This window comes from Cucumis sativus, chromosome 2, assembly GCF_000004075.3.
Source record: "Cucumis sativus cultivar 9930 chromosome 2, Cucumber_9930_V3, whole genome shotgun sequence".
NCBI classification, from domain to species: domain Eukaryota; kingdom Viridiplantae; phylum Streptophyta; class Magnoliopsida; order Cucurbitales; family Cucurbitaceae; genus Cucumis; species Cucumis sativus.
The window spans coordinates 3,721,244-3,847,980 of NC_026656.2; the positions used below are offsets into that span (position 1 = coordinate 3,721,244).

General features: G+C 31.5%; 14 protein-coding genes across 26 annotated transcripts in view; 6 read left to right on the forward strand and 8 right to left on the reverse strand.

Annotated features, from left to right (window-relative positions):
- The first annotated feature begins 3,206 nt into the window (after positions 1-3,206).
- On the forward strand, positions 3,207-11,033 carry LOC101216738 (transcription factor PIF3). Of its 7 annotated transcripts, none has more exons than XR_968643.2 (9): positions 3,208-4,591; positions 4,747-5,998; positions 6,084-6,185; positions 6,285-6,350; positions 6,442-6,507; positions 6,614-7,081; positions 9,955-10,036; positions 10,123-10,420; positions 10,699-11,033. XR_968643.2 is itself a non-coding variant. In XM_031880882.1 (9 exons), the coding sequence occupies exons 2-8, from the start codon at positions 4,566-4,568 to the stop codon at positions 10,027-10,029; spliced, it is 2,055 nt and encodes a 684-aa protein (XP_031736742.1). In that variant the 5' UTR covers positions 3,209-4,060; positions 4,532-4,565; the 3' UTR covers positions 10,030-10,036; positions 10,123-10,653. The 7 variants fall into 7 exon arrangements, 6 of the variants coding, with proteins under 6 accessions (XP_011648885.1, XP_011648884.1, XP_031736742.1 ...); XM_031880882.1 differs by lacking the exon at positions 10,699-11,033 and having other exon boundaries at positions 3,209-4,060; positions 4,532-4,591; positions 10,123-10,653; XM_011650584.2 differs by lacking the exon at positions 10,699-11,033 and having other exon boundaries at positions 3,209-4,001; positions 4,532-4,591; positions 10,123-10,653.
- Positions 11,034-19,210: 8,177 nt separating this feature from the next.
- Positions 19,211-20,982, forward strand: LOC101216498 (transcription factor MYB8). Its single transcript, XM_004144752.3, has 3 exons — positions 19,211-19,551; positions 19,698-19,827; positions 20,015-20,982. Exons 1-3 carry the CDS (start codon positions 19,419-19,421, stop codon positions 20,733-20,735), a joined length of 984 nt encoding a protein of 327 aa, XP_004144800.1. The 5' UTR covers positions 19,211-19,418; the 3' UTR covers positions 20,736-20,982.
- A 4,658-nt stretch (positions 20,983-25,640) lies between these two features.
- LOC101216250 (protein NRT1/ PTR FAMILY 4.5) lies at positions 25,641-28,807 on the reverse strand. Its single transcript, XM_031880827.1, has 5 exons — positions 28,628-28,807; positions 28,007-28,468; positions 27,712-27,839; positions 26,894-27,257; positions 25,641-26,578 (listed from the first exon to the last, which is right to left on the reverse strand). Exons 1-5 carry the CDS (start codon positions 28,805-28,807, stop codon positions 25,853-25,855), a joined length of 1,860 nt encoding a protein of 619 aa, XP_031736687.1. The 3' UTR covers positions 25,641-25,852.
- Positions 28,808-37,783: 8,976 nt separating this feature from the next.
- On the forward strand, positions 37,784-39,373 carry LOC101220838 (germin-like protein 5-1). Its single transcript, XM_004144688.3, has 2 exons — positions 37,784-38,043; positions 38,596-39,373. Exons 1-2 carry the CDS (start codon positions 37,926-37,928, stop codon positions 39,129-39,131), a joined length of 654 nt encoding a protein of 217 aa, XP_004144736.1. The 5' UTR covers positions 37,784-37,925; the 3' UTR covers positions 39,132-39,373.
- Positions 39,374-40,451: 1,078 nt separating this feature from the next.
- LOC101216013 (hypothetical protein) lies at positions 40,452-45,315 on the reverse strand. 2 transcript variants are annotated; one of them, XM_031880928.1, is made up of 3 exons: positions 44,464-45,315; positions 44,313-44,369; positions 40,452-41,310 (listed from the first exon to the last, which is right to left on the reverse strand). In XM_031880928.1, the coding sequence occupies exons 1-2, from the start codon at positions 44,951-44,953 to the stop codon at positions 44,338-44,340; spliced, it is 522 nt and encodes a 173-aa protein (XP_031736788.1). In that variant the 5' UTR covers positions 44,954-45,315; the 3' UTR covers positions 40,452-41,310; positions 44,313-44,337. The 2 variants fall into 2 exon arrangements, with proteins under 2 accessions (XP_031736788.1, XP_011648888.1); XM_011650586.2 differs by having other exon boundaries at positions 40,473-43,205; positions 44,464-45,313.
- Positions 45,316-49,865: 4,550 nt separating this feature from the next.
- On the reverse strand, positions 49,866-61,470 carry LOC101220600 (transmembrane protein 184A). Of its 2 annotated transcripts, none has more exons than XM_011650587.2 (8): positions 61,281-61,470; positions 61,012-61,181; positions 60,768-60,924; positions 58,235-58,308; positions 57,615-57,764; positions 51,957-52,242; positions 50,735-50,968; positions 49,866-50,635 (listed from the first exon to the last, which is right to left on the reverse strand). In XM_011650587.2, the coding sequence occupies exons 3-8, from the start codon at positions 60,921-60,923 to the stop codon at positions 50,273-50,275; spliced, it is 1,263 nt and encodes a 420-aa protein (XP_011648889.1). In that variant the 5' UTR covers position 60,924; positions 61,012-61,181; positions 61,281-61,470; the 3' UTR covers positions 49,866-50,272. The 2 variants fall into 2 exon arrangements, with proteins under 2 accessions (XP_011648889.1, XP_004144735.1); XM_004144687.3 differs by having other exon boundaries at positions 61,012-61,184.
- Positions 61,471-66,880: 5,410 nt separating this feature from the next.
- Positions 66,881-74,750, forward strand: LOC101219654 (ubiquitin carboxyl-terminal hydrolase 23). Its single transcript, XM_004144683.2, has 11 exons — positions 66,881-67,380; positions 68,234-68,348; positions 69,103-69,213; positions 69,539-69,711; positions 69,834-70,163; positions 70,934-71,059; positions 71,181-71,792; positions 71,897-71,995; positions 72,089-72,776; positions 73,408-73,498; positions 74,284-74,750. The coding sequence occupies exons 1-11, from the start codon at positions 67,084-67,086 to the stop codon at positions 74,441-74,443; spliced, it is 2,802 nt and encodes a 933-aa protein (XP_004144731.1). The 5' UTR covers positions 66,881-67,083; the 3' UTR covers positions 74,444-74,750.
- A 3,631-nt stretch (positions 74,751-78,381) lies between these two features.
- Positions 78,382-80,683, reverse strand: LOC101220130 (probable purine permease 5). Of its 3 annotated transcripts, none has more exons than XM_031880955.1 (3): positions 80,412-80,683; positions 79,925-80,052; positions 78,382-79,775 (listed from the first exon to the last, which is right to left on the reverse strand). In XM_031880955.1, exon 3 carries the CDS (start codon positions 79,750-79,752, stop codon positions 78,682-78,684), a length of 1,071 nt encoding a protein of 356 aa, XP_031736815.1. In that variant the 5' UTR covers positions 79,753-79,775; positions 79,925-80,052; positions 80,412-80,683; the 3' UTR covers positions 78,382-78,681. The 3 variants fall into 3 exon arrangements, with proteins under 3 accessions (XP_031736815.1, XP_011648891.1, XP_004144733.1); XM_011650589.2 differs by having other exon boundaries at positions 79,870-80,052; positions 80,412-80,680; XM_004144685.3 differs by lacking the exon at positions 79,925-80,052 and having other exon boundaries at positions 80,412-80,681.
- A 1,292-nt stretch (positions 80,684-81,975) lies between these two features.
- LOC101219894 (probable purine permease 5) lies at positions 81,976-85,146 on the reverse strand. Its single transcript, XM_031880954.1, has 3 exons — positions 85,128-85,146; positions 84,983-85,046; positions 81,976-83,338 (listed from the first exon to the last, which is right to left on the reverse strand). Exon 3 carries the CDS (start codon positions 83,288-83,290, stop codon positions 82,196-82,198), a length of 1,095 nt encoding a protein of 364 aa, XP_031736814.1. The 5' UTR covers positions 83,291-83,338; positions 84,983-85,046; positions 85,128-85,146; the 3' UTR covers positions 81,976-82,195.
- Positions 85,147-86,906: 1,760 nt separating this feature from the next.
- LOC101220370 (26S proteasome non-ATPase regulatory subunit 9) lies at positions 86,907-91,318 on the reverse strand. Its single transcript, XM_004144686.3, has 5 exons — positions 91,042-91,318; positions 90,492-90,552; positions 88,957-89,061; positions 87,738-88,098; positions 86,907-87,278 (listed from the first exon to the last, which is right to left on the reverse strand). Exons 1-5 carry the CDS (start codon positions 91,180-91,182, stop codon positions 87,257-87,259), a joined length of 690 nt encoding a protein of 229 aa, XP_004144734.1. The 5' UTR covers positions 91,183-91,318; the 3' UTR covers positions 86,907-87,256.
- A 789-nt stretch (positions 91,319-92,107) lies between these two features.
- Positions 92,108-97,266, reverse strand: LOC101215771 (leucine aminopeptidase 1). The gene is made up of 10 exons (XM_031880567.1): positions 97,109-97,266; positions 95,117-95,531; positions 94,589-94,783; positions 94,161-94,389; positions 93,911-94,037; positions 93,731-93,826; positions 93,334-93,411; positions 93,180-93,240; positions 92,621-92,808; positions 92,108-92,456 (listed from the first exon to the last, which is right to left on the reverse strand). Exons 1-10 carry the CDS (start codon positions 97,169-97,171, stop codon positions 92,328-92,330), a joined length of 1,581 nt encoding a protein of 526 aa, XP_031736427.1. The 5' UTR covers positions 97,172-97,266; the 3' UTR covers positions 92,108-92,327.
- An 8,184-nt stretch (positions 97,267-105,450) lies between these two features.
- Positions 105,451-109,650, forward strand: LOC101215538 (leucine aminopeptidase 2, chloroplastic). Its single transcript, XM_004144748.3, has 10 exons — positions 105,451-105,596; positions 106,380-106,794; positions 107,128-107,322; positions 107,524-107,752; positions 107,878-108,004; positions 108,089-108,184; positions 108,334-108,411; positions 108,506-108,566; positions 108,938-109,125; positions 109,290-109,650. Exons 1-10 carry the CDS (start codon positions 105,534-105,536, stop codon positions 109,416-109,418), a joined length of 1,581 nt encoding a protein of 526 aa, XP_004144796.3. The 5' UTR covers positions 105,451-105,533; the 3' UTR covers positions 109,419-109,650.
- A 1,993-nt stretch (positions 109,651-111,643) lies between these two features.
- LOC101219418 (leucine aminopeptidase 1) lies at positions 111,644-116,180 on the forward strand. Its single transcript, XM_004144682.3, has 10 exons — positions 111,644-112,036; positions 112,429-112,843; positions 112,940-113,134; positions 113,366-113,591; positions 113,730-113,856; positions 113,953-114,048; positions 114,174-114,251; positions 114,677-114,737; positions 115,331-115,518; positions 115,715-116,180. Exons 1-10 carry the CDS (start codon positions 111,794-111,796, stop codon positions 115,841-115,843), a joined length of 1,758 nt encoding a protein of 585 aa, XP_004144730.1. The 5' UTR covers positions 111,644-111,793; the 3' UTR covers positions 115,844-116,180.
- A 1,774-nt stretch (positions 116,181-117,954) lies between these two features.
- Positions 117,955-126,737, reverse strand: part of LOC101219180 (probable cyclic nucleotide-gated ion channel 5) — an 11,180-nt gene continuing 2,397 nt past the window's right edge. The window contains exons 1-7 of one of the 3 annotated variants that reach the window (XM_031880778.1): positions 126,704-126,737; positions 125,799-126,381; positions 123,997-124,209; positions 121,758-122,056; positions 121,143-121,254; positions 119,387-119,623; positions 117,955-118,871 (exon numbers count right to left, since the gene is read on the reverse strand). The exon at positions 126,704-126,737 is cut by the window's right edge and continues 21 nt beyond it. In XM_031880778.1, coding sequence (XP_031736638.1) covers positions 118,179-118,871; positions 119,387-119,623; positions 121,143-121,254; positions 121,758-122,056; positions 123,997-124,209; positions 125,799-126,381; positions 126,704-126,726 — 2,160 coding nt within the window. In that variant the 5' untranslated portion in view covers positions 126,727-126,737 and the 3' untranslated portion in view covers positions 117,955-118,178. Of the gene's footprint in view, positions 118,872-119,386; positions 119,624-121,142; positions 121,255-121,757; positions 122,057-123,996; positions 124,210-125,798; positions 126,382-126,498; positions 126,537-126,703 lie in introns of those variants that run through there. The other 2 variants (XM_031880779.1, XM_004144681.3) reach the window with 2 other exon arrangements.

Consider the following 126,737-nt stretch of genomic DNA (forward strand, 5'->3'; position numbering starts at 1 on the left):
AAGAAAAATTATTACATGTAACCGTCTATCATTTTGCTATATTGAAGTAGCTTAAAATGATTTGGTTACCACAGTTACAAAATTTAAGCTATAACAATTCTTGTAAGTATTAGAAGAAAAACTGATTTGGGTTCAAAACTATAAATATATCTATTTAAGCCTTTCAGCATTTATTTTACATCTAACCCTTTAAATTTCTAAAAAGTAATTACTTGGTTTTCACTATCATTTAACCTATTGGTAGCATGACATTGATTTATGATCTAACATGGGTATGAATCAAATTAACAAAAAATGACCAACTTTTTCATAACTAAATTTAGAGTAGTATACCAAACGAGAACCATAAGAAATTTGGAAACTTCAAACCTCTGTGGTAAGAGAAAAGATCACTTGAATTAATAGTTTAGAGCTGTCCATGTGATATGAGTTAATAAGCACAAGAAAATTTATGAATTGCAAGCAAAGGCCTCTTCTAATGAAACTTAAAAAAAGAAAAAACAAAAGAAAAAACCCATAAATAATTTAAATGATTTGTCAGTCCAACATCTCTATCTTGTGGTGGGGGATAAACTTGGAGGCCCTTCCTCTTTTTTCTTTCTTTATGTTATCCTCATTTGTTTCCCCATACCCATATGGCATCTTATAATACTACTTTATTATTCTTATATGGTTTCCAATGTTATATTATACATTACATTCATTATTTCAATCTTATTATATAATATATTCTATATTCAGGAATTCATACATGTCCAAAGTTTGATCATTTCAGTAGTTTAATTCCATCAGCTTTGGTTAGTTGGAAATAAATTGACGAGGAGTGCTTTTATTATTGTTATTGATGACAGACGTTTTTGTTTTGCTCAGCTTACAAGAATTCACTATTTTGATCTTTACGTAGTTTGATTGATTTGGATGTAATCATTAAGTTTGGATTATATTTTGTGTCTGTATGTTTCTTTGGAGTACTTCGAATATGTTTGATGTAAATAAAGTAAACACTTGGCTTTAGAGCCTTATCTCAAAAGAATTTCTTCTTTCATTTCCTATTTCCTCTTTTACAACTGCAACATTTTCGTTTTACTGCTGAATCCTTCAGATATACTCCACTGAGGTGTTCATAGATTTATTTTGTGATATCTTAGACTCATTCTAATGGTTCATGTTATAAGCTTATGTGACTCGAATAACTTTGGCAAAGTTTATTTTTCTATAAACGACCCATAGGTGTTATCAAATTTTGAGGTTTAGAGTTAGTCTTGAGTTAGAAATCTAATGATACATTTACAACTTTTATGGCTACGTATTATTGTAAGTGAAGATGATTCAACTTAGTGCACATGTGTACACAAAATCAACCCAACAAAAAGAATCTAAAATCTAACATAAAACCAAAATTTTCAATCTAACACAAACCATATAATTCCTCAAGTTAAAATCACTTAGATTTTTTAGTAGCCAACTTTTGGAGACATCCCTATACCCTATAAAAAAAAAGAGATTCTAAACAAAACTATAGGAGAGTCTTTACATGTGTCTCATCCACACTCTATCAAATATCAAAGCAAACAAACAATCACACTAGAGAGTTAAAAAGAAGTTAAGTATCTTATAAGATAGATGCTCTCGAAACTCTAGTATATGTGCTTATAGCCAAGAGCACTCAAACAAAGTTGTTCAAAAAAGAATAATTACAAATATTATCGAACAACCTAAAGAATTAGAAATTTCAAATATAGAAAAACTCAAAGTTGATAAACAATATCAAGTCAATAGAAATCTATCACTAATATGGCTAATAAATACCTATAAAACAATATATTAAGGGTTTTAAGGAGCTCAAAGCTTTTTAAAAAACTACAAACCTTCCTCTATAGTGCTTGCAACCCTCTACATAATCTAACTCTGATGTGATACATAATGTTTCATCCGGTGGGTTTCTTCTCTCTATCCCCTTTCTTTTATTCCCCTTTTGATATTCTCGGTTTCTATTAAAGATGATTGATATTTTTGATGTACCTACCGACCCACATGACATATCTTTTCAAAAAAGAAAAAAAGAAAGTCTATCTCAACTACATCAACTATAAAAGTTCTATCAGACGGATAGATTTCACTATATTTACAATTTTTTTTTAAATTGTTACTATATATACTTAATTATATTTATCGATAAGAGTGCTACCGGTTGTGATTACCCTTTAAAAAAGCCAGCTCAAACCCTAAGTTAAATGAGTTGAAGCCAAGTGTGTGAATGAAATGAAAGAAGAATAGGAAAGGAAGAAGAAGAGGAGAAATAAGGCCAAAAGGAAAAAAAGAGAGGCCCCCCCAATGTCTGTTAAGTGAATGAGATGTATGAATATAAGTGTCTCAAAAGCAAAGGCTTCCCACGTGAACTTCATCACCCCATACCATTTCCCCCACTTGTTTCTTTCTATAAATAATCCCCACTTTCCACAACCTCAAATCTCAACAAAAAATTAAAGAAAAGAAAAAAAAAGAAAAAAAGATTCATGTATGGACACATCACTCTTGTAGACAAATCCCTCCATCTTTGTCTCTACAACAAAACAAACCCTTTCCAATCTCTTTTAACTTTTAGGGTTTTTGTTCTATTCAACGTTCACTAAACTTTTCAAATGCGTGTTTTAGTCGTTGATTGTGTAAATTCATAATATAGTTTGATCTAAACTTTGTAGTTGATGATTGACGGGGATGAGAATTTTTAAAACTTCAAAAATGCTACGATATGTCTTTATCAATTGAGTTATTCTAAGATATTTTTCTTTAAACGTTAGTAAAATGACATAAGATGTATATTATCAATCCATTAAAAACGATAGAAAGATAAAGATGTAAATGATTATGTTCTAAAAATTTGTCAAAAGAATATATTCCACGGCTAAAATAGAGATTTTGAGAGAATGGACAGTAAATTTGTTCATAGACATTGTTATGATAACTTGGAGACCAACCTGACTTCTAAATAAATTTAATGCATAGACACTTCATTTATACCGTTTTCATACTGTAGATACCTTTTTCCATCATCTCTATAAATTTTTTTTTTGAGTAATTATAATGGATAACACTTCATTTACACCATTTTAACAAACAGTGGTGTATCTTGTATATTTATGTCAATCTTTTAGATACTAATATGAAAGCTTTGGATTTGAGGTTAAAATGGTGCGTAGTGCTTTCTTCTTTTTGATATCTATCTCTAATATTATCCAAAAAGGATGACACCAATGCAATACATGCAATGTATGTATCGCATTGCACAAAAATGCTGAGAGATCAGATACAAACAACAAACACAATACACAACAAAAAAGAAAGATGCCACTCAGATAAGAATATGGAATGGGGGAGCAACTTTAATTTGCAGAGACTGTATGTTCAATCATCCATTTCATTCAAACGATTCGGTTTTGCCTCAATCTTAGGGAGCAAACTGCAGGAACAACAAGAAGACCAACACCCTTCTTCTTAAACTTTATCAAAATTCAACCTTGTCAATGTATAGTTTCATTCAATGATTGATGAACAGAGTTTCTCTGCACTGAACCACCAATTCGCGGTGGCCATGACGACGGTGGTGGCGGTGGTGGGTGACCCAGTTCATCTTGACCAGAGGTTTCATGGTGGACCCACTTCCGACTTAATTTGAGACTGAGATTCAGAAGGTGTCACAGTCCTTTTCTCCACTCAGATGCGCTCTATTTTGTTTTCACTCTCTTACCCTTCATTTTTCTTGCTATAACTCTGTTGCCCTTTTGCCCATTTCCCTTCTTTCACGTTCCATTGGGATCTTCTTTCTCTCTTCTTTTTCCTACTTGTTTTTGGCTAAACTATAGCTTTCTAGATCGTTCGATTAAACCCCAATTCGCATTTTCGATGCATTTGGATTCGTGTATTTGGACTGCTTCGAGGATCTCACTTTTCCCTCGCGTTTTTGTTTCTTTTCCGTTCGTTTAGCCGCCGAATTTCTTCAGGTTTTCCCCTTGTTCTGGTTTGGATGTCATTTGTCAGGCTTTTCGTTTGTCTTCTTCAAGTAAATATACTTTTCTTTCGCTAATTTCCTCTTTCTTGCTCGTCAGACTCGGCCTATTAAACAAATATTTCATCTGGGATCTGTTGGATTTGCCTTTCTTCTCGAGTTTCTTTTATATTAATATGAGCTTAGGAGCTTAATTTTGGATTTGGGTGTCTCTAGATTCATTAAACAATTGCTTTATTTAATACCCCTTTTGAGTTGTTAAAATATATTTTCTCCCAAAACTCTATTTGACTCCACTGATAGGGACATTGGTTTTACCTATTTGTGAACCACTTTGATGATTTAGAGGTGTTTAATCCTTTTTGTATTCAACTGGGTTCGTCTTATTTTATTCATTTGGATTTAGCTTGTGAAGTTTAAACGTGACTTATTTCCCAGTAAAGAGGCAAAGAGTTCTTTTTTTTCTTTTTCTTTCTTTTCTTATTTTCCAACCATGCCTCTATCTGAGCTTTATCGTGTGGCCAGAGGGAAACTTGATTCAACTCAAGACAAGAACAGCATGGTTGCTTCTGATTTATCTATGAAGTAAGTCTTTTAGCTAGGCTTGACTTTTGGATCTTAAGGATCATCATTATTTCTTTGCTTATTGTTTGTGAAGTATTTTTTTGGCGTCTGGGTTTTGTTCTATGTATATTTGTTCTAAATTTTAGCTTTTTGTTTCTCTTGGGGTTCGAATGTAGTCCTGAGAATGATGTTTTCGAGCTGGTGTGGGAGAATGGTCAAATTTTGCTGCAAGGCCAGTCCAATAGGCCCAGGAAGAACTCAAATTTAAACACTTCACAGGCTCAATGTTTACCATCTCATAGTCCCAGGGATAGAGATAGAGATGTAGGATATTTCAACAATGCAAAGATGGGAAAGTTTGGGGCTATTGATTCTGTAGTAAGAGATGTTATGTCAACGGCCCCTTCTCCGGATGTTGAATTAGCTCATGACGACGACGATGATATGGTGCCTTGGTTAAGTTATCCTCTTGATGGACATCTGCAACACGATTATTCTTCCGATTTCTTACCTGAATTATCTGGGGTCACTGTTAATGACTTTCCCTCACGTAATAGCATTGCATCTTCTATAGGCAAAGCTAGTGGCGGTAATCAGGTAAACAGAGAGAGAGATATGCACCTAAATTCTATGCACGGTGCTAATCTAGAAGATGGCAATATTTCCAAACTTTCTTCATTAGATGTTTCAGCTGCTAGAGCTAGAAGTAGCACGAACCAATTACATTCATCAGCATCCCAGCAAAGTCAGACATCATTTCCACATCTCAGAACAAAATGTGCTGGAGAAACGGAAAATACTACAGGCAAGATGCTCCATGATTCTCTTGTGGGCCACTCTCCTCAGGTTCCATTGATTGCAAGCAGTTCTTCAAGCATTGCAAAGCAAAAGCTAGATCCAACTCCTCCAAATAATTCATCCAATATCATAAATTTTTCCCACTTTCTGCGACCTGCCTCTCTTCTCAAATCCAATCCTCAGAAGCATGGTGTCCCTGGAACTGGGGGTTCACGCAATTTGGACAGCATGGTTAATAATAGTTCGGCTGCTAATAGTCAACCACATGAATCATCATTAATTGCAATCCAAGGTGGTATAAGAAATGAATCAAATTCAGGTTGTAAAAATGCGGTAGTTCCTACCATAGATGGTAAAAGTCCATCAGATGCCAAGCCTCTTGAGCAATCACAGACTAACAAACAGCCTGAGGCTGCTTGTTTGGGTGATTCAGCCGACCATGATGACCGACTCAAACATCGTTTTGAAGTTGGTGCAACGAAAGGATTGGCAGATAGTGAGAAGGCTGTTGAATCTGTATTTGCTGCTTCCCTTTGTTCACGGAATAGCGTGGAGGGAGCTTCTGATGATCCACCACATAATAGGAAGAGAAAATGTCATGACACTGAGGATTCTGAATGGCATAGTGATGTGAGTTCTAAATTGTATCCTTGTCTTGCCTTGTGCACCTTGCTCGTTTTCCAAATAGATAAATGAAAAGTATTTACAAGTGCAGGATGTAGAAGAAGACTGCAATGATGTGAAGAGAGTGACTTCTGCTCGAGGAGCTGGTTCGAAAAGAAGCAGGGCTGCAGAAGTTCATAATTTATCAGAAAGAGTGAGTCTTGTTGTTATGAGAACTGCAGTTCTTTTGCTTCATATATAAAGCTTTTCCTTTTTGTTCTTAAGTGGACTCGTTCTTAACACTCTGTAACAGCGACGAAGAGATAGAATTAATGAGAAGATGCGTGCACTGCAAGAACTGATACCAAATTGTAATAAGGTTGGGTTATTCTCTCTTGAGGGTGTTCATTTGTTGCTCGAAAGTAGCAAAACTTGATTTTTTTTCTTAATAATCTACATGGAATGACTAGGTCGACAAAGCATCCATGCTCGATGAAGCCATTGAGTACTTGAAAACGCTTCAACTTCAGGTTCAGGTGATTCTCTGTTCCCACTTCTGTCCAGTTCGTCTTCCATAACTTGGAAATTTTCATTGTGTAAAACAACTCAGTAACTTGTTAAAGTATTTAACTCATTATTCAGATTATGTCAATGGGAGCGGGTTTGTTCATGCCTCCCATGATGTTCCCTGGAGCAATGGCACCCATGAATACACCTCACATTTACCCACCCATGGGCATAGGAATGGGATATGGGATAGGTATGCCAGACATGAATGGTGGTATTCCTATGGTTCAAGTGCCACACATGCAAGGAATGCATTTCCCTGGCCCATCAATGCCAGCTCAAACTGTAATGCATGGACTGCCAAGTTCTAACTTTCAAGTTCTTGGACTTCCTGGTCAAGGACTTCCCATGCCTATGCCACGTGGACCGGTTGCACCGTTTTCTGGAGGGCCTTTTGTGACTAATTCCAGTATGGCAGTAGCTCCTGTGGATAATTTTGGTTCAACTGCAGCCTGTAGCTCGAAAGATGCATCTCCAAACATTAATTCACCCATGGGGCCAAATGGTGGCACCGATCCTTCAATTACTCCAGCTCTTAGACAGGTTTGCAGATATATATTTTGAACATTCTTAAATTAAGTTTTTATCATACTTGTTTCAAACTTTCATGAGCAGGAACTGTGATAGACTTTTTATCATATAAACATTTTGTCTCCTAATTTTACTCCTGAAATTTAAGTAGTCAAGGGCATGTTTGATAACGTTCATGTTCCTAAAATTCGAGAAACGTACCTAAAAATGGGGCCAAAATTGAGAAACTACCTGTTCCATTTTTATTTTATTAAACGTTGTTTCATAAATGCAACAAAGTGTGGACTTGGCTAGTTAGTTAGCATTAGCATGCATGTCCATCACACTTCTCAACTTTATGGTTTTGATATCAAATCTACATTTTTGTTTTATTTTATTTTACTTTTCTTTCTTTCTTTATATTTATATTTATATGTTAATTTAATTTTCAATTTTCAATTTTTTTTATTTATATATTATTTTGATTTTCAAATTTCAATTTTTTCATAGGGTTGTTTTCAAATATACAAAAATGAATCAAATTATTTGCAAATACAACTAACTTAATTTTGAATTTTGAATTTTCAAATATTTAGATTTGTATATTGTTTTGATTTCCAAATTTCAAATTTTCAATAGAGTTTTTCTAATATAGGAAAAAGAACCAAAATATTTTGCAAATAATAGCAAAATATCTAAACATTTGTAATTTTTTTTTTTATCAATTTTTTCATATTAAATCATTTATGTTTTTAATATGCGTATAATAAATATTTTCTGAATTTTGAATTTTGAATTTTGCAATATGCATTTATATATATTTATTTTTATTTTTCTTATTGTCGAAACCAGTTATAATTTTACAATATATGAATTTTGTTTATTGATATATTCATTTAGGTTATTTTAATACTTTTTTCAACCACGGAATTAATAATATAATGTAGTTAGATTTGAGTCTACTTCATTTAAAATTTAAAACAAATGACTTGAGTGAGAAATAATAGTGTAAATCAAACTTTGGCAACATATGAATGATAGAAACAATTGTATTATTGTTAATAATTTTACATAGGAACTTAGGTGTATCTGATAATTATTTTTTATATTTTAATGCATTCTATATATTTTTTTTTATTTTATATAATTATATGATATTTAGATTATAAAATATGGGGAAAATGTAATAAAAATACAAGAAACGGTTAAAAAAAACAAGTTTCTGTTTTGTTTTGTTTTTCTTTTTTAAGAAACAGTAGACAAGGTAGTCAATTAGAACATATTTCTGTTTCCTTTTCTAAAAAAAAAAATTTGAAAACAAGGAACGAGAAACATGAAATGAGTGTTATCAAATGGTTCTAAATAATCTCTGGTGTCAGTTTTCCCTTCCTTTTAGTAACAACAAGAACCATTAAAAGATTGTTATCATACACTGTCAGTCACCTTTCTCTCTCTCATATGGTCAATCCCCCAAAAACACTCTTGGCGATTACAACCGAACTGGTTTCAACTCTACTGAAGAAACTCAGCATACCAACAACCCTCTTTCGTCCTCTATCTTGACCCCTTCTCCTCAAACTCTTTTGGTGGGATTTTTTTCTCTTACTGGGTTAGTGTTGATCTGGAAAGTGCTGGCAAGAAGAAGATGGTGGGTGGTTGATTAAATAGAGTTGCTGGTTTCTAGATCATCAGTGTTGTTTTGGTGGGATTTTTTTATAACTCTTTCTGCTGGTAAGCAGAATGCCGGCTAGGTCAGAGAAAAAGAGAGATAGGTCGATGGAGTTTTTCCATAGAGGACAGAATATACAATCAAACTAAGAGGCACAGACATGGATACGAGATACGATATGACACAACAAAGACATGACGACACGTTATATTTTAAAAATTTAGGACACAACATGGCAAAGACACGTTTTATAATTAAAATATTCATTTTAAAAAAATATCACTTTTATAGTAAAAGAAAATTCATAGTAAATGAATTTTGATGCATTTATATGCTTAAAAAACTTAACTTGAAGTATTCCATGCTCAAAAGTAGTTACTATTGTCATATATGTCTTTATGGTCTACTCAATGTGTTCTATGCATGTCTAATGCATTGTTGCACTAACAAGTGTTGGATAGGTGTCTACCAAGTGTTGGAGTGTCCGAGTGTCCAATACGCGTTGGACATGGACACGCAAACTAAAGTATCCATGCTTCTTCATGGTTAAATAAAAAGTTCCCATGTTATTTAAAACTGATGGTTTAAGCACAACTACATCATCATTCAGTTACCCTACTCAGCTTTCCATCATTCGCCCTTATAAAACAATGATTTTAGAGACTACTTTTGTACTTTCTTAAACTTCAAGAATTAAAATGTTTCTTTAGAAAAATAAATAAAAAAGGGTAATTATGATGGGTAACAATTTTATGGTCTATTGATTATAAGCTTCTATTATCGATAGAGCTCTAATACATTTTGCTATATTTGCAATTTTCTTAGAATATTGCTATATATGTTAATACTTTGAACTATAAAAATTTAGAAGACTAAAAGTGTAAATTCTATCTTCTTCCTATATTTTGGACTCCCTTCACCCAAAGAAAAAAAGAAAGGAAGAAAGAAAGACTAATTTTAATCCTTCATGGAAATATTGAATTATCCAGTTGCTCTTTGAACTATTATTAGGTGAATTTTATATGACTTTGATTGATTATTTACTAGAAAAAAATATATGTTATTTATTCGATTGGTGCTTGATTCCATGATTCCTCGATGTTAGTATAGGATATTAGACAGAAGATGCAGAAGTAACCAATTCTTTATTAGAATTGAGATAACTAAGAATTAACATTATCGTTTATTCACTCTGAATTCGATTTTTGATTCCCATGAATGATGTTCTTTACTGCAGGCTAATGAACAAGCTTCTTGTGTTAATGCCAGCAGTGTGAAACCTACCAGCAAAAAGGATCTTATAGCTAACTAAGTTGCATGTGAGTGGAATTTGCAGTGTTGTTTTTCTATTTTACCTAGTCAGTGATCAGGGATGATGGCGTTTAAATCTCTTTACTCTATGCAGATTATTTTTTGAAGAAATCACATTCATTAGGCAGATTGTCTCTGTAATTTGAGAAAAGAAAAAGCCATCCCATGGCCTTGACATTCTGCTTCGACTTGTTCATAATTACTCAGTGTCTAGGAGTATAAAAGATCGAGCACAAGATCCCGCTTTGGACTTGGAGACGTTCTGTCATTTAGTATCTGAAGTTTAATCAGGCTCTGATGGTTGCATAGACGACACATATTTCTTGCTACCACTGGGAGGGTACTGGACAGGCATAAAGCAAATGCCTCGAGGCTGAATATGATGAAAATTTGTAAGTAGATTAGACTTAATAATGGAAAATAAAATTCTCTCCCATTCCTCTATCTTCATATGAGTTTCTCCCCTGAAACCATTTATGGATTTGTAGCTAAACTTTTACATCCTAAAATTGTTTGCTTCAACTGAAACCTGCATGTGGTGATCAACTTTACACAACTTAAAAGTTGATATGTAGAACATTAACAAAGTTTTGCATGTATGCTGATTTCATAGTCTTTTCCCTCCTCTTTAGCTTGGTTGAAACCAAAGTTTAATCTTGGCCTACTGCAGTATGGTTGAAGATTCATTGAGCAGATACAAATTCTCCCTTTTGGATCAGAGAATAAGCTTGGCCAAATCAGTGGTTGATTGATTCAGCCATTTGTTACATTAGAGTTTTTCACTATTGTTTCATTGCTATCTTCTTTTCAATCTTCTTGAGTGGAGATGACAGTTTTGTATAATGATATTCCCTATGTGATATAAACACACTCATAACTTGCATCATTCTATAAGAATGGTCAAGGAATAACAGTTGTAGCACACCTTCATTTCATCTCCAGTTGTATTTGGAAAACCTTTCAAGTGCTTAAAAAGTTAGTTGAGAGAGGTGTATGTTGAAAGAAGTGCTTTTGCATTCTCCCTTGAGGGAGAAACCAAAATGCTGTGATGTGAAAGTTTCTTTGAAGTTTAGTGGGAATATTTGGTTGGAGAGAAACGATAGAATTTTTGGAGACACCGAGAAATCGGATAAGGAGGGTTGGAAGAGGTGACTAGTTTTGATGTTTTTTCCACACTCTCGTACTCTCGTTCTCGATTTTATGAGGTTCCAGCCAATAATAAAATAGATAACAAAAATTGAATTTGATACTCAATTATTCAAATTATTGAACTCCAAATAATTATATTTGACTTTATTTCTTGTAGGTTGTAGGTTGTTCTCTTTCTATTTACTAATTGAGTATGAGATGAGAATTGAGATAACAAAAGAATTAAAATGATCATAAATTGTTTTTAGTATATGATCACAACTTAAGTACTATTAGGCCCCACTCCAACTTATTTTGGAAGTGACCATTTCTCTAGTGATGCCTTTCTCATTATTTCTTTCCTTTTATTATGAATTGTATTTACATAGTTGAACAAAAATATGGATCTATATACCTTTAAATTATGAACCAACATTTGTTTCTAAACTTTTATATCCTTCCATTACGTTCTTTGAAAAAACTTTATATGCAACTCATAAACTCTTAACTTTCATAGATGAATTTTTCTTATTTTGTTTGGCCATTCTTAACTATTTGCTTATGTTGCATTTTATTGGCCATTTTTGTTTATGTTTGGCCAATCTTGGCTCTTTTGATATTGTTTTGAATCTTTCGTTGTAATATTTCTTGTTTAGGGTTTGTTTTCGGTTGGATTACGTTTAAATCCTAGCAAACCGCCTTTTGCCAATAAATGTGAAGGTACGTAGGTTACTTTTTCTTGTGTAATCACTTTTAGTGATTTGGATTTCTTTTGAAAATTGTCTATTTTAATTTGTAAGATTGACATTTGAATAAGTAACACGTACACAAGATTGAAAATTACTGGTTAAATTTAGGAGTTTAAATGTCTCAAATTACAAGTTCCACACGAAATTGGTCGAACTAAATTTCTCGAGGACAATGTAAATTGGTACAGTTAAGAAAGCTTAGAGCTTAAATTCATACCATTGTTACAATTGTGATACCCTGAACTTAGGAGGGAAATATAAATAAACCGAGATCACACCAAATGAGAGAAATCACGAGAATATGAAAGTATAATTAAAAAAAACTTTAAAAAATTGAGAGCTACTACTTTATAGTAGCCCAAAATGCTTAGTTTAGATTACTCATACCTAAAGTTGTAGAAGAGTATGGTAGCTAGGACATGTCGAATTCATATTTTAAATCTTGACTTTGGAGGTTAAACAATCCTCAAAGTTTAAAAGTATAGATTGATATTTCAATGGTATATTTTCACTTTTACTTCCTAAAGTCTCACTCAATCAATTGACGTGGTTTCAAAATTTACCACAACGAGTACATAACTACACATATATGAAACAATTGATGGTGAATTAATAGAGAGCATCTAATTAAATGATTTTTGTTTCCTTATAAAGTTATGAGGCTAAAATAGGTATTTTCTAAAGTTTAAACACCAAGGGAAAAAAACATTCAATTTTCCCCTTTAAATCACAATCACAATCTTTGAAAAAAAAGAGAAGGAAATAATATATATGTATATATATATTTTTAAAAAAGACTATTAGAACATCACAAGAATTACTTTTTTTACAAGCTTTTTTTTCTAAAAAAAAAAAATAAAGCATGCAAAGAAAAAAAGTGGAAAGAACTTGGGGATGGAAATGGAATATATATATATATAATATATTATTGGTGAATAATATAGTTTAGAGACTTTGAGGCCATCAAAGAAATGGAATTAATTTGATTTGGAGGACTTACCCATTACCCAAAACTAATAATTAACATAAAATCTTCCCAAAAATAGAGTAATATTGATGTGGAAAGGCAAATAAAGTTGAATATCTTTTGGGACTTCCACTCAAATAAAAAGCAATTTCAAAGCCAAAAAGCAGTTTTTTTATTTTTTGCCTTCCATAATTTAGGCGAGTTAGAGCCTTTTCACTATGATTTGATAACTTTTGTATTACTATTATTATTTTTATTATTTGGCTTGATTGGATTCGTATTTACCAAAGTATTACTTATAAGGTCGACATTTACGTCTCCATTAACTTTTTAATAATAGATATTAAAAAATCTACAATAAGAACTCATAACGCTCACCAAATTCACCAAACTGGTGACTAATGTGGCCGCAAAAGCTTCCTCTCACCGGTGCAGAGCAGAATGCGTGGCTCCTCGAAGACTGGCTGGAGAAGAGATTGAGATGGCCGACGACAACATAAGGTTCACATGAGGAGAAGAGAAAGAAAACAAAAATTATTTCTCTTTTTTCTTTTTAACTTTGATGCATTCCAAACTCCCCTCTTTTTAAAATAAAAATATATATATATATATTTATTCAAATATCCGTTTCTCTCTCTAATTAATTCCATCATCTTTTCCATCCAATAATAATTATATTCCAATGCATACTTAACATTTTCCACTATTAATAATCTGATAATGATTTATAAAAGATAATTAAATAATAAAATTATCTTAAATTTTTTGGAATATTACATGTTATCGAACATATTCTTATTTCTTATTTTAAACCGAGTGAAAAAGTTGAAATAAAGAAACAAAAAAATGCATGGAACGAGAAACAAAATCAAGAAACAAAAACGAACCTTAATTTTTCATTTTAAAACCAAAACAAACATACTTCAACTAAAATTAGTTCTTCAATATCTATTTGTGTACTTGTGCTTGAGGAATAAAAAGGCAACCTTATGACAAGGTAGTCATATTAATTTTTTTTTGAATATATGATAAAAAATGAAATTACATACAAAAAAAAAAAAAGCTCAAAGTAGAGGAGCATTATCGTCTAATAATTCAAGTTAACTTCGAGAACAATGAAACTTTATAAATTAAATATAGGATAGTTTCGTAAAGATTGATATTGATAATGGAAACATACTAAAATAATAAATTTGCGATTTGAAGTAGAAATGAAAACTATTGCCCGATTGAGATTGTGAAATGAAGGTTTGCTATCTATATCATTTCATTCTATGTTTGGCCATTTCACTCCATCATATACAATAGACAATATCTAATATATATATATATATGTTTTAATTTTATTTTACAAGAAGAACGTGGTTATTTTAGATTTGTGAAATAGTTAATACCTACCATCCTAATCAATCCATGTTAATTTGTATATATCATACACAAGTACATAGTTGATGGAGATTGCGTATGATATTAAAAATATTATACTTAAAGAAATGAGTAGAAAAATGAAGATTATAAAGTTATAATAAATGTTGTAATGTAAGATTAAAGATTGAATTGATTTGTTAAGGTACATGATTCATTGATTGACAAGATAATTTGGTAGTGATTTATGGAGAAGTTAGGAGAAATGCATGTGGTTATGTTCCCAACTATTTTGTTAATGGCCCATTTTTGGATTTGATATATGAAGGTCAAATCAAATGGACATCCTTTTAGCAAAACCCAACAAGGCTAAGTCAAATCCTCTAAGGCAAAAAGCAAGAAAATGTGTAAATGTTCCCCACAAATTTCTATTCCTCCTTTAAGTACCAACTAGCTAGGGCTAAGCTAACTCACCACTCACTCACCTCATCCCTTTTGTCTATGCCCTAACTTCTTATTGATTACAACATATTAATTAACTATATCTTCACACTTTCATAAATTATATATATATATATATGTCTATTATTTGTGCCAACCTGTAGCAACTTCTCGTTTGCAATTGTGATTAACACGAATGAAAAACCTCGAACAATTACTTCTCTACGATGTTGATCAAGCAAGGACCAATCTACAACATATTCAATCTTATAAGATAGGGAGAATAAAGAAAAAAGAAACAAATACTTGATTTGATCAAGTAGTTTTTCATTCATTTGATCAAATTTGATTATACTTAAATATGATATTTTAATTGAAACGTGTAGATTTATTACAATACCATATCAATTGTAAAAATATGAAGAGCTTTATTATCTTAAAGACGAAACTAAAACTTCTACTAGACACGGACTCTTCTTAATATTTATATGACTTTATTATTATTGTTATTATACTTAGGTTGTCTAGAAAATAAATAATTGAGAGATCACCTTTTATTATTGTACTTTGGTTCAAATGCAACTTTATATGTCCTTCCCTTTACTTAAAAATAGATGAATGAGGACTATCAAAGAATGCACAAGAACCCCAACAATAGTGAAAGAATATGTACCCCAAGAAAGCCTTTTTATTTATAAGTAGGGTACTTATATATATACATATATATATATATCAATCATTAAAGGTAGTAGCTTTCTTTGGAGTATCTTGTATTTTTTTTCTTTTATTTGGTACATCAACAATGGCCAAATTAGAACTTCAAAATATATATATATCATTTCTATTATAATGTATTGTCAACACTTTGTGAATTTGAAATATATATCTCTTGTTTGTGTATAAAAGTGCACCCTTTTCCTTTTTGGAATTTCATTTTAGTTGAAGTTTTTAATAATAGATGTGTTAGTTCATCAAGTTTCAAAATATACTATTTTACTCTATGTTTGGATTAAAGAAAGTGAAGAAATGATTTTGAATTAGATGTTTTGTTTGAAACGGAGATTTTTTTTTTTTTTTTTTGAAATGAATGTATTTAAAATTGGTAAATCAAAAGAAAAAGAAAGTTAATGATATAGTAACATGATTTTTATCTATGAATATGTTAATAGAAATAATATTACAAAATCAAAATTTAACAATATATGAATGATCCAAAGAAACAATTTTATTATTGTTATTAAATTTACATCATAATATTTGACCAATATAAGTAGTTGATAATTATTTTCTATATTTTAATGCATGCTATATATTTTTTATTTTATATATAATTAGATTACATTTCAACTATAAAACATTACCGACACAAATAAAATAATTGAGAAAATAGAAATGGTTATTAAACAAGTTTTTGCTTTTGCTTCTTTTCAAGAAACAAGAAACAAGAAACAAGAAACAAGAATAGTTATCAAACATATTTCTTTTTCTTGTTCTAAAAAAAACACAAAACAAAAAATAAAAAACGAAAAACAAGAAATGAGAACCTCATCAAATAAGCATACTTTTCCTTATGAAAGTGTTAGACAAACACATTTGTTAAACTAGAAATAAGAAACAAAACCCTAAAATATAGATTCTCTATTTTTATACAGCCAGCCACAAACTAGGATATATATTCACGAAAGAACTAAATAGAAAAAAATAGCTCATTTGTAATGAGGAGAATACATGCCACATTATATTAAGATAGTAATGGCTTGTACAATAAGAATGGTTTGTATGCCAAATTATAAGAGGCTAATTAAAACTAAGTGTAGATGTGAACAATAATGTAATTTAATTAGATTAGGTTGATTAAATAATTAAAACAAAAGTTGTTAAATAAACTAAGCTCAATTAGTATAAGTATGTGATGATGATCCACATGTATTTTCTCACATACACATTTGCGAAGTCGAAATAGTTGGGTGGACAAGATTGTGCAGCACTTGTGCTCACATTTATATAAATTAGAAATATCTTTGTAGTACTACTCCACTACTTTTGTCTTTAACTTTTACAAAAATTGTTGTTGTTTTCTTAATGCTATATTACTATTTGATATATTGATAATTATTTCAATTGTGATATGAAATCAAATTCAGATCTAAAATGTTTTTACTTCTACCAAAGTTACCAAATATGAACAAGTTTGTTTTCTCATGATTTCTTGACAACTCTTTGTTCATTATTGATGCAATCTTAAATTTAAGGACCAATTAGTGAGACGATTAACATTAAGATATCGTGTTGAAATTGTTTACAAGACAGTGGTTTGATGATGGGCATGGCACAACTATCATTTCGAATCGATTACTTGGTTTATCACTCCCCAAGATTGTATCCCAATAGCCAATCATCCATCATCCATCATCCTACATCATACACAAGAGGCTATAAGATAAAGCTGCGTAGGATAAGTCAATGTTATATATCAATATAGAGCACAATGATATTAATACTCTTAAAGTGGTCTTATTGAACACACAGTATCTTACTACCTTATTCAATCTATTTTTTTCAAGTTAGGATATGACTTGTCTCATCCGATTGGACTGCACACTTACTAAGTACACATAGTGCATAATTTCTCATATTATAACCTTAATCAAACCCAATAACACCTCAGTGTGTATAACTTATATAGTTTTCAGTGCTGGGTTATGAACCCACTTGGATTGAATTACGATCAGTAGATGATATTAATACTCTCACCCTACTTATGAGTCATATGGTTATTTTTTTCTATGGACCATAAAATCTCCGACTTATTTTCAACAATGACAAGCTCTCTTTTCTAAAATAACTTTGACTCTAGTTGTGTTGATATGATGTCACTACCTTCAATGTCGTAATTATAGATATAACAACTATACTAATATTCACACCTAATAGATAAAATATATGTTTTAAGTATTTAAAAAGTAGGCTCATCTTCAATTTAATTTAAAAAAGAAATGATGGAAGCAAATAAATTGGTATGGAATGATGTTATGCAAATTAACAGTATAATTTTATGTCTACTAGAAGGACTTGGGAGATAATTTTATTTGTTGAACTCAAACAAGGAAAACAAATTGTAGGTTTTCTCTTAATTAAAACTCAAAGGAGAAAGTACAAGTTTTTCATTTGACTCAAATTAATTACATCTCTTTTGTTAAATGTGTGTGTGTGTATATATATATGATTGGTTGTGTAAATGATAAGTTGATTTGATGCATAAGATTCATCATCTCTTCACCTTTTAATTAAAATGCTTTCCATCAATCTCAAATGAATATGCTTTCTTCCTTCATATTAGTCCATATGAGGATAACAATTCAAATTAAAGAAATTTCAAAGAAAGAAAAATATATATAATTCAAAAAAAAATTCCACAAATTATATTTAAAAGTTCCACTGCAAGAATTAATTAAGAAAATTTTATCAAATCGTTGGAAATCTTTTTGAGAATTACTAGTAAATTCTAACTAAAATCATGGGGCATATGTATACATAGGATCACAATATATCTTCTAGCTCTTCCCAAATTATCAATTATTATTTAGTTTTAATTTATTAATCTAGACCTTCGATTTGTTTGAGATTGTGTTTGCCATCGAAAAATGTGATTGTGAGTCAGTCAGAGTAAACGCTTTTGTTGAGACCTGTGTCGGATCCATAAATCATGTGTATGGACACTATATAACAAAAAAAATCCAAACACTCCTAGAATTTTGAAGGGGCACAACCACTATACCAATTCTAGAGACGAAATTTAACAACGGTGAAACATTATTTAACATATATTGTAATGTAACATCTCAAAATTAATATTAAAATACCAAAACCGAAGATGCGAGGGAACACACGTGCCTTCGACCCCTTAATAAATTCATCCCTGGTTGAGATACTTATTGCTCCCGTTCTGAGTTTTGCATAGACTTGGTTATTTCTAATGCTTTTTGTCCTTGTACGAATACAAACACAACTTTTAATTTGTTTAAAATCATCTTTTAGTCTATCAATAAAATATTTCTATTTCTAAAAAAACATGAAAGGATATAATGTTATAATTTACATTTACTTACATGGTTAATTTTAATTGATTATATCAACCAATTAAATAAACTTGTTATAATAATATATCCTTTTTAATTTGTTAGGGCAAATTTTATATTCTTTTTGCATCTGATTTTTTTTAAAAAATCATACCCAATAATTATTTTAAAAGTTACAACAATTTTAAATTAAAGACTAAAGAAATGGCAAAAAAAAAAACTATGAAAAGTATATGGAAAAATTTTCATATTGGCCTAGAAGTCCCTACATTGTAAATTTGGTATTGACTATAACAACATTATTTTATAAATTTAATTCATAAAAAATAAAATAAAAATTAAAAAAATTCTGACCTCTAACTTTTAATTTGTATATATCTCTCTCATTTTTCTGTTGAGTGTGACATCTCCATTTGCAACTTAGCCTACTTATTAATTAGATTCCCACATGTGTCTCCCCTCTCTCTCTCCTCTCTCTCTTTCTCTTTAAACCTATAATTAATCAATCTCAATTATCTTCATAAATATCTCAATTTAATTACTTCACTTTTTTCCATCATGATTTTATTATATATATAAAACATTTTTTGTTTTATAATTTTGCCACAAAAAATAAATAAATAATAAAGTTGGATTTTGGAATTGGGAGAGGAAGTTCATAATGGGAAGGCACTCTTGTTGTTACAAGCAAAAGCTAAGGAAAGGGCTTTGGTCACCTGAGGAAGATGAAAAGCTTCATAACTATATCACCATTCATGGCCATGGCTGTTGGAGTTCTGTCCCTAAACTTGCAGGTTATTTTCTTCTTCTTTTTTCCCATTTCCCCCTTTCTCTTCTTCTCTTTCATTTTAATCCCTTTCTTCTCAGTTTGGTTTGAGAATTATCAAACCTTTGGATCTCAAAAGAAATTTATTTGTTTTTTTTTTTTTGAATTTTATAGGGTTGCAAAGGTGTGGAAAAAGTTGTAGATTAAGATGGATCAATTACCTTAGGCCAGATTTGAAGAGAGGTCCCTTCTCACAACAAGAAGAAGATTTAATCATTGAGCTCCATTCAGTTCTAGGCAACAGGTAAATTTGTTAACTCAATTATGAGACACATTTGTTTTTGTTTAAAGGGGTACCTCAAACAAAAAAGTCTTTTAGCTTTTATGGGTTTAGGGTAAATTAATTATGTACTCTCCCTTCTTTCTTCAGTACTCTCTCTTGTTGTAATTCTTTATTTTGTGGCCATGTTTAATGTATTTTACCAAATCAGATGGTCACAAATTGCTGCTCAATTACCTGGAAGAACCGACAACGAGATTAAGAATCTATGGAATTCGTGTATTAAAAAGAAGTTGAAGCAAAAAGGCATCGACCCCAACACTCACAAGCCTCTCATAGAGAAAGAAATTATCAACAATAGTGACAATAACGACAACATTATTATCACATCAGATGATAAAAAAAGCCATGAAAAAACTTTCCCAATTGAAGAAGTAGTTCCTCCAACCAATTCAACAACAACAACTACAACAAGAAAATCCATTGAAAGCTGTTTCGACATGTCGACCACTACTACTTCTACTACTTCTTGTAATTTCTCAAACTTTCACCAGTTGAACGATGGATCGAGTCACATGGATCTCCCTATAATCCAAAACAATAACACTAATAATGCCAGTACTCCTTTTGAGGCTGCCATTTCAAATTTGTTTTTCCCATCTCCAAATTCATGTGGTGTAGCTCATGTGAGACCCTCTATTAATCTTATTCCTTCTGAAAACAATCCTTCTTCTACTGTAAGTTCTACTTCTGAAGTAGTAGCTCATAACAACAACAACAACAATAATGGCTTCTTGTGGCACTCAGACGACCAGTTTCTTCAAACAGCTTCAATTCTCATGAGAAACGATTGGCATCATCATCAAATCAATCACCGCCACACGACCCTTCAAGCTGAAATACTAGGGCAACCAACTTTCCCAAAATACTAGTCAAATGGTCTCATACCAATGAAAATGTGTTGTCTTTTACTTATATATACAGTACATTTTTTCTATGATATGTGACATTCTTCGTCTTCTCGAGATAAACCCCTTCGATTAATTAGGCTTTGAAGATACTCATATATTACATGGAAGAGTATAGTTGACATGAGCCACTTTTGAAGATGTGTAAATTTTTCTAAAGATATGAAATTTGTTTTCTATTTATTGTTAGTATATACATTTTGTTTGACAATATAATATGTGGGACGAATATGAAGATTTGAACCTATCATCTAGCTACGCTACTCTTTCATTCAAGTTGTAATCTAGGACCTTATTGAGTTGTGTGTTTAGGTTTATGCAATTATTTTTTAAAATACTTATATAATATAAATAATTTAGTCTATATATATATATATATAATATTTGGGGGGAAGAAAAATTGAAGTTTCATGATCAATCTCTTTTGTGATAGAGATAATATAAGGGTTTTTTAAAGTTGAGAAAGGATTTCATAGGCCATATGTGTATTGGGTGTAGAGAAAAGAAAAAGGAAAGAATAGTTAAAGGGACCATGTATTTCTTAAATGGGTGTCCATCACTGTCTCCTGAAGATAGGGACTCGTTTCACTTTTTGATGTGCACAACCTTAGCTTTGGGATGTGAACAGAATTAAACCACACACACACACATAAACTTTCTTTACTTTCTACTGATTTTAGATTTAGTTTCTTCTTTTTTATCTCTGTACTTCATAATGTTGCTTTTTTTCTTTTCTTTTTTACGTATGATTGTGCACACATGACCAGACGAGTTGTCTTGGAACAGGGTTTGGTGTTTATTCCTGAATTTGGATGGATTATCTCAAGAGAAGATGTGTGAGAAATTACAGCAAATAATGTCACTCCACTTTTGACCTCCACTGTTCACTTCTTCCTGTTGAATCTGCAGTTTTAACACATGCATTTTATAACCCTATAACATAGCCAAAGAAACGTTAATTTAGTACTAATTATAACTTTTGCAAAGAAGAAATTGTGTTACAATGCTATGTGAATGTTTGGAGTGCATAATTATTTTTTAGTATAAAGTATTAGGGAGAGATGATAGTTACAAAATAAAAAACGTACTAAATAATTAATGTTTTTCATATAGTTTTATTTTAGTTGAGGGTAAATTATTATAATTGGAAACTTCAATTATAGGACAATCCTAAAATAGTTTTCTTGAAAAAAGATATAACAATTTTCTTCAAAAAAATATATAACAATTTTCTTGAAAAAATATAGTAAAATTTATCGATGACCGACTCTATTATTGCTATATATATATAGTTTATATATATTTTATTTCGTTTTAACTCCTATTTATATATTTTAGTTTTAATTTATCTATTAGATAAATACATTTTCATAAGGAAAAAGATTAAGCTTCAAATTGTGTGTATTCATACGTTAAATCATATGAGAATAACACAACCATCCATAAATTTTGTTTCAAGGGACACTATATAACAATGAAAGTTTGAATGATCGACTTTGTTGCATTTTTTTCTAACAAGTAAGGTTGAATTTTATCTTAGGTTTTTTTTTCTTTTTAAAAAACTATATTTCTTTTTTAGAAAATATTCATTGAAATTTAGGAAGAAAAATCAAACTATCCTCGTTTTAGAAAATCGTTTGGGAAAGAAAATTATTAATATTTAAAATAAAATTTTTAGAAAACCATTGATATATCAAATTATTTTAAAAATCATTTGAAAAAGAAAATTATTGATATTTGAAATAAAAACTATAAGAATACAACTAGAACCTTGAATTTTTGTAGGACACAACCACCGCTAACCGAAATTAATAAAAATAAATCATTATTTAATATATATGGTAATTCAATACTTCAAAATTAATATTTAAAATAAAAAAAATAACAGAGAGTGCAAGGAAACACGTGGCCCGACCCCTTAATAAATTTGTCCAAGCAACCAGCATTATTTCAAATGATCTAAAAATTATATACTTCTTCCACCATAAAATTTAAATCTTTCTATTCTTCATTTTCACATTGTGGAAAATGTATGGATATAAAATATTTGTTTTAAATGTTCATGTCTAAAAAAAAGCATTTAAAAGAGCATAAAACCAAATTGTTAATTAAAATAATACACATACTTAGATAGAATATTAATTTGTGAGAAATTGAAATTAACTTATTTAAAATTAGAGTGAAGTCTAAAAATGTGTGTGAAATGGTTATTAATTATGATTGGAGTGAATAGATGCACCCAACTATTTTGGTTAGAAGTATAGGGACAAAAATAAACGTGAATGAGCTATAGTAGAAAGAGCGATATTTGAAAGAATCAAGACCACATTCAAATAATTAAGAAGTTGGGATCGTGAAATTGTACAAGTATAATTGAGAAAACGCTGAAAAGACTTGATATATATTATCTATACAACTATATGTAAAATCAATTGACAATTTTGGAGTGTGAGTCTCTTTAGTTTTTTCAACGTGAGACTCTTAACATCTCCAACAATTTTATTAAGCTCAAGATAATTACGCAATATGATCTTGGTCACAAAAGATGTAAAACAATGCAAGATTTTCATTCTAGAACTATTTAATTATATTTATCATTATGATCAAACTTTTTATGCTAATTTTTTACAAAGCAAATGTATATGTTCTAACGATAAATTTGTATTTTAGGAAAAGAAAGTCTGCTTACAAGCAAAGAAACTTGTACATTGATGTGGTGTAAGCTAGAGTCATGCACTCTAATGCTTAAGTGAGATGATCGGAAGAAGAAGATAGTATGTATTTGATATTGGTTGGAGAACTAACTTGCTTATGCTCTTCTTGATCCTTATTTATATATGTTTTGGCCCTCCGCCTATTCTTTGTCCAACTCGGGTCTTTTACTAGACCACCTCTTTAAGGATTCTTCTGTCAAGGCTAACCCAATCCAACATCCTTACCTAGTTCTTTTAGGGTTTCATCCCTTTTTGGCTTAACCTATATATCGAACTTGTTAGCTCTTGGCCGTTATTGATGTGGTTGGCCGATCAAGAGCATCTTACTTTCAATCTCATTCTTCTCTTATTCGCTTTCTATTTATTGACCGTTTTATCCCTGACTCCAAAATCCACGTCCAACAAAAACCATTGAAATTAGAATTAAGGTCAACAATCAATTTATTTACTTTTTCAACTTTTCGTTTTAAGTCAATTAAATTTTAAATTTATAATAATTATATCAAAAAAAAGTTATTGAAACTTTTCCAATTAAATCATCAATAAACCATGTAAATCTAACACAGTTAATGAATCACGTAAATCTCTACTTTAATTATCTATAGTGTACATTTCGAACAAATCAAACCTACAGTTTGGTTGATATAGGTTATACGTATAACCCAACTCTATATGCACTCTTATTAGAATCATGGCCAAGGCTGAAATGAACAAATGAAACGTGGAGGACATACATCTTTGCCATTTGTATAAAATTAGTTCACAGAAATGAAAGACACTTCTTCCAAAAACAAACAGGAAGGATGTTAAATCTTCCCCTCTTTATCAGTGGATGCAAAAGCAAATCAAAGACGACGTACATGATATTTAATTTGAGTGAAATACATGAGAGAGGGGACCTTATTAGTTTGTGGCATATATCCCTTAGCTCAGCCTCAACTAACTAACAAAAACACTTGCATGGTTTGGGACCCCCTCCCCTACGACCATCACCTCTCTATGACAAGGGCTATATGCCCTTAAAAGTAACTGCTCATAATGACTAAGGAAAACACACATCTTTTTCACACCCATTTGTCCTTCAAATTCTCTGCCACAATAGAGTTTTAATGACCACAAGATGCTAGCTCTTCCGAGAAGAATAAACTATCTCTTTTCCTGCATATTTAATACCTTTAGTGATATTATATATTGTGTCAAAGAATGAAATCGTTCTGTTAATGTTCGTTAAACTATGAGTTTCGTCTTTAAACGTTTAAGATTGTTATGTGTATTAGTGTCTCTAAATTAACTTAAATAAGTGTTTAAAAATTTTTAATTTTAATACGTTTATAATCAGGTCTTTCATTGTAATATATATAACTCAAAAAGCACATATCTTCTAAGTTTTAAATATTCATTTTGTGGTATAATAAAAAATTTGATTTTGGTTTTCACCCAAAAACCTCATCTGTTGTTAAATCAAGGAAAAAGTACATCAAATCTCTCTTTAAGATCTTACCAGAAATTTTACCTTTCCTGCATGACAAAAATCTAGGTCTACTCTCATATATATGATCATATTCAGTTAACTAACTCTTTAATTTTTTATATGATACAGTTCAAATTATATATATATATATATATATTACACTCTTTTCACATCCTAACAAAAAAAAATTAACATTCTTTTGCTTTAAAAGTTAAAAAATTAGTGTATAGTGGTTGTTGTTGTGTTAAAGCATGTGAATGCACAATTTTTTATATATGTTACGTTGGGATTGGTGGTAGATATGTGGGCATATGATGTGTTGCATGTGAACCAATAATTGGAAGCATTTTTTGTTGGGACCCTATAATTAATTAAGACATGGGTCTCTATCAACATAAACAAAATAAGCATTTCATCTTTTGGTGAAGAAGCTAAGGCATTAGCTGATTAGCTATAATGAGCATCAAAATCTCTTTTCTATTTGTAGATATATACATAAAGTGATTTCAAGTTTCAGCCAAGCACATATTAATCTCTCAATAGATTCTTTATATCATTCCCTCCATGGGCCAACCTTGTGAACATCTACCCCTTAATAGATCATTTCCCTTCCCTCTTTGATTAAACCCCTCAACCCACAACAACAACGATATAATGTCATATGATACATTTAACTCACTTTTATGACTCCTGAAAGAAAATATGACATATTATATATTGGAAAACCATCAACTTTAAGTAACTTAACGTTGATCAAATCCATACAGAAACCAAGATAATATAGTTTATCTGAAAGCTTCAATAAATATTAAGACAATTCTATTTCATATGTTCAATAGAGCGAATACCCAACTTCTTGATACATATTCACCTTCTCATCACAAATTTCCCTTAGCTTATTTTTCTTCAGTATGGTGAGTCTTTGCATCTTCTCCGTTCCCCTCCTTGTGAAGAATAGGAACATCATCGCCTCCTCTTTCGTTCGACTCTGTAATCGGCTCCTTGGTCTCTCTTCCTCCATTCAACTCCGCATTCGGTTCCTTCGTCTCTCCCTCTCCTCTACCATTCAACAACTCTGCAGTAGTCGGCTCCTTAATCTCTTCTCCTTGTTTGTTCAACTCCGCAATCGGCTCCTTAGTCGTCTCTCCTCCTTTACTGTTCAACTCCACTACCGGCTCCTCGGTCTTGTACTTATACCATGACGCCCAATACAAGTAGTGAAAAAAGTTCAAAACACTGAGAATGGCCAAAAACCAATAAAATAGATTAAGGTTGTTATGGTTCAAATCCTCAGGAATAAGGCCTTCAACCCAACCCTTCTTACTTGGGGTTATGTTTTTAGTGACTTTGTTGACAACATTCACAAAGATGCTGCTCAAGTAATAGCCTAAAGCTAGGGAGAGAAATGTGAAGGAAGTTGAAAGGGACCTCATTCCCACAGGGGCTTCCTTGTAGAAAAATTCTAGCAACCCTACAAGGGTGAACATGTCTGCTACTCCAAATATCCCATATTGAAAGGCTAGCCAAAACAAGCTTATCTGCTTGTCCGGGTGCTCTGTTGCTTGATGTCGTCTCTTCACCTCTACGAGCCCGGCCACCGTCATTGCTATCGCTGAGAGCACCTGTTATGTATAAAAGATTAAATATCTCTACATCCTATAATATACTTTAAATCATTTACATACGAAATGCATTAATAAATGGTTTGTCCTAGAGTGTTTACATGAAAAGTACTTTCTTTTACTTACTTATTTCAAACTCAACTATAATCTTGTTTAAATCATAAATAAATGAACTAAAAGGATCAGAAGATACACTCTAATATCTCAACTTATACTTATAGTTAGGTTGACACGAACTTAGCATGCACCCTTGTCACATCCCAAACTAAAGTAAGAACATTTCGAAAATGCAAGTTATATTAGTTTTAACCGTACCAGGCCAACTCCAACGCGCTGGAGCTGAGTAATACCGGATGGGTGGTGAGTGATTTTTCGAGCGAAGGGGACGAAGAAGAACTCGTAGAGGGGGATGAGGAAGGCCATGAAGACCAATGGAATAACAGGGATTGATGGAGCTGGGAACTGAAAATGGCCAAGGCTTTTGTCCATGATTCTTGTGTTGCCTTGTTCAACAGAAAACGTTTGAAGTTGAGCTAAACAAGTGTTCATGATGATGGTGCTAACGAAAATTGGCACCATTCTTGTTATGATCTTCACTTCTTCTACTTGTGTTACACTACAAACATTCCATGGTTGTGGTTCTATGTCCTTTGGAACAATTGCAGCCTTGTCAAGAAACCTGTTTGAAAATTATCATTAGAAAACCGTTAAATTCAAGTTTGAAAATTTATCTTGTACTTCTTAATAATCACTCGATATAAATTCAAGTTTCTTTTACTACTTCTCTCCCACCACACATCTAATGATACAAAACTGTCAACCATCTTAATGACCTTCTCAAATAATTTCTCTCTCTAACAGCACGAACATGATCGATCTAATAGCCCATTCACATATTTTCGTCGTGCATATATATACATCAATTTACCAGACCACATCCTAAACAAAACGTTAACCACTCATAAATAGTATCATTGGTATAATAGTTACAAAAGGATATAGAAAACATATTCGTGAGAGAGAGTAATCATAATCACCAGCCCTAATTTAGCTCAAATTGTATACAATAAATTGATAACATTTAAGCAAGGGAGTGGGGAAAATATAACATATCTATAAATAAATAAACTCACCTGAGTTGGTTGGTGTGAACAATTTTATAGTGATTTGAATCCATATGAAGTTTGTCACTAATCTCGTACAATTCATTTGGGGTGTCTGGCAATCGTAGCCGTCGATTTTTAATCGCCACAACAATAACCTGCCACGTAGTCAACCAAACTTCTAATTGTTCATTCCATTCCTTTCAAACTCAATTAATAATTTTATTGAGTACTCAACACTAAACTCAACTAGTTATTGACGCATATAATATAATTTAGGTTAAGATTATTATTTAATTAGAAGGAAAGAAAGAAAAAAGAGGACCTGAATAACCCTCAAAAGTGGGCTTTGACCAGGAACTTGAATTCTATAAAAGGGCTTTCCAATGGCAAAAATGATGAAGCCAACAAGGGCAGCCAAAGCTGAAATGAAGAAGCCCCAATACCAAGCTTTATTCACAGCAACCCAAACAATCAAAGTAACTCCTACAGCAGCTCCAATCACAACACTAAGCAACATATAGTTGAAAAATGTCCCTAGAGCCTTGGCCTCCTTTGGATCCTTTTGGTTGAATTGGTCCGCCCCCAGCGCCGGTAGGGCCCCTCGTACCCCTCCTGACCCAATCGCTAGTAGGTATAGTGAGGTGTAGAATACGAAGGCGATGCGACCTTTGACACAGTCCTTTGGGCATAAGGGGCTCGGAAGGAGGTCGTGGGAATAAGCTTGGACTGTAATCAGTATCAATGCCTGTGTGTATTCATAGCGTTTAATACAATATATGTGAAATTATTATTGAAGAAGACAGGCCGCTACAATTTGTGGACACGGATGGTATACGGATATATATATTACACCCAATTCTTAAATTCTTTCTTTTTCTCATAATTAACCGTTATTGAATAGAGGTAATAGGTAGGTAGGATGAACAATATATATTGATCTTACGATAACTTCGAGGAAGCCAAAAATGAGACAGGTGTTGAGTCGATTGATGTAGGTATCGGAAAGGAATCCACCAAGAAGAGAGAGCAAGAAAGCAGAGCCCATGAAGTTGGTGAGGGTATTTGCAGCAGTTTGAAGATCAAAATGCATCACAAACAAAAAGTATTGAACAAGGCTCGTCATATTTGCCACAAAACCCATGCTCTCAAAAGTTAACAATCCTGTTCAAATATTAATCCACACTTACACTTTAGGGTTCATTTTCAAGTCAACATAATAATAATATATATATATATATATATATATATGTTTAAGTTAATCAAACAATTAAACAGGTAGATATATCACTACTACAAATTTGGTTTTTCTTTGACGCTCACAAATTTTGATTACTTGATGGTCATGGCAAAGAATCATAAAAAACAATGTTTATCTTGACGTCATGTAAGAAAATGTGAATTATTATAAAAAAAAAATGTAAAATGTGAATTATTGTTTTTCTACAAAGATTCCTTAGCTTCGTTGATGGTCCACAAATATCAACGAAACTATTTCTCCATCGACAATAAACATCAAGTATAATATATTAGTTGACCGCAATGCTGATCAAGTTAGTAAGATTTTCTTGATGGACAAGGCTCAGGGACGAATTTTCTTGATTTGCAATGAATTTTCTTGATGGGTTTAGGGTTTCTTGATGGACAAAGACCAGAAAAAGATCATGGTCAAGGTCCATCAAGAAGAATGATATTATCCATCAAGAAAAAAAATTATAAATTTGGGTTTATGATAAGATCATGGCCAAGGTCCATGAAGAAAAATAATATCTTGATGGGCATTGCCTATCAAGAAAAAAAGATTTTTCACGAAGCACGAAATTCATACCCTCATTAACGATCTCTGAAAACACAATATTCATCAATAATATTCTTAAATCTTTACTATTTTTTTTAATTATTACTTTCTATTCATCAAATAATATAATATTACTTTTTAAAAAGTTAATTGTTGCATAATTATTATTAGATTGAAATAAGTGACTTTAATTAGTCGAATTGAAAGTTTTTAATTTAGGGCTTTTAAAATTTGTAGAAGTTGTGCAGAACCTAGACAACATGAGCTTAGCTTAACTAGCACTGTATGTACTTGTGGACAAGAGGTCTCGGGTTCAAATCCTCACCCATGTGTTGTTTAGAAATAACTAATCTAATTACCATGAAGATGCTAGTAAAGGTTTTTTATATGAGCGAAAAATACCAAAGTCTACGTGTTTTGCACATCTAAAAAAGATCAAATTTGTAGTAGTGTATATATATATATGTGTGTGTTAGGAGTTCATAGATATAATTCTAATTCATAATTAAAAGTATTTTATTTACCTTTATACAATGGTTTTGAAACGATACAACGTAGCTAGCTTTTAAAGTCTTGAACTAGAAAGTGGAATTATAAAAAATGACAAAATAAACAAACTATTTACATTTTAAATGCCAAAATCAAGTGTAATGAGTTTTTGTACTTTTCTTGTTTTTGTTGTATACAGAAGTGTAAATAGTTTTATTTTTTATTATTTTTTTAAAAACCCCATTTATTAAATGTCACATTATGATATATTGTTAAATGATAACTCGTATAATTTTTATAATTTTTTTAGTTTCCAACTCTTCCGTTTCACTTGTCAAATTGAGAACTTCAACTGTGTTATTTTAATTCACAATCGACATTTTTTAGAGTTCGTGAACTAAATAAAAATACGACATATATAATTCAAAATGTACGAACTAAATTTGTAATTTACCGTCGTTGAACTTATTACTCACCAAAAATGAACATGGTAGCTCGAAATCCGCCTTTTCCTTCATCTCTTGAATCAACCACCTTGATATTCTTCTCTTCAGTTCCCTATATGTAAATCATGTCAAACTAGTTATGTTCAAATCGACAAACTAATCAATACCGACAACTAATTCATCCACAGTACAATTAATAATTTTTTTTTAGAGTGAAACATAAAAAAGAAAAAAAAATTGTTAGAGAGATTAAAATCTATATCGACTTACCATTAACCGTAACTCGGAGCTAGCGTAGAGAAAACTAATGCCTCATAACAAAAGAAGGAAAAAGTTTAGTAATGTATATTTAATACCCTAAGGAGCTTTGTACATAACGTTAATCCCATAAGTTTAATCGCCATTTCTTTAATCAAATCTCCCATATGTTTGCAATTTTAGGGTTTTTGATTAATTTAGTAATTTGATATGTAAAAACTAAAAGAACCTTGGAAAGGTTTAATTAAATTAATGTGTGTATGATATTGAAATGGAAATACATGGTAGAGTTTGTAAGTGAAAGGGATATCTATTAATTAGCCTAATTAATTAAGCTTGAAAGCGGATAAAGCAAGTGTTAGTTTCCTTTTCATATCATCATTATCGTTGAGGACATGCATGTTTAATTAAACTATTTCTTACAATGTATTTGCTAGTTATAATTTTATTGCTTTGTTATAGAATATGTGATTGTGACATGCATGGTTTTGATTAGTCTTTTAATTATAATATAATTGAGATGCTTAAACAATGCATTTGTTAATAATTATCCTTGGGTTTGTTTGCTTTCTTAAGAGCATATATAATATACTCTTGTAATGGATCCTTGTTCATTGAAGTCCACTATAAATAATGAGTTCTTAGATATCATATTTATTATTCCAAAAATTAATCTAGCATGAAGCTTGCTTAACATGACATTAAACACAAAAAAAGTCTTGAATATTATTGGGATTAAATCAAATCATCAGCATAAGTATAGCCTCTATATATGTAATAATGTTGGTCTTAAGTAAGAATTCAAAATATGAATTCGATAAATGATTGGTCTCGTATTCTCGTGTGGCTTGACAAGGTTGCATGCTTCTAATTAAGAATCGAGAAAGATTTTAATGAAACACATCAACTCACGATCTCACAAAATACTTCTCCAAAGATATGTAGGGTGAAGACCTAATTGAACATTTTATATGTTGTTGCTTACTAACAAAATTGATTTTGGGTAAGGTGAGTTTTGGCTCTCGTAAGAGATTATTAGAACTATTTGTTGAGTGTTTTTCTACAATTTTCTTTTCATTTTGCTCTCCTAATTGTAATGAGATTGTTGATCTTTTAACGTTGTTTAGAAAATAATTAAAGCAAATATCAAACACATAATACAAATGTAAAAGTGCAATGTTTTGAAGCAAGATGAGTGACAAACATCGTAATTAATCTCATATCAAAGAGTAACAACTATATATATATATATATAAAAGATATACAAGACATATAGAGATAGGGTAAATCAGTTTGATGCAAAAATTACCTCCGTCTAGAGGATTGTATGTCTGGTTGAAAGAAACTACACCTACTATATACAAAATAGTATCCATCAGATTGACTAGCTCATTCTTCTTTATTCAAGTGACTCTTAACGCTCTTCTCACTTCGACAATAATGTTTCTTTCAAGCTTTGTATGAGACCTCTCAATACATAGTGGGTATTTAGGTTTTTCCTAAGTGCAATATAATACAATATATATAAAAAAAAATTCATCCCAATAATCCAACCATGTCTCGTGGACAGATGGAACAAAAACCCACACAACAAAAAAAGCATAAAAAAGTTTTTTATCACAAAACATGAAGGTTGAGACTTAGACAATTGTTAATGCACGTATTTTGTAATTTTTAGTAAGAAAGACTAACCCTAAAATTTAATGGATAATATACATATGTATGTATCTTGCTTTAACAAGGATCTTAAGAAGAAGAAGAAGAAAAAGATAGTAAACCATCATTAATACAAATTGGCTTTAATTCATCAAATTGGAATCCATTTTATAACTTTAACAATCTAAATTAATGATGATCCATGATAATTCCTAACATTAATTCAATTAGACAAAAGAGAGATTTTTGTATAATTAAAAACCTCTAGACTCTCCTTCTTCATAAATGCGTTGCACATCTCACTTTCTTTTTCTGTTTGCTATATAATAATAATGCTATTGTTAACTGCTATTAATTAAATATTCATAACATGTTTACAAATAGCAATGAAAATATAGTGATTTTTAACCAAAGATTTAAATATAAATCAACTTATACTTGACCTTCACAAAGTAGATTATAATACACTATGTGTTTAAAATGCAAACTTTTATAATAGTCTTGAATGAATTAATATACGTATAATTTTGTTTGGGTTATAATCATATTTTTATCATACAAATAATCAATTTTCACTTTTGTTTTGCTTTTTCTATATTGTTTTTAAATGGTTGTTTTGTGAATGGATGAGAATGCATGGTCAACTAAAGTTAGTTGACTCTTAGTGATTATATATTTATTAAAGGTAAGTTGGGTGCATGAAGGGTTGCAATATCTTAATTTTAATATTATTATAAATCAAATTGCATATTTTTAAGTCTTTTGTAATTAATTTACAAATATTCAAATCATTTACATATTTCAATTTAATTTTAACAGAATATTGGCATGGCATTTATATACAAGCTAAAAAAAATTAAAATAAATAACTAAATAAAGCATTCCTCAATTGCTATCTTTGTGATCCTATTCTTATTGTATTAAAGAAAATTTAAATTTAAATGTGATACTAAATATTCATATTTGTAATTTCAAATATCAATATTCAATAATAAATGTAATTTTTTTCGTAAGACGTACATCAAATATATAGCTAGCGGTTAGAGGTTTTAAAAACTTATTTACATTGCATAAAAGTTATTATTATTATTTAACCAAATTAAAAAAGACTTAAAGAAAATTAATGTAAATGTAAAATTTTAGAATCTTATTTAAAAACAAAATTGAAGTTTCAAAAATATAATTTAATGTGTTGACTAATGTTTATATTTGATGTTATTAATTTTGAAAATAAAGAAATGGAAATTAAAGTGAATAGAAGAAAATGAAATAACATTTATTTTTATGTGGTGGTTGGTGCCTTAGTTTCTTCAAAATACCAATTTGACAAATAAAGAAGAATAGTCCTCAAAATCTAATTATTTCTAGAACATATCAACAGCTCCAACAAACATTTCTTTGATTTTTCAAAAAAGAAATTTACTTTTCTTTAAGATTTTTCTCTAAAATTTAACAAAAACGTCCAAATCTTTACTTCGTATAAAATAATTTTAAAAACGAAAATAATTTATCAAATAACACATCGGATATAAACAACACCCGATTAATTGATCGCGTGTCTAATATATTTGGTACACTCATAAGATCGTTGATTTAGATTTGTTCTTACCAAAAAAAATTTTCAAGATTTTTTTGTAACAAAATCTAAATTTTTTAAAAGATTCTTTGTAAATTTGGCTAATCAAATATAAACAACCGTGTTTTGAGCTCTAATTTTTAGTTAATATTTTTATATTTAATAAACGATCTTGAACCAAATAACACATCGAACAAAAAATAATACAATATTTATAGAAAAATGGTAGAAGAAGAAGAGAAGAAAGGTGATGGGAAGAGAAGGAAATGAAAATGAAAATGATGATCAAATCTGAAATATTTAAAAAAAGAATTATCAACTTAATGCCTTTTGTATTTTGCTACACGTAAATATTTGGTTGGTTTGCTATGTTTATGAAAATTAACCTTTTTAAAATCTACAAATAAATAAATTTATTTACAAATTTAAATTAACGAACATAGAAAAATAAATCAAAATATTTACCAAAAATTTTTAAACGAATTAAACTTTTACCAAAATGAACTTAAGTCACTTGTAATTAACATCATCTCTATTTTGTGATTGTTTCTGCATTGAAGTTTTACAACTTCAATACTTCAATGGTTACGAAAGCAATTTTTGTAAAGCTATAAAGTTGTATCAATTTAGACTATGAATTAATAGTTATATCAATTTAAACTTTAAATTAATATTTGTAATTTAAATCTCAACTTTACAATATATTAAATTAAATCTCAAACTTACGTAAATATGTCCGTTTAAACCATCAACTTTCATAAATGTATTCAAATAAATCATGGTGTAGAGTTTAAATTGAAAGACTTATAAAAGTTTAAGGTTTAAAATGATACAATTATTCGTTTGAGATTTAAATTGATACAACACTTATAATTCAATGTGTAAATCAATAAATTCTTTATTAAATTAATAGGTAGCAATTGTATAAATAATAATTAAGTATATAATAACATTTTATCCCTAAATCTCAAACTCAGACTAATATTTACAACATAGTTTATATATTTATAACTTTTAAAAAAATGTTGTTATATATGCTAATATTTTAAATGTAACTGTTATATTTGCAACTATCTCGTTAGTATTTTGGAAAAGAGTCATGAGAATCACTTGACGACAAAATGGATTGTATAGGAGAAAGTGATCTTGAATGGATTCCTCCTATGTATATTTATGTTGATCATAGATATATAGTTTAGACTATTGGAGAAGCTATTATGAGTATGACAAGTTCCATATATATTGAGGCAAAATATGAGTTTGTAGGCTTAATATTAATCTACAAATGTGGTGTTTAATCACTATGTCTCCATCCAATTATATATGGATATAGTGTTGTACTTTGCTAAGTAGATTGAGAGCATTATTGTGTCACTTTTGTCATTATAATCATGTAAAACAATACAATGGATAACGCCATCATGTAGGGCGAATTTATAACAATTTGTAACGAGTATTATTGCACGTGAGAATTTTGTTAATATATATTTTTGCTAAATTGATAATATAATTATGTAGAACAAATTCAAATATAAAACTACAAAATTAATGATTTTATTGGACTTGACTTCACAATTGACAATACATTACATATCATTTTCTTACTCTCTTACATACAAAAATCAATGGTTATAAAAAGAACTATCCGAGTTGATTTCACAAAATTGACTTTACATCGTTTTTATTTTTTTTTTCTCCACTACGGGTATATCTTTGAGTCTTCTCTAACATTACAAAATATTAACAATACTGCAATATAAAAATAAGGTTAGAATGATATTAAATTTAAAATTAAAGAAAGCCCGAGTAAAAGTGAATATTCAAATTTGTGCGAAAAAAAATTGTTAGAAGATAGTTGTTTATATTGTTGAGGAAAATAGAAGTTACACAATTTTTAAACTTATATGAATTGTTCTACAAATTTAATCATTGAATTAAAGAAATAGATTTTTGATGTTTTAACCTTTTTTTTTTATCTCTTAAAATCTTTATATGAATTAAAAGATAACAAATAATTAATATTTTTATTTTATTTTTAATAGCAATAGTAATTAAATCATTAATATTTAATCATTTTGTTTTGTAATAATTTCCTTTACGTGTAAAAACCTTTTTATACATTAAATTCGAATCAATATAAAAAAAAAAAAAAAAATCGTAAGTCAACTCTCAACTTAATACATAAATATATTTTTAAATAAAGAATTTTATATTTTAAAAAAAATTAATATAAGATTGAAATATACCTTGAATCAAACCAGTTTTATACAATTTTTTCTTATTTATAGGAATGGAAGAGAAACGTATGCCCTCCAATTTCGTGTAGAATTTGAGAAGTTAGAAAATTTATAGGGATATATATATATGATATAACAATAATAAACACACAATTTGAAATTTGCAATTTAAACCATAAGAACTAAATTTGCAATTTAACCATTTTCTAAATATAAACTATATTCATTAATAAATTAGTAATAGCTGATTGTGAACTAAATTTTAATGAATAAGTAGAATTAGTTTTATGATTTATAAATATACAGTATCATATAATCAAACAATTTAAAAAATTATAATCCAATTTCTGAATTCATCTTATTTATTTTTATTAGAAGGACTAGCTAGATAAGCATATAGATGATAAAATAGCTATCATAGTAGATGCGTAAATATAGAAAGTAAGTTAGAAAAACTATATATATATATATATGACATTATTATAAAAGTCTAAGAAAGGAGTTGAAGTTAGGCTTGAATAAGCCCTTTGGGTGCTTGAATTGCTCTTCTACAACAAAGTTGGTCCAACCAAGTTAGCCATCATTACAACTTACCAAAGAAACTAACTTTTTAAGACGTGTTTGATGATAAGATGGTTATTATAGTTCGTATTTAATAACTGCATAATAAAATAGTATGATACATAGTAATATTTGAGTTCGGTTTGTTGAATTAAACTCATTTTGTTTCGGCATCTTTCAATCCAATACTCATTTCTATCATTTTCACGTTTCAAGATTTTATTTTTATTTCGCTCCTAGATTCTCAATAATCTAATTACTTTTAAGCTCTCCATCTAGATCATGAATTTTCTACTCATAAGGTCTTAATAAAAAGTCCAAATTCAATAAATGTTTTAATAGTTGATCATTATAGTCTCGTTTAATTATTTTTTAAAAAAAGAAAATATTAAGTAATTGATTGAGTCTAATTTCAATTTGGATGTTCAGTTTCAAAATATGTTACAATTTTATCTTTAAAATTTGAATCAAGATTTTACATTTTTAAGGTCGATTTTGTACCAAATACTCATTTCAATCTTTTTTTAATGTGTATTCATTAATTTAAAATAATCAACCATTTGCTAGAAAAAAATAGTCAAAGCTTAATTGATTATAATTCTATTAAATAATCTAAATTAGTTATATAGATTAAAAGTGAGTATACTCAAGAATATAAATCTTAAATTCTAGAAATCAAATTGAAACAAAAGAATTAAAAATATAATTTTGTTGAAATTTAGAAATCATATAGAAACTACACCCATCATCCAGAGACGAAAGAAGTATTTCTCCTAATCCTTTGTCAAATCTTCATCCTGCTCCCTATAGGGCCGAGACGCTAACTAGCTGAACTAATAACCACATTAGGAGAGAAGCCAAATTGAAGTAGGTGAGATATAACTTTTAGTTTTGGTCAATACATCCAAGAGACGTAAGGAAAGGGTGTGTCTAACTCAAGAATTGAACCAAATTCCAAAGGTGTGAACATGGCCCATTGCCTTGCATCAAGCCATTGACTTGCCTTTTGATCTAAGAAGTGGCATATTTCTTGCCTTTCATTCCTATCTCTTCTCAAAATAATGATAATAAATAATAACACCATCATCATTTATCTAATCAAATTCAATTCTTAGCTTCCATTTATATATTAACTTCCCCACCCACCTCCCCCCCACAACCCAACTGTTTCTTCAACTTTTCCCTTTTACTCTCCTCTTCTTCACCAAACTTTTTTCACAATCATGAAGCTGCATCCTTTCTCTGCTCTCTTTACTGCTTCTCTTGCCTTCTTCTTCTTTGTTATCACTGCTGCCGATCCCGATTTGCTTCAGGACGTTTGCGTCGCGGATCTCGCTTCCGGTACCTACTTACTTCTCCTCTCCCTCTCCCTCTCCCCCCCATTTACTAGTTCAAGATGTATATGAACCTCTCTTTCTCTATTTCTATATTCATTCACTCAATTTTCTAAAATGGTTGCATAATCATTGGTTTCTAAGTTTTGGGTTTATGGGTTTTTGTTTTTTCGTAGTTCAGAGTAAAGGGTATAGGGTTTTTGTTCAGACAAGACATTTCACTATCTCTATTTTGGACTTGTGCATAATAGGAAGATTTGGTTTTGTTTTCTTTCAAAATGTCTCTATGTTGTTGAGTTAGAATTGAGCTTTGATTTGCTAATGGAGATGGTGTGTAAACATAGTTTCACACTGACTAGAAGGAAAGGAGGAACTAACAAGAAAAGTATCAAGATATCGTCCTATATAGAGATGGAATCAGATTGATTCAAAGAATTTCCAATGTTCTAATCCATGTTTAAGCTAAAACTAGACACCATTATAGGCTTTAATTTCGTACCATACCAGAATTGCCAAACAGTTAATATTTTGCAGATACTAACAATTGAATCAAAAACAGGAATCAAAGTAAACGGATTCACCTGCAAATCGAATTTCTCAGCAGACGATTTCTTCTTCAATGGATTAGCCAAACCAGGGGCCACAAACAATACCCTAGGATCGCGAGTAACCGGTGCCAACGTCCAATCAATCCCCGGTCTTAACACACTCGGCGTCTCCCTTGCCCGAATCGACTACGCTCCCGGCGGTCTGAACCCGCCACACACGCATCCACGCGCCACTGAGATCGTGTTCGTCCTGGAAGGCCAACTGGACGTCGGTTTCATAACAACCGGTAACGTTCTTGTCTCGAAATCGATCAAGAAGGGAGAGATCTTCGTTTTCCCGAAGGGATTGGTTCATTTCCAGAAAAACAACGGGAAGGTTCCGGCAGCGGTGATTGCGGCGTTTAATAGCCAGTTTCCGGGTACTCAATCGATTGCGGCGGCGCTTTTCGCGGCATCTCCGCCGGTGCCTGATAATGTGTTGACGAAGGCGTTTCAAGTTGGGACTAAGGAAGTTGAGAAGATCAAATCGAGGCTTGCACCGAAGTAATAATGGAGATTAAAAATTGGAAGAGAAAAATTTGTGTTTGGAATTTGATTACATTTGGTTGTTCTGATTGATTGTATTATTATTGTATCTCTGTTTTTTTCTTCTTTTTCTTCACTGATTGAATGAATAATAATAATTGGGATTTGGAGATTTGGAGATTTGTAATTTTTCACTGATTGATTCAATGCTTTAGGAAACTAATGGTAGAGTGTGTTGGGGTTTTTTTTACCCTTTCCATCAAATTTAGGGTGAAGCTATCAAAAGTCTAAGATATGCAAATTATTTCAACTAATTATGTCATACCTCAAATGTTCAAATCTTCCCCATCATATATAAATATCAATCTCCTTCTTCCAATTCATTCAATTATTTTCAAATTTTCTAAATTGCAAAAATAGCAACTTTAAAAATCGATTATCCTATAATTATTTCAAATAAAATTAAAATATTTACAACTTATAACAAAATTTTGGATTCTATCAATAATAGTTATTTATAGACTTTTATCACTCTTTATCAATGTTATTTATAGAAACATATCAGTGACTATATCAATATTTATTATTAATATAATCTAAAAAAAATCACGTTCACGGAAAATTGAATCAATCTCAATCCAATCAAAATAGTAAAAGATCGTTTCAATCTAGCACCTTTTTTTTGAAGTAACATGAAAATAGACCTTGGATTGGATTCCAATATAATACTTTTAACTAATTAAGTTATATTCATTATGGCTTTATTAATTTTGTTATTCGCAAAGATCTTCTTTTCAAATTTAGGACCGTTGGTTTTGTATGAAAATGAAAATGAGATGTACCAATTATATACATTAGTATATTAATTGTTATAATTATTAGTAAATGAAGTTTATATAGAAGTATTAAATAGAATAAAAAAGCATTATCCACATGATATTGTGTTTGTAGTTTAGTGGGAGCATTACGTCAAATTTCCATAAGGATTTGAATTTTGAAGCAAAATGAATGTTCATATTTGAATATAGTTTTTGCCCATTATATTCTCCCCCGTGAATTAGGGCTTCTTAATTTAATCTACAATTATATCTCTTTAATATCTTATTCTATAAACAACAACAAAAAAAGATTTGGCTTCATTCATCTAAATTAAATAAGATAAAGATAAGGATGGTCCAATATTTGAAATATATTAGAAGTCTACTGATGTTTGTATAGATTCAATGTATTGTTCTTTTTGTTTTTGTATCAATCTCATGAGTCTGTTCATCCACGTTGCTTTTAATGACTTCCCGAGATAGAAATGACATTTATGGGAGTGGAAAATATTAAGAGTGAAAGATAGAATAAGGAAGGAAGGATCTCTCGTAAACCAATATGGAATCAGAAGACATCAGGAATGGTAAAACAAGATGAACAAAAACTAACAATTATTATAGGCTATCTGGGAAATACTTCTATCGTTCATTGATGTCAAATTAACTATAGACTTTATGAAATAAGTTATGAAAAAAGAAATGGTCAGTTGGTACATACCTCCAAACTTTTCCTCTGTTACACTTCTTTTTATTAGTAGTTTAGCTAATGTTCTTTTCCTTGTTCCATCTCCTCTCTTTGTTTTCCCCCTTCTTTCTCCATTTCCTCCTCCTGTCTTCTTCCTTAACCCATTAAAACTGTCGTTGACTCTACAACTTTTTCCTGCTTTCTTTCCTCTTCATTGCTTTCTTTCCATCCTCTCTTCCCCCCTTTTTCCTTCCTTTTTCAGGGATAAAAAATGAACTGAATGAAAGGGGAAATCCCCTTTGTCTTAGTCGTGTGTAATGCTTCTCTTGATCGGAAGTGTGGGTTGTTGGTCGGGGTTCTGTGTTCCAAACTACTAGGCTGCCATCCATATACTATCTTTTTGTCAATGCCCAAAATGCCAGTTGAAATCTTAACCACCATTCCCTTTCCATATGTTGATTGGAAAGCTTCATATTGAATTACTTCCACTTCACTTCAAATCTAATTTCCCATTCATATTTCAGCAAGTTCATGACTGGATGCTTGATAAAAACCTCTTCTGACATCATCCCTTCAGTGCTGAGTTCAATGACACATTTCCAGTTTCCATAAGTTAACTTAGTTTTCTGTGCTTCCCTTGCCGCCTACCACTACCCTCATTCAACCATGTTCATGATTCCGTACCCCACATCAAAAATCTGCAGCAACAAGAGAAATGAAACCAAAAGATTCGCTCTTCCGAAATGACATTACTTTCACCAATATCATGATAGGAATTGTATCAGAGAGATATTAGGGGTATATTATATATAGTAATTAGTTAAGTAGTTTGTTAAAGAAGTTTGATCATAAACATAGTGAGTAGGGAATTAGATTTGGCAAACATTATGACAAGTATTCCCGATCCAATAGAGTAAGAGCTCTGAAAAGTATAGTCCCATCACCACAAAAAGAAAAAGGAAAAACTGTTTTAGAATATATTCTGTCCTCCACCAATTCGGAAATTTTGACAACCTCCATGAGATAATTTATATTACATGGAATTTCGCTACCATCACCTTAGAAGCACCAATGCTAACAAATACTACCATCTCCTTGGGTTGTTCTTCACGAGAAAATTTTGAGCACTAAGTAAATACTTACCTATCTCATTCATAATTAAAATTAATTAATTTCACTGATCTCATCATTCTTAAGTCGTACTGTTCTGTTTTGGCAAGCAATGGACGGAGAAAGTATGAAAAAGAACTCCATGCTACTGCTGTTTCATGTTTGTATACTAAAATTTTCCCCTACTTAACACAAAGCCCCTGCAAGAATATACCTTTTAGAGAATGACCAAGTATCTACCTTACATTGTAGTAATACGGACAAGTTACAAGTTATGAGTCTACGTATAGTGGATGCTTTCGTTTTGCTTAATCGAAGTCGGTTTCTTTATCCACCACCTGCAGACTCATAAGTCATAACTTGTACATGTTCTCGATGAACAAGTTTTATTAATGAAAACTTTCAAGCTAGCTTATGCACATTTCGATAAAAATAATAGGAAAAATGTATGATCCTACTGCATCTTATATTAGACAAAATGATATGATTAAAAAACAAAAACACCTTTGCTAAGTATCGAATAGATTCACTTGGGTTTGAACCCAAAATCACAAAACCATTTGCAATGTGCTTACTTTAGCCATGAGAGACCAACCCATGGAGGTTCATTTCAATGCACATACAGTTGAGATCTTAAAGGAATATTATTATAGCCTCTCAAAGTGAATGACTACTTGCTCACACTTTCTTTGACAAGAAATAACTTCTTATTGATTTGATGAAAAGATATAAAATGCTGAAGGATACGAACTCCGATGGGGAGGGAAAAGAATGAACTATCCAACCAAATTAATGACACAAAAATATCTCTAAGAAAAAAAATTGGCAAAGCAAGCTCTCCAAGAATGAAAAGGACCCAACCAAACACAGACCCTGAAAAATGAAAGAAGAGAAATCCACAAGGGAAGCCACAGCTGCAAACATCAAAGAGGAAAGGAGCAAAGCTCCATACCCAATCAACAACGCCAAAAACCTCCAATGGAAAGCCACCAAACTGAAGAGCCAACATTCAAAAGCAGAAAGACCACCAATGAAGCTATAAAAAGCGAACTCCAGCCAACAAAATAACTTGGCAAGCAGAAATCCAAACCTAATTTTTCATAAGAAGTAATCGGTTTCTACACCATATTGAAAGGGATCTTCCCAAGTGAAGAGAGAATGAAAACAGTATAACGAACTTGGCTTAGAGAGATCCAAAGAAGGTTATGGCTTCATAACAATAGCTTCGGAAGAGGGATCAAATGAAGGAGGGGCCTCCAATCCAAATTGCTTATCATCAAACAAAAGAACAAAGACCATCTCCGGAAGAATCTCCATCTTCTCTTAAATATTAATTGTCAGCGTGCATATTTTCTGAACCAATGTTACAAACACTAGCAATAGCCTCATGAAATCCTCAACTTCACTCCCCACTAGAACTTTTTGGTCACAAGTTGAATGAACAATGGAAGGGGATGGTTAAGGCTAGACGCTTGAATTAAATCTGCACACATTCGGTCACACAGCAATGAATGACAATGAGGCTTCTCGGAAACTTGAGACACGTTAAGTCAAGAATTAAATACAGCAACAAACAGAAGGCATACAGCAGAATACATGTGTATGTTGGTTTGAAATCCACAACAGAACTACTACCGAAGTTTCTAGCCGATCACCAACTTAACTTACATGAGCCAAGATAGAGCAATGAAGAAGAACAGAGAGATGATTTTTTTGGTTACAAAAGTCTTGATTTGAATACATGTAGAATAAGAAACTAAAGTGCAGGATAAAATAAATCCTTGTAGATAAGTGAAGAGTGTTACAATTACAACATAAATTAAATGCACGCATTCGAAATTCAACAACCTGCTCTGTGACTGGGTAACACTGTAGCTGTGATCATTCAACATTAGCTCTACTCAATCAAAAACATTAAGGATGTACACATAAAATCGTTGGTCATTCACGCAGCAAAAAGGCATGTAAAACTCCTTCAATAACTGTAGAACTCACACTGGATTTTTGAATGCCAAAAGTGAGGAATGTAAATATTGATGCTTGGTAAAGTTAATTTGGTCAATATATTCCTTTGTGTAGTATTTATTCCAACTTTTAATATAACATCAATAGCCTACTGTCTAATAAATCAAGCAGAATTCCAGTCTCACCAAATACTAAACTTCTCATTAACATAGCAAAGAAGAGATGGGAGAAAAAAGTCAATTAAATATATCGATCCATTGACAACATTGAAGATATTGAACACAAAATAGAATTATCGAATTCATCCGGGAGACAGACAAAAAATGTAAAACTCCTTCAATAATCATAGAACTCATTCTGGGTTCCAAATGACAAACGTGTGGAATGTAATATTGATTCTCGGTAAAATTAATTTGGTCAATATATTCCCTTGGAGTATGTATTCCAACTATGAACATACATCAATAGGCTACAATGAAATGAACCAAACAGAAGGCCACAGTCTCAGACTCCCACCAAATACTAAGACTTCTCTCATTTGCTTAGCAAACAAGAGAAGAAGGATAAAGGACAAAAAAATAAGTTGATCAAATCTATCAATCCATGAATAACATTGGTTACATACCTCAACAACCAAAACCCAATTGAATTTAATGTTTCTGTCTAGTATCCACTTGAACATCTGTCAAACAAAAACCAGAACGTCATCAAACTCCAAACAAGTATAAACTATTAAGTTGTGTTTTATTAACAAGAGGAAAAAAAAAAAAGAATACCAAAGTGAGGATTGGATTCCTTGGAATAGAAATCATTCTTCTCAATGAGAACTTTCAACATTTCATTAGTGAACTTCCGGTGATTAGGGTCAGTCGGAGACCCATTTTTAGAATCTGAAATCGAAAGTTTAGTCAAACAGAAACCACAACCCTGATTAACACTCCCATCAAAACCCCTCTTATCCAAAGAATTTGTTCTTCTACTACAAGTAACAGAAGAAGAAGAAGAAGAACAAGAAGAATCCCTCTTAATCCTCCGCCGAAGAATCTGTTTCTTCGCCTTACGAAATGGATAGAACATCACTTGTTTTGCTTTTCCAAACCCCTTTTTACCCATCTCCATTTTTCGATCATCATCAAACTCATCATCCCTGATTTGGGTTTTCGCCATAGTATTACGAGTCTCGTCGTCTTCATCATCACCATCGTCATTAACACCACTACAACCAACATCTGAAATATTATTCTCAGCATGTCTTGATTCCAACATATATATATGTGTGTGTGTCTGTGTGTAAATTTCCAAACTGTAAAACAAGAAGAAAAGGTTGAAGAAAACAAGAATTGGGATAGCAACAGATTGAAAAAACAAAATGGGTTGCAATAATTTCTTGAAGAAATCTAAAAACTTGAAACTTCCAGTGATGTGGGTATTGGATGAACAGAGGCAGGTGGCGCCAAGTTTGTGGATTGGAGAGTGATGGGGAAAATGGATGATTTAATTTTAATTTGTTCAAATTGAAAGAAAGGTAAGAAGTGACATTCTGATTTTCTGTCTCTCTTTCTTTATTGTTCATTCAATCTTTCAAACCTTCTAGTAACACTCCAAAATCCATCCTTTTTTTGTATACTACAAACCTCTTCCCATCATTTTTAAATATGCTCATTTTTCTATAAAATAATTAGTCATTTTCAAAACTAAAATATATACAAATTACTCTCAAACTTTTCTTATTTAAAATAATTTTCACTAACTTTTTCCAAAAAAAAAATATAACTGCCTTCAATTATTTTGAAAGAAAATAAATTTTCAAAACTTACGTACAAACACTACTTATTATAATATTTATGTTTTCCATGAAGTATGTGGAGATAACTATATTTTATGAGTTGGATTGCGTTCGATTTGGTCCTTATTTTATTTGGGTATTTTGAAGAGAAAAGAAAAATAAAACAACCACGTTCTGATAATTAGTTCGAAAAATGACATTATTAACGTAATTTTGAAGCTCTTGCAAAAAATAGTAAAAAAAATTATGATAATATAACTCATGTCACTACATTTTCTAAATTATAAAGTTAGCAAATTTAAAAGTCGATAATTCTATGATTAACGTCTGATAATCATTCGATAGAACAATTATTACCGTCTGATATCACTAATTTTGTCAAATTCCTAACATGCAAAAAAAAAACACGTGTCGTGAACGGTTTTTTTATAAATATTTTTATCATTTTGATACAATTTTTCATAATTGGGCCCACTAAAAAGTATATTATCTTTATTTTCACTTTTTCTTATTTTCAAACCAAAAAAACATTTATAATGCAAATTAGATTCTTACAAAAACTTCAAAAGTTACCCTTTTTTCACTATTAAATATAGAGTTATTTTTAAAATGTGCAAAATGTGTAACAAAATACTTTCGCTTATTTACGATTGACCGCAATAGATATAATAGACACATATAATATGTTATAGTAGTTTATCATCATCTATTATAAACCGATGAAAAATTTTCAAAAATAGAAAATTTGACAAAGTATTTATATATACTCTATAAAAAAATCAAATGCTTTTTTAGTGATTTTTTATATAGTGTAAATAGATAGTCAATTTTCCTATTGTTTAAAGGAAGAAATTTTAAATTATGGTATTTTATTATATTTGTTAATATTTTTAGAAATTTTGTATAGTTTTATTAATAAATATAATTAAAAGTGATCATAAACCAATTTACTTAGATATATTCTAAGTCAACTTTTTAACACTCTAACCTAAACCCATTTATGCTTTACATTGAAATAGATACATCATTTAATTCAATACATTTAATGATAATAATATAAATCAAGCATACTTTTTATTTTTTTAAAAAAAAATCAACTATACTATTTTTATATAGGGAATGATTTTAAAAGAATGTGAAAATTACTTTTACAGTCGTTAGAGATTTTTAAAATTGGAATAAAATCTCTCTAATAATATTTTATTGTTTCAAATTAGAAAAACAATTTTTTTCAAAAAGAAATGTTTCATCCCTATAATTATTTTGTAGACTTACTTTTTCTTATTTCAAAAGTCATATAAAAGAATTATTTAAAAAGTATATTTACACATTCATTGAAAGTGTATTTTTTTAAAAAAAAAAAATTAAGAATCAAACACATTTATTCTTCACAAACTTGAGATCGTAAGATCTAAAAAAGGAATTTTTTCAAATTGTGTGTTTAGAGTTGGATTTGTCATCCTTTAGGATTAGGTTATTAATTATATAAACTAATCTCTTTCTTTATTACAATCAATATGGATGTTGAAATTATGGCTAAACGTATCAATGCCAACAATTTTATTGTAAAATTAAAAATGTCAATACTTTACTATTCAATTACAGATCGATCAATTTAGTAATAGACACGGATAATAAATTTTATTATAGTCGTAAACATTTTCAATTATTTTGTAATAATTTTATTTTGTTAACCATATATTACTAAACATTTTCTCATTCCAAACTTGATTTGTGAAGTATATACTTATAAGCTTAATAAAATGTTTGAATATGGTCAAATAGATCTATATGATTGATGTGAGAGCATATATTATAAGTTTATGTGACAACTTATTGAGAAATAAACTTGAATATATAATTCAATATGCAACCAATTTTTTACAAAAATGATTAAGTTATTTCATCTAATTAAAGCACTTTTTGGGAAAATATAAATATTGTAATAAGTAACTTTTATATCAAGTTTTTTAAATTTATTTTCTTTCAAAATAATGAAAAACTCAAATGAAACTAAACTAAACTAATGTAAACACGACGCTAAATCTTTTTTATTAATAAGTTTTGAAGATGTATTTACAATAATACTATCTCTTTTTAAAAGAGAAAATTTGGACCCTAAACTTATATAAATGTACCAATTTATATTTTACTTGGATATACTTATAAAAGTTTAGAGTTTAAATTGATAAAATTACAAAAGTTTAAGGTTTAAATTGGTACAATTATTAGTTTAGAGTTTAAATTGATATAACTCCAAAAATTTAGGAATATAAATTGATATTTTCCCTAAAAGTTAAAAGAATTAATTATAAAAATCATTGAGAATGAGTCCTAGATTTTTTTTTCAAATATTTAAACTAAAATAAAATGAATTTCAAAGTATAAAGACGAGAATAGTATTATTAAAGTTTAACTATCATTTTAGTGTTTATCTTTTGAATATCGTTCAATTTTAGTACACACAATCTTAAGTCCATAAAATTTAAAAGTATTTGATTGCCAAATCAATTTCGGTAAACTATAACTTTGAGAGACTAAATTCTAAGCTAATTTGAATCCTAATAACTTTCTCATTTATACATTAAGATCCCAAAAACAATGAAAAAGTTGGTAAGATGAAAGAATTTTGTAGAACAAACTAAAGAGAATGAAGGAAAGAATTAGTACACAAACAGTCCTTCAATAATCCATATTATACATTACATATAGAAACCATAAAAAGTTATATGAACAACAATAATTATCCATCCATTCATTAATGAAACACATGTGAGCTATAGTCAAAGCAACAAAATTAAACAAACACTTAGGACAAGAAAAATCAAATATAAGATAGAACAGGAAGTCCCCATTGAGTAGAGAAGATGATATTAGGGCATACATCTTCAACAACCTTCATTCTACTCACAATCTCTCTAATTCTTCTCGACAACGACATCAAAAACGATACCTTCAAACCAAAACTACTCTTCAATCTCGTAAACCGATACAATCGAAAACCCTTCATTCCTCTCTTTAACATCTTCTTAACCCATCGACGTCTACGCATTACAACCACTCTATTACTACCTCCACTATTTAGCTTCTCATAGTGACATTCCCACCGACGCCCTCCAATGCCAGCAATCTCCAAAAGACTCATTTTCTCAAGATGCAATGAGTATTCGAACCTCTAACCTCTTTCAAGAACTCTTGATCATGACTTTGGTTGTGGATTTTGAAGCCTATGAGAGAAGATAGTGGAGAGATTATTTATAGAGGAATGGGTGAGGCTCCCCTATGGTGTATATGAGTATGAGTTGTATATATTTAAATGTGTAATTAGGAGTAGCTGCTAAGAGTGTCTTTACTTATGAAATTCAAAGGAGGAATATTGAGTAGCATGTGCAATGATAGATATGTGCATGTTAGGTTAAAAAGGGTTAGGCCAATGATTGGCAAGATTGAAAGAGAATAATATTGTGTGGCTGAGATTTATAATTAAGAAATTAGGAGAGATCTACCAGCTTTGTTTATTTAATTTGGGTCCTAAAGTTTTTAATATATATTGTGAATTGAGACACAGGTTGTCAATCTTTGACCCCTTCATCCCCCACTAAACTTTAATTTCTTTAATATTGTAATCTAATCTATTTGTGGAGGAAATTAGTATTTCCAACCACTTTGCAATGAGATCAGTTGTATTTAAATCAGTCTATAATCTTTATTTTAATCTTTTTGTTTTTATTTTGCTTCTTAGCTCCGCGTTTAATAAGTATACATTTGGATTGGTAGGAATGGAAATCAAACCTCTCGTTTCAATCATGACAACCATTTGGATATTGAAAATTATATTTTTAAAATCTTTCTTTCAAGTTTTGAGAACTAGAAAATAGTTGTTTTAAAAACTATAGTTTTTTCTTGTGATGTATATTCTTTTTATATATATTTGATTAAGAATTCTATCTTTCGAGTAAAGAATTTAAGAAGAAGAGTAAAAATCTTAAAATTATAAAACTAAAACTAAACTGTTATTGAACTTATTTTTTAAAATTTTAAAAACATGTTTTCAGTTTCTAGAACACGTGTTTAAGCGATTCTTCTTCGTGTGACGCAATTACAAAATTGTTAACAAGTTTTAGACAACAACAAAAACACATTTTTTTGGCAAGAACTCCTACTTGCGTATTTTGTTATTTTTGAAACTATTGTTGTATTATGATCGACATTATTTATGTTTTTTTACCTTCTTGTGTCGGTAAAGAGAAATTCAAACTTACAACTCTTTAGATCAAAGATATAATACTTAAACCAATCGAATTATCGGGTGTGAAATCCACAGTATATGATAAATCTAATATACAAGCCTTCAATAGTGAAAGGAGAGTAACATTTTTTGAGAGAGGAATCTAATCATTTCCAAATACACAAATGAAATTACATTCAAACTTGAATCCTTAGAGAAAAAGGAGAAAGAGAAAGACACACATGAGTCCACAAATTAGAAATGTAGCAATTAAGAGGAGTATGATAATTTAAGTGGATTTATATGCATGCTTTGTGTAACAACCAAAACCTAATTGATAACAAATCAGAATAATGTATGTATATACACACCGCCATGAACTCGGAGAAACACGACATTGTACACAATTTCTTTCTTATGCCGCAATACCAAATGTGCACAAAGTCGGAGAAATCAGAAGTTTACACCCTAAAAATCTCTATTTTCTATCTCTTTCTTCACGTATTCTCTTCTAGCAACGTCGTTTTTCCTTTCTTTTTCTTTTTCTTCTCCTACCTGTCCACTATTTTCGTTACCTTGTTATCGTTTCGTCTGCTGCAGCAACTTTGGAGGGGTAACTCGACATATCCAAGTCAATAAGCGACATGTCGTATGGTGTGGATAAAGAGTTTGAAGCATCCAAAAGAAGAGAAGATTTCATTGCATCGGAATTGGTTGGTTCGAGGACTTCCGGATGATTTGGAGTACTTGAACTTGAAGACGAGATAGTGGAAAGCTGAATGTCATCTAACTTGTTTCCAAACATGTGTTTGTTTCTTCTAACCGTGTCCATCTCAGGGCCTGTAGGCACAAAAGTTCGTGATCGATACTTCCTCGTTCCTTCATCACCATCGCTATGGTTATAAAGAACATAGTCATGATAAGTTGGTGCAAACTGCAAAAGAAATGTGGTCAAGTCAATAAACAATCCAACAGGGAAATACAAAAACCATCACCAAAAGAAGCTAACAAGAAAATGATACCAAAGACTTACCTGGTGGACTGTGTCGTGGTAAAAGTCGTTCAATTTTACGGCGTGCGCAAGACTTCCCGTAAGACCACGGGAACCACCGATGTTAGCACCAGCATATTCTTTGTATGGAAATGCATAAAGATGACCTAAAGCAGCTATAAGCATCTCGATGCATATAATGAAATCTTGAAACTGAGCAGCTTGCTCCGCATTCTTGATGAATTGAGTTTTTGCAGCAAGAAACACAAGGACACCCTAAACAAAAAGTACAAAGCAAGGAAATTTTATCAAAAAAGTAGTTGTTCATTCTTCATACTTCAGGCTGACATCTAAACTTTATGTTGCACCAAAAAAGAAAACCAAAAGAAGACCAAAAAAACAGACACCAAAACAAGAAAACAAACATTTTGGTGATGAGGGGATAATTAGATTGTTTTTGTTCATGAATCAAGAAAGCTATAATCTCTTTAGAACTCAAGGGCACAAATGTAGAACCTATAGAACAGATCCGGTTGAATAAAAGTTGCAATTAACAAAGATTAATCAAGTGCCTGGCTACCCCAGGAGGGCATATAGAAAAATTCCCTGTATTGACATTTTAGTTTCTTACATAGAGAAATTTCCTATCCTATACTAATACCATGTTGTTACATGCTTGTACTATATCAATGCGATCATTCATCAAAGAAATTAGCATCAGGTTTTATATTTTTAACATAAAGAAAAGAAAAAAAGAAGAGGGGCAAGGAGACAACTTTTGATTGGAAAAATGAAAAGAGACCATTGCTCAAGAGATACAGACTCCACAAGGATGTGAAATGTGAACGTCAAAAAAATAAGTACAACAAAAAGAAAACTGAACATAAAAATGATACAGAAAGAGTGTAAAGATATGGTTCTAAAGTCTAACCCGTCATTCATTACATAATCGTTTTTACAAAAAATACATTTCAAAATCCCCATAAAAGATTATCGTAAAATTTCAGTGTCATTACATTTAACCTTCCTCCGAATGCTTCCCAAAAACAAACATATAAACGCCACATACACATTAACGGAAACATCAATTCAGAAAACAAAATTTCCTAGTACTATGAGATACATACACATTACCCTTCAATGCTTTTTTTATGCCAAACAATGAATATGGGTAGTGTTAAAAAAAATCATATTAATGTAGTACTAGAATTATTTCCATATAGAAGCGACTTCTACAAGAAAAAAGAACATAAAGTTCATTTACCTGCCAATAAGTCAAGAAGACAACAGATTTAATGATGATGAACTTCGGGACCGGGTTAAATGGTTGAAGTAAATCTTTGCATGCCACGTAAAACAATGCCAAAGCATAAAGAGCCATCGTGTACGAGATAGTATAGATAATAGTGAGATAAAGGTATGATTGTTTTGGATTGAAATTTCCATCTTCATACTTCCCTTTTGCATATAAAATAAGTGTCACAGCAACTAATATAGGCTTCAGAATTACAAATTGCAAACAGCCTTGCTTGCACCTCCGTATAAAACGCCTGCATGAAAAGTAACCTGTTAGGATACTTCCTAATAATTACAAAATCTGAATTTAATATAATGTAACTATAAGAAAATACAAGATAAACCCAAGTATAAGGCACTTGGAACCTCCCACTTGAGTACTCTCACCCAAGCCCTATATCACTCAACAGAATAACCTCCTTACTCTCACTTACCCTTCCTCTATTTATAACAAGTAGTAACCATCCTTATAAAACAACGACTAGTAACTTACTATCTATCTAATTATCCTTATATCCCTTAACTAGCATTATACCAAATAACTAGTACCTAACCTTACCCTGACCTTCAAAGACAGCTCGTCCTCGAGGTGTTCTTATTGGAACAAAAAGATATTTTTCCTTTAATGAAATTAATAACACATAACAATAAAGAAAAAAAACATAATTGTTAACTTGACCAACCAAGTACCACCCGTCTTCTTCCCAGCTTGAAAATAAAATGGGCCACAAACCCACTAAGCAACCCATAACCAAAATAATATGCTTCTGCCCTTCTCCCCTTAGTGGTTCTCAACAATGAAACTCCCACTTCCCAATCTCTTTCCCCAACTTTTAGAGATTTCAGTTGAAACTTGGCCTTCTACTTTTTCAATGGACTAGTCCCATTGAATCTTTTGTTTGTCGCCTCGCCTTCTAGTGCATGTGATCCTTGCCCATCCATGCTCTGTAGGTTTCCTCTTTGTTCACACCCTTCTCTTTCTCCCAATATATTATTTTTTCTCCCTTTCTCCTTCCTGATTCGGTTTCACCTCCAAAGGAAGCACAACTGCTTCCACTTTCTTGCACCAAGGACCTCAAGCCCAAGACATAAGAACCCTTTGAACAACTAGTGATCTCGGTTTGATCATAAACTCAACATTCTCATCTTCCTGTTGCTCTTCTTTTCGTGGTTGTTTGCAATTTCTCCCATCAAATTTCTTTTCTTTTTATCATTTTGCACTCAATCAGCCGTTGAGGTAAAAGACCACTCGATCAAATTCATTAATAACATTTTCTGAATCTCTTCTGCTTTCCTATGTTGATTGATTCACCTGAACGCTCAACTTGTCCACCAACTTAATTAATCTGACCAAAGTACTTTCCATCATCAATGTTTTCTTCACACTCCTTTTGATGCCTTCAATCTCACGATCAATAGCATCCATCTGCTCTACAAATTTCGTTGTAATTGGACCCGTTTAATAGATTTGATGGCTCTAATACAAAATTGTTAGGATACTTCCTAACAAGAACAATATTTGAATTTATCATAATGTAACTCAACCCTTCATCTTCAGTTTCCCTCTCCTTCTTCTCTTTATTCCTCATCAAAGTCAGGTTCCTGAGCAAATTTGGAAAGAAAGAAATGTTCTAAGTTCTTCCCTCACTTTCCAAAGTATTTCATCCAAAAGAAAAAACCAAAGAAGATTTTGGTAAAACCATCCTTGAAAAAGCTCAAATAATTGAAGATCAAGTACCTGATTCGCTAGAGGAAAAACGTACCCACTCTCAATCATCAGTCCATTCTAGCAGCTACAAGCTGTCTTTAGAGGCTAATCCAGATTTATTGGAAGTATGTTGCATCTAAATTCAAGCCCTAGCCCATTCATCTAAGTCAGTTTCTCATCATCCTTACCCTACCCTGTTTAAGTACTCTGAATTCTCTATGCCTAATTCGAAGGTAAAATTTATTAGGGGCTCTTCCAGTAAAACTCCTCCCGTTCACTCCAGCAAGAAAGGCGATTCTTCTTTCGACTCTCCTTTCAACATTAGTAGTGAGACAGTGGAGACATTGGATAGGTCAACAGAGCTTAAGAGAAAAAAAAAAAAAATTGACCCTCTAGAAACAGATCCCAATGCCTTGTTTCATGGTGAGGAAGAGCAAAAATCTATTCATTTGCTCTCAACAACTCATTCTTGTCCCCATCTTGCGAAATACCAAATCATTTAAAGTCAATAGTAGCTGCTCGTGGACTTGTTCTAATATGATTCTTCAACCGTTAAATGTATTCTTCCAGATTTTGGTCCATCTTCAATCCTTCCGGGTTTTTTCTTCATGTGGGTGGCAAGTAAAGACTATGATGGTGCTGATATTTTGAAAACTTTTTCAAGCCTCCTCTGGCTTTTGGACTACTATGCCATGATAACTACAAGGCTGCCAGTTGCATCTTCTTGCAAGTCTTTAGTTTCGAATGGGTTCCTTATGAGAGAGACATTTTGTTATGCTTTGTATTTAGATTTCTTTGGTTTCGTTCTGTTTTGATTAAATTTCTGTTGGAATTAGCTTATTAGTCAGTCATCTCCTTTGTTTGCTTACTTTTGGCTTTTGTTGTAGTCGTCGATCAAATTCTTCTCTATTCTCTTGCTTTTAGTATAACACTCTTGTGCTTTAAGCTTAAGTCTCATTTATTGATAATAAATAAAGAGGCTTGTCTCCGTTTCAAAAAAAGAAAATAGAAGATAAACCCAAGTATAAGACACTTGGAACCTCCCTCTTGAGTCTTCTCACCCAAGTCCTAGATCACTCCCCAGAATAACCTCCTTATTCTCACTTACCTTTATTTATAACAACTAGTTACTCTTTCACAATAACTACTAGTAACTTCCTATCTATCTATTATATCCCTTAACCAACATTATACCAAATATGTAGTACCTAACATAACCCCTAAGATTATCTGATGAAGTTTCAGATTGATGTTTTTGCTCAATTAATAAGACACAAAAGATATATTACTGAAATAGAGAAATATTAATTAGGGTTGTTTTCAAATATAGCAAAATATTTACAAATATAGCAAAATGAACCAAAGTATTTACAGAACAATTTATATCTGTAAATAATTTCAGCAATTTTGCCATACAAAACAATTTTCCTATTAATAATTAGGAGATGACATCATTTTTTTAACAAATAGGTAATGATATTAAATATTAGTAATCTTGACTAAGCTTTAATAAAAATTTTAATAAAAATCACCAACATGGAGAGCTTTACTTATATATTCCTTACCATTCAAATAGATCTTATTACAAAAAATAAAGAGATCTGCAAATGAAGAGCAGAAAGCTCTGCCACAATGGAACTTGATTCAGTTACCCATATGAAAACAATATTGACAAAAATACAGACCTTCTGATGAAATGTGCATGACTTGCTTTTTTTTAAAAGGAGACAGCCTCTTTATTAATATTAATATAATAATAATGAGCTTGACAAAAGCTCATGATACGAGAGAATTATACAATAAGCATGTAACCATGGATCAGGAGGTGCACCTGGGCATTTCAACTAGGTTGACACCCCCAAAGCACTCTCATCATATCCAATCAAGCTAAAACCCATAACAAAGGAGTAATGTCCAAAGGCAAAACAAAAACAAAAGAAGTGTGACTTGCTTTAAGACAAACAAAATTTCCTATGAGGCAAATGGCAGCAATAAGAAACCACACACAAAGCACGAAGAAAACAAACTGGTCTTATATACCCATGGTATTCTTTTGATGCGCACTTATGCCAAGGCTAGATTCATAGCCTCATTGATAAGTCCCTAAGGAGGCTATGGATTATCAATGAGGCTATGGATCTAGATGTATCAAGCTAGAGGGAACAAATACTTTTAAATGGACACAATGTGGTCCAAGGAGTAGGTGTCAACACGTTTTGAACTATTTGTGTTTGTTGTTATTCCTTATCGTGCTTGCTATTCTTCCATTGGTCTAAAGAAGCATCTTTCTCAAGTTGTTCTTTTTCTACGTGATCCCATGAGACAATATTACGAACAATAGAAAGTCGATTTTAACAAGTCAAACAAACTCCTTTTGGGGTGAAGCATCTTGTCATATTCAATATCTATTAATCTCCATGACTGTGAGGCAACGAATTACTAGAGATGGGAAACTTCACCTACAGGTTTTCTCAATTTGCTCTTTCAACTTTCATTGGTTCTTTGTATAAAACAAAATTTCAAGGAAAACATAATTTAAATGAGTTAACTTGATCTTTTTATAAGGAAAACTTCACTTAAAAGTTAAACGTGTTTATTTCAAAACTAATGAAGAATAAATAAAACAACGAACCAAAGACACTCTTCTTTTTTTTTTTGGATAAACTATACCCAAACAAAAGCAAGAGAAATTATAGGCAAGGCCGCAAGGGATGGAGAGAACCTCTCCCCAAAGCAGCTCAAAAGGAAAACCTTCCAATGGTTAATACTTAATAATAATGAAGAGGCGATAATTACAAAATAATTTTGTGTGATATGTGCACTACCAAGAGTCAAGTTGCGCAGTAATAGAGTTGCAAAGATACTGTTTCAAACAGTTCCTTGAGTTAAGCAAATGAAGTGCACATATCACACAACATTAAGAGGTTAGTCTCAAAACAGTAATTATAGATAAAATCTAAAAGAAATATACACTCAAACGACCTCCGATAGCTTCTTTTTATGATCTTCAAAGAAATAACCTCCCATTCATAGTATTTGCTTAAAATATAGTGCCGTGTTTCTGCTCTAAGTTCTTAAATGGCAGCACCTGGATTTTATTTTCCAGGCAGCCCAAGTTTCAAGTTGGTTCAGTTTCCAAAACTGTACATGAATTTGAAGTTTTTATTCTCCACGTTCATAAAAAATTCTCTTTGTTCAAGGTTGCTTTACTATACCTGTAGAGTGAAGCATTGAGTTAAAGTTTTTAAGGCGTTTCCTTTTTCAAGAAGACTTTCGGTTATCTTCATTCAAGACCCACTATTTTTGTACTAATTCCATGGAAGTAGTTATTCATAAAAATAAAAATAAATAAATAAAAACTCTCTTCTTTACCTAGAATGTTCAGAGCAACACTCCATGAATATGATTGAAAATGAAGTCCCAAGGAGACAGCATAATTTAGAGATTCTCATCTTTTCCCACATGAAATACCAGATAGGGGAGAGAGTCACAATTAGGGTGTTAAGCTTGAATTTTGACTTTGTGTGTTCCTAAATCAGTGTACAAAGCTCCCCTTGGGGAAAAATTGACCTTTAAGGAAAGTGGATGTGTCAAATCTTTTTTCCCAAAAAAAAAAGCATTGGGCTGATTATTAATAATTGTCAGGCTTTTCTTCGCTAGTTTGTTTGTCAGGGCAGGGTAATCTACACTCCTTGCTCAGGATGTTGTTTTATCCCCCTTTTGATTTTGAATATACCTATCAAGTCTTAAAATAATAATAATAAGCCAAATCCAACAGCCCTCTCGTGAGTTTTATACTGTAGTATTAAGAGAAGTTAACATAAGTCAACTTATACTATCGTATACCACCGTTAATAACTCAAGCAGAGACAGTATATCAATTCAAAATAAAACAAAATTTAACTTTTGCAAACTTACCCATCTAGTGCTAATGGAGGAAGGCAACATGTCATCAAGCAACACGATGGCTTCAATACACGGCCACTTAAACTTATTACAACAGCTCCAGGGCCACCAACCCATGCCAGACATAATGACAGAAAATTGTAAATGACCCAAGCTTCATAGCTAAAAGAAACATAAAGTTAATAGTTAGATAATTTATCCACAACCAGAACCAAAAGGATAAAGATATTAAATTGTTTTGATTACTAAACGAAGCCATGACAGTTAAAATTATCACATTTCATTTTTGTTCAACTTTTTAGATTACACACAATCTCTATATACTGAACTTTTTGGAGAAAGAAGTGCTCATGAGAAGCATGTTAATGGAAATTAAAAAGAACCAACACATGATTCAATTGTGAACAAAGAACTAGAGAGGTCCATACTCTTATTTGTAAACATTAGCAATCTGTCTCAAATATACCTCACACAATGTAATAACAATGGCTTCTCTACTTTGAATTGTTAGATAGTCAAACCCTTCTCAAAATAAAAGATGCGAGATAAGTAAACAAAGCAGCTTTGCATTATAGAAATAGACAAAAAACTTCAGAATTTCACAACAATCTGGTTTAGCAGGGACTACTTACACTTCTCGAATGGAATTAAAATAGATAGAACTTGAAGGTAAAACAAGAGACAAGAAGGACATCAGCGCATAAACCTGTGATCCAAGGAAGCCTTTTAGGATTTGTTAATAATATATAGCAAGAAGGAAAACAAAAAAGAGAGAAAGAAAGAAAGAAACACAAACAAGTGTTTTACTTAGAAATTACATATAAAGAAGGATTATAACGCACATTGATTGTTATTTCATCCAATCAATGAAATTGAGTTTGGTCGTTTCCCATAAAAAACTCATCAGTAGACTTAAAGAATTTGAAGCCAAGAGATAGTGTGAAAACAAAAGAGAGATGGATGAATAACAAATTATTCAAACAATAGTTGTTAGTCAGATCTAATTCAAGTCACAACAATTAAACACTATTATCAAAAATAAAAAATAAAAAAGAACACAATTTATTAATGGTTTCCAGCTCTATTCTAGAACGTAGGTTCCAAATTGTTCAGTACCAATGTTAATGGAGAAACTCTATCCTAACCCTTTACAAACAATAGCATATTATGCCTTTTAAGAATAACACAGAAAAGATTGGTAACAGCATTTTCACCCATGGAAAGTTTGGAGACAAGAGATCAGTCCAGCAACCTCATTTAGCATGAAGTCTTCTCTTCTTACATTTCAATACAGACACACAAACACACACATTTACAGAACTGAAGAAAGGAAAAGAAACAATTAGATGATCCCACAACAACTTTCAATTGAAACACATAATAGAAAAAAGGGTCGTCAAAGTTCACATTTCTTGTTTATCCAGTAAATTAATACTCTTCAGAGCTACCAAGGAACTTTACTTGTGAGATTTTCTTTTCCAAATCAGATTTTTTTTTTTTTTTTTTTTTTTTTTGTTATTGAAACAACTGATTTCCTTAAGAAAAAATTGAAAGAATACAAGGGTATACAAAATAAACAACCAGCCCACCAAAACACCCCAACCAAAGGGAGGAGGTTCCATCTAAGAGAAACGTTTTCTAAAGAATAGTTACAAAAAAGCTTCAAAGCTGAAGCCCAAAGGGACACATGAAATCTCGCCAAAGATCAAACCTCCCTAGGGTCCCTTTCCCTCCGTATAAACACTTTATCATTCCTCTCCCCCCAAATATCCCACACAGCCATCAGCCACAAAAAATGGCCTTTCTTTTTTAAGGGTGAATAGAGGAGGAACTCCTAGATTGTCGCATGAACGCTTCTCTGCCCAACAATGCTAACATCGAACTCTTGCAAGAAAAGATTCCACATCGTTCTCACATACTGAAAGCCCCAAAAGAGATGGTCCAGGTCTTCCTCCGCCTTCTGATAAAGGATAAAGGCCCCATAAGCAAAGGTCTTTTCCAAATCAGATAAAACTAGAAGTGGTTCTTTATGGAGTTTGGGATTGGTTTCATTGGACAGAAGGCAAGGCAAGGAAAACATCAAAGCTTCCAGTATATGGAACAACACAGAAAAAGACAGGGAAGGAAAAGAAAACAAACTTGTCCAAAGAAAACAAAATAGAAATAAACTCCCTTCTCCATGCTTCAGCTTTACTTTGGGTGATAATACTAAACAGGTTCCCTCTAGAACCCAATGATGATCAATGATTCAGAAAGGTCCTTCTCAGAATCAAATCTTCTCAAAAAGGGAAAGATTCAACCCAATTTCAACTATTTTGAGTGGCATCCTTTATATCACCTTTCCATTTTAAAAAAGCAAAACGAAGTAAGCCAGGCAGTCTATTAAAGAGGCTCATGCTTGTTTCATGGCATATTTGGCTTGCTATGAAGAAAAGAGCATTTCACGGGAAAGAGAAAATGCAGTAGAATGTTCATTCTGATGCTCATTTCTAAATTTTTCAGACTTTTTTATTGCGGTTGCTCTTTATTGTTGCCATGGTTCCCTGTCTGAACATCCTTTTTCCAGGGTCAACAAATCCTAGCTATCTAATCTGTATCCTCATCCAATAAACCTTCCCAGTTAAAGTCTCTTGAATTTCTCCAAGATGAAAAACTAACCGGGAATGATGGGATTTAGAAAAGTACAAAAGAATTGAGGCCTCCAATAAACCTTCCCAGTTAAAGTTCTAGTATGATCCAATTTAGAAGAGTACAAAAGAATTGAGGCTAAAACATCTCGAGGAAAAAATAAACAAACTACCCTCTCCCATCTCTGAAACTTACCCTCAACTTTCTCTTCGGTCAGAAGTTAACTCCTGTGATTTTCCAACAACCTAGACTTCCTTCTCGGATAAATAATATATACCAATAATATATATATATCACGAATGCAAACAAGGTAACAAAAAGAAAAATAAACAACAAATGAACACAAACGTACGGAAACTGTTGTGGAATCAAAAAGTTAAAGCTTCAAACACACACAAGGAACATAAACAGTGGTGCATAAATCGAACTCATGCATGAAAATTTCAACAAGAAAGCTTCCAAACGAAACCACAAGAAAACAAAAAGAAAAAAGGATCAGTTCTGAAATATGTATAAATGCAGACAAGGAAAACTAACCGGGACCATAAAGATAATCCGCACGATGTATCTCTGATAAGTAGGTTCCGTATAGTTCAAAAGATGCCGATAAATATGAAAGATCGCCAGAGCAATGGCTCCAGCGGTGCAAAAAAACGCAATAATACTGTAGTAGATAGGAACCACTTCCCCCATTCTGAAAATCGACCACCAAAGTGCGTGCACAAATTAGGACACATCAAACAGATGAGGGAAAAAAATGAAAGCAAAACACTCCGCTTGCCTGTTACTGCTTGAGAAGCCTGATCTCGATAACAATGTGAAGATTGACACAAACCCTAGTCTGCCACCAAATGAAGAAATGAAGTGGAGGCAGACGGCGAAATAGAAATCATCAACGAACTTGGGCTACTGAAGAGTCAGTGGATTTGACATAGCATTTGAGAAAAGAAACTACTAGAATTGGAGAAAGGAAATGAATGAGAATTCGTATGAAACGGCATAACTGGAAATGAAAAAAGAGAAATTGAGAAATGAAATGAAGATCATCACCTTGTGAGGAGATTGAAAAGTTGATTAATGTACAGGGAGGTGGATCTGGCGGTGGAAGGGAAGTGAAATGGAAGAAAAGGAAGAAGAAAGTGATGGAATTGAAAGGAAGAAGATGAAGAGAGTTGAGCTGGAAATGAACAGTGGCGGCTTCGAATCTCCCGGAAGGACAACCGAATACTTTTTTGCAAATTCAGAACTAAAAAATTCAATTTGTTGGGAATGCTTTTTTCTTAATTGCAAGTTTGGTCCTAAAAGTTTTTTCTTATTACTAAATTATATAGTTTCTTTTTCCACATCTCGGGTTTACAATATGTCGGTTAAGTTATGTTCGGTTTGATTTTATAGAGCTTTAATTTATATGGTTTCAATAATTTTCTAAATTGTAAATAGTATATCAAGATAAATCGTTAAGAACGTTTGACAAAATATTAGTAAGTATATTTTAGTAGTTTTGTTGAGGAACTTTGTTTTGTAGAGGTTAATTTTTTTCTATTTTTATAATGAGTTTTTTTTTTTTGTTAAATGATAGGATTCATTTTATAAAATTTTATTAAAATATAAAGTAAATTTTAATTTTTAAATGGTTGAAGTTTGAAATTTATTTTATTTTAAGCCTAATTTACAATTTTAACTCTTGATAAAAGCATTTAAGAAAAAACAACTCATGATACTTATTTTTTTTGCATATTACGAACATGGCAAAATTAGTGATATCAAACGGCTATCAGATGGTAATCATATAGTTATCGACTTTAAATATTGATATTTTTGCAATTTAGAAAATGTAGTGACATAAGTCTTATTATCCTAAAAAAAATTCTGTTATTTTTGCAATGGCCCCTTAAAATCATTATTACATTATTGTTAGGATTTAACCTTATCTTTTTAACTTTATTAAATTTAAGAACTACGACTTTTTTTCTACATAATTGGTTGCATGATCAACGATGTTATCTATATTAGTGGAAGACGACAAGAAGTGGCTTTTGTTTTTGTGTAGAGGTTTGTGATATTGTTTATTTGTGTTTTCTTTTAGTGGAATTTTTCCATTAATAGGTTTTGTCATCGTGACTAACTAACATAATCGTAAACGAATCTTGAAGCTCAAAGTCTATCACGTAAACCTTCCCTTGTAGGCCTTAACAATATTGTAATCTCTTGTTGTTTTTCTTCCAGATTATTGTTTTCATCTTGTAGCTCTTCGTTTCCCTCTAATATTTTTACATACGGTTGATGGTTGCTTTTTTGACCCCCTCGTTCATTTATTATTGTCTTTCTTCATTATCTTTGCTCGTTCCCCCCCCCCCCTCTTTTTAACTCGATAACATATCTTCCTTCCCTAAAACCACTAAGAAACACACAAACGATCAATAATTAAACAAACAGATCTAAAACGAGCCATCAAATAATATTAAAGTAACAAATTTTTATCATTGATCTTAGTTAATATTCTATCAATGTCCATCAATAATAGAAAGTTATACTATATGTGTCTATTAGAAATAGAAGCATATCATTATCCGTATCTATCATTCATACAAGTGTGATTGAAATAATAGATCGACTTACATCACTTGTTAGGAAAGGAAGACGTTTTCACTCAAACCATACAAATCCATTAGGGTTTAGTGATTTTCATGCCACTATAACTTGGACTTCTATTCTCTATTTTTCTTCCAAAGCCAACATTTGAGTCTAATAGTGTAGGAATTATATCTCATAAGCTTAGAACACAAAATCTATGGGAATTTTTTTGAGGTAGACTAAAGGTGTCTTATTTTTTTTGGAGTTTTTTTTCAAGTATTTCCATGGTTAAACTAAGGAATGATCGAAAAGTCAATTTCTAAAAAAGCGTGTTTGGGAGCAATAAACTAATCATTATAGTTCTAGGTTATTGGAGTTTTGTTATGCCAATATTTTGTGTTTGTAACGTAGATTATTTTAGTTTGAGTTATAATAACATATGTTTGATGTTTAAACTATTTCAGTTTGTTAAAACGGTAGTAAATAATATCAAAACGATGATAAAAGTACTAAAAAAGATTAACGAATAGTAAATATTGTAGCTAATGGGAAGCATAAGATATTCTATTTACTATAGCAAGAGTTAGTTATTATAGTTCAAATAATCCTTGTTTCAAACACGTACCTGTAAACATTTAAAGACATACATGATGCATAGCGGATTTGATTATTTGTGTAGTGACACACTTCATCTAACCTGACTAATGGGACGAGCTTTGGGTTATTTTTTCATCAATTTATTTTAGTTGGAAAAAAATGTAAACGGTGGTAAAACTTCTACTTTGGTTTATTGGACGAGTTTTACGACGTATGTTTGTGGGTGTTGGGAGGCAACAAAATGTTGTGACCAACACTTTAGAACGTATTGAGTAAAGAGTTTGACGTAATGAAAAAACTAAAAGTTTACTTTTATAACGACAGTTTCAAGTTCTTTAATTTTGTCCTCTATTTTACTTTTTGTTCGAACTACTTTTGGAGAAAATATTAATGGTAGTGAACTCTTGATTTTGATTAATTGGATGGATTTTTGTGATTAACATATAGTAGGTGTTGGGAGGTGACATAACTACGATATTGTTAATGTATTATATGGTGTGTATCATAGTAAAAAGTTGTTGTTCTATATTGTTTCGTTTGTTTTCTATAGATTGTATTTTTTTTTTTTAGCAACTTTCATTTGGTTGACATGTTGTTTAATAATAGAAAGATAAATAAAATCAATATAATTGGATAAGATTTTGTGTCATTTTAATGCATTCAATAACAATTATATGCACTTATTCGATCCACATTTAAGTATGTTTTACCTTTTTCTTTCTTGTAAAAGTTGTAATTTGTTGTTACTTTTCGTAAGGTAAACAAAGAATTACACCATAGTAACTTTCAATTTTCAGTGTTAAAAATGAGCTATCAAACTTACAATATTTATAAAAATTGAACCGATAAATTATAAAAGTTGAATACTCAAACTTATATAATGAGTAGAATGATGTAAGGTAAGGACCAAGATTTTAAAATTTATGGATATAATTGCAACTATCACACTAATATTTTTAAGTGGTTTTTGTAATTTGTAAAAAATAAAATTGAAGGAAAATAACTTAGCCACTAAATGAAAATGACTTAAAAGTTAATTATATTTTATTTTATATAATTATAATTCTTAACTATTTGTTAGCCATTTTCTTTCTAAATTAAACTTATAAATACTTTTTTATTTTTAATCTTTTAATATGTTTTTTTATAGTTAATTATTATTCATAATATTGATATAAAATATAGTTAGTGTGATTACGATCAAGGTTTGTTGAAGATCCTATAATTATATTGATTTGTTTGGTACTTATTTTTTTTAATAAGAAAAAATATCAATAAACTATTCACATAATTCCCTTTAGTTATCTACATTTTTTTCCATAATTTCTTAAACACCCTCCCTGTATTGAAAACATTAAAAGAAAAAAAGAAATAAATAGAAAAGCATGTTGTTTTTTTTTTCTTTAAATAAATATTTGAAAAAAGGAATTTTTTTAAGGGATTTAATATATATATATATAACAAACCGAAAAACATATTTAGAATAATTTTAAAACAAAAAAAAGTCACAAACCTACATTCATAAATATGAAAAATATCTCAGATTAATCAACCACACTTTAATTTTTTTTCTAAATGATCGTGTAGAAAATGATACACGATTATGTAAGAAATTATACACACGATCGTGTAGTTATTTTTCAATAGAATAAAGAAGTATTTGAAGAGAAGTCGAAGAAACCTATAACAAAAAAAAAAAAAAAAAGATAAGTGACAAATTATGAATTTTTTTTTATCAACTTCTTAGACCTCTTGATTTGATTATCCGAACCCTCGATAATTTTGTGTTTTATTATATTTATGAAAATTTACTATCTATTAATATATTAATATACTGATGTGTTTGATTTGTTTCATAAACAAATTTCTACTCCTATCATTTTATTATTACTTATCCATATCATAAACAAACCCTAAACCCTAAACAAATAAAGAAGTAACTACTTTAACATCCTCACATTCAATTATTATCCATATCATTTTATTTGTATCTTCTCATTCATATGTCACTACAATAAATAAAATGACATTGTATATACCAATTAAAAATACAGTAGTCGTAAAATTCTTATACTTTAGTAAGACAACTGTAAATATTTAGTAAGACAACTGTAAATGTAGATATCAACGGTCAAATTAACTTTTAAAAAATATTTTTTAAGAAAATTATTTTTCATTTTACTTTTTCAATAGAGAATATTTAAAATATACTTTTCACCTCGGTTCGGTTTTTGAATAGTTGTCAAATATTTAAATTTTATGACAAATAACTAAAGAAACAAGGCTTTTACTTTTTTTTTTCAAAAATAAACATACACAAAAGAATCCTTTTGTCTTACCTAACTCAAGAGATTTCTTATTTTTTTTCAAAAGATTTTATAATGTAAAGAAAATTTATAATATTTTACTTGTTATTATTGTAATAAAAAACAAGGGATTTTTTTAAAAAATATAACAGCAAAATATTTAGAATAGTTTTTTTTTAAAACTCACGAATCTACTAAGAAAAATACAAAAAAAAAAAAAAGTCACAGTCAACTCATGAGTAAATTGGCCACACTTGTGCGTAATTCTTCATTTAAACGATCATGATGAGTAAGAAATAATGTGCAATCATGTACAAAATCTAAATGGTTTAAGATCATGCACCAATATTTTTTATATTTGATACACAATTTTTTTATCAATATCGTTTAGATTTGGTACATGATTGTATACCAATAATCTTCTATTTTTGTTTAAGATTGTGTACCAATATCCCAACTATTTTTATTTAAGATCACGTGATAATCTTTTATATTTTGTACACAATCATAACAAAATAACACTTTGAAAAAAACATTGATGATTGATTGAAAACAAAAATAATAATAGCAAAAGTATAATGAAAGAGAATAATAGCAATTGAAAAACTATGATAATGATTTAAAAAAAAACATAAAATAAAAATTGTAGAAGAAAAGAATAAATAAGATGGAAAAAGAAGAAGAAAGAAATAAAAATAAATAATTTGTTAATATTTCGATGGTTGGTTATATTTATAAAAATTAAGCAAGTATTTTAGTATAAAATATATAAAAAAAAATCTATTTAAAATGACATTTTTTTTTGAAAATATATACAAATATAAGTAAATATTATGCGTACGTTATAAGTCTATATTGATTATTGCGATCAGTTTAGATGAACCTTTTAATTTGATATCTAGGAAAGGACCTATATTTTAACAGGTGTCATATTTTGATTTGTTGCGTACAGATTCCAAAGCAAGCGGTGTAAACATGGTGAAAATACAATTTACTCATCAAAATCAATACGTGTCACGCATCCGTTGGTCAAACCCATCATGAATTATCCGACAGGACGGAGCAATCATCCTGTGTGTCGCGCCCACCGCTATCTCAGTACACCCCAACGAAAAAAAAAAAAAGGCCGAAAAAGACTTCTGTAGGGTTTAATACTTACTCCTTCGCCTCACACTCTCTTTCTCTTTCGCAGAAGCCGTGCTAACGCGCCAAGGCTCTGCACAATCAATCTCCTTTCATCCCAATCCTTCCTTCATTCTTCCTCTCTTCAGGAATTTTCCACTAATTTTTTTATTTCATAATTCTTCGTAGAAGCTGAGGATTGTTTCGATCTCTTTGGAATCCTGTTTTTTCTTTTTCTTATTGGAGGTTTCCGAATGGCTGACGGGGTTGATCATAATCGGTCGGATTGTCCGGAGACATCGACGGATTTAGTGTTTTCTCTGTTTCAGAAGAGGGTGGAATATGTTCCAGCTAGAAGGACTTTCAAGGGGTTTGATAACGGCGGCGGTGATTTTGAGCTAACGACGCTAAACCCCAGTAGCTCGTTTGGTCAGAAATCTGGTTCTAATGTGGATCATCCAGCTCAGAAGGGGAAGAAATTAGATGGGTCTGAGCTTTTGGAGAATGGGTTGGACCCTGAGCTCAGTTTCGAGATCACCTTTCGCCGAATTGTAAGTGGCTCTGGCTTAATCACTTGTTTTGAGGTTACGTCATTATGTGTTGGTTTTATATCTTTTAGAAATTTGTTTGATTGATTGACAATTACCCATTTCTTTTAATTTTATCAATTTTTGGATTGGAGCCTGATTTGATGCGGGCTGAACATTCTCTCTTCTATTCGTTATAGTCTTTTCAGTCAGTGGCTTCATGCTCTGCTCTGTCTATTTGTAGTTTAAAGTATATTTTTAGAGTTCTTGAGAACTTCTGTTTTGAATCTCGTTGTCATTTTAATGCTAATTTGGGACAAATTGGGTTTGTTGCTGCCTCGCTTTTCTATAGCTCCCTAATCTTGCTGATTACTCTGTAATCTGTTCCTTTTGCAGTTTTTATTATCTGTACCTTTTACCATAATTATATAGTATCTCCTTTAATCAGAAGAAAACGTACATGTTGTTTTCTAGTTTACGTTGTATACTTTTTTCTACATAGTTGAGGAAGTCATGGTCTTTCTGGATGTTTTACTCCTGTCTTATTTTTAACTATCAATTTTTGTTGCCATATTTATACTTTCTTTTTGTGTTTATGTTTGTTGTTTATAGCCAAGAAAAATCAATATTACATTTTCATATTACTTCTTTTCTAAATACATTTTTGAATGTCGGATTGCCATGAATATGTTTCTTAAAGTTTCTAACTGCTTATCACTTGTCTTGTATTTCATGCAAATAAGGTTATTTTTTTAACTTCGGTTAATTTAGGTGGCTCGTGATTCTTTATTGCGCTTGGCATGTTATTTTCTCGAAGTCTGAATATCAAATTTTCTCCAAAAACCAAACTTAAAGACTATGGGATTACCTATCGCAGGGTGCTGGCTTGCAAAACCTTGGGAACACCTGTTTTCTCAACTCAGTCTTGCAGTGTTTGACATATACAGAGCCTCTGGCTGCATATCTTCAAAGCGGGAAGCATCAAAATTCTTGTAAGTTACTCTTTTTACTCTTCATACTAAAATTTTGGACACAATGAATTTTCATCTGTTAAAAATTTAAGCAAACTTTGCCTTGTCATTGTATTTTACAACAAACCCTTGTGAAATAGTTTTAGCTTTCCTCCAAAATTTTATAGATTTTACAGAATTTTGAACAGGGACTACAGCCATTTCTGCTCTTTTACTAATGGTTTATTAGTTCTATTATATGCATAGTTCTATACTACTTTAAATATCATAAGCAGCACATAACTCTATCTTGTTTGGAAGTTATTTCTAACACATTTTTGATTTTATATATTTTTAGTTGAATTTTCATTTTTATTAGAATTTTATTTTACACCTTTAAAAATTTCAGTACAACAAATGTTATGTGGGGTGGGGATTTGAACGCTTAAGTACAAGGAAAAGACTGGTGCCTTAACCACTAAGTTAAGCTCATGTTGACAATCATGCTTTAAATTTATGCTTAGGTTGTATTCCCTACTCAATTTAGATTAAAAGGATTAATCCAGTTCCCAATTTTCTTGATCTGGTATGATGTATTCTGTGTATGCCAGTGTCTAAAAGCTACGAGTAGAATACAAACAACTCGTTCTGTCGTTCTATGCAAAATTTGGACACATACACATGGTAGGAAATAGGAATAGGATAGCATGCAAATATGCTATTTTTTTCTTAATGTTTGCGTTAATATTTCTATGCTTGGTCTTGCTTGTCTAATTCAGTTTGCTAATTTGTGAAGGTCATGTAGCTGGATTCTGTGCTCTATGTGCCATCCAGAAGCATGTCAGCCGAGCTTTGCAGTCAAGTGGGAGAATATTAGCACCAAAGGATCTTGTTTCTAATTTGCGGTGTATCCTTATAATTCACTATAGTATAGTAATTGTAATTCCTTACTTATTTGTAGATCCTTGAATGGTTAAACTGTTATTCAGTATAACAGTGAGAGAACCGAGTTTAAGAGGAATTTTTGTTATGTTTATTGCCCATTGGAGGACAAATTAATCCGAAGATTGAAATTTTGAGGGTTCTTTCATAACGAAAACCTCATGAACACACCATATGTTAAGTTGATATATGTGATATTGTTCTAATTAATAACCAGTTTTATCTGAATTTCAACTGTCTTTTATCTTTCCGTGGTGCTGGATTAGTTTATTTCTTAACCATGCTCTTAGGTATATCTCGAAACTTCAGAAATGCTAGACAAGAAGATGCTCATGAGTACATGGTAAACTTGCTGGAATCGATGCATAAGTGTTGCTTGCCTCTAGGCCTGCCAAGTGAATCTCCTAGTGCCTATGAGAAGAGTTTGGTACACAAGATTTTTGGTGGTCGCCTCCGAAGTCAGGTAACCTATTATGTACAATCAGTCAATGACTTGAGATGGTGGAACAAGGAATGATGTCTTAAGGTGGTATCGTCCTCTATGTTAATTCTTCTGTGACATGTGATTGTTGTACTTCATTTCAGGTCAAATGCATGCAATGTTCTTTTTGCTCCAACAAATTTGATCCATTTTTAGATCTAAGTCTGGACATAGTGAAGGCTGATTCTATTTACAAAGCGTTTAAAAACTTCACCACTCCTGAGCTATTGGACGGGGGGGAAAGGCAGTATCAATGTCAACAATGCAAGCAAAAAGTTAAGGCTCTTAAGCAGTTCACAGTTCACAAGGCACCTTATGTCTTAACTATTCATCTCAAACGATTTCAGTCATACAATCTTGAAGAAAAGATCCACAAAAAGATTCATTTTGGTCCTACGTTAGATCTGGCACCTTTTGTCAGTGGTTCTTATGCTGTAAGTTACTCATACATACACATTTTATTTCATTTGATTGTCACTGACATGGTAGCTTTTTGTGTTCTGCATCATCAGATTACTAGTAGTATGCTGTTGCAAGCTTAATTATTCAATTCCCCAATAGAAAACTCAATCATTTAATTATGTACACGATGATCTTTGTATTATTTTTCTAACTAAATTCAATCTTACATAATGTTCTCCGACAGTCTTCAGCAATTTATGCACGTATGGAAATATAAAACTGCTCTAGGGTTCTATTTTAGCCTATTGCTGGATTGTTGCTAAGATATACTACATCTATAGCTAGCTTACACATGAAGAGGGAGAAAATAGTTTATGTGAAACTTCTGGGATAAAAGCAAATAAACGATAAGTGTCTTTTGGAGCACATTGCCTTTTCTATTTGCCTTCTTTCATTATGACAGTGATACTCTTCGATACCAATTTGTTCCATGCTTGTTAAACATACCTTTCCTATGATGTGTCGGTAGGTATTTTATTTTCTGAGCTTGTAGTATTCTGGTGTTTTGTTGATGATTAAATATTTATATGGCTATATTGTTAATCCTGAAAAGTTAACACTTGTTCGGTGCTTTCATAGTAGAATGACTCCAATAAGTTACCAATGTTTCTGTTTCCTCCAATTTGGGATGTTCTAAAATGTGAAATAGCCCTTTCAGGCGCTGTATGTTTTGACTTTCTTTATCTGTAGCCTTTTGTGCTTATGCATTCTTATGATTTTACTGAGCTTCTTGCATTTCCAGGATGGAGACTTGAAGTACACTCTTTATGGGGTTCTGGTCCATCATGGTGGTAGCACCCGTAGTGGTCACTATTATTGTTATGTTCGAACATCCAGTGCAATGTGGTATGCCCTTGATGACAATCGGGTATGTGATATAAGGTTAATGGTTCTATTACCCAAGTGAACAGTGTTGTTTTCTTTTTATGAAATGTGAGTAATTATAGAGATTAAATTTCTTTCTCAACGAATTCATTTTCATGTTACAGGTTTCACATGTTGGTGACAGGACAGTTTATGAGCAGCAGGCATACATGTTATTTTATGTACGGGACCGAAGAAAAGTTGTTCCAAAGAAGCCTGTTGATGTTGTTTTGAAAGATAATATGAAACCATCTACCAATTTAAACAGAACTGATTCTATTGTTAACCGAGGTTTGAAGGTCAACCATGTACAAAATTGTAAAATTGAAAAAAAATTAAATGGCCTTTTCAATGATGAATTGATAAAAGAGTCAAAAGACTCATCAAACGTTGGTCCATCAAAAACAATTCCAAATGAAGCATCTGCTCAGATAGATACTAAACTGGCAAGTAAAGAATGCTTGGTACCTGAGACAGTATCCATGCCAATATCTTCTTCAAAGGAAGTCTCGCAACAGAAAACATTTAACAAGAGTGTTATTCCAAAGTCAAGTCCAGCAGTAAATTTACCAACATTACCCAGACGTATGAACAATAACTTACATGTTAATAGTTCTGAAAGCTCTTTGGCCAAAGCAGATCATATAGATATCAACCCTGTCGACAGAGGCTTGGTTGTCTCAGTTTCTACTTCTCTCAATCTAATTGATGCAAACACATCTGCCAACACACAGGCTGTAAGTTGATCACTTGTTTTCATTTCTTGCAGGTTGGAGTATTTGTTGCCAATTTGATTTGCAAAAAAACGATTTTGTTAAGAAGCTTTTTGTTTCACTTGCAGAATGATAATGCCGCTTCAGTACAAGAGCCTGGCTGTAAAACGTTAGAAATATCTGATCCTGTAACATTACCAAATCACCCAATGCTGGAAAGTAGCAAGGTGCATTTTTATATTCCATTGAAATATCTCAGCCCTCTACAACATGTTAGTTTGCTTGTTAAATTAACTTATTCTCGTTTATCTTTCTCCCAGGTTCCTGTTTCAAGTCAAATTTCTGTTGACAACTTGACTTCTGGGGATGATTCTAATTGTAAAAGGATGATACCCGATGAGTCAAATAAAATATCAAGTTCAACTGTGGTAGAGGGACCTATTCTCTCAAAAACTCATGATTCCAAGCATGGCAGGAGATTCAAAAGAAAACATTTGAAGTACCATTTGGGCAGCTTGCATCTCAGCTCAAACATTCTTTTCAAGGTATCTTTAAGCCTGTGTAAGAAGAAGAAACATAGAAGGAAAAAGTGCCAATCTGCTGTCTCCAGATGTCCAACTGGGGAAAGGTTGTTCAGTAGAGATGACATGTCATCTGATTTTGGCCCATCTACATCTGAGAAATCCAAGTCTGTTTACTTAGTTTCAACTTGTAAGTCCAGAAAGAAGGCTAAGCATGGTTCTAGAGATAGTAAGGATAATTCTGCGAGGAAAGAAGATCTTAAAGTGGAGTCACTAACTGATATAGTTGATAAAGAAAGTGAAAAGAGGAGTACAGAGCCAAGTTCTGCGCTTACAACAACAAATCAACTGAATAGTAGCACTGACTCTATCATAGTGGCTAATCACAATGACTCTATTGAGGCAATTTGTCCAAAAGATAGAAAAATAAGTGCTAATCAAGATGGCTTGCATCGTGTTCATTCCAACGGTTTTCACAATACAGTTGGTAAGCAATTTCTGCATTGTTTTTTTTTATGCTTCCGTTCTGGACTCTGGAAACATTTTTCTTTGACACTTGTAATGAACCAGTTTTAGTTGCACGACCTTCCTACTATATTATATGTAAATTCTACTACAGTCGCACTTGAGAAACTCTAACTTTGCTGTGGTAATATTTTTTATATTTCAAAACATTATAGACCTATCAGAAATGATGCCGTTTAGACTGGGTCTTATAATATCCGTCATGCACCTTGATCTATGGAAAGGGGTTCTTTAACCATATTTGCATTTATATTGTTATACATTATACATAAGCAATCTCATTTTAATATAGGTTATTCAATCAAACACTCTCAGGTTTTGATCATTTCCCTTTTGTACCTATCCTGTTATGATTGATTGGCTGTCCTTGATTAGAATTAGGATTTAATCCAAATATTGCATATATCATCTTCATAAAGGGCATATTTTGCAGTGAAAGGGAGTTTTATAAAGTATTGCTCTTCTAGTTCTGATGGGAAGGTCATGTGTTGTGCTTATATAATACTGTTGGTTATTTTTTTTCTATGAACAATACCAATACTATTGATTGCAGATGCTGAAACTTTTACGTCTTATTTATCTTTCGATTGCAGTTGAGAAGTGGGATGGGATAAAAATGCCTTCTTCCGAGAATGGGTTCACTGGTTTGGAGAATACTAGCATCGGCTATGTTGCAGATGAATGGTGAGTTAAAATTTTCGCATCGACCTTTTTCCTTTTTACTAATGGCTTGTCAATTGGTAATAGTTCGCTCAAAAGGAAGAAAGTTGAAGTTGCAAGCTATAGTGACCTTTATTTCAATTTTTATCTTGAATCATATGCAAATTCTTAAAGGGATATCTTTTTTATGGAAACATTTCATTAATAGAACTTAAAGGGATATCTTTAGGCTATTTTTATCTGAAAGATGGTCTGTTACCATTTCAATGTGATCAATATGTACTTTTGGATTGCTTTCCAATGCTCATAACTAGATTTACTGCTGTTTCGAAAAGCCAAAAGTGGTTAAATTATAATCATCCCTCATGCGAGAAAGAAAGTTTGTGGCAAGTGAGAGTGCTATTTTATGGCGGTTTTGAGAAGAAAAGAACACTAGGATCTTTATAGGGTGGGAGAGATCTCTAGATGTTTGGTCTCTTGCTCGATTCTATGTTTCTTCATAGGCATTGATTATGAATCTCTTTTGTAATTAGTTGGTAGGTCTTATCTGAAGGCCATACTTTTTAGATTGCCCGTCCTTTGTGATATTTTTTTATCTTGTTGTAATTCCTTCAGTTTTTTCTCAATTGAAGTTAAGTTCTCGATAAAAAAATTAATGCATGCACACGTGTAAAAGATAGTATAGATTGATAAAGGGATAACAAATGGAAGTTAAATTCTTAACTTTTAACTATAGTGCTTTTTTATGTAGAAAATTGCTAAGAAATGTAAGATATTTTGACGAGTTTTCTGAATTCTAAATTTTACAGGGATGAAGAATATGATCAAGGAAAGAGGAAGAAGATCCGACAATTTAAACACTCTTTTGGTGGACCGAATCCTTTCCAAGAGATTGCTACCAAGAAATCACAGTCAAAGAAGCTAAAGCTGGAAAGATCTGGATCTGCAATCGAACCATTTAGGATATAAAGAAATCAGGACGTGCCCACAAGCTGTAAGTTCTTTACTTGACCGACTACTTGGGGGTACTTCTACCAATTTTGATGTAGCATTCTTCTTGGGCTCAAATTGTTCATTAACTGTTGTTATTTCTCCCCAAGGAAAAGAGGGTAGAATTTTAGATCTTTTATATGAATTCAACTCCCTGTTCTGGAGTACTACTTGAGAATGAGATGGATAATTGTATAACTTGGAGACTATTCTATCAAGAGTCAGTATGAGTTTCCTGTTTGCTTGTTTTCCAAAATGAACTCTGAAAGTTTTAAATTTTGAGGTAGATTCGAGTTGGTTCTATTTCCAATTCACAACTGTAAATGTTTTTCTGACTATTTTTTCTAAATAGTGGAACATTAGCAGTTGGGTGCCTCAATCATATTTGAAAGAAGTAGATTCTGACCCACTAGTGCAGTATGATCTTGTTGATCGAAATTCAGACAAGTGCTCTATGTGGGCAAGGGACTCGCTAAATCTATGTGCAAGTGTGGCAAGGAGGAAAATGTTCAGAATGTAGTATAAAGGGAGAGGTACGGTGTCAGCTCTTGATAACTCATGGGCCTCATGGCCTAAATGAGCTACCCATGCATAGCTCATGCATCATGGCATGGGTGGTCGTAAGACTAGCGTCTTGGGTGTCTTCCATCAAGAATGGATACCATAGACAATGTCGAATGACATGGGTATTCTGGCATTGTGCCCCTTCCTATGGGCCAGAGATTTTTGGAATAGCTACGAGCTAGCACTCAATATGTAATTTTGACTCAGCATGGACACGGAAGGGTTCATGCCTCGATATGTCTGGATGGATGGATGTCCGGAAAGCCCCGAGTTGGAAAGTTGCCCATGGGTTGGTTAACGATGGTTCTCGATAAGTGTGCCCAAGTTGGTGAGGTAAAGGTGATGACATCCTGAACAATAGAAAGTTTCGAGGCCGTTTTTTCTCCATGAAGTCAACTTTTCTTGTATAAAATGGTGATTCTATTTAGCGAACAAAGCTTTGTTCTGCGATTTAATGTCCACATTGCCAAGCCCCCCTTCATCAGTTAGTAGGTTTAGCCTTTCCTAACGAAGGAGATTAGTAGTGCTTCTCCTATGAGAAAGATGGACCCTTTTTGTAAATATCTTTGATCGGAAGGTAGAGAAAAACCTAGATCACCCTTTTTGGGAATGTTAGTTGCAAGTTCTATGTGGAAAGATCTCTGTTTGAAGTTTGATGTCACTAGCTTGACAAAAATATCTTTAGTTGACGATCAGTGAGTTTCTTCTCCATTCACCCCTCCAAAGAGAAAGGTTGTTTTCTCTTGTTAGCAGGATTGTGTGCGTTACTGTGGGATCTATAGAGGGAGAGGAACAATAGAATGTTCCAAGGTATGGAGGGGATCTTAATGGGGTTTGATCTTTGGTGAAGTTTCATGCTTCTCTTTGGACTTCGGTTTTGAAGCTTTCTTATAATTATGTCCTAGGCAATATCTTAATTAAACAAACCTTTCTTTTAGTGGGGTTTTTATACGCCTTTGCATTCTTTTATTTTTCTCAATGAAAGTAGTTATTTTCGTAAAAGTGCTTCACCTTTTTTTCAGATCATAGAAAATTTCTAATGCTTTTTTCAATGAGCTTGGCCACAATAGCTGAAATGTGAAAGAGCAAGAGATAGTAGATTGATAAATTGGAGAACGTAGCATTTAGTAATGTTAATCTTCCAATCGACTTCTCAAAAACTCGTACTTCTATCTCTTCACATTTAAACCAGAAAAACTCATATTTCTATCTATTCAGATTTAAACCAGAAGCATCTTCAAAACCATCAAATGAGAGAATAAATTGTCAATAGCCTCCCTGCTGAGAAAAAAAAGGAGTTCGTGACTCCATGTTGATAGAAAAGCTTTCGATAGTGCCGATATTGAAAGAAAAAGAAAAAGGCATCGCACAATTAAATTTATGAATATATTATACACAAAATAAAAGGTATAAACATCTATTAGATACATTTCGAAATTTAAAGACTTATTAACCACATGAATGGAAATGTGCATTCTAAGACTTCAAAGTATGCATCATCAAGTATAGAAGACTATTAGATCATCATTCAAGTCACTAATGAAAATTTAACTAGGAGAGATGTTCTTATCTATAACAAAATGTCTCTATCTTCTATAAGGTTATATATAAAGTTGTGTTCCTCTTAGAGCTTAAACGTAGACATATTAGTCGAACCACTATGATTTTGGCTTTGACTCTTTGGTTTTCAGAATTTTTTTTTTACATGCAATTAACAACCTTCTCTTTTAATCATAATCTCTATCCCTCCCTCGAGATCAAAACAATCTAAGGTTGTGTATAAACCCAAGTATTTAGAAATTTAAACTGACCTTTACGTTGCACATATAATCTCAATTATTTTTAAAATATGCTAAAATCATATTAACTTGAATGAAATGCTATTGTTTTTTTTTTTCTCTTCAACAATTGCTAGCGAACAAAATAGTATTTGATATGTAAATTATGTTGATTTAATTGATCAAACCATTTATGCTTTGATTTTTTCAATATTATTTTTCTATACTTACCATGAATCTTAATTAATTAATTTAGTCCCTCAAACTTAATATTTTCTTAATTGAAATTTGCTAAATAGTTATAATCAGAAAAGTTAATTTAAATAACAAAAGAATAGTAGTTGATACAAAACAAACAGTAGTATAATTATATTTATGATACAAATAGACACAAATGGTTGTCTATTTTGATCTACTGTCATAAATAGACTATGATATTTTGCTGTATTTTTGTAAATCTTTTGGTTCATTTTACTTTATCTGAACTCAAGAAAATACAATATATGAATATGTTTTCAATATTTAGGATTTGTATGGATGGTCATTCATACCAATCCTAACTATTTGAGGAGTCCAAATGAGTGAGACATAAATCAGATTTGATTTGGCTTTTAAAAATATTCACACCATTGTTGAATGAAACTGCCGAAAAAGTAAAAGATTTTGCACGTGTATGGCTCCTTGATTTTGATCTTGCTCCTCAATTCAAGTTCTCGCTCCTTGTTCCTCAATTCATGATTTTTCTTATTCTTTCTCACTTCAATCTTTTTTCTTCTTGATTATTGCTCTTCATTCACTCCTCTCGCTCTCCATGCTTCTTAGGAAGATTTTTATAGGAATAACGAACGAAAATAATAGAAGGAAAATAAAGATTCAATATCGACAATAAAGCAAAGAAGAAGCAAGAATCGAAGAGCATATTGAGGGCTCTTTTGGCTTTGTTTTTTTCAAAACTTCTTTTGTATTGAAACACTTCTTATATAAATCGTTTAAAACACATCTTCAAAGTTGGTTGCTAAACGTTCCATTTATGTTTTCAAAATGACTTATTTTTTAAACTAAACACTTGAATTAATGTATTCCAAACACAACGAGAATCAAGAAGCCAATGCCACACAAGCACTTTTTTATCGTTCTACCAATTTCACCAACGGATTTAAATAGAATGTCACAAAAACATCGATTTTTAAAAGCTGTCAGGTGTCATTTTTTTCATCAAATTTGCACATTTGAAAATAGAACTGAACTAAAATTAAACAAATTTCAAAACTATAAAAACAAAAATAGTATATTAACCTATTAACTTATTTCCAAAACTATAATTTGTTGATAATTGTTTTCATGTTACTGTCTCAACTAATTTTGATTGATTCAATTTAAACTACATTCAATATTTGTTTTTGGAGCTTTAATCTTAGTTTCAAACTCCACTTTCATAACTTGAATATAGTAATGAACTATGTGCATTTGAATGCTGAAAATTTATTGATTTTTAATGTGAAGCCTACTTATTTTTGTTGGCATATAATAACATACAAAACGTTCACAGGAAATGGATCATTCAACTAACCATACTTGTTTAATCCATTTAATTATGATAACTCGAATGCAACAAATATGATGTAGAGACAAACTCACAACAAATTTCTAACACAAAATTTAAAAAGGGCCTTAGAAAAATAAATTATCACAAACACATTTGTTGGCTCTTTTTTCATACATTCAACGATGCGACATTATTACCCGTGGTTGTAAAATCTTCTACAATACTTCAACATTACAACTACAAGACATCTTACCATGAAATGAGCAAATTGCGTACAAGGGTGTTACATTTTTGACGTGTTGGATTGATTTTCTAAGTGCCAAAACGTCTTAATTACTTATCGAGGAACTGCCGTAAATATAGGAGGTGAATCCCCAAAAAGTGGTAAATAAAGAGAGAATCTTGAAGCCACTCATAGGGTCTTTCAAGAACATGACAGCACCAATACTTGTAATGGGTACTCTAACAGCATTCAAAACTCCAGCAAGAATTGTATTTGACAAAAACACAACAGCAGTTCCTCCCAACACTCCCAACTGACAAGAAACCGCGCTCCAAGCAATCACAACCAAGTACGACGACATACCGCCAACAAAACTCGCAGCCTCCGATTTCATTTCTCGAAAATCATCATTCATCAACACCCCAAGAGTTGAAAACAAGAAAGTGAAAAGAGAAACCATCACTTGTTGTTCCAGCACAACATGGAATGACTTCCTATCAAGTAACTTTATGAAAACCAGCTCTGATACTGCAAAGATGAGTCCATGAAGAATAGAGCCTAGTATATCCCACATAAAACCAAATATGTATTCTCGATCCGTAATGTCTCCGTATCTATCCGAATTTGAATCCAAACCAATCATTACAACTGCAGCAGTGATAACAACGATGGCATTAAGTATCGAAGCGTTGAGTTTGTTGTTGACGAGAAGGTAACCGAAGAGTACAGAGAACACGAGCGATGACGAAGCTAAAAGCGAAGCGGTAGAGGCAGGGAGATATGAATAAGCATAGGCATACATTAGGCTATCAATTGCATTTAAGAAGCCTAATAGAATGTAAGAAACAATGAGCTTCCAATTCAAAGGGGTGGGCTTGATATGAAAGAAGAAATAGATTGGAAGTAATATTAAAGCTGGAATAAGCCAACCAATGCTTGATGCCCATGAAATGATCCATTTGCTTTTTCCACCATTGTTGTAATAAACTCTAGAAAGTAAAGATGAAGCTGGGAATCCTAATAACATTGATATGCTGCTTACAACAAGAAGAATCCAATGTGAGATTTGTTTTGTTCTAAATTCTTGTAAAGCCGTTTGCTTTATGCTGCTGTTCTTTGATTCTTCTGGTGTGGGATCCATTTCATCCATTAATATGTAAGAATCATCATGAGACATGGCTCTTGATTATCAAGAGAACACTGAAAAAATGGAAAATAAACAAAATGGTAATGCTAAATTGGATGGATGAGCTAAATTGGGGAGAGAAAACTAGATTTGTTTTGTTCTTTTGACCTTTAGCTGAGGTCAAATTCAGGTGAAATTACACAATCAGAATGAGATCTCTCACTCTTTCTCTCTTGTTCTCTCGCTCCCTTTTTCTTATTATCTCGCTCTCCTCCCTCCTCTCTTCTGTCTTGCTCTGCCACACTCAGTCTTGTTCTACAACGCAAACTAAAACGCCAGATCTAATATGGTCTGATCACTCGAAGAATAAGAAAACAAAAGAAACAATTACTGGAAGTTGATGTAAGCAAAAGGCCAAAAAAAAAAAAACAGGTATTTTAATCAATTTTCTCTTCGAGGTTCACAATCATTCCTTCCACAGACGCAAGATTTCAGCTTAAAAGTCAAATTCACCAATAAACAGTGAACAGAAGTCTATAAGTAACCAAAAAAATGACATTCCTTGCTATTAAGTATAACAGAATCATAGAGAAAACAAATATCTAAGTGAAAAATAAGAAAAACCCAGTTCAACCCCTTATCATCTATCATATACATTATGCAAGAACAAGATAAGAAAAAGGAAAAAAACAAAAGGAAGAAAAGAGAACCTTAGAAAGATGAAGGCTGACTCAGGTTGTTGAATGGTACTGATTGATTTCTCTAAATGCTTTCAGCTTTTGATTAAGATTTAAACAACAATGTCAGATTAAATATTTTTTTAAAAATTAAAATACTGACTACGAATTTATCAATATTTTCCCCATCATCCTAACTTGGAAACTTTTTAAAGTTTATTTTAAAAATACTTTATTAATATTTTCCTGTGGCAGAATCATTGGTGGGATTTCTTTTTAGTTTATGTATATATATATATATATTCCCATCTACCCAAAATCTGCACATGAATTTTTTTAAAATTTAATTTTCTGAGTTCAATCAATGAAGAAGATGGGAAATTCAACCACTCATTTGAAAAGTGAATTGATTCATTTAAATCGGATATTGAGTTTCATATCAAAATAAAACAAAAAAAAAAAAGTGTAAGAAGAAGTCATAAGTATTTTTTTTTTTGTTAAGTTTAAGATCTTGTATTTCATATTAATTCTATCCTATGAAGTTTTAATAATGTATTTATAGAAAGAATGGGTGAGATAGAGATAAGAGATAAGAGATGGAGTTTAGGTTTTTCTCTTAGATAAGAATGAAATGATTTTCTTTTTGAATCTTTTGTTGGCTTTTGGTCCATTTCCCTATGTTTGAATTCACCCAATAACATTAGCTCTCACTCTCAAGTTGAAAGTATGGTTTAACTTTTCCATTGCTAGTTGAACACATGTTCAACTAGGGACTACTTCTTTCTATAACACATTTTTTACAAAGAAGATCACAAACGATTATATAATAAAACAATATGTCATGCATGATTTAGATGTTAATAAATAACATGAGATTTAAATAAACTCACTACGTAACAGTAGAAAGAAAGTTTATTTGTGATTCCATGATTTGGTAGAAATCCTTTCTTACTCTATAACCATATGAACGTGATTATTTCAATGTCTTTTTCTTTGGCTAGATTGCAAACAAGTTTAATTGATATTTGGTATTCTTAATTTTAGAATCGAAAAGTGAGACATACTCTCGTCCCTATACACAACGCTAAAGAAGAAGTCATAAATTTTCTTTAATTGTCAAATTTAAGATCTCACGTTTCATATTCAACCGATTGTAGAGTTAAAAATGATGTATTTATAGGAAGAACGAGATAATGCTTACTTTTTTTTTTTTAGAATAAGATGAGAAGATACTTTCTAATCCTAATAAGTTAAGATTAAATCTAATTAGATAAAACACACTAATTACATAATCATTACTAATGTTCCATTAAATTATATTAAGTTGACAATACTTATGTCCCTATTAAACACAAAATTAAACATTAAGATATTTACTAGAAGCAAACCTAAAAATCAACTAAGATAATAAATTTGTAATTTAACTTATTCATAAATATATCCATGTAAAGTTGTAAACCTACGGTTATATTTTATTTGAATAGATATTACAAAAAACAATTTAATTACATTTGCGAATGATGACCACTACGGTTGATCCATTAATAGAATTAATGGATCCATTAATATATGACTTGATAACGAGAAAACCTATCCATGAGATGGATCATCCAAATAATATTCCAATCTTTCTTTCCCCAAGAACACAATTCATTTAGATTCTGCAATGTTTTTACAACATTCCTCCCAGTTTTCCACTATTATATCATAGAAACAACCAATATCACTCAAGGCCAATATCAACCAATTTTCCTCAGTTCACTATCCCATAAGACTAATATATATATATAGTTGAGAAACACAAGAACATCACAAGATCATGACGACTTACTTGTAGAGGAACTGCCATAAATATAAGAGCTGAATCCCCAAAAAGTGATGACTAAAGAGAGGATCTTGAAGCCACTCATAGGATCTTTTAAGAATATGACGGCACCAATACTCGTAATAGGTACCCGAACTGCGTTTAAAACTCCAGCAAGAATGGTTGAGGATAAAAACAGAACTGCAGTTCCTCCCAACACTCCTAACTGAAAAGAAATTGCACTCCAAATAAGCACAAGCAAATATGACGATGTACCACCAACGAAACTTGCTGCCTCTGATTTCATGTTTTGAAAATCATTGTTTAGAAGGACGCCGAGAGTGGTGAACAAGAAGCCGAAAAAAGAAACCATTACTTGCTGTTCCAACACAACATGGAAAGACTTTCTGTCTAGTAACTTAATGAAAACTAGCTCTGATAGAGCAAAGATGAGTCCATGGAGAGCAGAGCCTAGGATATCCCATACGAAACCCAATATGTATTGTCTATCAGTTATGCCTCCATATCTATCTGAGTTTGAATCTAGACCGATCATCACAACTGCAGCCGTGATTATGAAGACAGCATTCAGTATCGAAGCATTGACTTGGTTCTTGGCAAGAAGGTAACCAAATAGCACAGAAAACACGAGGGATGATGATGCCAAAAGGGAAGCAGTAGAAGCAGGAAGGTATGCATAAGCATATGCATACATGAGGTTATCAGCTGCACTTAAAAAGCCCAACACAATATAAGAAATAATAAGCTTCCAATTCAGAGGGGTAGGACGGATTTCAGATAAGAAATACATGGGAAATAATAATAAAGCTGGAATAGGCCAGCCAACGACCGATACCCAGGAAATGATCCACTTGCTCTTCCCACCGTTGTCGTAATAAACACGGGAAAGTATAGATGAAGCAGGGAACGCTACGAGCATTGCTACACTGCTTAGAGCAAGAAGAATCCAATGTGAGATTGGTTTTCTTCTGTATGCTTCTAAAGCCGTTTGTCTGATGGTTGAGATCTGCTTCCATAATGAAGTTGGAGACTCTTGTGGTGTCTGCTCCATTATGTCCATCGATATATAAGAATCATCATAAGACATCTGTTATCGGGTAATATATACCCTTAAGTCTCAAAGAGAGACGCGGACCTATACCAAAATAGCATAGCTTCTAAATTTCAAAAAATTGATGCAGCAAAACCGTGTGAGAGAGAGCAAGAGATAGAGACAACCCACCAAATGAGACACTACACGACATTCAATTGAAGTCTTCTTGTATAAACAATGCAATTGAGTAAAAGATAAAGAAGATTCTTATTCCTTTTTTTCCTTTAAAAAAGCACCATAATTAGTTAGTTAACGAGACCTCAATCTTCAATGAAGAGACTAAAATTAATATATTAAAATTTGACAATTTTCGAGAGCACTGGAGCCCAACTTTTGGAGAGCTAAAGAGAAAACCAAGTAATGCCTACTCAGATCATAAAAATTAAGAAGGGCTGTTCTCAATTAATTTATATAAATTACATATTCTTGCAAAAAATATCAGTTTTTACATGCTGCATAATTCAAGTCAACATATGAGCAGCCAATAAAGAAGCGAGTAATTTTCTTAGAAGTACTTCAGCTCTTAGGGGTTTTCCAGGTTAAAGATGCAAAAATAAATAGGGTCTTTCAGTATAAGCAGTCTCATGAATCAGGGCTTTGACTAAATATGCATGATATTGCCAGCTAATATCGGCAGAGGATATGGAAACCTTTCTGCTAGAATCACAGCTGATTCACGACATATGACCACTAGACAGGTTGATTCGATGTAGGAACGAGCTCCGAAGGACATAATATTTCTTTTGGAAAATGCAGCTTCATGAGTTAGAATGGACAAGTGGGAGAAAACTTCAGACTTACTGCATCCTAAATGTATTTTATAGTATTGTATAGGGTTCCATTGATCCAGAAATGTTATTGACAACGAAAAGAATAGCCTATGCTAAATCCACGGGTGGTTCATCTCAAAATCAATTGACAATTAGATGACTAAGCCTATCTAACTTATAAAATGTTTAAGTCCCAAACCAACCCAACGAGGGATTCTTAACAAAATAGAGGAAATCAAAGTTTCCTTCCAGACGCAGTATGATTATCAAAGAAAACTCAAAATACTTCACAACTCCAATGATCCCCTAAATTTCGATACCAACTACTTGAGCCATATTTTTCAGATTTTCAGTCCACTCAAAATTCCTCACACTCCTCGAAGTTCATCAAGTTGAAAATTGGGAGAAAAGTAGAAAAATCCAACTCCACATTTAACAAATTGAAAAAAAATTCTTCGTTTCTCATTCTCAGCTGTAAAACCCCTTTTTGGTAGATCAACTTTGCCTCTGTTTTCTGTTTTGACTCCAAATATTGTATTCTTTCATTTGATCTATAGAATAATGCCTTTTATCATTATATATATATATATATAAAGTTTATTCCCAAGAAGATTGCAGAAGAAGCCTTTACCCCTTACTTCCATCTCTGATTAATTAAACCAACTAAATTGTAAAAATTACATAACAAAAAGTTTCTATGACTTATAATTCTCATTCCAATTTATAACAAAGAAATAAATAAAAGAAAAGATTAACACAGTATCCACAAAATGAATAAACAAAACATCAGGGATATAAAATTCCACCTCAAACACAAGGGAAAACAAACCAAATCCATCACTAAACACAACTCCATAAACAACCCAGAAAATGAAATCCCATTTCACCCATTATGAGAATAGGCAACAAGAAAAACCTGAGAAAACTGGAAGGCGGCTTAGCTTAGGTTGTGGAGATTCGAGGTTTTGGCAAAGATACTCCTGAAAACTTTGAAATTAAATGGGAATATGAAATGTCTGACAAAAATCAAATTTAAAGTCATAAATGCTAAAAAAAACTACGTGTGGCTGCAGAAGAATTTTGAGAAGATTCCAATGAAGAATGTAAAAATTTCACTCATGAGCTCGGTGTTTGCACCACATCCCCACAATCCAGTTTTTTGTTTTTTTAAAAAATTGTTTATTCAATTTTTTTTTAGTTTATGGTAAGCTTAAGTTACCATAATTGTATTTGAGTATATACTACCATTTAAAATACTGATATTGCAATAATCGAAAATTACGACTATCATAACATATTTGATTTTGATAGGTGAGTTGTCTTCATAAGCAAAGTCTTGAAATTTGTTTTAGTTAAATATAAATATGATAAGACACTTATTTGACATTCGTTTAGTTGTGTTATATTAAAGTGTAGTCTACATTGTGTAGTCCATCCATCAATTTTGATGTTTATGTCTATTTAGTGAACTTTAAAATTAGACTAAATTTAGACTATGAATATTAACTTTAATATTTTAAACAAAATCATAGATGAATTAGATCTAAAATTAAAATTTATTGAATTTTATTTTTTCTTGAATTTATATATAAAATTTTAGGGATAAAAACCGACCAAAACTCTCATTTTAGGGATATTTGATAACCCATTTATTTTCTGCTTTTTCTTTTTAAAATTTAATTTTTTGAGAAACCGATGACTGTTTTATTTTTATGATTTTTTTCTATAAACAAGAAGTTTTTAAAATTAGGATGGAAAAATAAATTAAAAAAAAAAAAAGAACTTTAGAAACAAAAAATACATTTTGTTTTTCAAAAACAAAAAGTTAAAATGGTTACGAAAGAGGCCTTCTTGCTTTCTACTTTTAAAAGTGTCATTTTCTCTCTAGCATAATCTTTTCTTATAGAACATGTGAATCCTTAATTAAATTCAAATGGTGGAAACAAAAACTATGTATTTTAGATTAGTTTAATAATTATTTGACGTTTAAAAATTAAACTTACAAATACACTTCCATCCTAAGTTTCATATATTTTAATAAGGGTGTTGTTGTCACATTCTTATCTTAGCATTTTTTTCTCTAAAAATATATCTTTTGATCATATCAATGTCGTATTTTGTGTCTCGTAGTTTATAATTAGTAGTACAAAACCTTCATGCTTGTCTTTGTTTGCAATTAAATTACAACATTTTCTCCTCATCGTTCTATTGTCAATAATATTACATTACAAATACAAAATAAGATTCAAACCTATCATCTTTAAATAGAAAGATAGAGATTTCTTATGACCACTAATTAACGTTGATGTGACATAAAAAAATATAATAAAACTAAAATCTCAAATAAGTCATACATGGGTCCAAAATGTCTCCCAACCTGATGCATCTCTCCAAAATATCATATCACATGATTCACAACCTTTTGATCATTTAACAATGATGGAAAGTTTAGCAACATTATTTGTAATGAAAAACTTTCTAGTGTAAAGATAAATAGTCATCAAACTTTTCAGTTTCAAATCGATCACGAAGTCAGAAAATAAGGAAGGGAAGAAGAGGAATGCAGCATTTGAAATTTATGTTAGTGGCTTTTCAAGCTGTAGAGACCAAACAAGTAGCTAAATAAATTGGATACAGCCAAATGGAGTAGGTGAATAAAGACTTTCCACTTGCTTAGCTTTTGATGCATCTTTTCAATAATCTCTTTTAACAAACTTGTTGTAATCTTCCTGGGCTTGGCTTTTCCACTCCTATATAATCTACAAATCTGTCTCCCAGATTTGACTTTTTTTGTTTGATCTTCAAAGTAAACAGGCTAATGGAAAATGAAGGCAAGAAACTATAGAATTTTTTGTTTTATTCAAGAAGATTAACATGTTTTCTGAAGTAGTTTTAACAAAAAGCAACAAAAAACAATAAGGATTGACATCATAAGGAGCTTACATGACTAAAATAGCATAAAAAAGAGTAACTTATCATATGTTATTTCAATTTACAGAGTATTCAAGCCAAGTGACAACAAAGTAAGGGCTAGGTGGGGCAATCGCTATAAATCCAGACTAGTTAAGAGAAATTTGTTAAACATGTGTGCAACCTAGAATTAAACTAGTAAATTAAGTGAAGAACACGAAGAGAGTTACGTAGAAAGATGAACAACCCATGGCAGGTTGAGCTTGTGGATAGAGCCCAGCTACATCATCCGAAAATGGCATCTGCAAGCACCCAACAGTGCCAATGGTCAGCCAAGCAGATCATTCTCAAGGGAACTACCAAAACTCAGAAGTCCATGAGAAAAGATTGGTGTGCCTGTCCGTGTGTGGATGTGTGTTTAAAATCACTCCAAAAATACGTTTAATCATTCAAAATCAATTTCAATTGTACAAGAAAATGCAATTAAAAGTATAGAATTAAACGTTAAATTGAATGACTAAAGATGCGTTTTGGAGTGATTTTAAACATAACAAAAAGCATTTTAATCATTTAAAAATCATTCCTAAACATGCCCTTCATTTTCAGAAACTTTGTGTCGGATGGCAAGTGAAAAAGGGGAATTTCTTTACATTTCACAGAGCATTTTTTACATAAAAAATTGTGTTACTAATTTAGTCTTCTCAATTAAATCGAGAAAATGAGAATTAAGCTAGTGTGAAAAGGACAAGCAATGCACATACCCAAGAAGACCTCGGCCTTGCCATGATCTGGGTGTCACAGTCAAATTGACCGGAGTACCATGCCTCATAACCACAACAGGTATTGCACGACCTTGATTATTCTGTGCTTCAGAGGCAAGCCTACGCAATAGATCATCACCGCCCTCTACATTCCCAAATTTAAGAACTTGGTCGCCTAGTTGTAATCCATCATCTGCTGCTGGCGATGCATCGGCTATTTCATCAACCAATGCAAAAGGTATGCTTCCATTTGCATCTATGTCCATGGCAGTGGAAGAGTCCCTCTGAGAAATACCATTTGAGGATGGGGATGTAACAGCTGTGATAGATGATCTTTGGCCAATTGAACCCTCAGTATTCCCTAATAAATGAATGCGATAGGTAGAATCAGGATTGATCCCATGATGATTATTCAAATGGCACAAGCATCTTGAGACAATTTTCAATAGAGATATCTGCAGTTGACTCTAGTATATGATATGTGTACTTTTGAAATTGGAAGGCATGTGATGGCTTGAATATTTTGGTTATCATTATTGATTTACTGTTACTTTTTGTTTCTTTATGAAACAAAATTCATGACAAAGACATGGAAAACCATGAACGTCAGGGAAGATAAAAATTCTCCCACAAAGCCAGGTAGGCAACACAGAGTACCAATTGGCAAGAATCAGGGAAGGAAAACGTCAGGAAAAAATGTTGATGACACGCTAACTTCCATATTTCTGAGAATTAACTTTTTATAATCTGTAAGACATCTCACGCCTCACAAACCACATTATTTGTTTTAATTCTAGGTCTAGTGTCTAGTGTAGTGAGTTCAGTTGCTACTATCGAGTCCTAACAACTTAAACCCTTTGTTACAGATTTTTTGGGATTGGAATGGCTCGTTAATAACTTAATACATAAGATTATGGAAATTTAACCGACCGAAGGAATTACTCATGAAGACCAATTCTAACCTCTTTGTAAAATGAAGCAGAATCCAAACTGTAAACATGAGTGTATATTTGATGATAAGAAACTGAACATTAGAAGAGCATACAAAAAGAGAAGACTGCACAAAAGGGGATTCAAGCTACAAACTATGTGTGTACAAGGGTTAACTCTACCTGAATTAATTAAAAATGGAAAAGAAATTCTAGCGCAGCTGGAACTGAAATGTGCAAGGATAAACGATAAGTGTCATTCCATAGCATAACATCTACCTCAGAAATACCTGCATTCCTAGAGAGCGACAAGCCACAAGCAGGCTTTGCAGAATGCAAGACTTGAATGTTCTGATTTATCTTTTCTGTGATTTCAGTGTGGTCATTCCTCAGCTCTAAAAAGATAGAATAGCAGGTTAGCACTTTGAAACACAATAATATATGTGAGAAAAGTAGTAAATTGATCTTCATTTTTAGTGATATGCTTGAAGAAAATAAGTAAATTTTAGCATCATTAAGACATTAATAGTGAGTTTCTTATCTACCATTTGAATCCCATAAAAAATTCACATGGTGTTGGAGTCCCTTCTTGTGGGGCTCCCCTCTTTTGTAGACTTTTGGTTTTTTGTATGCCCATGTGTTCTTTCATTTCTTTTCTCGATGAAACTCGATGTTCTCTTTTTAAAAAAAATATCATCATCCAAAATGATTTTTTTTTTCTTTTTTAATTTTTGGATAAGTAACAGAACGTCCAAATGAAAAGACAAGTAGACAATGGAATTACATGAGCATTCAGAAGTAACACCTCACTATGGGAAATAACAGGAATATGAATAAATTTTACATTTCGATTCAAATCCTTATACACCTAAGCCACAGAATAGAAAATAGCACATTTCCAACTTGGGACGATCCAAATGACAACTTAAAATTTCTTGTATTATAGTATCCAATAAGGCAAATAACTCTATGATTAAAGAGACATCACTAGAGACTTAGAACCAACTTAATCAATTTTGTACTCCCCCTTGCTAAAACTTTTTGTGTTCCACTGTCACTGCTTTTCTTTTACTTTTGAAATCTTCATGGAAGAATGGTGTTCCTAGACCCTGTGCCTATCTTAGGGCTTCTCATCCAGTTCTTTCTTCTATCTTTTCACTGTTTCCTTGCTTCCCCCTGTCACTCCCCATTGTTTGTCTTGCTTTGGAAGGCAAAATTTCTTAGAAGGTTAAGTTTTTTGAAAAGCAACTCAGTCTTCCATGGGAAAGGCAATAATTAGGATTGGATGCAGCAGCACTACTCCTTTTTCCCCTCTATGCAGAGTAGCATTTGAGGACCTTAAACATATTGTGTGGAGGTGCTACTAAGCTTAGTCAATTTGGTACGGGTTCCTGAGTGTTTTACAGTATACGTCATGAAGTAGAGAATGTGGCCTTATGATTGAGGGAGATGGCCAAAATCCTATGGCATGCTCATTTTTCTATTATTTCGGGCATTTCACTTGAGATGAATTCTAGAATTCTTATAGAGCGTGAGAGATCCGAAAGAAGTAGTGAAAAAGTATTAAATTTTATCATCCGATTGAGCTTTGGTGGTGAAGGACTTTGACAAATTTCATTTTTATGGATCAAAATTTCTTTTTGAAGTTTGCGAGGTTACTTCATTGTGCTAATTCTTTTACGTTCTTCTAGGTTCTTTCGTTTCTCTTCACCAAAGCTCGGTTTCTAAAAATAATTTATTTTCTACTCTCAAAGTTACAATTAAGACACCTTTTAGTACAGCATAACTAAAACTGTGTCTATAATGAAAAAGATTAGCATCCTACCAGTAAGCCGACCACGCTCAGACCGAATAACTGGAATATCTATATCCGAACGAGGAAACCCCTGCAAAAGATATTAAAAATTAGAGTACAAAGTAAGTTTCAAACAAACTAAATCTAAACAAGGCACTACAACACAATCAATCAAACTTCTCCTGGACTCAGACTTACCAAAAACCTATCATCCACACCACAGAAAATCAAGCATTGTTCATATTTTTGCAATCCAAACAAATTCCAACTTCGTTCATGGTCAATATACCAAACTTTTCCAACATCAAAATCCAATCAATTTTCAATTGAGCATGTATAAGTCTTCATACAGCATAGCACAGAAACTAAAAGAATAATAATAATAAAAAAAAGCAATTGTGCTTATTAGCTATAGGGTACCCCACAAAATCTCAAAGGAAAAGAGTTGTAATCGAGCATGACAAAACTACCAAAATCGAAAATTTTCACTTGGGGGTTCGAATACAAAGCCCAATCACCTCCAGCACAAGAAATTTCGTTCGATCATGGAAATGGAGGGAAAAGAAGGTGTTGTAATCACCTCAGAGTCGACGAGATTTCCGGAGAGTCCAGGACCGCCGGGCTGACAAAGGCGAGAAATGATGGCATCCATCTGGGCCTCGATAGCGCTCCTCTTCTGCATTAGATCCATAGTCTCCGATTTCAAATTAGAAGCCACCATTTTTTCCGATTGACAAAAGCTTCTTTCTTCTTCGATAATTGAGGCTTCAAAGCCGTGACTCAGATATACACAAAGTGGAATAAATAGATTGAGATTTTTCCTTCTTCGTTTATTTTCTTCTTATTTTTTGAAAATTAAGGTAGGAAGGATTGTGGGTATCACTTTTTTAAAAGTTCTTCATTTAAACACTTTTTTTTTATAATAAATTCTATAGTAAATATGTTTTTTTTTTTATTAATTACAAATTTAGTAAAAATGATTTATCATGGTGCTCGGAGTTCGAGTTGGTAAAAAACAATAACTCAAAGTGGAGGTTAGTCAGTCGAGAACGTTGGGTGTATGTTTGGCCCTCTAAGATGGTTGCGTGACTTGGTGGTTGAAGTAGACGGGTGGTGGTGGTGGACATTTCTCATTCAAATTACAAATTAAAAAGAAATTAATTAAAATATGATTTAAAATACACTTCAAAATTGAACATTATGAACTTTTACCATTGCTTTGTAATTTCTTTTTATTTTTGACTTCAAGTACTCCTAAACTATTAGTTTCAATAAGATATTAGAATTTTCATTTTACACAACAATGTTAAGTTTTGTATTTGCTTATGTAAACGAATCTAAACATGTACATGAAAAAAAAGATAAGTCACGTTACCACATTGTTGAACCATACATATTCTTCTTTCTCCTATCATTTAATGTCACTAATTTTCCTCTGTTCCTTTGTTAACCCTAACCTCAAAATATACTTATGCCACAAATTTGTTTAGGAGTATTTTTTTAATAATCCAACTCTTATTTTTGTTTTAAAATACCCTAAACATTCTTTCATTTTTGTTCAAGAGTTGTTCTCATCGTCATAAAATCATAGTCTAATTGCAAACGAGGCCATAGATGAACAGAAGAGTAAAATACCAATGAGACAAATGATAAATTAAAGTAGAACTCTTAGAATTACCAAGACTCTCTAACAGGAGTCTTTATTTGACATTATCTGATACAACTTTTTATTTTATATAATCATCACTCAAATGCTGAAAACCCTTGAAATTCTTAGCATCCACCTTATTTAGATTGATCACTCAATACAACTTTTATTCATATTATTTATTTTTAAGGTCCCTGCTGCCACCAATGGACCTGATCTTAAGAAGCATTCTTCAGAACCCACTCCACTAATGTGGAAACACCAAATCCAGTTGCAACACTCTTCTTAGTATTCCAAACAGGGCCAGCAATGTCAAGGTGCATCCATTGGACATTCTCATCAACAAACTACAAATACATATATCCAAGTTTTAGAATTTCAAACCATAAATATATCAGAAGGATAATCTGTTTAAGAGTTTGTTTTTGTTGGTAAAAACATAAATGAAGAATGAAAGAACAGAAGAGATGGAAGATAGGACTTCTCTCTTTCAGATAGTTTAAGCATTCACCTGTTTCAGAAATAGAGCAGCTGTTATTGCACCTCCTTGACTAGGACCAGTGTTGAGCATATCAGCAACACCTGACTTCATTGAGTCCCAATAACTTTCCTCAATTGGCAACCTCCACAGTTTCTCACCACTCCTCTCTGCAGCAGAAAGTACCTCGCTTGCTAGCTCTTCATTTGGTGTAAAGGCACCTGGAAACAAAGATGAAGTTTGCAACAATCACATTTTTCTATTGTTCATCCATAAGAGACTTTTTTGTGGTCTCCAACTGTTTGTTCATTCTTGTGTTCTAACTTTAAGCTGTAACTTACTCACCAACTATTTCAATAGAGGGAGAAGAAATACCTCTTCTTTTCACAAAGTGAACCACATCAAAAGGATGAAGTGACCTTACAATTTTTATAAGATATATGAGTTACTCTTCTCTTTCCAATTGATTTTCAGATGAAACACAAGTTTATCTAATACCACTGCTCTTAACAACTCACATAAAACCTACTTTTCTGTTATTGGATTTCTCAAATTGACCATGAAGCATAAGAAGCTATGAAGATCATCATACCTGCAACTGAAGGCCCAAGAGCAGTTATGCAAGCACCAGTTAGAGTAGCCAAGTCAATAATCTGCAAAGCAATTTATATTTACATTAGATCCAATTTCCAAGACTATTAGCGATGGCTCAACAAATTTCAAATACTAACTTAATATAGATCTACCTTAGCAACACCCTGCTTGCAAGTGTATAGCAAAGCATCAGCAAGGCAAAGTCTGCCTTCAGCATCGGTGTTATTAACCTGAAAATTAGCCACAATGGAAGATATTAATTTAAATATTTACCTTACTATGATTCAAAGAGTTCTACATTAACACGATAAATGGAATATTATGGTTTATACAACACTTTCTATGAAAATACAGTAAGCCTTCAAGACCTTTTTTCACCCCCATAGAATTAACGTATAACAGTTGTATTTTGTCCAACTACACAGTTCATCTCATCTAACTGACAAATGTTTTAGGACCAAATTGAAAACAAACAAAAATTATCAGAATGAGATGTTAGCCCAATGATCCTTTTTTAGGGTATATGAACCAAAAAACATAAGAGTATACCTCAATTGTCTTTCCATTTGCAGCTGTGACAATATCACTAGGTCTCATGCCAGTTGCACTTATCATGTTCTCACAGGCAGCAACAACAAAATGAATCTGTTTGGGAACAACAAACTAATTAGCCAATTAATTAAGAAGTTAATCACATGGAAAGAAGTGATGATAGATCTAATGTTTCACCTCGACACCAAGAGGTTTAATTTCAGCAATGGCTTTGGCTGCACCAAAAATTGTTCCTGCCCCTCCCATGTCATTTTTCATTGTTTCAATGTTGCTGCCGGATCCTGCTTTAAGGTTGTAGCCACCACTATTGGAAGGGAGAAAGGAGATAGTTACTCAGCCATTTGTGTTGAAAATTGAATAAACCACATCTCACATAATATCAACATGAAAATGACCAATTATCATTATGGTAGATGTGGATAATCACCTGTCAAAGGTAATTCCTTTACCAACTAAACCCAATTTGGCTGATACAGATCCACTGGGGGGTTTGTAACATAAGTGAATAAACTTGGGAGGATTTGCAGTGGCTGCTGCAGTCACACCAAGATAAGACCCCATCTTCATTTCTATGATTTCATCTTCATTGAAAATTCTTGCAGAAAGAACGTCACTGTAGTTTCGAGCAATGTTTAAAACCTCTGCTGCCAATTGCCCTAATCATATAGATAATTTCTTAAAATCAATGCTATGTATGGTGACAAGCTAAGAATGCTATATTCAAGTTGAAACTCAATAGTAGTTCAATGGTAAAAATGCAAAAATGCAAAACTTAATTGAAAGTGTTGATACCATTGACCACTACCAAGAAAGTAAATGACAGATAAACAAAATAAAATATAAAAAGGAGCAAACCTGGTGTAAGTATATTTGCCGGTGAATTTACAAGTTCTCTTACAAACACTATCCCGGAACTGACATATTGTGCATATTTCAGCTTTTTTATCATAGCAGCTCCAGATCCAAGACCAAGAACATCCACAGATTGAAGTACAGTTGCTTTGGGGTTTGATCTATATCTATTGTCGTCAAATATCCCATTGACAATTCCTATAATACAGAAAAAAGTCAGTGTGAAACAAGACAAACAAATTGTTTACACTTGAAGAGCCGTAGTTAGTGTTAAACATATCAACTTCAATCTTAAACATTATTGAAGTTTGCATATAATTTAAGTAACTTCATCTTTCCATCTCTCTACTTTTTACCTTTATTGAAACGCTTCATCTACCTCTATACTTCAGACACAAAATTCCAAATTCCAACTTATTAACTCCAAACTTATCAACTCTACTCAACGGGACAATTGATCATAAGGTGTGTCTATAATTACTATGGTAATTGTGAGAAAGTACAATAGTTTAACGTTTATAGAACACGTACCAATTGCAATGGACGAGGCAATGTCAGGCTTCGATTCATCCGAAAGGTCCGCTGAAAAGGCAAGAGCAACAGCAAGTGAAACTGCTCGAGATGCCTGTGCTGCTGCTGCAATGGCCTCACCTAGACCAACAAACAAGGCTGCCTTATAAGCTGACTGGCCAACCCCAAATAAACCAACCCTCTTAAAGCACAAACCAGAAACTCTAAGAACAATAGCTTGGCCTGACTTTCCAGAGAAATCTTCCTCTGAAGAAGCTTCAGCCAACAATCCACCCAAGACTGCGTCCAACTTTTTCAAAAGTAAATTCGTGAAGTTGTTGTTGTCATCCTTCACCACATCTTTCTCTGTGACACCCACAGCAAGCAAGTCTCCATTCCATTCCAAGACATCAGTGTCTTTTGCAGCAAAAGTTATCTTTGAGACATTTTATGAAACAGGTAACATACAATATGAGTACTTCTTCATGGCAAAAAAAAAGAAAAAAAATGCAGTCCATTTCCTATTTAAGATAACACTTCACACTTGTTTAGTGTATGCAAAGAATTTTTAGCTGATTGGAAGTTCTTTTTCATAACATTCAAGTAAAAGTTCTTCTTACTTCGAAGCATTTTACCAAAAGTGATTTAAGAAAAATCATCTAACTTGTGGTTCAAGAAGATTTTTATTTTATAAAATGGCCTACTTTTAGCAAGATATATTATTCTTTAAAGAAAAAGAAAAGGAAAAGGGAATGAATGTCAAGAGTACAATGATTAACAGCAATAATGATGTTCAACTTATAAGATGCAAAATAGTTTTTTTTTTCTCATGCAAAAGAGGCAAATAGACCAAAGAAAACCGATTAGAGAGAACACATGTACGAGGCAATATGTAAGAAATATAGTTATTATTTTAAAGGATTTCTATATTTGTTTTGAAATATGCTCAAAATTTGAGTTTTTATAGATTATAGACACTATCATGGATGAATTTAATATTTCCTAATATTGTAAATATTCTTTTTTTGCTATTGATCAAACAATTTCCCTTTAGAAAAATATGTTTTTTTAAAATTTGAGTGAATAAAATAAATTAAAATATTTACAAATATTATTAATAGATGATGATAGATATTAGTATTGTTACTGTCTACCACTAATAAACTATGAAATTTTATTGTAGTTGTATATATTTTCAACAATTTTATCATTTAAAATAAATTTTCTATAAATTTTATTTTATCGATTATTTATTAACGAAGAAAAAGAGCTACATGGAGGAAAAAAAAGAAATATATATATATATATATAAATGGAAAAAGTATGAGAGCAAAATTAAGAATTAGAGGTTTTAAAGGCGAAAATGGAAGAAAAATTGTAAAAAATATCAAATGATAAAATATTTATAACATATAGGAAGATTTTCAGATTTTATCAATAATAGACATTGATAGCTACTGATATGTTTTTATGAATGACTATCATTGACAGAATCCAAAATTTTGTTATAGCTTGTAAATATTTTAATTTATTTTAATATTTTTGAAAATGCCTAAAATAGAATGTAAAAATTAAACATAGAAAAAAAAACAAACAAAAGGTGTCGTCCAAAACACAGACGATTTGATTTTGAGGGCAAAATAGACATTATGAAAAGACTCAACGACAAATAAGGAAGTTAAAAATTCTGAAGCCGCTTATAATATTGTATAAAGTGCAATATAGTAAAGATATTGATTAAATTGTGTTCATTTTAATGAGTTAAAGACCACGTGTAGTTTCACTTTTAACTTTTCATTAAAAGAGTACAACTTATCAAGGGAGATAACATTAGTTTGTCAATCATACTTATATATATGTGAAGATTTTCACTATATATAACAAAAAACTCAACCTTCGTTAAAAGACCAAAGATCAAAACCAACAACAAGAACTTCTAAAAATATCACTGATGAAATGAAAAGCAAACAAGAGATCAATAAACCCATTAAATTGGTTACATGTCCTACAAACCTTAGGGGCATTGCTTGGACCGGGATTAGTAAGACCAAGAGTTGGAGGAATTCTAATAGCCATGATCAAAACTCAATTCAAAGAACAAAGCAAATAGAGAGAAAGAAGAAGAAAGTGAATGTGGTGAGTTTTGGTGTAGAGGCCAACACTTATTTATAATAACCCATAAACCAAAGAGGAAGAGATCAAATTGCCAAAAATATTATTGAATATCATATATTAATTTTGACAATAATATTTAGTCCACATGTTTTGAAAATATCACACATGTTCTTTTAATTCATTCTCCATTCTCCATCTTTTGTTTTCTTGTTATTTTTGGACTCTTCTTTTATATTTGGTGTCTTCTCTTTTCATACATACTCTTATTTTTCATTTGCAAACTTCATTTATTTTATTTGTTTGGAGAGAAAAACAATGTTACAAAATAAAAATTCAAAAATAGTTGTTAGAGAGAGTGAGAAATTATGTTTCTTCCCTTCAACTTTTTCACAATAAAGCATATACATAATATTATAAAGGTCGTGACAATTATCACTGAGTTAAACTTAACTTTGGTGAGATATACTTGTTTTAGCATTTAGTTGTACTACTTTTCTTGCTTACGAATATTTTTTGAATTTAAAACCAAATTTTAAAAAGAATGAAATCGAGACTTTCAATGCTAGTTTGTTTTAGTATTTGATATTTGATTTGTCTTTTAAAATATTTTAGAAAAGTTAATAATATATATAATGAACTATCTTCAAATATTGTAAGATAAACAAAAATATTTATAAATATATAACAAAATGTCATAGTCTAGACGTCATGGCCTGTCCACGATATATGTCAAGATAAAATGTTATTTGTATCTATCTTTATTATATAAACACAAACAATAGTCTATTACAAATAAATTACGCTATTTTACTATAATTGTAAATATTTTTATAAGTTTGAGTATTTGAAATAATTTTTTTCGAAACTAATTGCTTATTAATAGTTTACATTAATACAAGAGAAGTGTAAGGCAATATGTTGTTGATGAACAAAATAAAATAAAATATACCTTTATTCTATCAAGTTTATCTAAATTTCTAAATATATTTTAACAAGTTTTGAAGTTCTCTATTTTAATAAGACTCTTAAACTTAATTTACATAATATTTTTCACTTTCTCTTGTTGTTTAATATTCTAATATTGATCACTCAATTTTAATTATAGCAAACCTACATTAGAAAAAAGAAAAAAAAAAGAAAAATACTTTACTTCTTTTTATCTTATTTTAAAAGCTCAATCTTATCTATACAAATGTTGTTGAAGAAACTTATTTTTATTTAAATTTTTTTCCTTAATGGTTTAAAATATACTTTTTAGCTTTTTTTTTAAAAAAATAAATTATTTTCTAAATTAAAGACTTGATATTGTAATCCAAATATATTAATAATTTATCAATCCAAATATGTTAATAATTAATAGAGAAATTTAAGAAAAAATAATTAATTAAATAGCAAAATTTTCAAAAGTTATAAAATATAGTAAAATAGGTGAGAAACTTTTGTATAGTTGATAGATGAATATTTAAAAGATAGTTTATTAAATAGATCAATATTTAAATACATGTACTTTCAATAAATCCTAATTTAATTTTTACAGTTTGTTTTTCAAATTTTATCGTTAATATAATCTAAAATTTTATTCTTTTAAAAAATATATGGACTAAAATCGAAGCAAAATCTTAAAATATAGATATAAGAAAAGACATTTTAACCAAAAAGGTACAAATTAAAAGACACGTGCTTAAAATATTATTGAACGATAAGGATGGAAAGTAAAAATGTAAAAGAGAAACATGGACCACCACTAAATTCATATCAATAATTTTAGAAAATGAAGTTCGTGAAATTTTTTATTTTTTTTTAAAGATAGGTTACTAATTAGAGGTGTTCACAGTTCGGTGTCAAGTTAAAACCGCACCGAACTGCAAAATGCAAAAAATAACGAAATCGAGTCGCATCGAACTGAACCTCACGTTTGTATCAAATCGAATCAGAACCAAACCACATATGCAGTTCGATTTAAATTTCGGAGAATCTCAGGATACTAAAGCATTGAGTTTGATAAATTTTGCCTTTTTGTTTTAAACTCCAAACAATCTTGAGTCACCAAAGGGTACCGAGTTCTATAAAATTTTCTTTTCTATTTTAGATTTCAGTAGATCTCGGGTCAAGATATTTAACCAAGTTTTAGAAACAAAACTTTTATGAACATTTCTTTAAATTTATTTAAATGACGTGGTTCGATTCGGTTTTAAAATCGGTTTGAAACATTGAACCGAGCCGAACCGCATAAGAAGCGGTTTCAACATAACACAAACCGCACCGAACTGCATGTAATTGGTTTCGGTTCGGTTCGGTTTTCAAATATTTTATGAACACTTCTATTGCAAATATAGCAATTAGATTCAAAATATTAGCAAATATAGTAATTAGATTCTAAATATTAGCATATATAGTAATATTTTTTTAAAAAAATTTAAATATATCTATCATCCATAAACATTGTTATATTTGTAATTTTAAAAATTTTGTTATATAATTAATTATTGTTCATAAAATTGGAATCCATTATAAATAAATAAATAAAAGAAGTGTGAAAAAACATATGTCGTTTATATTCTTCTTTCATCTTTGCTTGACACGTCGATAAGTCATAGGACAAGTATGAAGGACCACGACTTTGGCCAACTTTATAATCTTTTAAATCAATAATGGATGAGTGAAGAAAATGATCTATCTATCGTCGAGATTGAACCTCTGATTTTCTTTTGTGAATGAAATAATATTTTAATTAAGAAATACTTGGATGGATACTCTTTTTTTTTATTACTATTATTATTTTTTCCTCGTTTTGTTTTTGTCTTCTTCAATGAAACATAAATTACGATATCGACTTGTTTTTCATTAGAATTAAAAAGAGTACTTTGATTTTTTGTTACTGTTGACATATGTGAATTTAGTGCTTACAATGAATTAGTGCATGTTATGCAAAATAGAGATAGCTTACACCGGCGTAATACACTATATAGTTATCAAACACAATTCAATGCTCAAGTTATTATTTATTTTAGTCAAGAACTATGAGTAGACATTGGATACACTTCAAAGATATTATTATTACTATATTGTTATGGTTAGTCGTTTATTGAGCAATTACAATGACTTAAATCGAATTGTAATATCATAAAAATGTAGCAGCAATTACGTATTGACCGTGCGAGTCTCAATATCCAAAATCTGAAGAATTAATTAGTTATCTTTATGATTAAATTGTCATAGTAACTCTTTTTTACCGACTCTAACGGTTCTCATTAGATCTAGTTCGATTCCTTGTCCCGTAAGGTTTGTCTTGTGTTGTTCCGACTTATATAATTACTTCTTTTTGACAATTAAGCAAGTTTGGAGTTAAATTTTAACAAAATGAAGAAGTTTTTAAATTTATTTTTCAAAATTTGATTGAGATCAAATTCAAAATTATTTTTAAAAAGCACTATTGGAACAAAAATCAAAGAACATTCTTCAATATTTAAATCATTATTGTTTAAATATATGCCTTTTCTTCTCCACTCTTCCTATTTGTTTTATTATATTGTTGGCAACAACCTTGAAGACAATATTATCATCATCCCTTAGTATGAATTTATTTTATTATTCTCCTTCATATCCAACTATTTAAGATTATTCTTATTAATAAAAACTATTTACAAAATATAATTATTTTTTTAAGATTCTATCACTAATAATTATTTTTATTAATACTATAAATCTAACCATTAACTTTCTTTATTCTTGAAAAGTTTAATTAATTTTTCAACTTTAACTAATATCCAACCTATGGAAGCATCAACTTTTAATTTTTTTAATTAAATTTTGAAATAAAATGTATAATTTTTTTTGTTCAACAATCATGTGAAGATCGAATGGCTAATCTTTATTAAAATTGATAATTGATAGACTTTTTACAAACCCAACTTCAAAGATTTGCCAGCTAAAAAAGTGAACCAACGTTAAAATATCATCTTTATATCTTTTTTTTTTCATCCTAATGCTACACCGCTAGGTTATATGGTTGATTAATATCTTTCAACAATGTGCATTTCGCTAAAAAAAGATCAATAATTCAATATTATCTTTGTTAAATCATTATAACTCAAAAGTTTAAACGTGTTATTGAAGATACATTTGATATATATTACATGATTCGTTAGTGAATTTCATCAGTGCTATATAAGAGAGAACTGAGAAAATGAGAGAGAAAAGATAGAAAGATTAAAAGGTATAATTTTTGGAGTTTAAATTGATATAACTATTAAAGTTTAATGATGTGAATCGATATTTACACGGAAATTGTAAAGAGTATACAATAAAATGTTATTAAATATTTGTGAATAGTAAATGATAGAAAACAAAGAATATGTAATCATACCCAAAGGACCACTTTTTCTTTCATTTTCTTCCCAAAATGACCACATTTTTCTTTTCTTAATTTTCTTTTGTTAGATTGTAAAGAGGAAAGGACCACCTTTTTATTTCTTGAACTATTATTATTTTTTAAATTACACATAGAAATTTAAATCTCTAATTATTTTATTTTTAAATAATAAGTTATTGCTCGTAAATCTTTTAAATATATTATCAACTATCAAAATTGAGGATTGTCATTTTCTTTGTCTATAAAAGTAAGTTATTATATTTTAATTTTGAAATTTAAAAATATCCAATAATCTCATTCCCTGTATTTTTCTGGTTGATTGATTTTATTTTAACTTTCAATTTTTTTAGAACTTAAAAAATATCTAATCTCGACAGTAACACTTTTTTTTCTAAAAACAAATTAACTATAAAGTAGGTCTAAAATCACGATTATGAAATTATCATACCAAAGTATTGAAACTATTTACAAAATATAGCAAAGAAAACTTCCATCAATTTTGTTGTATTTGGTAAATTATTTCAATATTTTTTTGCTATTTTTGAAAGTGCATTTTTATCTATATTTTAGTTTACAGGAAGCACTTAATTTTAGCAACAAAAAAAAAAGTAATAACAAAAAAAAAAGTATTAATTAAATAGCTTTTCTAAACTCATAAATTAAAAAAGAGAAATATATATAAATATAAAATTAAAGGTTGATATACATATCATCTCATTCAAATTTAACATTTTGTATTTATTATTATATTTGTTTAGCGAAAAATGCTCAAAATAAAATATTTACATTTCATATAAAAAATCAAGTATATTAAAAAAAAATGAGTGGTTTTTGTTATAAAAGTATAAATAGTTTGTCAATTTTTTTTTGGTAAAAACAAATGGATAATTAAAACTATATGTATTATATATATTATAGGGGCATTTTTTAATATTCTTAAAACTATTGAAGTTTATGTTAAGATGCAAAAACCTAAAAGATATAATTGAATCCAAATTGAATAGTTAAAAGGAAAAAGAAAAACCTATAAAATTATTAATATGTTGCCACGATTGAACTTTAAAGAGCAAAATATCATCTTTCAAAGCATCTCTTAATTTTCTCACATGCATTTTTGTTTTTAAAAATTTCATCATATATACTAATATTATTGATGAACAAAGAAACAAATTAGAAGAAACCTCTTGTTCTTGTGGGGCTAGTTTTCTCAAGTGATGGAATTCAATATCATCAACCCTTCCTCGTTGATAATTTTCCCAGGAAGAGAATGTGTGATGACCGTAGTGATTTTCTTCTCGAGTTTCTGTTGAAATGGTTGCATTCGATGTGTCAACTTTACGTTATTTACATTTTTTTTTGTTTGTTTTAAGATTTGAAGAAATATCATATTTAAATTCTCTAATAATTCTGAAGATATATCTATTTTCTATCTTTGACGATAAAACGTGTACGTTTAGTTTTGTTATTTGTTAAAAACTACAAGCTTAGGATCATGCCATAGCTTTTTAACAATTGTTCTTTTATAAAGAAAACAAATGGTTTGATAAACATAAAGTTGTATTTCGTGTTTTTAAATATGGATTTTGGTAATAGATTGACAGTTACGTCGGATTATAATTTAAATTAAAAAAATTAAAAATTTTGTTTGATACTTTATTTATAAACTATAAAATTAGTACACAATTTGCATACAAATTTTTTGGTTGATTATCCACTACTATTAATTGATTTATGACCAATGTTTTAGTTATAAAATAATTATATAATTACTATTTTGTAATCTTGTATACTTTATAATAAACTAGGTGATGGAAGTTTGAAATTTTTTAAAAATTGACGCATACTATTTTTCGAAACGTATTTTTAAATATAATTGTTTTCAAATTTTATAGAATATTTGACAAAATATTTATACTTTTTAGAAAGATCAAGTGTACTAAATATCGTAATACTTTATTCTAATCATACTTTATTTTTCACTTATTTTGATGTATATCTTGTTAAATATATATATTTAAGATTTTTATATATATTCTGATTGAATATGTTTGTTTTTGCAATTCAAACTATACACTAGACAAATATTATGTATATTTAGATGTGATAAACCTTCTATATATATATATATTCTATATAAGAGGTATATATACCATGCACATATGACTTGTATATATATATATATGACGTTCATCAACTTTAGACTTTTTAAATTTCCAAATATGACTAATTGACGAATTTAATATAGGTCCAAGGGCTCGACATCCCCTTAACTTTATGTTATTTATATATATCATAATAATAATATCAATATGAGTTACTTTAGTGATATAAACGTAGACTCAAATCTTACAATTTTTGAATCATAAACCTCTCATTAACAAAATTTTAATTTTGAACAAATTTAAAAAGAAAACCAAGCTTTTAAAAGCCATATTTTTCTAATCTTCAAATTTTGATTTAGCTTTTGAAAATATTAACAAAGAGTAGATAACAAAATAGAACATTTAAACAGTAAAAAGAGGAATTTTAATTATAAATTTAATTTAAAAAATTATAAAAACTAAACACAAAATTGATTTACAAAGAGATCTAAATTAATAAAAGTCACATTCTCAAACTAGAATAACTTTTTTCCTACATCAGATAAAATTTGAATATATACACGAACCCAACTAGTAATTTTATTATAAATTAAACTTTTTTTTCTAATTAAAAAAACGATCTTTTTATTTCGTTATTTGAAGGTGACATAAATATAGTATTAATTAAGAGAATAAAGTAACAAATTCAAATGGGATGAAGTTATAATTTTTCCGTCAAATTTTTTATTTTATAAATTGAACCTTTAAAAAATTAAATTCTCAAACAAAAATTGAATACTCCAACCTATTAGAGTCCAACTGCTTATATAAATTTAAATTTTTAATTTTTAACATTTTAATATAGATTTTGCCCTTTCTAATTTTTGATTGATAATCACACTCAAAATCTCAAAGGGTTAGTAATTGTATATCACTTGAAACCAAATTTTTATAAATGAATTAATTTAGTATCATTCATTAGAATGAAATTTTAAAACCATTAATTCATCAAATGGATAGGCCAAACTTAATTTGTATATATTAATATGAATATGTTTCACTAATTCTTTATTAATATCGAAATGATTAGTTTTTAATATTATGGATGGAAAGTATTATATTGTTTATTAATCTACTTTTCCTTTAAAATAATTCACTTAAAACAAATCAAATTTAATAATTAAACTGATATATAATATAGTTTGAAATTTTAATCACATTATACAATTTAATTTGATTTTTCATCTATATTTAATTCTTAATGAACTTCTCTTTTGCTTTTACCTACTAGCTCCTTTTTCTTTTTGTTGTTTTTTATGTGAACTCAAAAAATGATTTGAAATTAATTGTTAAATATGAAATGAATGTATTAGAAAATTTGGTCTAGATGAAAAAAAATAAAGAAAATTAAAATTGTAATAACTCTACAATTCTAAACTCAATCTTTTTTTTTTTCTTTTAATAGAATAAATAAATACAAATAATCCAAAAAATACAAATTTCTTAACACTATTTATGAAATATCTCTAAAAAATTCCTCACACCCTCACTGCCTTATCCCTATTTTCTCCAAACAAATAAATAACTAAAATTTGGAAATGAATTGAAGAGTACATAAGAGAACAAAAAATGGATTGTGAAGAAATCAAATTAAGAAATCATGCAATCTTTTCAAAACATGCAATATTTTCAAAAACATGTGGACTAAAAATAATAATATAATAAAAATTGGGTTGGTTCATCTTTACCAAATTGATATCTTATTCTTTGGTTATGGGTATAAATTAGTGTTGTCTTCTACACCAAAATTCACCAAATCCATTTTCTTCTTCTTTCTCTCCATTTGCTTTGTTCTTTGAATTGAGTTTTCATGGCTATTAGAATTCCTCCAACTCTTGGTCTTACTCGTCCCGGTCCAAGCAATGCCCCTAAGGTTTGTAGGACACGTACCCAATTTAACGTGTTTATTGATCTTTTATTTGCTTTTCTATCCACGTGTGTCATTTTACAAATTCTATAGATAGTTTCAGTTTTTTTTTCCATTTGAACCATTGAACATAAGTACATTGTTGGTTTTGATATCTCTCACATTTTGACAAATGTTGAGTTTTTTTACAGTGAAGATCTTTACTTAATACATATGTATAAGTAAGACTGACAAACTAATAAAGTTGTGACCGTTGATAAATTGTTCTTTTAATGAAAAGTTAAAATTGAAACTCCATATGGTCTTGAAATCATTCAAATAAACCTAATGCAATCCATATCTATACTATATTGAATTTAAGTGACTAAGAGATAAGTTGTTCCTTGGTCTATTTGCCCTTTTTGCATGTAGAGAGAGAGAAAAAAAAGAGAGACTATTTTGCATTTTATAAGTTGAACGTCATTATTGTTATCAATCATATTGTACTCTTGACATTCATTCCCTTCTCTTTTTCATTCTTTTAGTAGCCATTTAAAATAAAAGTTTACTTGAACCACAAGTTAGATGATTTTTCTTAAATCACTTTTGATAAAATACTTCGAAGTAAGAAGAACTTTTACTTGAATAATGTTTTGAAAAAGAACTTCCAAATCAGCTAAAAATTCTTTGCATACACTAAACAAGTGTGAAGTGTTATCTTAAATAAGAAATGGAATGCATTTTTTTTCTTTTTTTGCCATGAAGAAGTACTCATATTGTATGTTACCTGTTTCATAAAATGTCTCAAAGATAACTTTTGCTGCAAAAGACACTGATGTCTTGGAATGGAATGGAGACTTGCTTGCTGTGGGTGTCACAGAGAAAGATGTGGTGAAGGATGACAACAACAACTTCACGAATTCACTTTTGAAAAAGTTGGACGCAGTCTTGGGTGGATTGTTGGCTGAAGCTTCTTCAGAGGAAGATTTCTCTGGAAAGTCAGGCCAAGCTATTGTTCTTAGAGTTTCTGGTTTGAGCTTTAAGAGGGTTGGTTTATTTGGGCTTGGCCAGTCAGCTTATAGTGCAGCAGCCTTTGTTGGTCTAGGTGAGGCCATTGCAGCAGCAGCACAGGCATCTCGAGCAGTTTCACTTGCTGTTGCTCTTGCCTTTTCAGCGGACCTTTCGGATGAATCGAAGCCTGACATTGCCTCGTCCATTGCAATTGGTACGTGTTCTATAAACGTTAAACTATTGAACTTTCTTACAATTACCATAGTAATTATAGACACACCTTATGATCAATTGTTCCGTTGAGTAGAGTTGATAAGTTTGGAGTTAATAAGTTGGAATTTGGAATTTTGTGTCTGAAGTATAGAGGTAGATGAAGCTTTTCAATAAAGGTAAAAAGTAGAGATATGGAAAGATGAAGTTACTTAAATTATATGCAAACTTCAATAATGTTTAAGATTGAAGTTGATATGTTTAACACTAACTACGGCTCTTCAAGTGTAAACAATTTGTTTGTCTTGTTTCACACTGACTTTTTTCTGTATTATAGGAATTGTCAATGGGATATTTGACGACAATAGATATAGATCAAACTCCAAAGCAACTGTACTTCAATCTGTGGATGTTCTTGGTCTTGGATCTGGAGCTTCTACGATAAAAAAGCTGAAATATGCACAATATGTCAGTTCCGGGATAGTGTTTGTAAGAGAACTTGTAAATTCACCGGCAAATATACTTACACCAGGTTTGCTCCTTTCTATATTTTATTTTGTTTATCTGTCATTTACTTTCTTGGTAGTGGTCAATGGTATCAACACTTTCAATTAAGTTTTGCATTTTTGCATTTTTACCATTGAACTACTATTGAGTTTCAACTTGAATATAGCATTCTTAGCTTGTCACCATACATAGCACTGATTTTAAGAAATTACATCTATATGATTAGGGCAATTGGCAGCAGAGGTTTTAAACATTACCCGAAACTACAGTGACGTTCTTTCTGCAAGAATTTTCAATGAAGATGAAATCATAGAAATGAAGATGGGATCTTATCTTGGTGTGACTGCTGCAGCCACTGCAAATCCTCCCAAGTTTATCCACTTATGTTACAAACCCCCCAGTGGATGTGTATCGGCCAAATTGGGTTTAGTTGGTAAAGGAATTACCTTTGACAGGTGATTATATACACATCTACCATAACGATATTTGGTCATTTTCATGTTGATATTATGTGAGATGTGGTTTATTCAATTTTCAACACAAATGGCTGAGTAACTATCTTCTTTCTCCTTTCCAATAGTGGTGGCTACAACCTTAAAACAGGAGCCAACAGCAACATTGAAACAATGAAAAACGACATGGGAGGGGCAGGAGCAATTTTTGGTGCAGCCAAAGCCATTGCTGAAATTAAACCTCTTGGTGTCGAGGTAAAACATTAGATCTATCATCACTTCTTTCCATGTGATTAACTTCTTAATTAATTGGCTAATTAGTTTGTTGTTCCCAAACAGATTCATTTTGTTGTTGCTGCCTGTGAGAACATGATAAGTGCAACTGGCATGAGACCTAGTGATATTGTCACAGCTGCAAATGGAAAGACAATTGAGGTACACTCTATATTCTTTGGTTCATATACCCTAAAAAAGGATCAGTGGGCTAACATCTCATTCTGATTTTATCGTATTAATGTAAAACTTTTTGAATCATAGTAAAGTAAATACTTAAATTAATATCTTCCATTGTGGCTAATTTTCAGGTTAATAACACTGATGCTGAAGGCAGACTTTGTCTTGCTGATGCTTTGATATACACTTGCAAGCTGGGTGTTGATAAGGTGATCTATATTAAGTTAGTATTTGAAATTTTTGTTGAGCCATTGCAAATAGTTTTGGAAATTGGATCTAATGTAATCTTAAATTGCTTTGCAGATCATTGACTTGGCTACTCTAACTGGTGCTTGCATAATTGCTCTTGGGCCTTCAGTTGCAGGTACGATGATCTTCATAGCTTCTTATGCTTCATGGTCAATTTGGGAAATCTAATAACAGAAAATTAGGTTTCATGTGTGTTGTTAAGAGCAATGGTGTTAGATAAATTTGTGTTTCATCTGAAAATCAATTGAAAAGAGAAGAGTAACTCATATATCTTATAAAAATGGTACGGTCTCTTCCTCCTTTTGACGTGGTTCACTTTGAGAAAAGAAGAGGTATTTCTTCTCCCTCTATTGAAATAGTTGGTGAGCAAGTTACAGCTTAAAGTTAGAACACAAGAATGAACAAACAATTGGAGACCACAAAAAAGTCTCTTATGGATCAACAATAGAAAAATGTGATTGTTACAAACTTCATTTTTGTTTCCAGGTGCCTTTACACCAAATGAAGAGCTAGCAAGCGAGGTACTTTCTGCTGCAGAGAGGAGTGGTGAGAAACTATGGAGGTTGCCAATGGAGGAAAGTTATTGGGACTCAATGAAGTCAGGTGTTGCTGATATGCTCAACACTGGTCCTAGTCAAGGAGGTGCAATAACAGCTGCTCTATTTCTGAAACAGGTAAATGCTTAAACTATCTGAAAGAGAGAAGTCCTATCTTCCATCTCTTCTGTTCTTTCATTCTTCATTTATGTTTTTACCAACAAAAACAAACTCTTAAACAGATTATCCTTCTGATATATTTATGGGTTGAAATTCTAAAACTCGGATATATGTATTTGTAGTTTGTTGATGAGAATGTCCAATGGATGCACCTTGACATTGCTGGGCCTGTTTGGAATACTAAGAAGAGTATTGCAACTGGATTTGGTGTTTCCACATTAGTGGAGTGGGTTCTGAAGAATGCTTCTTAAGATCATGTCCAATGGTGGCAGCAGAGACCTTAAAAATAAATTTCCAACTACTCTCAAGTGGATGCTAAGAGTCTTCCTTCAAGGGTTGGTTGTCTGCATTGAGAGATCAATATGAATAAAAGTTGTATGAAGTAAAAGTAATTTCAATAAAGACTCTTGATAAGGACTCTTGGCTGTTCTTGGAGATTTCAACTTTATTCTATCATTTGTCTCATTGGTAATTACACCTCCATTCATCTGCTGCCTCGTTTGCTTTTAGAATATGTTTTTGTGATACAACTACTTCAACTAAGAACTAATGGAAGAATACATTAAGGTAATTTCAAATTAGAAAATTAATATTGGTTAAATTATATTTTTTAAAAAAGAAAAAAATTTGTTTTTGATGGATGAGTTTTGGGTCTAGTTTCTGTTTATTCCCTATTTTAAAATGTTACGCATTTAGTTTTTAAGTTTTGAGTTTGATTTCAATTTAGTTCTTAGGTTTCAAAATGTTATAATTTTATTATCAACATATGAATTTTGTTTCAACTTGGTCCGCTAAATTTCAATATTTACATTTTTAGTCTCAATTTTTCATTAAATACTTATTTTCCGTCCTTAGAGTTAATTAGATTAATAAACTAATTATAATTAATTAAACTTCACTTTTTTCATCTCTTTTGAAATTATATTTAGAATTTTACTTCACATTTATCTTAAATTAATTAATAAACATTGACCTTGATATTTGTAAGTGAGTATTGGATGAAAAATTGAAGATAAAAATGTAAGATATATATCAAATTCTAGAGACCAAATTGAAACAAAACTAAGTTGTCAATGGTAAAATTGTATCATGTTAATACTTAGAGACTAAATCGACACCAAAATCGAAACTTAAAAAACTCAAAAGTATAACATTTTAAAACGAGACTTGATAGAAACTAACCTGATATGTAATAACAAAAAATGTATTTTTCCCAAAACAAAAAGTATACCCTTGAACTATGGACAGTTAGTTTGAATTGATTTTGAAACAAGGTTTGAAAGTGTATGTTTCTTAATACTATTATATCATTCCAATTAAAGAAGGATGGTTCAGCCACTCACTATCAAACAATCTCAAGAACAATTCAAAACTTTTTTTATAAATTTCAAGAGTTGGAAGTGTATATTTTGAAACTTTATAAATCTCTAATTTTGACCTTATAAATCTCTAATTTTCACGTTGATTGCAACGTCACATCAACATCTTGAGCTAAGCATGAAAGAATATTTTTTAAAAAGATTGATTATTGATTAAAGTTAATAGCACTCATAAAGTCAAGTTAAGAACATTTTTAAGCTAAAAGAACAAATTACAGAAATTACACATTTTTTTCTTACTATGTGCTTTAAAACATGTACTTATAATCATTAATAAAATAAGTAAAATAAAATAACAGAATATCAAATATTACAGAAGAAAAAAAATCATTCAAATTTTAAAAGATAAGTTTTGCAACTCCTCAATTTCCTACTATTATAAATTGTGGTTTATTTTCTAATAAATGTTTGTAGGGTTAAGCGTAAAGAAAGATCATGAATAGTAATTTTGGTTGAATGAATATGATGATGTCTTTTAAATATACGTGAGTATTTCGAGTAATGATTTGTAAGGATTGTCTCTATTTAGAGTTCCAAATGATCCAGCTTTTAAGAGTAAATGATAAGTGACATTCTGTTTGCATCGTTACCTTGTGAATTTACTAATTTGTTTTTGAAAACCATAAGCGAGTTTGCAATTGAAAAATGTTACTCGATATTCGATGCTCTATGTTCTAATCCTCGATCCTCGTTACTAGATACTTGTTATTCAATGCTTGATATTTATATTATATATGTTTGTTACTAGATGCTCAATACTTAAAGAAACACAAGAAAAAAAAAAGAGGAAAAAGAAACAAAGAGTAGAAAAACAGAAAGAAGAAAAAAGAATTACACAATAAACAAATGATGAGACTTAAGAAAATTTTTAAAAATAACAAATTTTACAGAACAACACTTATTTGAATTTGAATGAAAAAAAAAAGAAAGATTTTAAAAATAGTTATAAAATTTTGGTTTAGTGCGTAAATATTTTAATTTATTTTGTTATTTAGAAAAATGGGAAGGAAATGATTTAAAAAATGAAATGAAATGAAGGAATGTATACTAAATATTGAAATGGAGTAAGAGGGAAAGTGAGGCTAAGCCCATGTCATTGGTTCAGACGTCAATGGCGATGGTGGCAACAACTACGAACCCAACCCATCATTGAAAACTATAATTTTATCTCTTTCATCTTTAGCAATTCGATGCTCTATCTTTGTTGACGGTTCACTATAAATAAGTGGGTCCTCACACACCTAAAAATGGCCGCCATTGTTGGATCCTTGGGCACCACCTTCGTTTCTTCTTCTTCCTCCTATTCCTTTCGTTCTTCTTCTTTTCTTTTTACGAAACTAACTCACTTTTATCGCTCTTCTTCCTCTGCTTCTCGTCGGGTTTCTTTTGCTTTTGATCCCTTCTCTTCTCGTAGAGGGAAGTTCATGGCTCACTCACTGGCCCAGGCCAATCTCGGCCTCACAAATCCTTCTCCTAACGAAACCCCTCAGGTGATTAGGACACTGAAATTTTACTGCCCACTTACTGATTTTTCTCGATTGTCTTGTTTTTCGACTTGTGCTGGGTTTTGCTTACTTGGATTGAAGTTTAGGAATTGCATTGTTGGTTTTTGTTTCTGGGTTTTTTAGATTGAATCGATTGGGATTGTGTTGATTCTTTTTTAAATTTGGGGTACGAGGATCTAGTCTACGTGATGGTTTTGTATCAGTCTGTTTGTTTGTTTGATCGGTATGAATTATTGAAAATGGTATCGATTTTCTCACAATTTGAACGTCTCGAGTGTTGTATTTCATGAATTCTGTTTCTTTAGAATCTTTCCGGCGTTTGTGTTTGTCGTGAAGTACTAATTGTTTGCTGCCTGTTTGTGAAAATGTCTCAAAAGATATCTTTTGGGGCAAAGGACATTGATGTCTTGGAATGGAAAGGAGATTTGCTTGCAGTGGGAGTGACAGAGAAAGATGTGGCTAAGGATGAAAATTCCAAGTTTAAGAATCCAATTTTGAACAAGCTAGATTCACGCTTGGGTGGATTGTTGGCTGAAGCTTCTGCTGAGGAAGATTTCACTGGAAAGGCAGGCCAATCGACAGTTCTTAGATTTCCTGGTCTTGGCACTAAAAGGGTGAGTTTGATTGGCCTTGGACAGTCAGCTTCGAATGTTGCAGCCTTTCGAAGTCTAGGTGAGGCTGTTGCATCAGCAGCAAAGGCATCTCAAGCAAGTGAAGTTGCTATATCTCTTGCCTCTCCCGAGGAACTCTCTTCTGAATCCAAGCCTAACTTTGCCTCAGCCATTGCATCTGGTACTTGTTTGAGTCTGATCATAGCATATTGATAAGTGAGCAGTTTTTTTGTTATATTTGACACTGAATTCTCTCTGTTGCATGGATGGATTACAGGGACTATACTTGGGATATTTGAAGACACTAGATACAAATCAGAATCCAAAAAGTCTGCTCTAAAGTCTGTGGAAATTATTGGTCTTGGATCTGGAGCTGAAGTAGAGAAAAAGCTGAAATTTGCCCAAGATGTAAGTTCTGGGATAATTCTAGGAAGAGAACTTGTCAATTCACCTGCAAATGTACTCACCCCAGGTTCGCTCCTAAATTTTATGTTTTAACTTTTAAAGTCTGCTTATTATTATCTTGCTAACGAATTATAGCGTCCAGCATTTTTTCAGTTTTCCATTGGCAAGGAATTTTGGTTGTTATTCTTTTTATAAAGAAAATATTTGAGTTCCAAATTGATGTAGTATGTCGTAGTACTTATTTTATGATTGATGCCATACACAGTATTGACTTTGTTAAGTTACATTCACATAACAGGGGCACTGGCAGCGGAGGCTTCAAAGATTGCATCAACTTACAGCGATGTTCTTTCTGCAACCATTTTAAATGAAGAGCAATGCAAAGAATTGAATATGGGATCCTATCTTGGCGTTGCTGCAGCCTCCACAAATCCTCCCCATTTTATCCACTTGCATTACAAGCCTCCCAGTGGACCTGTATCAGTCAAATTGGGTTTGGTTGGGAAAGGATTAACCTTTGACAGGTGATTATACAAGCCAAAATACCAACTTTCTTTAGGACGTATTTATTACTCAGATTGAATCAACTTGAGTCAAGTAAGGTTGTATTTGTGACCTTAGTTTACATGGTTGGGTAACACTCCATTTTCTCTGTCCCTTAGTGGTGGCTATAACATTAAAACTGGACCTGGATGTTCAATTGAAATCATGAAAACTGATATGGGAGGTTCAGCAGCAGTTCTTGGTGCAGCTAAAGCCATTGGCCAAATCAAGCCTCTTGGAGTGGAGGTAAAACTTTTGAGCTGTTCACCCCTTCTTATGTCATGAGAATTTTAAACTTGTAGTTTTGTGAGCTTGTATCCTTGTTTTCTTGTGCTCAAACAGATTCACTTTGTTATTGCTGCCTGTGAGAATATGATAAGTGGAACTGGCATGAGACCTGGGGATATTATCACTGCTTCAAATGGAAAGACGATTGAGGTATATCTACTTTGGGGATATTTTTCTGGATACCTGCTTTATGTTGTCAAATTTATTATCCCCCCTCATTACAAATTATAGTATGCATCATCATTTTATTAACCTTCATTTTGGCCAATCTTCAGGTTAATAACACAGATGCTGAAGGCAGACTTACTCTCGCTGATGCTTTGGTTTATACTTGTAAACAGGGTGTTGACAAGGTATACATTCATAAATTAATATTTGATAACTTATTTGTCTATCTTGTTAAAAAGCCGTACATATCTTTTAAGAAAATATTTGTGAAGGTTCTAGCCAGTTTATGTGCACCTTAACTGCTCGCTTAACCTTACAACATTTGAAAAAAAAAACTTATAATATTGAAGAATATTCTAAGAATATTGAATTGTTAAGCAGGCGTCCATTGTGGATTAAATTCATTCTCTCTAATTATATCTCTAATTATAACATGTGATATCTAGCTTTAGCAGGTTAGATTACGTACATGATCAGTTATAAGTTATCTGATGTTTTTTATAAGATAAAATTGTATTCTTTTTCTTGGCATTACACTATAACGAGATATGTCATACAGAACTAATAGTTCTGAAAATTGTTTTCTTATGCAACATTAAATTCCTTGCAGGTAATTGACTTGGCTACTCTAACTGGTGCTTGTATAGTTGCTCTCGGGCCTTCCATTGCAGGTACTGTAACCTAGAGCATTATCTACTTCATAGTCAATATGAAAACAATATTATGACATCAGGTTCTTTTGAGTTTTTAAAACCTCTGGATCATCAAAGAAGACAAAGTAGAAAATACATATTTAATTAAGAGTTCTAATTACTCGTACTGTCAAACATAGGGAGAGAAAGAAAAATGTTGAATGGTTGGACTTCCATTATCAAACCTCTTTCGGTTTTCCTCCCTCTATCAAACACTTGGGTTTATAATCGGAGACTATAAAAGTAAACTTAAAATACTAGTTTCAAACAAACGCTAGGTATGCTCCCCATGGGTTGAAACAAGAACTTATTTCTGTTATATAAGGATCATCAGGCTTGTATCATATCTATATGAGTATTTTTTATAAGATTTTTTTTTATAAGACATATCTATATGAGTATCACTCTGAAAAAACTATTAACACTGGTTTGATTTGAGATGCAATATCACCACCATAGATAAAATTTACTCATTTTTTCAAATGGCGATTTAATCAATGATGTATAATAGCCATGTGGTTTGTTTGAATTGAAGTGTATATCGATCATATCAAATTCCCTTTTGTTTCCAGGTATCTTTACACCCAGCGATGACCTCGCAAAAGAAGTATTGGCTGCTTCAGAAATCAGTGGTGAGAAATTTTGGAGGATGCCAATGGAGGATAGTTATTGGGAGTCAATGAAATCAAGTGTGGCTGATATGGTCAACACTGGTGGTCGTCCAGGTGGTGCTATTACAGCTGCTCTGTTTTTGAAACAGGTGGATATCATATTCTTATCGAACCTCCATAAATGGACTAGTTTGATCGTCTCTGCCTTCATCGCCACTGTTTTTACTGACCAAATAATGTCTTAAACTACCTTAGAAATCTACCATGCCTCTGAAAATGAGATTATCCTTTTATTAGTTCTATCTATGCTTCAGAAAACTCATATTTGGAATTATGTTTCTGTAGTTTGTTGATGAGAAAGTTCAATGGATGCACATTGACGTAGCTGGCCCCGTCTTCAGTGACAAGAAGCGCACTGCAACAGGGTTCGGTGTCGCCACATTAGTCGAGTGGGTTCAGAAGAATGCTTCTTAAGCCATTTGAAGGTTGAAGAGTGGAAGACGGAGACAGTGTCGACTATACCAACCAACCGCTGTACTGTGGATGCTAGGAGTTTTCATGGGTTGGCAGCACTGAGAGATCAATTTGAATAAAAGTAGCAGCATCGTCTGTAGTTTTATTAATGATTTTACTGGTTTGAGGCCTAATTGATCGTTGGATGGGTGGATGTTTCAAATTATATACAAAACTAGTGTCCAAAGGTTTGCTTCCTTTTACATAGAGTTTTGATTCTTTCCTTCGGTTTTGGTCTTGATCTTGTGTTTTGCTTTTGGTGGAAGATACAAGAGTGGTTGGTTTTTTTTTCTTGTTATTGAGGTTTAAACGATCAAATTTACGAGGTTTTTAAATGGTAATATGGTGAAACACAATAAAATAAAATGTAGCCAATAAAATTGAATGGGACCTTTAGTTTTCTTTTCTTAGAAAAAGGTTTATAAATCCTTCTTTCACTTCTAAATATTGTGGTTATTATAAAAAAATATATGTTTATTTTAAGAACGACAGAACTAATTTTAATCGCTTCTAAATATGACTGAGGTACTCTTTGAGAGTGAATGAAATGAAATCAAAAAAATAAAAAAGAAGAGTAAAAATAAAATACTTTTAGATTCTATTTCTTTTAGATATATAATGATAGGGTTCTTTGAAAAAAGAGAATTTAAAGAAAAATAGGAAAAAAGATGATTTGGAAGCTATTTAGATAAAAGGGTGAAAAATTTTACTTTATTAGAATGAGTTTTGTTTTTATTATTATTAAGTTGACCTGAAATTAAAAAGTTAATTTTGATCGAAAAAGATAAAAGAATCGGAATGATTTGATAAGAGAGATTAATTAGATTTGATGAGTCTAACTTAAAAGAGTTAATTTTGATAAAAAGAACAAAAGAATCAAAATGACATGAAACGAGAGGGATTAATTATAGATTTGACAAGAGGAAAATTAAAATTAACACTTGAAGTTAGACTTATCAAAATCTAACTAATTTCTCTCCTATCACGTCATTTTGATTCTTGTCTTTTTCGATCAAAATTAACTCTTTAATTTTAGTCTAACTGAAGAGGAATTTCAAATCATTCATTTATTCTAATCTTTTTTAAACCTACCCCTTCATTTTGCAAATAAACTATGAGAGGGAGAGAAAGGTTGAGCATTTATTCTTATTATTTTGAAGAAATCAAAATAAGAAAAGACATAAAAGATATTTTATATTAATAATTGAGTATTTATTCTGATGCTGTTTTACAAATCAAAATATAAGTCAACACATAAGATATGAGAAATTGAGTATAATTATATTCTTTTTCAATTAGAAATGATAATAGAGAGAGAGAGTGTGTGTAATGTGATGCAAAAGTGTTTAAGAAGATGGAGAGAATACACAATGAGATGTAGCAAAATTCTTTGCAGAGTTCTTTATCTCTTTCCATTCTCAATCCTTTAGACACATAGTCAAATCATAACTTTATATATATATATATGTTTTAATCTTTTACTTTTTATAAATTTGGGTTAAGAATAAAATCTCAAAATATAATTTATAAATATATTTTTCAAATTTAGAATGAAGAGAGAAATTGTTGGAAATAGCAAAATTGTTGAAATTGTTTACAAAATATAGCAAAATTTCATATTCTATCAATAGTAAACAGTAATAGAATAATCAATTGTATCATAAAATCTAAAATTTTTGCTATATTTTGTAAATATTTTGATTCAAAAGGGCTCACATATTTCTTTTGTGGCAAAAGTTTATATATACATACACAATCTTATTGAACCTCTAGAAATGAAAGTCATGTCAGTTACCATTGAACTAAGTTACGATAAAAAAATAAGACAATTTGTAAGAAATGTGAACTCTGAGATAAAGTGGAAGCAACCTAAGTAAATGAAGGTTAGGATAAAGTGGAAGTATTATGTAACACAAGTTTTTCTAGAAATTTAATCACAGAAAAACACCAAAATATGGGACAAATTTTGGAATTTTTATTAAGGATTTCAAAATAGCAAAAGGATTATTGTAATGTAATAAGAGGCCACATTTTTTGAGACTCCTATTTTAACCCTTTGAAAGAATGGAGGATGATAGGATCCCTCTGACCATTAGTTTCCAACCTTTATGTAGAAGCCTGAGAAATATAAAGCACAAATACATATTCAGGATTTGATTTCAAGAACTTTTTTACAAGTTACAAACTACAAGCATATCTATAATACATTTAGTTTCAACCCATCTAATCAATTTCAATAGAAAAGCATGAGTCAGATAATAATACATTCAAATTTTGTCACAAAATACATTATGGATCAATCTGCATCATCAGCACTAAAATCTGGCTCTGGAGGTTTCTGCAATTTTATCAATTCCTGAGCGCTCTTTGCGTTTCGATATCGCTGAACGCCTCGGAGAGCATTGGCAGCAAATTTGGAAGCTAAGAAAGTTGCACGAATGCTATAAGAGCCTCCACTTGTGGCAGTTTGAGATCCCTCTTCTGCTGCAGCTTCTTCCTTTTGACGAAGTTCCATAGACTTTCTCTTGGAATACCGACGCCATGCCGCTTGGATGAAGCAAGCAGCCCAGGTCCTCCATTGCTGTGAGTAGAATCGGAAGGTATGTTGCACCTGTCTACTGTGAAGGCGCCTGAACTGGCTGGCCACAAATTTCAACTCTTCAGCAACAAGAGCAAAAGCCTCAACCTCTGTAATGGCCTTTACTGTCCTTGTAGAAGATGGAAGATTCGAACCAGATTTTGGGTCCAGAGCCCAGGTCAAAAGCTCTTCACCACAAAAATCACCTTCTTTCAGAAAGGTACGGTTGAAAAATCCACTACGTCCACCATCTGTGGTCACACTCTCAAGCCGGCCACGTATAATGAAAAGCATCTCATCAACTGGATCGCCTTCACGAACTATGTAAGTGTACTCCGTAAACAAACATGGTTTCAGCCGCTCACAGATAGCATCAAGCAGCCTCTCGTCCATATTTTCAAACAGAGGAACCTAGAAATCATCAAGGAATATGAAAATGTGAACAAAGTACAAAGAGCAAAACAAATCCTAGGATGAAAGTAACTAACAAGCTAAAGCTTATAATTTTTCAACAAGTTATCATAAGCTAAAATATGGAAGTTCTCAAGGAAATTTAGTACCACGCTTTGAATTTCTGCAACTGTTATAGCAGAGATATATAGTTAGAGTATTCAATTCATACTTAATGTAAAAAATGTACTGCCTTAAGTAATAATAAGAAGAATGAAATATAGAAAAAGAACCCAAGCAATAGCCTTACCCTTAGTAAAGCCAAGACTTATGTAAAGCCAAGACTTGTGATTTCTCAATAAGTTATGAACTGACATATTATATACATGGATTTTCTCAAAAGAAATTTAGTTCCACCCTTTGAGTTCGTCCTAATATGGCCAGAAAATGAGAATATGCAAAACAATCCCACGTTTGCAAAATGAAAGAATATGAAACAGCCAAATAAAGTAAAAGAGCCATAGCAATAACCTTACCCTTCTTACTAAAGCCAGACAAAGATGCCGCTTAATATCTCTTCTAAGATCCTTAGGTAGAGTTTGAACCAAGCTTTGTTCATCCACCCCACGAGTCTCCAACCACTTGTACTGGTCATAACGCCGGACTCTCTCCCGAAGTTCCTGCGGCAGCAAGCGGTGATGCATCCACTGCTCTGAATCACGCCTTTTCACCCTCATTTCCTCAAGTCTTATGGTTAGAGATTGAAGATAAGTCTGACATAATAACATTACATCAGTTTCTAAATGTCAGCGTACACTGTTTACTCTTTTCCACTCTATAACATAATATTTATACTTCAACTGTCTAGAATCTCAGCAAAGCACTTAAGCCAATCTGTCAACATCTTCGCTATTGAAATGGGTAAAGGGGCTAAAATATATTTTTACATCTCAAATATAAAAGCAAAAAATATCTACTATAGACACCATTAATTTTTAAAAAAATAACAAACACTAAGTCAACGTCCCAAGGAAGTTGATAAGATACTTACCACGTAACTTTCCAGTTGAAGTTAGTAACAAGATCTGCAATTGTCTTAAATTAAAATGACATGATTGAAAAAAAGAAGACAGACAAGGAACTCCATCTAACTACCAGAGAAGACACAAACTTCACATACCAAGCTATATTGTTAAAAATCTTATACCCACTTCAGCCAAACCATCCAAAAGGTGGCATTAGTTGCATCAGCTCACAAGATATTAACAGAGGCCATAATTGCATTACATTAGCCCACAAAATATAAACAGTAGCCACAATTGCATTAAACTCACGAAATAAAGTTTGCTACTCAGACTAATTAAATGAACATGTGGAAAATTATTTCGTTTGTTTGCTGGATCCCACTCCTTTAGTGATTTTGTGTTCTCTGCCCTCTAGAAGTTCAAAACTCCTAAGAAAGTGAAGTTCTTTATTTGCAAGTTTTACATATATGTGTGAACATTTTGAATCAACTCTCAAGTGCGATTACATAGTTAGTTGGCCCATTTTGTTGTATTCTTTGTCGTAAGGAAAACAAAGACCTAGATCACATTCTTTGAAGATGTGAGTTAGCACATACTATTTGAAACATGTTTTTCCAAACATTTGGTTTGATGCTTGCAATCCTCAGGGCACGAAAGATATGAACAGAGAATTGCTTCTCCATTCACCTTTTTGTGAGAAGGGTCGTTTCTTGTAGTTGGTAGGAGTATGTGCTATCATGTAGAATCTTTGGGGTGAAAGGAAAGGAACAATAGAACGTTTTAAGGTATGGATAAGGAGCACACATCCAAACTACAAAACAAGACCCTTGACGTTATTGGCTGATAAATTCCTAATATTTTAATTACTAAATACTGATTTGATCAACTTCGTGAATCTTGGCTATAATTCAAATGCACTGAACACGTTTTCCGGAAAATAAACTAAGTACTTGAACCCCTAAATAGTCAAGTTCTTTTTTTGGACTCCAGCAAGCACATCAAGACTTGAAACAAGATTCAGGAAAAAATAAATAAATAAACCAATTACTTCTGTCCTTTTTTACCCTTCCATTGATCAATGTCCCTAACCAAACATCCAGATGAGCATCAGAAGTCAGTAATTTTAATCAAATCTTTAACTATCATACAAAGAAAACAAGAGCCGCACCAAACCTCCATGCTCTCAACAACAACATTAACTAGAGAAAGGAAAGAAGAAATTTGAATCATAAACCCAAACGCTATATAATTCAAACTATGGTGTTACCTGCATATTGCCAATAAGAAGAGCAAAGAGAATGAGACCAAGTACAGCTAATGCTATAGAAAAGATCACTTCACCCGGGTACGTGCTTGTTTTTAGCCCCTGCCCAAGCGTACTGCCAAGGATTCAAATAAAAATAAAATAATTAAAAGAACTACTGTCAAAAACCTCCATATGCTTATCCATTTTCAAGTGTAATTATCATTTTCATGCAAATTTTTCAAAAATCGTGTACCAAAATTTTCAACCTTGGTCCAATCATAATGCAAAAGAAGATAAACAAAGGTATAGCTATCTATCGCATCAAGTTTAATGTACATTTTCCTGCAAATTGACACTTCAATGAGATTTGAGAAGGAAGCTTCTCATCAACCTTAGTACATGATGCACAATTTTTTTCTACGTGAGCATGGGCACATAGTGCATAGATATGACTATGAGGGTGAAGCAAGAGGAACATGGCAGAGACAATTTCCCTGGGAAAAAATTTCTTTGCAAACAACAGCCTGGGAAAAAATATTGTTACTATAGGGCAAATTTCCCTGGGAAAAAATTTCTTTGCAAACAACATCCATGGCAGAGACAATTCCTGGCTTCTTTAAATAAGATATTACATACCTTAAATTTTGTAGTCCCCACCACAGACAGTAACAATATTTTCCGATGAAATTCTTTGATGCAGCAATACCAGAGGACAAAGCCTGTTGAAAGATTCCAAAATCAAACTGCTTATTTTCATCAGCAGGTTTGCAACTTGACTTAAGGCCATCAACACCTGTCTGGTTCCAACTTGCATAACCTTCCATGTTTTGGTTACCACAATACAAGAAATCTTTCTTGCAAGGGGCATTACAAAACTTCTGCCAGCAAGTATCATTCCGTTCCACAGCTAACAAGTACCATAATGCTCCAACTATCTGCAATGTTAAAGTTAAGTAAAAATCAACTGGGATTTATAATTATTGAAGAAAAAAGAGGGGTTGTTTCAAATTTAGTAAAATGAACCAAAATATAGCAAAATATCATGATTTATCTACGATGGACCGGATAGACTAAAGTAGACTACTATTTATATGTATCATGATAGACACAGATGGTAGTAAATCTTGTTTATCATAAATATATTGTGATATTTTGCTATATTTGTAAATATTTTCAAAAGTTGTCATTTAAAATAATCTATATCTTTTTTATAAGAAACAATTTCATCAATGAATGAAATAATCCAAAGGGTATTTAAAAGAGCCCTCTTAAAGGAAGTACAATATATGGTTCCAACTTCCACCGAGATAATTAGTCTTGACCTTTAAAGAGATATTATAATTGTTTACACCAAAAGAATGCATTAAAAATTGAAGATTCAAGGATGTTTTTAGCAGGCTTTGAGTTGTTTATTTACATTATGGTATATTTAATAATTGGAGAATGTCTTCACCTCGAAAATTAAAGAACAGCCTACCACCATTGAAGGATGACTTTAGCGGGCTTTGAATTATTCATTTGAAAGAAAAATCACATTAAAGACATTACGGAGATTATTTACTAAAGGTAGGGATAAGAATGTCCAAAAATAATTCTCCAATGTTCTAGTACCTTAAACTATAATAATGAGTAGAGATTGTTACATAGACTGCAATGTCCTTGAAATAAATTCATACATTAGTATCATTTTCATCAAATAAAATATTGTGTAGAAATTAGAAATATAGCACAATACTTTAATTTTGCTTCATCGAAATGAATTTACATAGCAATAAAATATTTCATTATGAACAAAATTTTATAATTTAACGAATATTTATTCTGTAAAATATATTTTGGCATATTAAAATACAATAAGTTTATATTAAAAATAAATAAATAAAATTATAAAGATTGGTTCAATCACATTATCCTTGCATAGGTTTATGTTTGCAAATTCAATACAACAAACAAATAATTTAAAACAACTAATACTCAAAATAAAATACCTAAATTTAAAAACTTAAACAAATTTAAATTATGTCCATCAACTTAATACAATTAAACAAGAACTGAAATAAACTCTTAACTCAAAAGTAGATTAAAAAAATTCAATAACCAAAATGAAAGTCAAAAAATAAAAAATGATACACTTAAAAATAATTTTGCATCCCAATAATTCATTCAATTCACTTGTTTAATAAAACAAATATTGTTTTTTATTGAAATAAATGGCTTTCATTGAGAAAAATATGAAAGAACACACAGATGCACAAAAAACCAAGCCCACCAAAAACAGAGGACCCCCCGACTATAGGAAGGGGGCCTAGCTATACAAAATCATATCAAAGAGGATAATTACAAAAAGATTTCAAAATCGAAGCCAAAAGAGAAACATGATACCAAATAACTGACCAAATCTCCCCACTCCTCCTTTCAACTCCCCTAAACGCCCTCCTATTCCTCTCATCCGACAAAACCCAATAAAATAAATACCGTTAAATATAAGTATTTACTTTAAAGTGAATGAAACTAAAAAAGAACATATATATCATTAAAAAGATTTGGAAACATAAACATTAATTACTAAATTTTCTAAACCTCCAACCAAAACACAGTTAGAGTTTTTGAGTTTCTTCCTAAACCTAAAAAGGGACCCTGAAGTTTTCCTAAACCTAAAACTGCAACCTGAAGTTTTCCTAAACCCTACCTTTCTGAATTTGATACTAATGTATGAATTTCTTGCAGCGATCATTTAAAGATTTTCTAAGCTTCCACCCAAAACACAGTTTGGGTCTTTTTCTAAATAACTTGCAATGATTATTTATAGATAAAATAAAATTCAGGATTCTTAGCAAGCTGTGAACCAACTACCAAGTGAAAAGGAGGGACTTACATGGCTTGCAAGCATATATAATAGCAAATAATACGCGGCACCTGCCCAAGCAGTTTCTGCAAAAACACCTGTTGTCCTTTTCAACTCTGAAGCCAACGGTAACATTCTAAGAAATCTTGGGATATATTGAAGGAATACAATTAAAAGAAGGGCCTGTTTTGTCACATATACATCTGAACCTCTTGACCTCTGAAGAAATCTCCAAACCACAATCTGCATATATTAAAATGGCAGATTAATTCTCAATATTCACAACCTTACTAGCAAAACTCACGAGAATTACTAGAACATGCAAAAATCAGACTGAATATAACATTATGACTTGGATGGCAATACCATTTTAAAATGGAACTAATAAGATTGTGAACTTTCAATAAATAGAAATAATAAGATTGTGAATTCTTGATACGTGCCAGATTAGATCCTATCAGGCTTCTTTCTGGCTATCATTTCTGTGAGGCCCTTTATTTCTTGGCACCTGTTTTGCCCTATGGTACTCTTTCATTTTCCTCTCAATGAAATATTGATTCCTCAATTAAAAAGATATTAAAAATATGAATTTCCCCAAACAAAAATTACAACAATGCCTATTACAGTGCTAACTAAAACAAGGAGTTAGATAATCAAAACCATGACTTTGTCATAAATCTAATACCCTCTTCTTCCATGTGAATGATCCAATCAAAGAGACCAATTTGCTTCAAATAATTACAGACTTTAGGGTATCCTTGGGCTCAAGATAAATACAATTAAATCAATTACGGTTAGCGTAGATCTATACAACAGAAGCAGAACACTACCTCCTTATGAGATTGTCTAATGTAATTCTTTCCCGTTGTATTTGGGCCTTCCCAATATCCCATTAAGCATAACAATAATAATCAGTGAGGCTTAGCGAATGGGATAGGTTCTGCTCAAAAGGTTGGCCAGTCACCCTCACTCCAGCAATCCTTCTAAACCTCCTAACCCATTATCTCTCAGTTTTTGCTGCTCCCAGGAAAATTTGTACAAAAATCAAAAGAGTGCTATTTAACTTTCTTTGGGAGAGCACTGATGAAGAAGGGATTACACTTGTCAAATAGTAACTAACTAACTAAGCTTCTTTAAATAAAATAGCCTTTAGGCCTTGCATCATCTATTCTCAAAAGTAGCTTCCATAGGATCCATGCTCTCTCTACTTCGCAAAACAATTATACTTGTCAGATGTGGAGAAAAAAAAGGAAGATGGTTATAGAGCTAAGAAAGGCATCTTTAGAGTCATAGGCTTGGAAGATTGGAATGACTTTTCGAAACTATCAGCAGCAAGATGCTAAGCCCTCTGCTAGATTAGTTAACGTGGAATGTTGAAATATATGGTTTGTCTATGACATCATTACAAGGCTCCTTTATATTTGAAGATCAACTTCTATCCCCTACCAGCCTACCTCCTATAACGTCATAAGGAAGATGAAGCCCATTAGAGAAAATGAAAAACATTATACAGTTCTCTTGCCCTTGAAAGTATTCCCACCATTGACATAATTTACCTACTCAAACCGGTGCAACAGGTAAACATGCTTGTAAGCACAAAACAAAAAACACAATTCACGAGCAAACAAACAAGGGTCCGATAAATATAATAATTAAACAAAAGGCAATACAGCATTTGAAACTGCAACACTTCAGTAAATACCATTTGACAATGCAACATATTAATGTTGATCATCAAGGTGGAAAGTTTAATGATTTACGTAGAGAAAAGAAAAACCTCAGAAATGGGATGCATATAGAAGAATATAACAGCTAATTTAGTGTCTATAAACCTGTGGCAGGGGCAGCACAGACACCAGGTCAACGATGAAATACCGCCGCAAGTATCGCTTAGCTATTTGTGCAGGATCAATCACAAGTTCACCTCTCCCAAACACCCGAGATGATGGAGCAATATAAGCTGTCCGGAATTGGAGAGCCATATGAATAAGATAGAAGACATCAATGATTGTCCGCAATGTTGTCACTGTAATTGCCAGTTTTTTATCAATTCCAAGACAGTTTGAGCTTTGGTTAATGACAGGAACATAAAAGAATAGTGGGTCCACAGATACTGCCAAAATACATGATATGACAAAAAGTTTATTCAAAAATAAGAGCAATTTGTCTTGAGGATCAAAGATTTGCTTCTTTGACTCTTTAAGATCCTCCGGAAATACAGCTCGAGACACCCCAAACTTGAGCGATCGGCCAATTGATTTAAGTCCTTCGGACCCTTTCCTCATTCCTCTCTTAAAGGATCCAGACGGCTTATCATTTCCATGAACTGCACGGTTAAATCCATCTATATTAAACCCACATCTTCTCATTCCACTATCAGAAGGTGATGACAATCTGGAGTCCAAGTCATCCAACCTTGAAATAAATAATCAAAATGAAAAAGCATACATCAGATTTAAGTCTTACATTGTGTAATATCCAGAAAAAATTATTTAATTGTCACTATAATGAAAGGAAGAGAAAAGGACAGACGATTTTTTAACAAGTTTGTCCATCTCCTTCCACGGACAATCTAACAATGCCTTCAATGGAATCCCTTTCAGTTTAACTCGTCAATTATAAAGTAGTTTTTCAAAATATCACTCAAATGTGTACATACAAATATCTGTGCAAAATTTTGGCATTTTTTTCAGATCTAACAGTCTATTTAAAGCTTTCTCTACACTCTTGTCATTACTTTCCAAATGTTAATGAGAACATTGAGAAGTTGA

Coding starts and splice junctions, on each gene's coding strand:
- LOC101220130 (XM_031880955.1), bottom strand. CDS start 79,752: ATGTCTCATGATGATTCTTACATATTAATGGATGAAATGGATCCCACA.
- LOC101219418 (XM_004144682.3), top strand. CDS start 111,794: ATGGCCGCCATTGTTGGATCCTTGGGCACCACCTTCGTTTCTTCTTCT. Junction 113,857..113,952: donor TCAAGCCTCTTGGAGTGGAG/GTAAAACTTTTG, acceptor GTGCTCAAACAG/ATTCACTTTGTTATTGCTGC. Junction 114,252..114,676: donor GTAAACAGGGTGTTGACAAG/GTATACATTCAT, acceptor AATTCCTTGCAG/GTAATTGACTTGGCTACTCT.
- LOC101216498 (XM_004144752.3), top strand. CDS start 19,419: ATGGGAAGGCACTCTTGTTGTTACAAGCAAAAGCTAAGGAAAGGGCTT. Junction 19,552..19,697: donor TTCTGTCCCTAAACTTGCAG/GTTATTTTCTTC, acceptor TGAATTTTATAG/GGTTGCAAAGGTGTGGAAAA. Junction 19,828..20,014: donor CATTCAGTTCTAGGCAACAG/GTAAATTTGTTA, acceptor TTACCAAATCAG/ATGGTCACAAATTGCTGCTC.
- LOC101220600 (XM_011650587.2), bottom strand. CDS start 60,923: ATGGGGGAAGTGGTTCCTATCTACTACAGTATTATTGCGTTTTTTTGC. Junction 58,309..60,767: donor GGATTATCTTTATGGTCCCG/GTTAGTTTTCCT, acceptor CTTGGATCACAG/GTTTATGCGCTGATGTCCTT. Junction 57,765..58,234: donor TTTAATTCCATTCGAGAAGT/GTAAGTAGTCCC, acceptor TGTTTCTTTTAG/CTATGAAGCTTGGGTCATTT.
- LOC101219654 (XM_004144683.2), top strand. CDS start 67,084: ATGGCTGACGGGGTTGATCATAATCGGTCGGATTGTCCGGAGACATCG. Junction 69,712..69,833: donor GTGGTCGCCTCCGAAGTCAG/GTAACCTATTAT, acceptor ACTTCATTTCAG/GTCAAATGCATGCAATGTTC. Junction 71,060..71,180: donor ATGCCCTTGATGACAATCGG/GTATGTGATATA, acceptor TTCATGTTACAG/GTTTCACATGTTGGTGACAG.
- LOC101216250 (XM_031880827.1), bottom strand. CDS start 28,807: ATGACGAGCCTTGTTCAATACTTTTTGTTTGTGATGCATTTTGATCTT. Junction 28,469..28,627: donor TTGGCTTCCTCGAAGTTATC/GTAAGATCAATA, acceptor CTTCAATAATAA/TTTCACATATATTGTATTAA. Junction 26,579..26,893: donor AGCGCGTTGGAGTTGGCCTG/GTACGGTTAAAA, acceptor TATACATAACAG/GTGCTCTCAGCGATAGCAAT.
- LOC101219894 (XM_031880954.1), bottom strand. CDS start 83,290: ATGTCTTATGATGATTCTTATATATCGATGGACATAATGGAGCAGACA.
- LOC101216013 (XM_031880928.1), bottom strand. CDS start 44,953: ATGTTGGAATCAAGACATGCTGAGAATAATATTTCAGATGTTGGTTGT. Junction 44,370..44,463: donor GGAATCCAATCCTCACTTTG/GTATTCTTTTTT, acceptor TTTGTTTGACAG/ATGTTCAAGTGGATACTAGA.
- LOC101220370 (XM_004144686.3), bottom strand. CDS start 91,182: ATGGTGGCTTCTAATTTGAAATCGGAGACTATGGATCTAATGCAGAAG. Junction 89,062..90,491: donor TGAGCGTGGTCGGCTTACTG/GTAGGATGCTAA, acceptor CTATCTTTTTAG/AGCTGAGGAATGACCACACT. Junction 87,279..87,737: donor CAAGGCCGAGGTCTTCTTGG/GTATGTGCATTG, acceptor GGGTGCTTGCAG/ATGCCATTTTCGGATGATGT.
- LOC101215538 (XM_004144748.3), top strand. CDS start 105,534: ATGGCTATTAGAATTCCTCCAACTCTTGGTCTTACTCGTCCCGGTCCA. Junction 108,185..108,333: donor CAAATGGAAAGACAATTGAG/GTACACTCTATA, acceptor GCTAATTTTCAG/GTTAATAACACTGATGCTGA. Junction 109,126..109,289: donor CTGCTCTATTTCTGAAACAG/GTAAATGCTTAA, acceptor ATGTATTTGTAG/TTTGTTGATGAGAATGTCCA.
- LOC101220838 (XM_004144688.3), top strand. CDS start 37,926: ATGAAGCTGCATCCTTTCTCTGCTCTCTTTACTGCTTCTCTTGCCTTC. Junction 38,044..38,595: donor CGTCGCGGATCTCGCTTCCG/GTACCTACTTAC, acceptor AATCAAAAACAG/GAATCAAAGTAAACGGATTC.
- LOC101215771 (XM_031880567.1), bottom strand. CDS start 97,171: ATGGCTATTAGAATTCCTCCAACTCTTGGTCTTACTAATCCCGGTCCA. Junction 94,390..94,588: donor GGCAAATATACTTACACCAG/GTTTGCTCCTTT, acceptor CTATATGATTAG/GGCAATTGGCAGCAGAGGTT. Junction 94,038..94,160: donor AAAGGAATTACCTTTGACAG/GTGATTATCCAC, acceptor CCCTTCCAATAG/TGGTGGCTACAACCTTAAAG.
- LOC101216738 (XM_011650583.2), top strand. CDS start 4,500: ATGCCTCTATCTGAGCTTTATCGTGTGGCCAGAGGGAAACTTGATTCA. Junction 4,592..4,746: donor GCTTCTGATTTATCTATGAA/GTAAGTCTTTTA, acceptor GTTCGAATGTAG/TCCTGAGAATGATGTTTTCG. Junction 6,508..6,613: donor CGCTTCAACTTCAGGTTCAG/GTGATTCTCTGT, acceptor CTCATTATTCAG/ATTATGTCAATGGGAGCGGG.